Source organism: Heliconius melpomene, chromosome 12 (assembly GCF_056956725.1).
Source record: "Heliconius melpomene rosina isolate 202511_hmr_F chromosome 12, ASM5695672v1, whole genome shotgun sequence".
Lineage (NCBI taxonomy): Eukaryota > Metazoa > Arthropoda > Insecta > Lepidoptera > Nymphalidae > Heliconius > Heliconius melpomene.
The window spans coordinates 12313881-12458059 of record NC_140400.1 but is presented as its reverse complement, the minus strand read 5'-3'; the positions used below and the strand labels follow the sequence as shown (position 1 = coordinate 12458059).

At 32.2% G+C, this 144179-nt stretch overlaps 1 protein-coding gene across 5 annotated transcripts; it reads left to right on the top strand.

Moving 5' to 3' along the window:
* Positions 1-28020: 28020 nt before the first annotated feature.
* LOC146533923 (uncharacterized) lies at positions 28021-118825 on the top strand. 5 transcript variants are annotated; one of them, XR_014878599.1, is made up of 6 exons: positions 28021-28388; positions 91464-91497; positions 112390-113786; positions 114129-114248; positions 114783-114837; positions 115664-118825. XR_014878599.1 is itself a non-coding variant. In XM_085195321.1 (5 exons), exons 3-5 carry the CDS (start codon positions 112418-112420, stop codon positions 115713-115715), a joined length of 1476 nt encoding a protein of 491 aa, XP_085051447.1. In that variant the 5' UTR covers positions 28021-28388; positions 91464-91497; positions 112390-112417; the 3' UTR covers positions 115716-118825. The 5 variants fall into 5 exon arrangements, 3 of the variants coding, with proteins under 3 accessions (XP_085051447.1, XP_085051446.1, XP_085051448.1); XR_014878600.1 differs by lacking the exon at positions 91464-91497; XM_085195321.1 differs by lacking the exon at positions 114129-114248.
* Positions 118826-144179: the final 25354 nt, after the last annotated feature.

Below are 144179 nucleotides of genomic sequence, written 5' to 3'. Positions count from 1 at the left end.
ACGAATAACGGTTCATACAAAAAAAATTTTTTAGCAAATTCTACTTTTAATTACTTATTAATTACTTCAAACGTGACTGCAATTATGAAATGAAATCACAAACATTGTACATTATGAATATCAACCAATTTATCACAATAATTAACGCAAATTGCAAAATATCGTCTCATAGAAAGCTATTTTAATTAATCACGAACGAAATAAATATCTACACTTATATCAACTTCACGCTGTATCACGCATTAAGGAGGGTAGGCAGAGGGACTCTAGTGTTAAAACACTCCGTTCCCTACTTACCACCGAATTTTTCCAGGCATCGCGTGTTGAATGGAAGAACGCCGAGCTTTTGTCCAGAGGGATGAAATGAAAATATTAATAAATCATTATTGGTTAACTCAAGTGGGAATCAACCCACAACCTTCGCGTGACATTATCTGCCCCTGCGTCACGACGGCTTTTGAGCTTAGAATTGTGTTTAAATAACGACCGTACTGCGAAAAAAAGTCTTTAACCCCGGCTTTGAGTAAGTTATTATCTCCGAATAAAAGGCGAGAGTTCATTTGAAGTCGATGTAGGAAGCCTTTAGTATATTTCGTCGTCAACGCGACTCTATACTGAAGGAGAGATGCAGGTCGTGCACACAAAACATTCGATGGAGACGCATAGTAGCGTAATTTCCCCCCAAGTGGGGCACCAGCCCTAGACAGCAATCAACGACCCCGCGTCTACCTCAAAAATAACATTAGAGTTATCGAGACATGGCGAATCGATGTACTCGTATGTTTATTTTATCGAATCGTTCGTTTAAAATTAAGTGTATAAGAGTACTTGTTACCATTTAAACGTTGTAGGAAATTTAGTAAAAAAGGCTGTATGGAATATTTAGTATTTATTACATGTAATTTTCTTATTTTTTTGGCTATAGTAGTTAAGATTATTATTATTGCCTTTGGAAACCACTTAGTAGGTAGGTCACGGAACAGAATTATTCGGTACAAAAACCGCAAGTGTAAGTCTATGAAAATAATTCACATACTTTAAATTTATAATAATTATTTAATTGAAGAAATTTTCTATGTTAATCAAAAATAAATAGTTATTTACTTATTTAGAAAACGTATAAAATTTTTAACTGGATTTATACGTTTTGTAAATGAATATTCTTCTTATCTAAATGTGAAATAACACTGTTAAAATGCTTAAAATATTTAAATAGCTATTTGTTAATGTTACTTTAATATAATATTTTCAAATACTACATATATGTACCCACTTCTATTAAATTTAGCGCTGTACTCGTACGTATGTTAACAGCTTATGCACTTTACTTTTTATAAAAAATATGTGAACAACTCTCTTTGTTTGTTTGTACTGCGTTCACGTTTACAAGCTGCCATCGATTAATGCATTTGGAACGTAAAGTTTGTAATAATAATCAATGTATTTTTATTTTATATTATTAATAAGACTTTAAAGCAAACATAACGAGAATAATGCTCTTAGTTTTTAATAATTGACTATTTTTTCATTTATCGTCCGCTAAAGTCCTTCCGAAGTCTTAGTCTTAGTTAGTCTAGTCTTTACTAATAAAAAAAAATACTTATATTTTCTTTAAAAATAAATTTTCATTCATTTACCATTTATTCAGTAAGATAATGTTTCCACATATCTTTATAACATGTAAGAATATAACATATATGAGAAATATGGTTGAACAGCAATATAAAATAGAAAATTTACGCCACAGGCGTGAAAAGCGCACAAAATCGTATGAGCCGTGTCGGTTCCCACCCATAGGCGATATAGAAATATTTTTCGTTTAACTAACGTCGTCCGGGCGTGAAGTAAACGCTGGTTTCCATTGTGTTCATGTTTATGTTATGGCGTTGTTTTTTACATGTATTATAGAAATATAGAGTTTTTAGGTTAAGTTATTTTTGCTATAATTTATTGTTCTGAGGTTCTTTTGATTATTGAGGAGAATTTATTTATAAAAGTAGTTAAGAAAGAAATAAATATAGTTTTTTTTGGAATAGTCAAAATGCCTTGTTGATAGTAAAAGATATGTTGGGTTAGAAAAGCAATAGTATGTTTGTGAAATATGTGGGAAGTAAAGAATGCTAATGATATATGGAGAAAAAGAGTGGTTATAAATCTTAGACACATACTCACGTGTAAAGAAAAATAAATAAGAAGAAGATTGTCGTCACAACAACAAATATATCGTTAGACAACGAAAACACTCTCTAACACGATTTGAAATTTATTTCCCGACGTGCTTCTGTCACGATGAGTTCGCCGGCTTCTGTTATCAAATTGTAGTAGCTTTGATTCTCTTTATTACCTGATTTACAGAATACAAGATTTGCTGATATATGATTTATATTATGCGCTACAACATTTGATGATAGTTTTTTTTAAATTTACATCAGAAAAATGCTCAATTACCCTTTCCTCGTAATTGATATGAAAAACCCCTCTTGGTAAAGATTCAAGCAATTCAAGTATTTGTTAGGGCTAGTGTACCGTGGACACTTGAGCTCTGTTTTGAAACAGATTAGTGTAGGGTCGAGATAAAAGAAGCCATCACAGTCCTATGAGCATCTAAGAGTAGCCAAAAGATATATTCTATAATCACCACCCCAATTATTTTTAAGGAAAATTAAAAAAATATAAAAATTTTAGTCCATTAATAAACGAACGAATGAACGATAAAACAGTACTAAAACCATTCAACTAAACTATGAACAATAACTATTTATAAATATTTATATTTAGCACAGAATCTTTATTTCTAAAATAATTACCTAATTTTACGCAATTTAATAAACCCGTTCAGAATGAAGAGTTTTTAAGTGGAATCTGGTTTCAGTTCAAAGTTTTGATTGTTTATATGACAAGAACATACTTTTGTATTAAATTATTATTTTACCTTCAGTTATGATAATATACATTTGCTGAGAGCATACACGCCCTTGCAAGGTAAGCCTTGCAAGTACAAATATTCTAAGTTTCATATTTGAATCGACACACAAAGTTAAGTATGGTAATGTTTTTACTTTAAACGTCTTGAAATAACTTAAAATTTCTTAAGAAATAAACAATTTAATACGATTATTCGGACTTCAGTGCTTTTGGGTGTGCGGATATTGAAGATAGCCTCCATTATCCTCATAAAAATTTTATTTTGTAAATGTATTTTATATTTTATTTCCTTATTGAATTATCGTTAATGAAGCAAGCTATAATTTGAAAGCAAAGTAAACCGATTATTCTAAGATTAGCTACATTAATTTTAAATAAGGTTTAATGTAAAATTTAAATTTTGCTTCAAAATATTCTATTATATTCGGATGAAAGATCGTCGTGGGACTCTGCGCCACTAGAGTGTGACTGTAACGTAACGGTCGTGGGTTCGATCCCCACTCAGGAGAACGAAATATTATTTATTAATATTTTAATTTCTTCGCTCTGGCAACTAGACAAAAGCCGTGTGCCAATGAGGTGTAACCTAATACTAGACTCAACACCGCAATGACTCAAAAAATTCGGCGGAAAGTGGGGAACAGAGTGTCTTAACAGCTTCCCGCTGCCTATCCAGCCATATACGGGATAAAGCGTGAAGCTGATTTATTTATCATATTCTCAGATAATTATAAGAACTTCCGGATTAACTAAAATTATTAACTAATCATGTATATTAGATTGTAAGGTTATTTCATGAATTTGTTAATTATGTGAATTACAATTGTATTAATTAATAGTTACTCTCCACTGCATACCGTTTAGGTTATTCAACCAAACTAGGTCAAGTGAATCAACAAGACTTGTGCTTCATTTTAGAAAAAATATTAATGAATGTTCGTAATTGTATAGAAATAATAGAATATACGAAGTGAAAGCTTTTAATTTTCTGTTAATTTACATTTCCATTTCGGATATTTGAACTTTGTAACCGATTCAAAGTGTGAATGTATAATATTATTAAGAAAATATATAGATATAATATTGAGACCTTCGTGGTGCATTGGCACAAGCGGGTGACTGTACCGCGACGGTTGTGGCTTCGATCCCCACTCGAGTATTTATCATTATTTTAATTATATTGCCCTGGCACCAAGAGCACTAGGTTTTAGCACAAGGATCCCCCTATCCTGCTATATGCGGGATATAACGTGAAGCTGTTTTTTTTTTGATATTGTAAAGGATTTTTATTATAGGCAGAGGTACCCTAAGAAATTAAACAAGAAAAATTTGTTAAGAAAGTGCAATTCAAAGTGCTTAAATATATAAAAAGCTTTTATTACACTTTGTCTACCGTGCTACGAAGTTTCTAGTTCACTTGCGCAAGTTACTAAGTTATACGAGTACTTGTTGGTAAGAAACCTTGTTTGAGCCGGTGCACGTCGGTTGAATATCGTATATAATATAATAATAATAATTATTATTATTATTATTTAATATTATAGAGGCTAATCGTGGCGCAGTGCAGGGGGGTAAGGGGTGGCGTATGTGACTGTAAACGCGACTGGTTATGGGTTCGATGACCACGTGAGGTAATGAAAATTTATTTAAGTAAATGTATATTTTCATTTCTTATCTAGACAAAACGCGGCGTTAAGTTCCGCCACTCAATACGCAATTTGGAGAAAAATGGATAATGGAGTGTCTTAACACTAGGTTCCCTCTGCCTACTCTGCTGTGTGCGGAATACAAAAAAATACTTAATATTATAGTTAATAAAAAAATATAATCAAATAGTAGTTGTGAATGTCCATATCTTTACAATTGTATATCTCCTTTAAAATACAGTTAAAAATATATATCATAATTTTAGACCTAAATATTTCAAGCGACCTACTTCAGCTCACACCACAACTTCGTTGAAATAAATTCCGTTTTTCCATCCCCATAGGAATTTTGAAAAATCTATATTAGTGTTGTCCATAGGGAAATGACTAGGGGCTATCTACATAACAATTCATTTCTATGCCCAGCAGTTTCATAAGAATTTCGACGTAGTCTGATGAGAACGTATGGCTTAGTTGAATAAAGCGCTTGGACGGTTTCCAAGAGACGCGGGTTCAAATCCCTCTACGTTCACATTTTTATATGTTTTCTAAAAATATTATTCTTTTCTAAGTGTGGAATAACACTTTAAAAATTGTAAAATATAAATAAAAGTAAGTACATACATTTGTTCATCGTCAAGAACTATAGTTAACCAAAGCACAAACGATTGATATTTGCGAATGAAGCGAAAGAATGCGTCAGCAAGTTCATTCTTTTAACTTAACTCTATCGAAGATAAACTACTAAAGAACTCTAGATAGTCTTTCGTTTCAATTCAAACACTACATTTTCAGTGTATTCAAAGAATTTATTTCTTGTTTCACAGAACAACATGTTCTTAAACAAGTTTAAAAACAATCAGCTTTAATTTATTATACATTATTTGGCCGAAGTATTTTTTTGATTTTACTCGAGCTTTAGTTTATGTTTAAATATTATTTTTACAGTAATAGGTAGTTATTTCAATTATCACTGATCTCCAAAGTTTCAAAGTTTAAGCCGTCATGGCCCACTGTATCCCGCACACAGCAGGGTAGAGGGAACCTCGTGTTATACACTCTGTTCCCCATTTTCCGCCGAGTTCTGGAGGCATTGCGTATTGAGTGGCGGAACCCAACGCCGCTCGCTGATGATTTTATTTTAATTATAATCATTTCCCCTTCTCAATTCAACAAATCGCGGCGTTCAGTTCCACTCGATGGAAAAGGGAGTATCTTGACACTTGGCACCCTCTCCCTTCTATGCAGGGAAGCGTGAAGCTGATTTGCTTTGCCTTTATCATTATAAGGCAAAATCAATTGCTAATATGACCTATATATTCTGTAAATTAAATATATATTTTTATCACGAAATATATATTTTATCACTAAAAATATAAAACGGTAATATTTTTTTCATATCAAAGAGTCGCCATCAATTAAGAAATCTGGAAGGGAAAATACCTTTAAGAATAATATTAATTTCAATAAATATTGCTTTGGGAAATATAAAATCTTTGAGTTCACAAAAATTAATGAATAATCAACATTTATATTATATTAATAAAAGCTTCATGTTTAAAAGTCAAAGATAGATTTAGGTTATATTTTGCAAAGTTAATATTTCCCAGCGTGTATTTTGAAATAGATTTTTCATAATGAAATATTTCTCTTATTTTATTGAAGCGGTTGACCCTGTTTTAACTTTAGACGAGTCATCTGAGATGGATTTCAACACACACTCTTATAGTCGACCTAGATAACAGAGATCGTTGGAAAAGCCACAAAAACTCAATCGTTGATGGACTGACGGTAATTTGGTCAAAGTTATCGTAAAGAGGATTTTAATAGCTTTATCTCTTATAATGTTTTGAAGAAAAACAAAATTTAATTGTTATTATTAAGTTTTATCAAAGAAAACTTATATATATATAGTTATTATTTTTAACCCATTACGTTTTTTAAGAGACACGTATAAAGGGAAACGTATGTAGTGTTTGAAACTTGTAATACCACGCCGTAGAATAAGGCGTTTTTAATGTTCCGTACCTTAAAAGTAAACATTGGAACCTTTGCAAGATCACTCCGTTTGTCCGTCTCTCAATAGCGTATATCTCGAGACTGTTTACAGAAAAAATACAATAACCAGCCTACAGTATTTTAACAATATAATAACATAACAAAAATAAAAAAAATGATATAAACATACTTATAAAATCGTAAATAGTTTCAAATTATTAATTTGTTTGTATTCGTATTCCCAAACTAATATGGAGTTTCTATAGTAGTTTCGAAAGTGTTAAAGTTAGACAACGTTATCGTGAAGCGTTTAACAAATTTCCATAGTCGAGAGTGTGATATTTAATTAAAAGTTACCACGAAGGCAATTCAAGCCTTATCTAAAGAGGAACCAGACAAAGGCAAACATCTTCTTTATAATATTGTAAATTTAAATAATCAACAAATTGTCCCTTTTCTTTATTCTTTTCATTTAGCGTTCTTCGACTAAAATACTACTCTTCGAAAAATATCAACTGCCCAAAATTATTCTTAATATTTTATTCGATAACATCCAGTTACGGATTCAGGAGCGGAAGTGGCTTAATGAGGAACGGGGTGTATAAACATTCGGTTCCGTGGTTGTCTCTGCCTACCCCACTACGTGTTGGATACAATTGCAGACGGCAATATTTTAGCTTATTATAAGTAGTAAATATATTAGTTTTAATTTTTTTACGGCCTTTAATAAATACTTTTTAGAAAATATATTAAATTCTTATATGCTTGTTCGACGTAGCCCGATGAGAACGTATGAACATGGCATAGTTGGTTAGAGCGCTTGGACGGTTTCCAAAGAGGCGCGGGTTCAAAACCCGCCACGTTAAAATTAATATGTTTTATAAAACATATTTTCCCTTCTAAGTGTGAAATAACACTTCAAAAATGTAAAAAGTGGCCTTTAATAAGTTTCTGTTAAAATTTAGATAATATCCTTACAATATCTAGATCATTGTACTGTCTGCTTTCAAAGTAATACTAGGTAGTAACCATAAAGCTTTGTGTTGTGGAAGCAATGACACAATCGTCGCCGACACGGGCAATTTCAACATAAAATGTGGGGGTGGCGTATGTACCTATATACTAGTATAGTATGTATTTCACTGTTTATTTTTTAAAATTATTATATTAAAATTAAATTAATAAGATATTTTTTTTAACGTAGTTTGTTTCGTTTATGCTTATTGTTCTATGAAAGTGAAAAAAACATCCATCCTCACAAAGTATCATATTTGTGATATTAATTAATAATAATTAATTAATCTTAAAATATCATTATTTATTATTAGAATGAAGTAAAATATAACAAGCAAGATTGACTGTCATTATCACCAAAGTGGGCTTATGGGAAATTGTGAGTTGTCTACTCGTATGTTGTGATAGTATCTAATCCATCCATCCATCCATCAGCCTTTCAACGTCCACTGCTGGACATAGGCCTCCCCTAATTCTCGCCACTCCGTCCGGTCCTGCGCCCTTTGAATCCAGTGGAATCCCGCTGTCTTTTTAAGGTCGTCGGTCCACCTGGTTGGAGGGCGGCCTGTGCTCCTTTTGCCGAGACGGGGTCGCCATTCGAGGACCTTTCTTCCTCATCGGTTGTCGGCCCTCCTGACAGTATGGCCAGAATCTAATAAATAGTTTGTAATATTTTGATTAATAAATAGTGTTTTTTTTTATTTTTTTCTATTAAATATACTGTTAGAAGAAGATATATAAGGTCGATGCCATTTCTATACTACATTTCTTAATAAGGTCTACAATAATATAAAATGGTAGATATACGAGTAGCATTGCTATTTTAAACACCTTTACTTTTGACTTTAAATTCAAAAATTTATATTTTACAAGTAAAGTTATTGCTCCTTTATGTATATTATTAACATATCAAGATCCTTCAATCTTCAGACTGGACAATAAAACAACGAGAGGCTTCGTCTAGACAGCCAGAAATATTACAGTGATAAAATTTTAGCTACCTATGTAATTATTTATATCATGTACAATATGCAATGGAATTGTAATTTTTTTATACTTTCACGCTTTATCCCGCATATAGTACGGTAGGCTAAACGAACTTAAGTGTTAAGCCACTCTGTTTTCCACTTTTCTCCCAATTTCCGATACCTAGCTTGTTAACTGGTGGGATTTAATGCTGCGTTTTGTCTTATAATCATAACGAGGAAATGAAAATATTTTTTTATTTCCGTTTAGGAATAGAACTCATAACGGTCGCATTCACGGTGTATCCCTACAATTTCGATATTGTAAAAAAATATTAAATTTCAAAATAATTTTGTATGTCCCTAAAACCTGAGGTTGCTTGCACCCCAGTCTACTCTGCCTTTACGATACTACGAATGCAATGATAGGATATCGCTAGGAACATTTGTGTTTTTACGACTATTTACATACGACAATATAAAAACGTAGATGACGTTTAAACGATTATAGTTTTAATAAAGCACTTATATTTTTTTATAAATTTGCAAAAATAGTAGGTATTATATTTGTTTTTTCAGCTTCACGCCGTATCCCGTATGTAGCAGGATAGGCAGAGAGAGAGTAGTGTTAATACTCCGCTCGCCGCCTTCTCAAATTGCCGCTGAATTCTTAAAGCCTTTCGCATGTGGCGGACTCGAATCGAACCTACAACCTTGGGTGGTACATATTTTACCATAAATATTAAATATATATCCAACAAGGTATATATATATGTAGAATGGATATACAATGAGCTATCTTCTCTTATCTGAAGTATTCCCTCTTGGCAGATTGTAGTGAATTGCGGTTTCTGAAGATAAATTAATTGGAAGCGAGCTCGATTGGTTTTTCTAAATGATGGTCTAACATTTTTCATCCACTCTTAGATTAAAAACTTCGTCTAGACAAATTTACAATTAGAAGATGTATGTGGGGATTACATAAAATATTTATTACTAAATCTGTACTTATAAATTAATGCTAAAACTAGCGGTCAGTTAAATGTAATATACTCGTATCTTTAACAACTTCCACCAAATTATATTAATTTAAATAATATCTCACTGGTCTGTTTCTCTAAATACAAGTAATTATTAAGTGCATTTTTATTTGTCAATCAAGTCTTGAAAATTTCCCGCGCTATTGCTATTGCTATTTGCGGGATAGTGTTTCCCGCGAAATACTATCCCGCAAATAGCAGGGTAGCTATTTCGCTTTCCGCTGAATCTTGGAGGCATTTCGGGTTAAATGGTAGAAGTCAACGCCAAATACTGGCACCACGACTGGTCTCCTAGATTATGTTTATATATTCAACTGAATATAATTTAAATAAATTCTTTTTACAAATCTCTCAATCTGTTATGTTCAAGCTAAATCTTTTTGTCATACAAAGATCACAAAAAGTAAGCAACGCATCGTTTTCAAAGAAAAAGACAGTTAAGAAAATTATTCGCCCGACGCGAACAATTTCTGGTCGCAATTTATTCCTCTCACAAACAGGACCAGCGCTGGTTCAATATTGACGTTGCCGAACCGTTCCTAGGCCATTCCCTTGTGTTCGAGTATATTCTAACTGAGGCTACTACTACTACTTTGTACTAAGATAGTCCTATTTTTTTATTCATTTTCCTATTGGATCATGCTGGTTTCTTTATGGCATATTATAAAAAAAAACATTCAAGTGCGAGTCAGAGACGGATACCTAGGTTCCGTACCAACTCTTTGATTGTAGGTTAACTGAAAGTATAATATAACATATTAAAAGTTCACAAATTTAATTATTCAGTTTTTAATATTTTTTTATCATTATTTCTGCGTAAATTTTGCTTTGTTTTCCTTTTTTGTAGGTACTGTAAAATTTTTATGTCGAATTCCTTAAAAGTAAGTCCACGAGATGTACTATAAACATAGGAGGGGATTTTTGTTTGTTAATTCTACTTTTTTTGTTAGCAACTAGATTGTGTGTTCTTTTAGCTCTTACGCTCAAATATAATAGATTTTTTTTTTTGTATTAAAATACGCCATTTTAATTTCTATTCTATTACAAACAATTATGTTTTGTTCTACATAAGCAATGCAATGTAGAATATTTTGACGAATTATACAAGTCCACTACCGAGTCTCAGTACAAAAAGTAAGCTTAAACTGCCGTCGACAAAAGGAAATTCAATAAGAAAGAATTTCCCGTGATTTACGACTACTATGTCCTCGTTAAGACTTTACATCTGCCGTTTTTATTTCACGACTTGAACTATTTACTGATGCTGATCAGTCCATGACTATATAATTTGAACTGCATTGTTAGATAGATTTTTTTACAGGAAGAAAGACAATGCGAGTAGAATGGCGGACCTCAACGCCGCGCTTTTCCGCCGCGAATCCGCAGTCTGACGCATTTATAGTCAATTTAATATCATAACATCAATTTAATAATAATTATTGGAATGCTCTTTTTTTATTGGATTATTTACTTGAAGATATTGCATATAGAATAAAGTATGTATAAATGAACACTGTTATTAATTACATTTAGGTGAATAAATCCTCCCCTCGTCTTTTAACATCTAAACCTTTATGTAAACAACAAATATTAAACAGCGTTTTTAACTAGAATACCAAAAAGGTTCCGGTTCAGGTCCTTATTAGGTTCCTTGGTATAGCCGTGAAACATTCAGAGCTCTAGGACAAGCGGAAATTGAAGAACACAGAGCGAAGTACTAACTTCCTAGCGTGTAGTGTGTACCTACGTAGAAGTGTACGTGTTATTTGACTGACATAATTGTGAATACATTTGATGTAACAGACGACTTGAATACACTTATGTATATATAAATATAATGTTATAGCATTGAATGTATTTGGGTTTCATAAAAAAAATCTTATGAAAAATTACTGATATTTCAACTTGTAGAACAGTTATTATTGCAATTGTCATAGCGTCAATTAGTGAAATTCTATTTCGGTGAGGGAAGAGATTCTAAAAGTATATACAAAAGAATGGAAATTCAAATATTAATAATAGTAGATAATTTATATATTTGCTTCCTTTATTATTTATTTATTTGTTATATTTTTCATTTTGTATTGTGAACTTTACTTCACTTAATGTGAACACTTACGTGTGAAACAAGAGCAATACATTAAATCCTAATTGAAAAATACACAATAGAACAATTTGTATTGTATATTTTTAAATTATATAAAAATTATATTGTACTTTTTTTACGGGCTTCATGGTGTATCCCGCATATAGCACCTATACAAGTTATCCTGGGAGGGGAACCCTGTTGAATAAAGTGACATTTCAGATCAGTTTTCATGAAGACATTCTTTCAGAAGTTATAGTTTCTAGAGGTCGTCCTTCACTCCTAATTCCTAACATAATGTAAAAAAAAAACATTGACAAAGTAAAACATTTCATATTTATTTAAAACATACGTATTAAACATAAATCATGGATTTAATTACAAGATTTGGCTTACTACGATATTTTGAGTTAAAAGTATTACGTTTACGTTTTAATAACTTTTATGTACGATGGAGGATTGAAGCAAAATAACGAGGTGACGTAATGAAACACTGAGGTGGTGTGAAGTCAGTCGCCCAAGTCTGTAGTGCTGGAGTTGGCTTTTCGAATTCGTCCGACCGTTTCTAGCGAGCAGTGGAAAATATTAACATAGCCTCACTCTCAAGCTCTTCTGACATATGTGAATCAGTTTCTCTTTATATGTTTTTTATTATTTCTACACATTTTCTCTCTCTCTCTCCATCTTTTTTAAATTGTCAATTATTAAATTACATATACTTACTAAATTACATTACAATAACCAAAGTGAATTACTGAAGCAAGCAAATAATATAATGGTTTTCATTCATTAATATTTATTTAATTTTATTATACACACTATTACGAACTCAACATTGACAATGACCAGCCAGCTATTTCTGTAAGCTGAACGTAAAACCTAACTTTAAAGTGTTGATCTTTCATCAGAAAGGAGCTAGTGCCTTTATTTACTGTGACACTTTAAGTTCTACTAGCCAAATAGATTACAGACCTCTCGAAACTCGATTCTAGCTACTGTAGTTATATTTTATTATGTTTCAAATATTAATTTAGCCTCTTGTAAAAAGCGATTTTATCTATGTAATTTGAATACAATATTGTTAGCGGTAGCGATATTGATACCCACTACTATCATTCCCACTCTTATAAACTTATGTAACTAATTTGCGAGTCGGTTCTCGTTCGGAATGGTGGTTATTGTCGATACTTTGAGTTTGTTCTGTTTTATTATGTTTTTTGCTTGGAAGATCTTTAAATTGTTAGTAACTTTATATTTAAATTTTTTAAATTGATATATTGTTAATTCAGGGTAGGTTTGAATCATTTCCGGTATAGAAAATCTTAAATTGTTTTATTTTTTATATTATACCCTTTCTGATTTGTAATGATATTATAAAAAAACTTATTTAATATGCTAAGGGGTGTTAGATAGAATTGATTATAAAAAATCTACATGTAGTTAGTCGTATTCTTGTCTCAATTGTACCTCGGATATTGTAGCAACAGTGTTGGCAGAGAAAACTTTGTAAAAGACACACGATTCTCCGTATTTTGCCCGAAGTTGTTGTTAAAGGCGGAGTTCAACGCCGCATTGTGTCTTCAAAAAGTATAGAAATGAAAATAATATTTCGCTCCAAGTGGTAATTCCACAACAATCACGTTGACACCAATAACCAATAAAAATATTTTTATGTAAATACAATTATTTCTGTATAAACATTATTCAGTGTCATCAATCTGTAAATCTTTGATCAGAACGAAAAGCGATGGAGCAGCAAATAACGTGTGAAGCTTACAAATTGGGGAGCTCCACTTATCTTTTTGTTTTTAATTTGCATTTGACATCCGAATTTGAAAGGACGAACTAATTACGTTTCTTTCCGCCTGCTTGGCAATTCAATTCGAATAATTCAAAAGATTCTTTGATAATTGCGGATATTTGGAAAAAAACGGAGAAATCGGACAAATTGATTGGTGTCGTCGTCCTTTCTGATCGCTCCGGAATGGCTTCGATCACTCAAAGTCAACGATAATCCCTTCTTAATGAGTCCAACATTGTATAAGGATTATATTGGTATATGGGATATTTGGCTTATAATTGATTTACCATAAGGATATATTGAAAATGTTCTTTTTTTTTTGATGACTTTTTTGAAATGACTTTTTTATAACGATATGTGGCTGGTTACTGGTAGATAAATTTAAGACAGGCGATGTAATATGTGATAAGGATAATTCAAATATATTATTTAACTCAATTTCAGCTGGTCCACCTATTCCTATTATCGTTTAGTTAGCAAGTTAGCAAGTTATTTTCTTAATTTTTTTTTGTTCAAAGCAAAATATTTACAAATCAGGAATAGGTATATCCTTTTTTTAAACTTAAATCTGTATTATGTATAAGCTAATTTGTAACTATATGATTTTCATGTCATATATAAATAAGGTGTAATAAACATCAATATTCACAGTATTCTACAATATTTTTGTTGTATCAACTACTACGGTACTATGAATTTAATTGAAGCGTAAATTTTCGTGTTTCGCGGTAAACATTGTTGTCAAACATAATGCTATAGATATGCAACATAAACTATACATAGTTTTAAATTAGATTAGATTTCATATATAAATTTATAAAATTTTTACAAATAAAAATAAAGTAGACTTATATTTAAATTTAACCTACTACTTGCAGCTTAAATATTTAATAAAAAAAAATCTATTATTTAAAAAAACTAATGGATTAATAATTGTCATTAAATAATAAACGTTTAAAATATTATTTTAACCCACACTACCTTTTTTAATATGTTATCTGTAATATATATCCACAGCTCTTAGTTATCTGGAACATTCTGTCAGTGTAAGCAGAATGAATGCAACCCTTTTCGCATTAAAGTTGTCGGGAGGACAAAATAAGTCACTGTATCGCAATCTTAGCTTTACAGCGGATCTCGAAAAAGCTTTATCTACAGACAGGTAAGTACGGAGTGACAAAAAACGTAAGGTCCCTACAAAATTAATTAAATATTTTATGGTTTTAAAATGTAGTTTATAATAAGTTACTAGTGGCCACGTGCGGCTTCATTCGTTTTTCTCATGTAATATTATTTCGATTTTTTGATTTTAATTGGTTGGTTATTTTAATATGGTTATTTACAGCTACTACACTTAAAAAATTGCAATTTAAATCTTTGTGTTCATTAGATTTCTTTACAAAAAAAATTGTATTTACTAGAAAAATGTTATTTCATATCTATCTACGTCGACGGTAGGTAGGTGAAACACGGAGAACGGAGATACTCCGTTTCTCACTTTTCGTTGGATTTTTCAAGGCATTGCCTCTCGAGTGGTGGATCTCAACGCAGAGTTTTAGTTTTGGTGCCAGAGCGAAGAAATGAAAATATTAATAAATAATAATTCATTCCCTCGAGTGGGAATCGAACCCACAACCGTCGCGTTACATTCACACACTTGTGCCCCAGGGCCTCCGAGTATAGTTAACGCTGGAATGAAATACGTAATAAAGAAAATTGGAAAACTATTTGTTCTATTTTCAGATAAGGCACACAAAGGACAAGTGGAAAATTTATTTTTTCGTACCAGATGAAAAATAGCTACAGCTGGCTTGTAAGAGACATACGACATATTCAAATAAGTATTATCTAATATCTTAATATACGTTATAATGTTACACATGTGTAAAATTATGGTGAAACATTGTTTTATTACAGAATTATTTTCTTATAAAAACAAGTAAGTACATAAAACGAATATTTGTGACTAAAAGTCAAGGGGACCTTGGCCATAATGTCGCGATAACGGGTAATTTATGTACATAATAATCAAATAAATGATTATGAATACTCTCTAAGCAAACATTTAGCGGGCATATAAGACTGTGCCTAAAAGTTTTCTAAGTAAAAGCTATTATATTATAGTAGTTCTCTCGTTAATAGACCATTTACCTACGACAGATGAAAATGGAAGTTGAGTGAGATATTCTAGTGTTTACTCAGAATGCCTTAAATATATGTAAATATATGCTTTTCAGGCCGCTTCGTGTGATGGACTTGTCATAAAATTATATGATATACTAGTGGACCAGTACGCGGCTACGCCCGCTTGACCTATACGAATATTTATTAAATATATTTATGAAATTATTTTCAGTTTTCAATAGAGAGAAGCTCATTTTGGGTGACGTTTTCTAACAACAAACTTTGCAAATCGTTGCTTAGCAACGATCGCATAGCGACGGTTGTTATTAACATGGCGGAATAAATTGCATGTCAAATTAATAAGTATTTTAATATATTGGTATATATCGAAAATATTACAAATATGAGAAAAAATACTATCCTATGTTCATCCCGAGACCCTCAAGTATCTCTATATGAGTATTTTATCACAATTAAATCAGCAGTTTGGCCCTGATTGCGTAAAAGACAGACAGACAGACAGAGTAACTTTCGAATTTATAATATAGGTATGGATAGCAATTGCCAAAATTTTTTAAATGTAAGGTGAAAATAATATTGTAATATATTACAGCGTCAGCACATTTCTCAATCACAAAAGTAAATAAAACTTATTTGGAGAGTAGAATAATATTTTTCCACCGACAAACCGTCCAAACTTTAAAAATGTTGCAAACTGTATTAAGTCATATATATTAACGAGTATGAAATATGAGAATAAATCAAAATTCATTGATAGTTGAAAATACTTATGTCTGATTTTCAATAGTAAATGTTGGCGCTGCTCGCTAGTCTGTAGGTATCAGTACTTGTGACGTATTTGGCAACGCTCGCGGCCGACTGTGACAGCCCTCTGCGTATGTTGTGTGCACTTGTTTGATATTATAACTTAAAAGCACCCAGCTTTGGATGATTTATGTCCTAGATTCATGAATTTATCGTATATTCTAACCGATGATATCGAATATTCTGAAAAAATAAACACAATTGTTTATTTTAGGGTAGGACATTTTATAAGTGACCTATTATCAATGTTAAAATTTTAATATGATGACAGTTTTTAATTTTTAAAGGTCTGTACATAAAAAGGAAACAATGAAACCCTTATATATGATCACTTTATTAACAAATATTCTATTCTACGATCTCTTGAAGGACATTCGCAGCGTAATCGAAACCAAATAAGGTACTTACTTCTCGTGGACTTTGCAATTGTGCAAACCGCACGAAGTGAGAACTTTTAAAATATATAAAGGAAAAAATCCGAAAAGTAAAAATTTTAGTTTTTTATTCCTCACTTTGCCGATTTTCGGAGGCATAGCTTGTTAAGTGGCCAGAGCGAAAAAAAAATATTTCTCTAATAGGAATCGCACCCATAACTTTTTAACGTTTACAGATATAAGAAATTAAGTTCATATAATCGTAATATTCATTATGTAAGCAATTTAGATATCGAAGTAAGTAAGTAATATTTTTCTTAAAACAAACAGAACGGAAGCGGTCTTGCTCTCATGAATTGAAAAGTAGTTCGTTTGCTTTCACAGCACGATAAATTTTTAAGAGTTTCAAAAGATATTTGAGCAGGATCGTGCGAATATTGAAATGCGGAAAGTATTAGAGGTAAAAATCGTCAAGTCTTCGAGGGATGCGCAAAGTTGACTGGTGAACTTTGAATTGCATCTCTTCACTGTAAATAGCAAATTTAAATATGAAAAATTTGAACTTATACTCTTAAATTTACAAATATATTAATTATTTTACGTTTATTTTGTATTTACTCAAATAAGTTCGTTTGTTATAAAAGAAGAACGTTTAAGAAATGTGTATTTAAAAAAAATATCGAAGTTTTGCCGTTAAGATAGCAAATATAAATCACAAGTATAACAAAAAAAATTATCAAGTTGTTAAATAAAACACTCAAGTTCGTCAAAAAACCTATTACATTTCTCACCAGGCCCATTCAGGAACAAGTAACATAAATATAAAAACAAGGTAAATCTTTATATAATCCAGAGCTATTATGATCCCCGCGACAACAGGAGAGGACTCCTACAACTGAGCCAAGAACGACAGGCGAAGTTTTACCAGAAAATTTAGCACATAAATTACGTCACATACGCTTACATCCGCTATTATTTGGTCCCAGTGAAGTTTCCTGCGTACACTTTTTATAATGTTTGCATAAGACATTAAATTTATATGTTGCCTACTTTCGAATGTATGGTGTAGTGTTGAAATAATATATTCTTCTTTTATATAGTCATTATAAATAAAAAAAAATCGATATTAAAAATACGGATGGATATTTTTCACGCTGTATCCCGCAGGGTAAAAGGATTTTAGTGTTAAGGCATTCCGCTCCCCACTTTCCGCCGAATTCTGGAGGCACTGTGTGTTGAGTGGCGTAACTCAGCACCGTACTTTGCCTCGACACTAGAATAAAGAAATAAAATTATTAAATATTTCATTAATTTATTTCGTCAAATGGTAATCGAACCTACAACGCGTTTACAGTCACACACACCGTTTTATTTAGGCCCATGAACACTTAAAGAAAAAAATCATATAATTCAGATTCAGAAACAAAACAGACGTAGTGCTACGGCACTCCTTGAATGTCAATAATATAATGCCAATCTATACAAAGTGCTCTGTGAAAACAATAATTTACATGACAAAATGATATGAGACAAATAGTTACTTTACTATAAATGTAGAGTAAATAAATATTATAACTTCACATCCACTTGTATTTATCTCAAAATGCGGAGAGAATATATCCTTAAACTTGCAGCATCTAAGTTTAGACAGCTTAAAGACATTGAGTGCTTTATAACAGAGTTCAATACCGTAGTTTAACTGAGATTGGTGATTATTTTATGTATTTTCATGAAATTCAATATTAAACTTAGAAGTATTATCTATCCATTAAATGAAAAAGATATCAATAATATTATTTTTGTGCTTAAGATTTAGTAAAATTTTTGCCTAGAATTTTAAGAATTGAAACGCAAAAATAATATTGAATCTAGAGTCACCAATTTGTCGAGATTTCCACGAAGTCGACTGACAAACTGCTGACGTGACTAAAGATTCGTGAAAATTCCAGTAAAAATCTAGCTTTAAAAGGTTATAAGAATTTGTAACCGTAGCTGAATGTCATAACTCACAGTTAGTAATGTATTAAAACTATTAGAAAAGGAATTTTAATTGAAATTAATAGCCGTAATAGTTAAAAATCTCCTCTAACTGTAATTAATTATTTTTATTTTATCCCCAAATTGGTGCGTTAAAGTTCGCCACTCGATACGCATTTCGGCCGAAAAGTGGAGAGCGTAGAGTTCTTTCTGATGACCCTGTCATATCTGGAATAAAAGGTGAAGCTCATGCCATTTTCTGTACAAACTGTACTATAAAAGTATTGTCTGTATGTTCACACACCATTTTTGACATTTCTCTATTTCACCTAAAATTACAAGTCTGCAGGAGATGGCTATAATTATATAATATTTTTTATATAAGACCTTATTATACAAGTTAGGATAAGATTCCTTTATTTTATAAGAGAGTTTAGGTTTCCTTACGGCGTATGTAACATAATACAAGTTATCTTCGATGATCGTCGCGAGCTGTATTGTTAGCTTTTAACAAGCTTAATTAACATTTTGCAGTACAAAGGTTACGAGATACGCTATCTCTTTAGAACAATCTTAAGATATTTTATCTTTATAATATTATATATATGCTATGCTAATTTAATGTACCTATAGGCTACAACAAAGTCATAAAAGTCGTTAAGTTTGTGGACTTTTTGAAAATTTTAATTTTCTTATTTTCCACGCACCTACGTTATTGGGTCATAGAAAAAAACACTTTATGCTTAAACATTCTATTCTTCGTATTCATCTAACGTTAGAGAATTTGAAAACCTAACGTCAAGTTTTATGTAACCCTAACACCAGGCCGAAAAATTAAATATCAACAAAGACAATATTTTCTAATAGGATTATGTTCAGGAATTACGTTAGTTTTAGAAAATGTACTGTCAGTTAAATTAAAATAATAACAATAATAAATATATTCAAAATAATGAATAATAAAAGAGTTGGCAAACAACAACAAAAATGTAATTCAAGAAAAAATATATATTAATAAATCAGCTTTACGCTGTATCCCACACAGCAGGGTAGGCAGATGGAACCTAGTGTTAAGACACTCCATTCTCCATTTTATTCCCTAAATATATCAATAGTATCTATACATAAGTTCAAATTACATACCATTCTGTCAGATTTGTTCGTCATGTAAAAATAGCGGCATGTCAAGAACAAGTGCAAACGACATTAATCATTTGATTCGAGTACAAAGGAACTTTCTACCGAGCGCGAACACCATTTCTTAACTGTATCAAATATATTACAGTATTTCACATTTGTTCTCTATTGTTGCTTTTGTTTCTTTGTGTTATTATTTATATTTAAAATTAAATAATATATATTTTTATTTTATAAATGTAAGGTTGTTGGGGTGTAGCGATTAATGTTTAATGTTTTGGTTGGGTATTCGATTCTCATTGGCGGGAATGATTATATTTTATTCATTTTCATTTCACAGCTCTAGTAGACATAACAAAGTGTTAAGTTTCGCAATACTTAATATCTCAAGAATAAGCGGGACGTGGAGAACGGAGAATTTTAACACCAGGTGCCCTTTGAGTATATATTAATTGTTATATGTTAACACTTATAAAATACTGTTAACATTTATAAAGTAAATTAGTTACGATTTTTTACATCTTATATGAATTTTGACAGCGTTCACATAAAAGTTTACAAGTATTTCAGTTGTTACGACCAAAGTCATTTCAGTAAATACCGTTTAGCGTGCTCTAGCGTGCAGTGTTTTCGTGTCTGTCTGTTTTACTTACTACTTTTGGAGTCAATTTTTTTTATCATTTATTTGTTAATTATTTAATTGATAATTGGATCGATTCTTCTGACAAACAAACATAACTAGTACAAAATATTGAAAACGTGGATACTGAAAGGTGATTTTTAGACTTTCGCCAAGATAATTTGACAAGTTTATAGTCATCGCTTACATTAGATTAGGATGTGTTAATTAAATTGAAGTTGAAGTGAAATGGATAGGTAGGTACGAAGTATATGGATATTAGATTTTTATATTTTTTAAGGTTCAATATATTTTATCGTTTTACATTTTTTTGCTTGTTAAAACTCAGAACTGCCTTAATTGCTGTATTGACGCCTCCATTTCCAACTTGGCCGATATCGTTTAAGAAAACCACCAAGTTGAGTTTTTATGTAAAATTATACAAAAGAAAATTTTATTTTTACAAGTTTAGCAATGACTTACGAAACAACTTGGTATTTAATTCAACTTTCTTCCAATCCGTTGGAATGAAACGATAAAGCGCCTCGAGAGGGCTATTTAGAAACAGTTATACTAAACAAAAAAAGGAATTTTAAAGAGCGAGATCTGTTATAATAATAAATTAATGTTGCTGAAAAAAAGCGAAGCGAAGCATTTTAACTTTTGACTCGGTACGGCTTAAACAGTCGAGTCCAAACTTAAAGACACGTTGGAGCTTTTAGAATTTGAATTATTTTAGTTTAACTTAATTTTTTTAAGTATAAGTGATCAAATTTTCAATTAAATGCTCTTTATTTGTGAGGCACGAATCACTCATGTGCGTGAAAAGATTCGTCGTCTATTAACAAAACCATCCAAGGAATCGAACTCACAACCGTCGCGTTATAGTCACACGCTTGTGCCCCTGCGCCATGACGTCCTCTTTTTCTATTCCATTAACCAAAAAAGCTTTCCATTTTATAACAGGTTAAAAATATATTTATAAAAAAACGAATTTCACTCTACGAGCGCTGGTGTAAAACCTTTATATTTATATTTTAATAATATTTATTTTGAGTAAACTTAGCAAAATAACGAGGTAGTGGCAGACTCGAAGCCAACCGTCTTTTGAGCTCGCTCGACTGTGCCGGAGTCAGTGCTGGAAAATGCTGTGATATCGTCACCGACGGCTTTTCAACACTTGGAGTGGTCTGACGATCAAATTATATACATTCTAAGAGTTAAAATTTATTTATTTAAAAAAAATGTTTTACTTTAATCTTTTACATTTTCTTAAATTTATGATTGTGAGTCTTGCTTACATGCTGTTAAAAATATAAATGAAACTGCTCGTTGCTTTAAATATAATTTGATTAAAGTATTTTTTTTCTAAATTGTATTTAGTAAAACTATTTAATATAAAATAAGTTTAGCTGTTTATATTTATTTTGTTTTTTTTTCGGCAGAGGGAGCCTAGTGTTAAGAAACTATGTAGGGACTTTCCGTCGTATTCTATAGGCTTTGTGTGCAGAGTAGTGAAACTCAACGCCGCGTTTTGTCTCCATACCAGAGCGAAGAAATGAAAATATTAAGCATTTCATTTCCTCGAGTCAGAATCGAACCCACAACCTATCGCGATCCTAGTCTCTATTAATAACATCGTTTTTAGTAAAATAATAAAATATACATAATAAATTAATTATTAACAAAGAAACACCTTTCAAATATGTAAGTATAACAAGTGAACATCTCTTAATACCCACTATGTGAAATAGCAATAGTTTATTTTCCGTGAAATCGTAGTTTTTCCCGAACACGGCCGCGACACGCCATCCCGCAATCACGGCTATTCACGGGTCCGTTGAATGCAACAAATCGAATCGTTTGCCAGTAAAATATAGCCTAATGTGAAAACATCATCGTTGATGGCTCGGCAATCTGTTAATTACACTTTCGGGTTTTCCGTGTAGCGAAGAATTGTTGATTTTTATATAGTGTTAATTTTGCATATTGTCCATTTCAGCTATTGATAAATAACTTATTTTTTTTTTAATTCTAAATTTTTCCAACTAAATTCTTAATTTGGGTCAATTAAGGCACTTGTGAGGATAGAAAGATTATACCTGATGTGTCCTGATCTTGTCTTCTAATTGCCTGAATTGAGGAAATTGCGTGAGTTGCGGAACACAAAACAAAGCTTAAAATAAAAATGGTTCAATCCCCCGAACGGGAACTGAATCCATAACAACAGCATTCCAACGTAAACGCAATGTTTGTTTGAACAAAATTATAAATACAAACAAACCCTGTTCGTGCTGGGATTCGAATCCATAACTATTGTATAAAACACGTTCCTCTTCCCTTGAATTAACATTTCGTAGAGTTTTATTAATTGGTTCCGTTTATACAATTGTTTCATCGTGATTTAATAGCGATTCCTAATTTGAAAAGTTTCCGGTCAAAACAAAACGCCCAGCAACTTTGACTATTTCTTTGTTTTGTTTATTAAAGCTTTGAGAAAAACGGAGAACTTCTGAGCCACCATTTTCGTTTATTTGCAATTTTATTTAGTGCCTGTTTTACAGCTTGTTTACGTTTTTCGCACTTCTTCTTTCTCAACTATAAATAATGATCTCTTCATTTTTTATTATTGTTGAAAGTTTTAATTCGCATGAAAATAATGATTTTATTAATAAATATTCGTTATTTTTTTCTTTAATAAAAACTTTTCAAATTAGTATACCTGGTATTTTTCTTACAAATGTTTAAATTTGAATCAGCTTGTACAGTGTTTGGATTTTTCTGCTAGTATTTTATAAATTTAAATCATTATTAGAAACTATTATTAGAACTGAAGTCGTAATTCAAATTTCAGCTCAATCATCCACTGGGAAATAGGTCAAATTGAGGTTATAAAATTTCACATACTCTGACACACATTTTAACACGGCAAGTCGAATACAAGCTTGTAAAAAAACAGCACATGCGTCAAAACTGTATAACACTTTCATATAAGTTGTATTTCAATATTTTCTTTACTTATTATTATAAAGTGGAAAAGTTTGTTTGGTTGAACGCGCTAATCTCAGAAACTACTGGTTTGATTTGATTTGATTTGATTCTTCCCATTTGAACGTCCGCGACAGCATATGCCTATCTCCTAAGTATTAAAATTATTTTGCGGACCGATTTAAAACAATACAGTAAACATATTGAAACTTTTCGTTAATAATATAATAATTAACAATATGTCGTGCGTTTTATTAAGATCAAAATTGCCTTTTGCAAATATACAGGATGAACGAAAATAATATAACGAAAATAAATAATAATATAATTAAATATTTCATTTCTTCGAGTGGTAATCGAATTCCAATGTAGATTTAATCTAATATGTCTGTACGTAAAATGAATATATATATATATATAGATAGATAGATAGATTATAAGACATACAGTAACGTTATATGGTTTATTTATGGACGATGCTTGAGCAAAACAGCTGACGTAGGGCCACAGCACCGCCGAGACTTCGAGTTGCCATGAATATCAACTAGGCAACAAGGCCCTTTAGACGCAAAACGGCGACGGACCACTTGCTTTGAATGTTTTAAGTGTTTGAGTGAAATCTTGATGAGTGTGGCTTTGGTGACTCCGGCATTTTATAAGATGTTCAGTAAAATACACGAAGATATTTGCGTTTGTATGGCGTGTGACCTAAATATGTTCACAACATAAGATATATGTAGGTACATGTATATACATTCAGGTCAAAGTGGGACTGTGAACGCAACTGGTTGTGGGTTCGATCTCCACTCGAAGAAATGAAATATATGTTTAAATTTATATTCCAGTGCCGCCACTCAACACGAAATGCCTCCAACACGGTGGAAAATGGGGAATGAGGTGTTTTAACACTATGTTCCCTCTGCCTACCCTGCTATATGCCCTGTGGGATACAGCGTGACGCTAAAAAATATATTTGAGGAATTGTACGTATATGTAACAAAATTATTTATTGCAATCTAATATATTAGAAATCGATAGGAAACTTTCAACTTGTGTACTTTAGTTTTCTTTACCTTCTAAGTATTCTGTACCGTGGTTTACAATTTGTTATTCAAATATTTTATGCGCTCACCAGCAAATATTAAACAGTTAGCTCACAGAAAAGCAAAGAGTACCGGTTAAGTATGGAGATGACGTAAGGAAATTTCTAAAACTTCTTCAAGTATAAGAAATATAGAAGGAAATATACCTATTATAAAAAATTGTAATTTCCATAGCTTTGTAATCATGGCAGTTTAGTAACATTTTAGTATTTTCTTGTCTTTGCGAGACAAATCCTAGCGTACAGAGTAACACAGTAATCGTAATGTAACAGAGTTTTAGTGTCTTAATGGGAACGAAGTTTTCCAAGGTTCCCGGGTTCCCGAGCTATAAAAAATCTATATGATTAATAAAGACGTATACTTTGGAAGAACCACGGTACAACGGAATAATAGAAAAACACCGATGTATTTCCAGAAACAACAAGGATTTATGAAACTAAAAAAGTTCAACAGCGAATGTGACAGGTCGAGCTTGTCCATATTTCACAGGGGGTTTCGCTTTTAGCTTCGTTATCAAGTCGGCGCACGCAATACGACAATCACGCCCACGAGCTATGGATGCACATCAAACTGTTTCAGCACTCTTGAACGCAAATTTCTTGGATAAGAAGCTCGCTTTAAGTTATCAAAATAAATGTTTCCTTTTATTATTATGTATACGTACTCGTATACAGTAGTTAGCGCTATCTTATGTATAATATAGCTGAAAGTTAAAATAAAAAAAGTATTTTTATTGTACACCGTTTATAAGATTTTTATATTTTTTTCAAGTTCACTTTGTATCCCGCATGTAGCAGGATAGGCAGAGAGAGCCTAGTGTCAAGAGTCAAGATACTCCTCATACCGTGGAATTCTCCGCAGGCATTGCGTGTTGCGTGGTGGAAGCAATGTCGGATTTTGCCTCCATATCAGAGCGAAAAAATGAAAATATGTATTAATTTCCTCGAGTGGAAATCGAACCCACGACCTGTAGCATTTTCAGTCACACGCTTATGCCCCTGCGTCATAACTGACCTCAAAGTTACAGAGAGTTTAAAATTATATATATAAAATAATACAATGCACCGAATTACTAAATCTGCAATCTCTTCCAGGTAACCTTGGGACAGAGAGGGGAATATATAATTATTGTGTATTTAACAGTATTCTCACAATTTTCAAATAATTTTCTTTCACTAAAAATCTATAGAGTTTATTTTAGTTTTTATTAATGCATTACCAAATAGTTTATCCCAGTGGAGATGTACGGAACGTTAGTGAAACACGGTATGTGGAATTTAGCAAATGCTATATGAAGGTCAAAGACGACCTCTCGACGCTATTGTGTGATGGTTGTGAATTGAAATCGCGGTATAAATAAATATTTAAATTTATAATGGCCTTAGTTTTAAACGAGCGGTCAATATTTTTAAACTAACCAAATTTAAAATACCTATGTGAGCTAAATAATTGGAAAAATGTAAAAAAATAAGATTATATTAGAAATTGTGCAATAATATAATTGTGTGACAATTATTCTTATGTAAGGTTAAACTGTGAAAAAAATAATACTGTATTTAGTTAAAGCGTAGTGTTCAGTTCCTCCACTCATCACGTAATCTTTAAAATATGCAAGTTTAAAATTTTTGTGTTTTTCTATAAAACGAATATATTTAATATTTTATAACAAAAATGTCTCAGCTGTCTGTACCATTTCTGCTTATTCACATTGTGAGTTATGCACATAAAATTATTATCGATTTACTCTAACTTCAAAGAGTGAAACCTTCAGTGACGGAAACGAAATTGCGGTTGTATTGGTGATAGTGTCGTGTCTAGTGATATTAATAAAATATTAAGTAATTTAATACGTATTTATATTTTTCGATTGAATATAGGGAATAAGAGTGGAGTGGTGGGTTGAGATCCCAATTGAAGGAATAATTACATTTTGTTTTCCCCCTGTGGTTAGAGAAGGGTGATATTTTTTAAACAAAAGAATATACAATACCTTCCATTTAAATCTTTTTATTTAAATACGTTATCTTTTTTGGCTAAAAGATATCGAGAGATCGACGTTGAATTCGAATATTGACAGTAAAAAGAGTAAAGTATTGAAGTAGCGAAGAATGGTAAGCTCGGACAATTGACAGCTCACATGGGAACTCTCACATGCAAATTGAGAAGGACTGCCTATAAAGTAACGTAAAATATAGTACTCTTAAAATTTTTATACAAAATTCACATTTATAGAAAAAAAATTGACGTAAAATTAACATGTACTCCCAAAATAAATAAAATTTGATATACGGACGGGTCAAATATTTGCTCACATACATAGATATGTATATATATGTTAAATACTTTAAATCTACGTTATGTAAGTGTAACTATAACATTCTAATATTAATTAAAAATTTTTGGTCATTATAGCATATTGAAAAGTTAATTTATTTCACTGTTCAATAAATGCATACTTGTATGTACAGCGATATCAAGAAAAACCTACCGATTACCTGAAAAATATAACAACAATACAAAAAATATTTCATATAGATAACTAATATTCATAGAATGAAATAAATAGATAGAGGTCGTCCTGGCACAGTGGCACAAGCGTATGACTTTAAACGCGACGGTGTGTGTTCTACAATTACCACTTTGAATAAATTATTATTATTATCAAATTATTTTCATTTCTTCGCTATGGTAGGTATTAAATCTAAGAGTTCCACCACTGCCTCAAATATTGGTCTGAATGTAACAAATGGAGTGTTTTAACACTAGGATCCCTCTGCCAAGTCGGTTATATGCGGGATATAACATGAAAAAAAATTAAGTTAACCCCAAAAAAATGTAAGATGAAAATAAGATTCATAAGGCAATTTAAGTCATAACAAGGAATTATGATACTTAATTGTTTTAATTGTTATAAATAGGCTATCGCTGTACATTATCTAATCTAAAACATAAGTTATATTTAAACCATTTACCTACAGTTTAATATTGTTAGAATAAATTTTATTTTACTAAGTTTTCATAGCTTAACCCCCATACCATACAAGGTGCAATTATTGAAACTTTGCTCATATAATATTGAGATTAATGATAAAATGTATCCTGTTTTCGTCTGATAGTATTATATATAACAGTGATTAATATTCTAAACTCCGAGTACAAAGCCGACACGGAAAGAGTATTAAACACTGGCTCCAACGGCCCAATAAGTTATGTAAAGTGCGAGTGCATCGCGTTACAACCCCTATATGGCGTAAGGGTTGCGCATGCGCGTGCACCGCTGGCCGCGCACGGCATATGCGGAATATTAAAGGAGGAAAGAGAAAAAAATTAACTTGTGAAGCCATTTTCGTCTATCGGTACCCCCTCGCCCGCTACGGACTTCAACGTAGGCCAGAGCGCCTCGCGCCGCTGTTGAGTGTGCACGTATGGTCTCAGCTCTCGTCTTCTCGTAAAAACCGGTCACGGCACTAGTGATTACCAGCTATTACAACGATTAATTATAGTAGTGTAGTGTTTTATAACAACTTTTTGAAACTTTTCAACCACAACTCGACAGTGTCCAGTGCTACTTACCGTGCGTGCGTCGTTTTTCAAACTTTTCCGTGAAGTGTAAGTTTTGAAAAGTTTTTGTGTTCATACTGATTTATGTGCCGCGTTGAGTCAATTGGATTTGTTTGAAAAATAAACTACGACTTCGACGTTTTTTTGCTCGAATTGTGCAAAATTATAACAAAGAAGCCGATAGCCCGAGGTCAAAAATATAAAGGTAAGCTATTTTACAAGTATAAGTAGTAAGCTTATTGTTAACATTTCAAGTTCTCGTTCTGTTTTCCACGAATACCTTTATTTGGAACTTTCGTTTCCTAATAAATCAGATTTGTTTATGGCTTCTTTTTATTGCTGTTTATTATCACATGTGCCGCCGCCGTTACTTGTTTTTTACTATCTGTTTATTTTTTTTAACTCTAAATTAAAGTTCTAGTGAATTATATGCTACTTTTAAAGCTGTATTTGCTGTCTTGTTAGTTTTTTTGTCCGTGTATAATATAAATATATATATTTTTTAATAATCATTAATTATTTTAATTGTCATTTCATTACCCAAAAAAAAATGATTTCACATCTTCCAAACAAAAACAAAAACGAATGCTACCTAATTACATATGTATGCGCATTTCTAGGGCTGTCATAAATAATATTAGTTATTTATGGTTTAATAACTACTGCAGAAGAGAGAGCACTCTAAAATAGACAGCCCCAATAAAATTCCGTACTGCTTCTAATAAATTATCGGAAGACGTTCTTTTTATAGGAGTAACGAATGGTGAGATGAGTAATGGCAGAAGTTTTACCAATAAATCATGCTTCCCCCGTTCGAGTGGAGCTTCCGCCTTGGGGTTGTATTTGGCAAGAGATCACCTTACTTGTTAGTTTTGTGAGACATTTTTATCTAATGTCTGCAATCAGCGACAAATAATATATAGCCCACTTGGCATTATATGTTTATAAATGAATATATTTAATAAATAAGTAGGAAAATTTTGTAAGAAATCAGATATTATATAAAACTAGCGGACGCGCGCAGCTTCGCCTGCTTATTTGTACGCTTAGGGGTGGATTATAATAAACCATAAAACACATGTTCAATGAAATATTTTTAAGACTCTAAATTTCAATTTTTATATAAATCGGTGGCGATTTAAAGATTTTTCCATACAGAATTTCAACCCCTATTTCACCCTTTTAGGGTTAAAATTTTTCAAAATCTCTTCTTAGTGGTTGTCCAGATTACGAAAGTAAGCATCTGTCTAAATTTCACGTTTCTACCATCAGCGGTTACGGCTGTGCGTGCGTCTTACCTCAGTCAGTGAGGACAAGTCCTTTTATGTATATAGATAACTAATATCTTTTGTAGAATATTGCTTTTCATTTAAGAATAAACTGAACAGTTATGGAAAAACATCTGTACTCCATATCGATGTTGCGTGAAGAAAATAAAAACACTAAATACACCAGAAGCCGATGGTCCGTGAAATGATGTGTCGGACCGGAGATAGTTGATGAACTATTGTTTAGAAACGTGGAGATGTAACCATGGCCCGATTCTGGCCCAATTCCTATTGATATTGGTTCAATCGGTTTCGGGAAATCTATTCGGTTATCAAAGGATTTCATTAAATGTGCTCTATTTAAATGTTCAGGAGACATTTCCTGAACAACTGTGATTTAAATTCGATTAACAAGTGGGTTAAGGTGATACGAATCAGTCTATCCTTTGTTGATGGGTACAGGGATTCGCTTAATTATTTACATCAAATGGATGTGTTCGTTCGTCGTCGCGTCTGCTTCAATCTAATTTCCTATTATTAATTTATTATATCTTTATTTTGGGTTTATTTAATTTTCTTTATTCATGTTTTGAGCTTTAATAAAATAGTTATAATTAATAATACGATTATCGAAGTTTCAAAGCTTTCATATTTTTACCCGACTGCGGAGAAGCCTGAAAAGGACGATTGTGTTTACAGCGCGTATGTATGTTCCTTCGTTCCCTTGTAACTGTTAAATTTGATCCAATTTTGATAAATCATACATCGGTGGATTTGTCTTGATGGAACGAGTGTTGCTGAATAGTTAAGTTAATACAGTCGTGTTTTTGTTTTGTCCATAATTTACTAATTAATATTAAAGTTTTACATAGGACTAAAGTTAATTAATATATAAAAATGAAATCACTTTAGTATAATAATTTAATTTACTGAAACTGTTAAAGTATGAATGTAATAAATGCGTCCTTTGGGGCCTTAATGAGGTTGGGGTGCTGGCTGTATCATCATGGAAAATATTATCGGTAATAAAAAGGCGTTCCCACGTTAACGGAAGCCGGCACTGGATTGCCACGCTCCGATACTCCGCTCCTTCACTATTGTCCCTTTGTTCCTACTTATTCTCGTCAAGCTCTCAAAAGAGCGGCGTTTTATTCAATGGATCTAGTTTGCCGCACTTAATTCGTATTGCGCTATTGGTCCCGCATTGTTTTGTTTACTTTTTCATTGATGTACAGTGAGATCGGCAAGTCTTGGTCGTTTTGAAGCTAGGTTTGCTGAACTTTCGCGCAATGTTCTCTCGGGAAGAAAATAATCAAATGTAAGAAAATCTTAAAATCAAATCTGCGCAGCCATTTACACTATTATTTTTAAACTAAACACAAGTCCTTATTTCAAGAATAAAATGCTGAAAGCGAGTTTCATTACACTACACTAACCAAAATTTATTATTCCCAACAGCATTTATGAATAATAAAAGTATTAATTAAATAAAATAAACCAATATGCGTCGAGATATAATCTCAAATATTTTTTGTTGGAATTAATTAACAGTTTCGATATTACTTATTTGCGAACACAAGCAAAATTTGCATTCTTGTTTCTGTTTTACATCAACAGTTAACTCGTCTTAGACCACCCGCGAAGCTTTGCTCCCAATTTAATAGGAACTTTATTTCGACGCGATAGAATTCTGTATACAGCCTACAGGTGAGCAGCGCCGATTTGCTTGAAATTCTGTAATCATCTTAGCCGCTTAAATAAATTTATAAAGAAATTTTTAAAATTATGGCCTGCAAAAATAGATTAAATGATCTTTGATTGCTGTAAATGGTATACCAGAGTATACGTGTATAGTACATTGTTGCGAAATAACGATATAAGGTATGGCGGGCAGTGATTTTTAAAAATCAGTAAATATGCCATACAGATTTCTTAAAAAGCTATATAAAAGGAAACAGTATCGTGATAAAAGTAAATATTATAAAGTCCAAAATGATTTTTAAGTATTTTGTAAGCATTGTAGGTAGCTAGTGTGGAATTTGAAATACAATGTCCCGTAATAAAGAAAATCTGCATAGTACTTTTTTTAATTTTCAAGCATCTCGAATAACAGTTGCAACATTCAAATCTCATTAGCGGAGAAAATAAAGAATAAAAACTTGGTGTAATAAATTTAGCGGGGCTCAAGTCCAAACGCTTACGGTTCCTTTTAATTTGGTTGCCATTGTTGAGGCGTCCCGCTGGGCGCCGCCCGTTGGATTTCTTGCTGGAACACCAGCCGATTCAAACATTACTTACTTCTTATTAGTCCATTACGAATGGAAATTAAATTTTATGTCCCAATGTTTTGAGAATGTTCCGAAAACAAATGATCGGGTTTATTTTAGATTCTGCTGAATGCCTCAGGTACCTATCTATATATCAATCTATGTAAAAGATAAAAAAAAACAACCCGCTGCCGCAGAAGCGTTTCGTAGAAATTATCTTTATTTAAACGAATTGAGGGTTAAGCCCGGGGCAATATGAGCAAACCCAATGACTTCGCATTATTATATCGACGCGGCAAGTCTACACTATGATAAAATTAATAGTTGTCCGGGTTGCGATGGCGGCGATAAATTTGTCGGTGTGTGGATAGGCACTGGAAACATCAATCATGTGTCGGTAATTGAAAACATACAGCTGTATTTTAATGATAAAATAATAACATATGATAAACAGCCTGCCTCAAAAGTTTTTATAATGAATACAAAATTGTTTAATAAATTGATTAAGAAACATAAAGAAAGATTTGAAGTAAAATAAAGAATACCTTTTTAGTAGAAATCCACATTAGCCTTTTCAAAAATATAAATATGCTTGGTGTATTGACACCAAATGTGGCACATCTGTGGGATGGGAGAACGTGCCATTTCGGGTCTATAATAAAATTCCCACAAGTAAAATTGAATAAAAAAATGGTTGGCTCCGGCCCCTTTCGAGCACAACAAACAAGCAGGTAAGGGAATCTTTACGATCCTTTGAGAATGAAATATGCACCGAATGCTGAAGAATTTTGCATTTTATTACAACAGAGTATAAAATAAACCAGTTGTGACATCTGGAGTCTCTAACAATGTTCAAAAAATAAGGAGAATATACGTTACTTTGAACTCACATTTCATATATTATTATTACAGTCTATTTCTGGTATTGCCTGGAAATTCATAGAAATGCTTTATGTCCGCTAGTGTTCACTATTAATTTATAAAGGTTTATATATTCGTAAATAGTAAAAATGTGGATAAAACGGAGAAAAAAATACACAAGTAAGTTTTGGAATAGTCCCTTCCCAAATGTGTTTGCTGTTTGCTTAAATTCATTCAATGCTTTGACAGTATTATTTTATATTGTTTTACCTAAAAAAAAAATATTGAAACTTGTTATGACTATCAATTAATCTTTAAATAAGACATACGCAGGTTGTGGGTTCGATTACCACTCGAGAAAATAAAAAAATATATCAAATAATTTCATTTTTTCGCTCTAGTGTCGAGGAAAAGTGCAGTGTTGAATTTCGCCAATCAAAAAAGTAACGAACGGAATTATCTTAATGGGAACGGAGTGTCTTAACATTAGGTTCCCAGGTTCTCCCCACAGCGTGAAGCTGAAAAAAAAGTACCTTATCCCGAAGAACGCCCAATCCCGCTAGTCACATAAAAAATGAATAAATAATTTACCGACAGAGACTAACAGCCCATAAATATCGATGTAAATATTTAGTCTCATCTCATTGTAACCTTCGTCCGATCTGACTCGGTAACATTCCAGTGTCGGTCAACAGAGGACCAGCGGTGAGTATCAATGGAGCCTGGGAAACTGTCATGAAGTGTGATATTTTGTACGTTCATATTTATATAGTAAGTACGCAAATGTATCATTTACATTTAAAAAATTTTTGTTGTTTAATATTTGTATATTGTGTCAGTTGTGGCGTAGGGGCAAGCGTGTGAATGGTTGGCAATGAGACTGGTTGTGGGTTCGATCGCACTCGGGGAAATTTAATATTTAATTTAATTTTTATTTTTATTGTTTTCGTTCTGGAGTCGACGCAAAGCAGGACATTGAGTTCTGCCTTCTTGATGCCGATAAAATAGGGGGTTAAGTTGCCTAACTGAGAAGGAATGAAGTTGGAAAATGGTTATCATCAACTTTTATATCAGTCATCTAATATGGAGAAATGATGTCAAAAACAAAAATCTAATTCAAAAGATTTGTGGCATAATTATAATAATACGTGATTATGAAGAACTAAAACTATTTACTATAAAACTAAATAAAAAGCAATGCAAAGTTATCTTTTGTTCTTTTGACTGTACACCAAATGGAAAAAGTAATTGTTTTCAGATGAGACATTTATTAGGTTCATTTATCACTTGGGAGTAAAAAGAGGGATAGAAAAGCTTTAAGGAAAAAGCGAAAGGTCACATTACAAATTAAAAGCTTGTAATGGTTACTTGAAAAATGAAATCGATGTCCAGAATGACTGTTTGAATATATGTACATACTAGCTTCCCCCTGCGGCTTCGTCCGCTTGACGTGTTCAAATCAGTAGGATATATTTTAAAATTAGTGGGATATCTTAATTAATGATTATTTTAGTTTTGATAAACAATATTTATTTTCCAATTCTGAAACAAATCCAGATTTGATTGATATACTTCGTTTTAGATACATTTTGATTTCATTACTTATTATTTATTTTGATAAGGTACTCAAGATTCGAACCTAAACCTCGAATTCCTCTACAAAAGTAAGTTTAACAACTAAACATTTAACGTTGGAACCAAATGAACGAGGTAAACATTCGAATGACGTATGTTTAGTTAAGTTTACGTAAGGTTACTTCCCCAGGCGTATAATTACTCTTTGTTATGAAATCCTGTTCGAGTTAGCGTACATTAAAGTTTACATAATAACCCGGCAAGTCCAGAGTGGTCGTATTCAAAACAATAATGTTGTGATAGGAGACCGTCCCACCGCTTGCCCTGTTTAAAGTAAACACACCCGTGTGGCATCGCATTAAGCGGGGCAACAGTTTGGGGTGTCGTTAAAAAAACTACTAATTTCTCAAGTCATATTTATGATCCGGTCGAATAGATCCTTTATCCTGTTAACTTATGTTTTTTAATAATTTATATCATATTCTTAAAACTAAATATATTTAATGTAAGTCTCTCTTTTTTAATATACTCTTACAATTTAAGATATAATGTTGTTCTAGAAAAATAAAGAAGGATAATATTGCTATTCCAATTTCAAAATTTTAATACAGACTGGAAAAAGAATGTCGTTTATTTCGCTATAAATAAAAAAATGTAGGTATATAAATTATTTTTTATTTAATATTTTACATGTAAGTAGGTATATGTAGTTTCTTGTCGGTGACTATCTACTAAACTCCATTCATATAGTTCAACTAAGCCGTCGTCCTATACAAACTAATATTACTGTATATAATTTTGTGTAAACAAAGCCATACAGCCATATATTACGTTATTAATTTAACTTTCGTTAAAATAAACTAAATGTTAAAATATTTTTAACTAACTTCAACTGAAAAAATATGCAAAATTTAGACTAATTGAAATAACTCAATTATGGCCTGCAGCAATTTAAATATGTACTAGAATATAAAACAACTACGAATTAGTTATCTATGAACACGCGATCACTTTTTACATCAATAATGAAACGCTTTTAAATACTAAATCAGGTTAACACTGGTTTTAGTTCTAAATATAATTATACTACTATTATACTAGATATAACAATATCGTGGCGCAGGGGCCCAAGTTTTAGGTTCTGTAAATGCAATAGGATGTGGGTTCGATTCTACTGGAAGAAAAGAAATATATATATTTTTTGATTTCTTCTCTAGCTAATCAAAAAGCCTCCAGATTTCGACATAAAATGGGAAACGTAATGTCCTAACACTTTTCCTTCCCCTCCCTCTCTTTGTTCCCTCTGTTTAACCTGCTGTGTGCGGGATATAGCGTGAAGCTATAAATATGTAATTTCAATAATAGACTTTCGAAAATCTAATAAATACACTAGCATGTGGTCAATTAATTAATATCACTCTAAGCTATAAACCATTTGTTAATGCTTCACCAATAACTGTCGTATTCGAATAACATGCTAATGAAATTGATCAAACACCAACGAGACCGGCTCTACGTATAGTTTTAATTAAAAACATATCTATCAATCTATCAATTTAATTATATAACTACTCTAGATGATTATTTTCATTAGTATAATATATTCCTAATATTTTGTAAGATGTATATTTATAATGAAACATTTAATTATTTAGAAAACGTATAAAAATTTGAACGTAGCAGGATTTGAACAAGCGACATCCAAGTGTAAAAAAACACAATGTACAAAATAAATATTATTTTCTGTAAAAGATCCATTTCATTTCTCTGATAACTTATTTTCATTATTATACATTTATTATCAATTTTATTTTCAGAAGTGTAATTCTTGAGTTTTTGCCGGCTGCAAAGTCGGTGGTAGCCTATAGAATATTTTGATTCTGATTAAGTTGCATATGTATTTTTCGTTTTACTTCTTAGAAGAAAAGGAAAGAAGGAAAACATCTTAGAAATTATTAATGCTTAAATTAAAAAATACTTCCAATATTGCATCTAGTTAAATAATTAAAAATATATTAAAATATGAAAAAAAAATAAACCATACCAATAAAATCTAACTTCTCAAATAATTTTAAACGGTGTGCATTTGACTCCTGAACTATGACGTGCCGCGAGATCGAACTTTACTGCCTATAAAGCCTTTATTGCCCATTGTCGACGATTATTACTTAACCCTCATGACTTATGAAGTAATAAATTCGATCCTTATATTATATATATCATGATAGAATTCAGATAATATCAGTTTTGTTGAATACCTTTTAGTATTAAAATATTTTTCTTATTATTGGGTAAGTAATGTTAAAACAAAGGGATTTTGGCATAGATTATTTCTATGCAATAATATATGTCTAGGGACCGTTTTTATAAATCGCTTTCAACTCTGAGATCAATCTTGAAAGCGATCTTGAGATGCCGTTCTCATTCATAGATTTAGTATAATTTTTCCATAGATCATCTTGTGAAATATAAAAACCTTAATGAATAGTTAATTAATTAACAATATACATACAAATATTTTTAATAATTAAAACAATGAAAATTTCATCAAAACTTTTCTGTTTTAATAACAAAGTTAAAAATATGACCTTATAATAACTGAAACATTTACATAACTAAATTAATTCAGTCAGTTCAAACTTCAATCCAAGCGAACGTAATTTTAAATTAATTAGTTTACATCTTACCATTTTTCTGTAATATTTATTTAGTTGTAGATTTATAAAAATAGTCAGCTTCATGCTGTATCCCGCACATAGCAGAGTAGGCAGAGGGAACCTAGTGTTAAAACACTCCGTTCCCCAGTTCCCAAATTAAAATTATCTAAAAATTGTAGTAAAAGTATTTTTTGTTAATTTTAAATTTTAAATAATTATGTACCAAACTTTAAAAAAAACTTACACCATACACCCTACTAGCATAAATAATGTGAACTTTATCTATTTCCCAAAAATATTTCAACAAGTAAACTACATATGTTAAGCACTTGCTGTAATTACCTACATTAACAACGTAACATAACATTTTTCTGAATACAAAGCCCCCCCACAATGGGGGGGATGAAACGAAATCTTACACTTGAATAGAATTGCATTATTTGCACAAAAGATATGAATGACAAAAGTATAAAGTCTGTAAGGTTCTATGGCTTATTGAATCCTAGTCCATGGTCTCAGCATAAAGTTATTTTCACAACAAAGCGACCTCTGAGCGCCTTATATTGGACCTCTCTTGAGCCCGCCATTGTTATCTTAATACCGTATTATATTAATGCGATAAACATCTCTTAGGGATCATTCTTATTTTTTGTTACCTAAGTTTAATATTGGCGTTTGGATTGAGGTTTCGGAATATTAGATAGTATGTAAAATATAGGTATAAGAGGCTAGTCGTGGTGCAGAGGCTCCAGCTTGTGACTGTTAACGCGGCAGGTTGTGGGTTTGATCTCCAGTCGAGAAAATGGAATATTCAATAATTTAATTTCTTCGCTCTGAAGTCGAGGAAACTGCAGTGTTGAATTCCACCACTGAATGCCTCCAGAATTCGACTACCCTGGTATATGCGTGTGAAACTGGAATAAATAATAACATGTTCATACAGAAATATTGTAAGTGTATATTTCTTCTTTTTTATACTTGGAGGGCGCGTTATACAGCCGGTCGTGGTCGTTCAGTAACGACTGCGGTTAAGCAGCCTGTATAGTTCTGATAACTGGTCTTACCGCAACCTCATGGGACGGTCCGACCACATAGGTTTTGAAGGTCAAATGTAAGTCGTTTCTTGTAAATAACTGCAGTTTAACAAAACGGTTTGTATTGTAATCGGACCCTAATAAAGGGGGGGGAAATAATAATAATAAGTCTTTCTTGCGTGTATATTCGTTTTAGGTTATTGTAATTTCCACAATATATGTATATATCTGCATAGGGTGTGAAATGTGCAAGATAGAACGTGTCGAACATGTGTTCTACTATGTGAAGTTTGATTTACAACTTTGCAAAATTATGTTCCTACGTACATCATATATGCTCGTATATCACAGTCACCTATGAATTTAAACAATCTCAACATAGTAATATCTGCACACAACTTCTAAATAGAGAAATGGAAGTGTACTTAAGAACATCTACAAATATCATAATATCTAAAAAGAAGCCATTGTAGCACAGTGGCACCAGCATGTGCCTGTAATAGCGACGGTTGTGAGTTCGATTCCTACTCGAAGGAATTAATTTAACATTACCATTTCCTCGTTCTGCTACATGCAGGATACAGCAAGAAACTCAAAAATTAAAGAAAAAAATACCAAAAAAATATAGGATGTCTATTATTTATAGTTTTTCATTAAAATATATTTTTATTTAACAACGTACTCGACATAACACAAGTTCCAAGCCTCAGTTCTTTAAAAATATTCACATACTTGCCACATTAATGTCGTTTTGTTAGTGTTATCTCGTCGCCCAATCGCAGGAACTCAATTCTTTTGTATAATCTTTTTAAATAGCACCGCGTACAACGCTTCTGAGGCACTTTTGATTTTTATCAGGCTTATTATTTGTATTACAAGAGTAATAATATATTTTTGCTAATAGTATAATCGGATTATCGTTGTGCACTTCATACTTTACAGGCTGGTACATGTGGTAAAAGTGTGGTTCCACCTGCGACACCCGTAATGCGACATGGTAAAAAAATAGCTTATTCTACTACCAAAGAAAGAACAAGAATAAAAATATAAATAAAAGAAATATTCTAGAGTAGGTACGTATAAAAGAAAAATGATAACTAATTTACACGGAACACCTCATTCTCATGTCTTATTTTATAATTACCAAAATTAAAATAATATACCTACTTATAAAAACCTTAAGTACAAGGGTAGACAATGGGAACCTAATGTTAGGACACTCCGTTTTCCATTTTCCCCCGATTTCTGGAGTAATTGCGTGTTGAGTGGCGGAACCCAACGCCGCGTTTAATTTGACACCAAAAGGAAGAAATGAAAACTTTAAATACTTCATTTCCTTGAATGAGGATCGAATCCACGACCCGACGGCTTAGTCACTTGTGTCCTCTAAAATGAAATGAATCACTTCTTTCCGTTTATATTCAGAAAGCTTATTTATGTATGTCGATAGTTAAAAGCCAATGCCTGAGGCATGAGACGTCAGGTTAAGGTAACGTTCTAAATGTATTAAAAAATATTTGGGTTGGATGACAAGGCAATCTTCGTATTTATAAAGCGTCGCCGACACTGCCTTCGAATATCAAACACTTAGATATATTTTAATAAATATCGTATATATCTCTTTGTTTGTAAAGATTGTAATATCTGAGGCCAGAAATGGTGCAGGCCTATAAGGGTGTGCCTGTTAACCCGACAGATTTTGGGTTCGATTCTTACTCGATAAAATTAAATAATGTCTGTACAATATTTAAACTATATATGTAACTAAATGAGGCCCACATGGCGCAGTGGAGCAGCGTCTGGCTTTAAACACTGTAATTGTAGATTCGACTCCAATACAGTAATTCAATTCCTCGCTCTGCTGAAACAAATTGCGGCGTTCAGTTCCGCTACGCAAAATAGAATTCAAGGACTTTTATAATTACTTTGTACTTACATATATACATTTATATATAAACTAGGAAAAAGTTTCAAAAATTTTTCTCTATATTACACTCACGTGACACATGAATAAATTTCTAGTTACTATCACAGCTTCAAAGAGTCAGTCCATTTTAAGAAGTTTCGAGTCTCTAACCAGTGTTCCGACTTAAAACTTGGAACTGGGATAAAATGGAAGTTTCAGATTTCCTTTATTTCTTAGTGGAAACAGTGAGGTCAAACTTGCAGATTCATACTAAAAATATATCTTTAAAATGTAGCTTAAACGAGTTCACTGTGCAGTATATCTATATATATAAAATCGAAAGGTCACTCACTCATCACGAAATCTCAGAAACTACATGTGCTAGGAATCTCAAATTTTGCATAGGACGTAGGTGCTCGCTAAGACGGGAATTTGCAATATTCGACTTCTAAGGGGTTGTTTTTGGGGTCGAAAGTTTGTATGAAACTTCGTTACTACAAATGCCAGGAGTGTCAAATTTTGCATAGACGTCACTAGGACGTAGTCAAGGAGACAGAAATTAATAATAACATAGTTCACGCGGGTGTAACCGCGAGCGGGCCGCTAGTACTCGTATATAAATGAAATAGAAGATACTAGCTCTACCAACTATTTTGTCGCTAATATCAAGCTTTAATTTAAAAAATAATAACGTAAGTTAAGGAATTTTATATATATCAAAAACGTAATTACAAAGTAGATGTATGCAGGTTCGTTTGCTTATTTTTTTACTTTAGTAAAATTTTCAGTTAGTGTTTCGTCACTACTATGATCAGTAAATTCACTATTTATTATTTAAAATGTACAAACAAATACAATTGAAAAAAAGAATTATCTTAAATAATACTTATTACTTAATTCTATTCATTCACATATATTATAATTAATTCATTAAAAAGTTGTTTCCTATACTATATATAAACTTTTACAGTGTCGTAAAAAGTCGTTAATTATGTAGATTGCTTAATTTAGTGCGTATAATAGAATTTAATTAAACATGCAAATGTTTATAGATAATTTCACTTATTCTAAACTAAATTTTATTTTATCGCGTGTAAAAGCTACGTTATTTAACGTTAGCTTGTATAAATACTATAGGGTTATTTACTCCTCGATGACGTCATCATTATATAATATAAATAAGGATGTTTATATACAATTAAATATGTTCCTTTATACCTATTATTTTATCTATTGACGCCGTCACGACGTAGTGGTAATTGGAACAGCGCCTAAGTGTAAACGCAACGGTTGTGGATTTGATTCTCACTTTGGGCAGTTGTATTTAAATTACTTTATTTTCTCTCTCCCTCTGATAGACTATACCGTAAGTCTTAAACATTTAGTATAGCGTGGGTAATGGAGTGTCTTAACCATACGTTACCTCTCTTCGCCATGATACGTGGGGGCAAAAGGGTAAAGCTAAAAAATCAATTCAATTCACAAACATTAGCGTAGGAATGGGGGACCGGGTGGGCAGTGCCCATCGCAGAATTTTAAGCAAAAAAAATTAAGAGAGAAAAACTAAAAAACTCGACTTAAAAAGAACAGTTCAAAGCTTAGGTCAAGGCGCCCGGGCTTCTTAGAAAATATCTCTAGATACGCCCATGCCATCACCATACAGTTGAGTTTAGAGTGAGGATACAAATTTAGAAAAAGTAAATGTTTACCTCACTCTGGTTAGAACAAAGTGCAAAGTTAACTTTTAAATTTTTCCTCTCAAAGTAGATGAAAAAAGTACTCGAAGTTAAAATAAAATAGGAATTTAATTTCAAGCACAGCCCAAACGTGTTAGTTTAATTTCAGTAATATCTAAGTGAAATGTTATACGCATGTTATATTTTAATATGAAATTCCTGAAATGTTACGAATATTAATTGTTACATTCCTCGATGCAATATCTTTTAAAGTAAATGAAAATTAATAATTGTACGTAGAATTAATTTATATGTATGTCAAGTAAGTATTTATTAGATATGTGACATTAGTAAAATTCCCAAATAACAGGTTAAACACAGGGAACCTAGTAGGGAGAAGCGAAACTCAACACCGCGCTTTGTCAACTAGAGCATGAAAACGAAAACAATTGAAATAGATTATTCATTCCTCCTAATAAAATGAAAACTATTACAAATAAAATGGGTATAAAAATCTGTAAATAAAATACCTACATTTAAAGTCGGGTGCGCACTTATGCTTATCTCGGTAACACCACGCCAACGGTCGGTGTTGCCAATTAAACGGATATTTCTCTTTCTATTTACAATACTAGTTTTATTTATACTGAATATTTATTCGGAAGTTTTATATTGAATACTTACTAGCACAGTGGTGGCAACACTAAGAGATTATATTTCAAATTTAAATGACTCTGTGTACTTTTAATGACTTTTTAATAATTTATTTAATAAACAATAAAGAAATATGTTCTTATTAGTAATTTAAAATTTAATCCTCATTAAAAAGACTACTGAAATTTTAAAACGTACAATAATTATCAAAACCATTCACGATAACAAGTTAAAAAAACACGTAAATCCTATTTATTCAACCAACTTAAAAGGCTCAATCAAATTAAAAAATAAACACCTAAGTGCTAAGTGATAGCGTCAAATCAGTATGTAGAATGTTGAAATGAATTCGAATTTGTTACCCTTATCTGTTTCAACATGCACGACACGCACCTGTCAATTAACGACGCCATTTCCTCTGTAATATTGCTTTTAAAAACATTCACCTTTTAATCCTTCCAACTTTTGTACTCAATTGACCCGCATCCAGTACTTTCGAATGGTTTATAAATGAATGCTGATTTGAACGTTGATTTGTGGGTCTTATAATTATGTAACGTAGAGACCAAAATAGAATGCACGGCTTAGGCCAAGAGTGCCATAGGTAGTGTTTATCTCCACACGGTGCAACGCCAATTATCGAAGCTTACCTCGCACAAAAATAACCAATCCACTTGATATATATTTATGAGTTGGACTGACGATATATGTTGCCATATTCAATATTTAAAATGAATCTAGGTACAAAATATTTTTTTGTGTACAGAATATAAATAGTATTTGAATTTTAATAAAGGAATATAATTTTTTGGATCAAAATCTTAGCTTTCTCTATATTGGAGTATAAACTTCAGCTATAACTACTATAATAAAATGAAAATCCATATTATAAAAATCTATTCTTAATGCTTATACGATTTTTTAAACTGAATTGGTGCATAAAAAAAATACAGTCGAATTGATAACCTCCTTTCCTTACAGAAGTCGGTTAAAAATAAGGAGAAAACAAAACTTTATAAATATTTATTTTATTTACATTTTTTAAGAAGATAATTTTAATTATTTTCTTATGTTTTACATGAATACCTATAGCAATTGTACGACATTTCACGTGGTTTATTAAATTCTAGCACAGGTTGAGATCAGTTAAGAGTTGGTGCTGTCTGGGCCGTCCACACTCGAAACTCCTTTTATACGAATAACAAGCAATTTGTGGATGTGTTTGAAAGTTATGTGCTTAAGGCAAAATTTACGAACAAAAACCATTTCATATTTTGGCAGTTTAAATTGTTTTGCTTATTTATTATTGAAAGTACAGAAGTTTATTTTAATGGTATGATTTTTCCTGCCCAGTGAAGCCATTCACTTCATTACTCTAATTTACAATAAAAAAAATCGATTCTTTATTTTATACAGAGAAAACAAACAAATTGTATATAGTAAAAATATTTGAAAATCTCTATTATAAATAGTTACAAATAAAATTCATAAATTTTGTGAGACCTACATGGTAGAGAAAACACTATATATATATTACTTAGGCATAGGCTCAGCAGAATGTACTTAAAAGCTTGGGTCCGCTAACGGTTCATATACTTACTTATAATAATCGTAAGCTCTAATAAAGCTTACCTTATCTAAATATTAACATCATTTTAAACATTTACTTAATTTCAATCTGGTATACCGTTAGTAGGTACTTACGTGACTTTAAATTTATATATACTTTAGAGTTTAAAGTTTTAAACAATAGAATGTCTTGAACTGTGGTTGATTAACTCCGACAGGAATTATTAGATTATGTTTTTGAATCTGTTTTAATATCGAAATAATTTTATAATAGGTCATTATAAAATAAAACCCTTTTAACGTTATTACCAAATAAATAGTATTTTAAAATACATTAAGAAAGATTGATGCTATACACTCATATAAAGAGATGAGCCGCTCATTTACTTTAATGAATCTTCAAGTTGTACGACTCATTCAGTAGACCATAAACTACTTTAAAGAAAATCTTTGCCGTTTCAAAGGGCTATATTTTTACTTTCTTGTAAAAAAAGATGAATTGTCAAACTCTGTTAGATGTCCACGAATAATTGAAACCTTTTATTATATTATGATTCTTATAAATCTAACTCTTTTAGAGTCTAGACGATATAAGTACACAATAAGACATAATTATTTTGATAATAAGGAAAAAAATATATATTTAAAATGAAATATAATTTGCTAGCTTCTACTGAGACTCTCTTGTTAGTTAAAATAACATCAGATGTTATAGAAAAGGGGGTGTCTATTATAGGAAATATCAATAGAGTGCCTTTGAGAATGTTTTTATATTTATTTAAGTAAATAAAAACACTATAGCCCTATAATTTTAGCTTCTCCTGTTATTTGTCACATGGTAGGTTAGAGGGAACCTAGAAACCTATTGTTAAGACACTCCGTCCCCATTTTCCGTTGAATCTGGACATTGCGTATTGACTGGCAGAACTTAACGCCGTATAACAATATTTACCAAGCATTTATACATATAATATAGCTTTAGTTCTATAATAAATATTTATCAATAAAAGTTGATCGCGTGCCGGGATCTATGAATGTAGCCATTACAGTACTGCCGTTAACAAACATATTACTGATGCAAACACATGGAAACACGCGAAGCCGCCTTCAAACCTTCGCTTATTTTGTCATTCCGCTCTTCCATTTCCCCAACGGACTGAACCACTTCACTCAGTAATTTGATAAATGTTTATTATTATTGCTATTGCTAACAGCGAGTGACTCACGCGACTATAGTTCTGTTGGTTTGAAGTGGCCTTTGGAAAGATAAATGCAGGTCAGGCGGTCGGGTCGAAGCGAAGCCGATAAAAGCCGTGCGGTAGAATCGTGTAAAATACATACGAGTATGCATAAACGGAATATGTATGTAATAGGTATAGCAATTGCATTCCATACCGCTATGAATCATTGCCTCGTTCCTTATGACAAATTGTTATGAACAGTTTATACGAATGATTTGTAAGTATATCGTTTTATTATTTTATTTGCATCATTCGCGTATTTTTTTTAGGTTCACGATGTATCCCGCATAAATCAGGGTAAGCAGAGGGAACCTGGTGTTAGGGCACTCCGCTACCCACTTTTCTTCAAATTTTTGAGGCATTGCGTGTTGAGAGCCGCCCTTTGCCTTGTTGCCAGAAAAATATAAAATATTAATAAATAGTAACTTATTTCTCTATGGGAATCGAACCCACAACCGTCGGGAATATAGTCACGCTTTACAGTTTACAAAAATAAAATAACATTGTATTTCCATATATTCTTAGAGAAACTTATTATAAATTCAAATAGGGAACCGACTAAAAGGCATATTTGAGTCGCGAGCATGCAACGCTCGTAACATTTAAATAAAACCATGTTTAGTGTAAAATCTTAAAAATAATATTTTCTAGGAGTTTCGAGTTCGCGTTCGCAGATTGCTTAACCGACCACTCGCTTTCATATTTAAACTAGACAGAGCAGAGTTACTCAGCTGCTAATTTATAAACCCTGTGTATTTAACTTTAAAATAATAAAATAATTTATTCTAAATGTAAATGCTGTTTTTTTAACTTAATTTTGAAAAAAAATATATTTAGGATGTAGGTTTTTAGTAGGCATTCTAGGAAATTCTATAGGGACGATAAAGAATTGTAATTTGACACATGAAATCTAAACCTTTTGAACTAATTGCCATAGCCACAATGGTACCAATTTCTAATACATTTTTTTTATATCACGTATTTTAAAATGCTTTTTACAACGATATCGGATTAAAGAGCCCAAGCTCTTAACGTTTAATGATAGTGAAGCATCATCTTATCGAATACTCGTACCTGCCCATGTCAAAGCACATATCCTATCTCAAAGGACCTTTTTAATTTGATGATAAGGACTATCTATATCTATAATCTTATAGGCTTAATTAATTAAAAAAAATATTTTTAATTGATCTATACAAGTATTTCCAATGTTTTTATTAATCTAAAAAATAACATTAATTTACTTATTTATACAAATTCGCCTTACTAAACTTAATATATTATGTAAAGTTCTACCACTCAATACGCAAAATCTCCAAGAGTTTGTCGGAAAATGGGAAACGGAATGTCTTAACAGTAGGTTCCCTTTGCAATTTTCTTAAAATCTATGAACACACACACACACAGATAATAAAGCGTAACAATGGAAAACTTAACCAATTTCAACTTTAGAGTCTTTCATTAGTGAAAACACCTAAAAACACCAACGTACGTACAAACTTACAAAGTTTCTAAAGGCCAATTAATTTCGGCACACTGCAGTCTTTTGTAAAAGTGTTGGGGAGTATTGCATCCAAGCTGCACCTGTCAATTAGTGACAGGGTGTTCCGTGCAGCAAACATCGCATCGTGAATACTGCATGAGGGTAGCTCGTCCTAGTAAATACGAGTATACGTTAGTGGGGAAGGAAATTAATTATTATTTCGCTTTACTTGGAACTTGCTTTGATTGGTTCTTTAATGAGATTAAAAATATGCTGTGGCAATTGATAAGTTATTAAATTTAGTTTTTTAGGGTAATAATAATGCTTATATAGGTAGATACTGTTTATATAGGTTTTTTATACTAATAGTTATATCCGATTACATTTTGTTAAATAGAATCAGGTTTAGTTAATTTTAAACAATTGTTTAATAAATTTAGACAGAACATTAACTAATTAAGCAAAATCAATAAAATTCTTTTCATTTTTGCATTAAAGATAAGTAAACATATATTGACATTTAACCTTATTACCACCAAGTTGCAAGGCAATTTTACAAACAATATTCTATTTAATTATAATAAACTTTATCATTAACCTCGTAAATCGTATATAAGTGGTTCAGTACTTTCGATAACAAGCTTGCTTATTCGTGATTTCAACTGTTATTGTTGTTAGTAAGCGACCAAATACGGAACGTAATCGATATTAGCTAATAAGCTAATACTGCCGGTAGTTTGTAGTTATCATTTGCTTTGCATAGATATCGATGTCTACTAATATCATTAGAAGCTTACAGTGATACTACCTATAGCTAACAAATAATTTAATTTTATTTATTATAAAAAATATATTTCTTTTTAAGTATGATTCATCTGTTTTTTTAACCACGTAAGTGAATTTGATTATCTATCAAATAAACTTCATACGAAAAATGGCCATTGCTACTCTACTACTAAATGTTAGGTACTAATTAAATAACACTAATAAACTATGTGAGCCAGGCGTGGCGCAGTGGCACAAATGGGTGACGCAACAGGTTGTGGTTCGATTCCTGAAGCCAAAGCGCGGCGTTGAGTTCCGCCACTCAACACGCAATGCCTCCAGAATTCGGCGGAAAGTAGGGTACGGAATGTTTTAACACTAAGTATTCTCTGCCTACCCTGATGTGTGATACAGCGTCAACCTATAAAAAAATGTTACTTTCGATAAGTTTTATTTATTGATGTCATAAGAATAACCAAAATTCTACAATGTGGCAATCTTTTAATTTTACTTATACATACATATATGGACACAATTTCAAACACAACCAAAAATATTTACAAGAATACGTCAAAACCTAATTAAAATAAAATTATCTTACATACCAACCTACCATATAAAAACAAGATGTTCAAAATCCCGTGGCAGATGGAAATTTGAGACGATTCATCACAAGATTCCTCTATTTCCTTAATATTCACGTCGAGCCGTGCCACCTGTTGCCCGCCTAAATACGTTGTAACTGCCCGCTGGTGCCCGTGTACACCATTATTTGATAATGGAAAGACTCGTGGCTCTAAAACCTGGAGAATTATTATCTTAAATTATCATATCTTTTTTATGTGTTTTGAGTTTTCTTTGTGTATTTTTCTTTTTTGTTAATGTAATGAATGATCTTTTAGTCGACATGGAGTTTGAGGCTGTATCTCGCACACGGCAAAGTATGTAGAGGGAACTTAGGGTCCCCACTTTTCGCCGATTTTTTCGAGGCATTGCCTGTTGACTGGCGGAACTAAACGCCGAACGTCTATATTTTATTGTTTGCATAATTTGTATCCTACTAAATACCGAAACCACTAAATATATCTTACTTAGTTTAATCTCCTCATATAGATACGTTCACGTTCTCATTTTACGGCTTAAACTTTATATAACGCAATAACACCTTTACACTTTAACACTAAATAACCGTGACTAGAAACCATACATTTTGGTCGTAATTCACAAAAAAATATTTCACCGTCGCCATAAAGTTAGGAAAATTGCATGTTTGCAGAAATATTTGGCAAAGTATGCAGTCTGATAAAACTAAGGTGCTGAAGGAAACGCGCTCGAGTGGAACTCGCTATATTTACCTACATATGTGAATTATGTGATGTTGTGTTATCAGGGATGAATTTCCATTTCTTTGTGGCATGACATTTTGAAGTTAACTAGGTACAATATGAATTTTATTTCCGTATTATAAAAGGTTTTTGCGTTAAGTTACGTAAATATTCAAGTCACGCTATCCCCTGCACTTCTAAATGGTGAAAAGTGAATGGAATAACTGACTCTCTTCACCTACTCCACAAAACGCAAAAAATGCGTAAAAACTACAAAAAATCCAGGACAAACTGAACCATGGTATTTGGAAACCACAAACATGATGAAATCAATGACCAACAATTACTTGGCATTCAGAACACATCCCGAACTGCATAAAGCACCAGCAATCCACTCACGTAGCACCGACACAAACGAACAGACAGGGTGATGCGTCACGTACTCCACACTTTGCTTCAACTCCAATTTAGTTAAAAGTGCAGCTTAGTGTGGTTTGCTCTAACTTTTCCCTTTTTGGTCCGTTTTTGGGTGGTTGTATGAGGAATGGGGCTAAAATTATGTGAAATCTAGAATTTAGTTTTAAAATATTTTTATATTTCATGTTTTATTAATTTTGTGTAAGTTATGTCCCATTCTGTATACGTACATTGTTTATATTTTGATAAGTAAAATAATAACATAAATAATATTTACATAAAATATTATGTTTTTAAGCCTTTTAGATTTTAGATGTGCTTGTAAAAATGTATATAATTTTTTTAAATCATAAGAAGCATTGGAATATAGATTATTTTGTCTATTACTAAGTTCCGTCGCTACAGGTTTCTAGATAGATATTTTAACATAAAGTAATAGAAATAATAAATTTTAAACTTTCCTATAAGTTTTATTAATGAATATTTTTAAAAGTATTTAATTATTATTATTTAATATTTGTTATATTTTTATTTGCTGATGCGATTTCTATGTCATTGAGATTATATATTTCTATGTAGGTAGTTGTAAGTTCACTTTAACATTAAATGTCCTACAGACGGGTATAAGAATTATCATACGGTTACCGCCTAATGCCTTTTTAAGCTTTGACATGACAACTATACGTTAACAATGCTATATTAGAAAAGAGGAGTGACAGACATTTTAATATTATGAACAAAAAATGTGTTTAACATAAGTTATTATAGTACATTTTTGCTCGGTCATGTTTTTTGTATAGAATTAATTATTGTGCTACAAATTAATTTAGTTTGAATATTTTTTATAAAAGATATACATAAATAACTAAATGTGTTTAATAATTTTCGATAAAATTTTAAAAAAATGTTATATAATAAATCTCTATTATACCGTGCCTAAATAAGTATAATTTTGATAAATTAACTAACACAGCCTTAGATTTATTAATAGAAACACTAAAAAATTATCAACTAAAAAAAACAAGTACCTACTCAAAACGTGCAAAGCACTAGAAACCTAAAACTATATAAAGAAAATATTCATTTCCATATACACGTTAGAATGTAGTAGACGAGCAGACAAAAGAGCTTATTTGTTCAACATTTCGTTGGAGCAAGATTAATGAGAAGAGAAAGCACAACTTTTTGTAGGTAAGAGTAAATTAATTATCTTTTCAAGTGTCAACCGCCCACGCAACAAACTATTTACGGAGAAGCATGGGGCATGGGGCTTGGGGCTTGCAACTTATAATTTATTTAATATGCAGTCAGCCCATTAAAAAGCATTCACTCTCGACGCCGCATTGAAGTACATTAACTACTAGACTGAGATCCCAGGGCCGAGATCTATGTTATTTTAGCAAAGCTCAAATTTTAATTATTAGATTAGACTAATACTAAACGTTGGTATTTTAATATAAATAAATCAATTAATAAATATTTAATATATGTTTATAAGAATTATATTAAACATTTATATTTATTAATATTAAAAATGTCTCTGTGTCTCTCAGATAAGTAATTACGCATACTGTCTTAACTACATTTAGACTAATAAAGCTCAAATTCTCAGCTTTGCTATGATGTAGTTATGGAGGGCCTGGGATCTTGGGCTATACGGCAAAGAGTACGAAGTCAGCGAGCACTATTATCAATCCGGCCATTTTACCTCTACTATTCGTCAACAAAAGGGTGAAAAGAGTTGTCGCTGTATTATTGTGCATGCTAGTGTAAATCTTAGTAATTATATGTTTTTTATTCTGTTATTCAAAACTTGCTTTTCGTATTATAAGGTTGTTATTGGACTTATTCCATTTCAGGTTGTAGTTTGTTATTTAAAAAAAACACTATGGTGCTTCGAATGCGTAATAAAATATTTCACTGGCAAATGGAATCGTAAAAAACGATCGTTTATCACAGAACTTTATATACACATTTTGATTTTATTCATATCTAAACGCACGTATTTGATCGTTCGATAATAAATATATCGATTTCATCGCATCTAATTTGATAATTCGGAAACTTGTTTGGAAAACTTTCTCGTAAATCAATATTAAGTATTACACAATTTTGAGTTTATAAAATGGGAAAAACATGTTTCGAATTAAAGTAGTTTATTATCGACCCACCGCAGGTTTTCAGATGATTTAATGAATAAAATAAATAAATCAGCTTTACTTTGTATCCCGCAGACAGCAGATGTAGTGCTAAGACGCTCCGTTCTCCACTTTCCGTCGAAGTTTTCGAGGCTGAATGGCGGAATTTAACGCTAGGCTTTTTGCTGTAGTGCCAGAGCCAAAAAATGAAAATAATAATAAATAATTATTCATTACCTCCATGTCGACCTCTTAATTAGCACCATTTGATTAATAATAATTGAATTAATAGTTAAATGAAAATGCAATTTATATAGAATACATTTTAACTCATCTTAATGCATATAAGATGTACTACAATATTAATTTTCAATATATCGTAATTACATCACTTAACTTTTTGTTTGCATTAATGGCATCTTACCCGACGCCGCAGTCAGCCTGTCATCATCACACAAATATAATAAACAAGCTGCAATATCAGAACATAATAACATCGTACGTCGGTTCACTGCACTGTACTGGGAAATTAATTTAAAGTGCTTGGGTGTGGTGATTGCAAGGCAAGTAGCTATTATAGCAACATATTATAGATGAATCATCGGCCATTTGCATTTTATTAGAATGTAAAGGTATTTATATTTTCTTCTATTATCTACTATTAGGTTTATTAATTGTTTAATTTAATTGTGTGGTTACTGCTTCGTTATAGTAATGAATTCCTGGGTTTTAAGTCGAAGTCTGGTTTAGTTTCGGTATTTTTCGTAAAGATATTTAATTTGAAACAGTTACTTGATTAAAACTCTCCGTCCTATTTTATATACAAACACATCTATCGGACTGTTTCTTTTACCCGGCTTCATACATCAATTTCATGATTTGACATTAATTAAGGAATACAGAGAGTTGAATTGATTGTTTATCAAATTGAAACGAATACAATTCAAATATTTTTAGTATGATTCTTGTGGTTTTTTGGACAAACCAAATTAAACCACAATGTGAAACTGACTGACGTTTCGACCAAAAACATCTTTATTTATATAAATATTTTGATATTTTACAAGAAAAAGTTACTAAAAAAACCAGAAGAAGCAGCAAATTCTCATTTATCATGTCACTAATTTCATCTCAGATACTGCGTAAGCGTAAAGGAAAACAAGAAGTCGGAACGTACATCAAAGGCTTATTTAAACAAAAGAGTATTTTGGCTTAAAATTGTATGCTATAATTATTTTTCATTTCATCGCATCTTGTATAGGCTTTTGTTTTTGCATACGGTAAAAGAAGTGGCCCCGCCCAAAACTAACTGCCGAATCTGATTGGCCTGCCTCTCCCTTTGTTTTTACCGCGGCAGTTTAATTCAAACAACCATTAAAATTAGCGTTTACCAGTTTTTAAGTTGGTTATAAAGGCGTGCAGAAAAAACGATCAAAATTATAACGTTTAGTATTAAATAATGCGGGCCTTGTACTTCGAAACGTAAGACGGTGTTCGCGTTTAAAAGAGTTCCTGTAATTTTAACGTGATTTTATAACCATAATTGCATGGAGTTAATGCAAAAACATGGAAATTCTGGCCTTTTAGCTTTAACATATTTTTCTTTTATAATTATTATTATTCTGTTGGTTTTGTTTTCATGCCTATATTCTCATACACTGTACGTAACTCTACGATTCAATTCATTTGAATACGTTGTATGAATGTGGCTGTATAACTTTTGAATAAAAGAAAATAATTATACCTACAAATATATGGAATTGAAAAAGAAGTAAATTCTATCCATTCCTCATCGAGATTACTATATATTTTTTGATTGACTATTTATTCGAGGATAGTGTCGTTCGTTGTGCAGAGTGCAACTAAATTTTATTTTATTTCAGTGATGAATACTGTGAAATAAAAAATATAGTAACGAATAAATATTTATTTCCATAAAAAACGAAAGATGATTTAAATAAAACAGGTAAGTTAATATAGAAATAAGTCATTTTGAAAAACATAAGTGACTACTGAATTATTGTTATTATTTTTAGTTAGACCTACAAAAATATGATATAAAATGGTTAAATTACTTCAAAATTTCTGGTGTTTATGTAAATTATAACAGTAGATAGATATGTTTAAAACGGTACTGAAGATGTCGCTCTCACGATTTGAACGTTTGGTAATGGGGCGTAATGAGTGTGGCCACGCAACGCATCTCTTCTTAGTACCCATCTACGTACTTCTACTTACATATATGAATATATATATATGAATATATAGGCGTGACTTTTGAGTGAATATAGAAAAAAATACGAAAGTTTATGAGTCGTTTTTATTTGCATTTTGTAGGTAGATAGTAAAAAATCACATGGGATAGACAGAGGGGCCTAGTGTTAAGACTGAAGCGCGAAGAAATGAAAATGTTAATAAAATAATGTTAATTTTTACGTTCCCGTTGACTTGCAATCATGAAATTAGTACGAATTCATGAGCATATCTAATTCGCACTTTCCTTTCTTTCTTTAATATTATAAAATTGAAATAACAAGAATAACTATTTAGATTAATATTATAGAAATATTTCCGTTGTACTTTCTTTCTTACAGCTATTTCAATATCTCACTGTTCGCTGCTTAAAGAGAGCAGTTATAACAAAAGAATTACTACGTAGCACCTATTTTAATAATGAAAGGAGAATAAAACTTGATCTCCGAGAAAGAAATGCTGTCAACGATTTTGCAATTTATTATTTATTATTCTTAAAGTAAGTTCTGCGCGTGACTTTTGTATGTATAAATCAAATAGAGAATAAATTTATTTGTGTTTTTTAATAAACTTGATTTTTTTATTTTGTGCTGCTTTAGTTTCATTAAAAAAAGCTTCGAAGTTTATCCTTTAATAAAAAAATAAGTATTTAGATAATATATTTATAGTATTTCAGAATTTAACTCAGGCTTTAATAGGTTTTTAAACAGATTGCTATCTACGGTTGACAATATAAATTATGAGGAAAAGTCTCGCTATTTACATAATTCATAGCATTATACGTATTGTCTATTCAGTGTGACACAGAACGGCGCCTAATACATATTTAATAAACCTTTACCGCCCGGTAATAACAATCACCGGTCTCGGAATAAAATAAATCGATTTTCTTTCTCTCTCCAAATATACTGTAACATGTAGAACTTATAAATCGATTCTTGGTGAATCGATATTCGAAACACTCGTATTTCCAAACTATCAGTAGGGTAGTGTTAAGACACTCTAATCTCCACTTTCCGATGCCTTTAAAATGCCTTTTTCCTTTAAAATTTTAATAAAAATAATAATTATCAAGTGGAAATCGAACCCATAATTGTACTACTTCCAAAGTAATAAACACAATAAATAAAACACAAAAACCTCGTATCATAATAGGCCAGCCAGTCACAATAACAGCTAATTTGATACAAATAAAAAAACTTGCAAATGGTCCTTCAAGCTATAATAAAAAGAGATATGGCCCCAGTGGGTCGGTTCGAGAAATGAATTTAGATTACAGAGTAACGCCGGTTAAGTGTAGGTTGGCTCTCCACCTGTATTCAAAAAAAAAACGTATAAAAACAGCGGAGCGGCTGCCTCTTTAAACTGTCAGTGGGATCAGCCATTTTAGGATGCTATACCACTGCTTATTATAAATGTATTCTTTTCACAAAGAAATAAGTGTTTTTTGAGGATCGCGATGTTAGTGTTAGTGATATATAGAATGTGACCAAATATATCTCGAGATAAGTCGGCGGCAAGGCGAGGCATCTTTGTTTATCTTACGGGGACGAGTGAAACGTAATATTGGGTTTATTTGATAGCATTGGAGTAAGAAATTTATTTTACTGATACTTTTGTACGAATTATTTGAGGGATCACGCGATAGGTTGTGAGTTCGATACCTACTCGAGGAAATTAAATATTTTATTCCCTCGCTCTGGTAACGAGATAAAACGGCGTTAAGTTCCACCACTCAACACGCAATGCAAAGAATAAAACTACTATATATATAAAAACTCAGTAGCCTAGAACAGTATGAACAGAAACAAAGAAACCGCAGTAACAAAAGCGGAATAAAACAAATATAAACATCTCCAATAAAAACGTATTCGATTACGCTCCAGCGCTATGCAAACGATTTTAACGAAAAAATTCTGCCCTACATATATATGAATATAGAGTTATTTTTGGTGGCGGTTCTGAAAGAACCAGAACCATTCCAATAATGAGGATTGTAACGTAAATTGTTATTTATGTAAACATTCATCGACCTATGCCTTATGTCAATACTTAGATTGTAAAGGAAATTAACATAATATATTTAGTTATATCTTCACTGCCAGTTTGAAGTGGTCTTTGGAAGTCTTGGGGCAGTAAAAATAGAAATTGACTACGAATAACTATAAAATAAGGTATAAATCTCTATGAAATGATAGACTTCACTAAAACCGGTTATAGAATAGGAGTTGTTTGGAGTGTGAAGATGCTGTAAAGGTTTAGAAGGGCCAAGTTACTACTAAACGTGCCCGAGCGCATTAAGAACGATGTTTTGAATAATTCTTTGTCTGATTCGTTATACACTGACAACTCGTTACGAGAGCGTGATTGTTATTTAATTTTGTACTAGTTTTTGACTGATGTGAAGCTTGCTTATTAATTTTTTGTTTTTCCTATACAATTTTTTTTATTGTGGCCAGTCGTGGCGCCGGGGTTACAAGCGTGTGACTATAAACGCCAAGTTGTGGATTCGATTCCCGCTCGAGGAAATGCAATATTATGTAATATTTTCATCTTTTCACTCTGGTGTTGAAGCAAAGCGCGTTGCTTTCCTTTACTCAACAATGAATGCCTAAAGAATTCCGCGGAAATCGGAGAGCGGAATTTGGCAGACTCTAGGCTCCCTGCCTAAGCTGCTACATGCGTGATGCAGCGTGAAGCTGAAAAAAGTGTATAATAATTAACAGTCGATTTATATAAAAATACATTGTAATTATCAAACATTGAAATTAAATTTAATATAATTTATGTTATAAAAGAATTGATGTTCCTTTTTATGTATTTGGTTGATCGAGGATCTCATAAATGTTAAGTAGACTTCAAACAGTAAAGTTACCAGAGTTCATCAAATTCTAATAACTTTCGGATTGAAACAATGAATGTTGTATTTTCTTGATTAATTTAATTATTCCAATGTTATATTTATTATTTAATTGTTTTTTTTTTATTAAAAACTTTACTTTATTGTATTTCGGATATTATTCTTTTAAAAAACAATATTCCCTTTTTCAAAAAACACACTTTTTTTTTTTTTTTTTTTTTGTCGCTGGGAAATGCATTTACGCAGACCGCCCATACGGAAGGCGTGCCTTACGGATGAGCGGTACTGTGGGACTCACCGGTGAGACCGATCCTACCCACTAAAACCCAGCGGAAACCCTCTCCACCAAAATGAGACGCCGCAGGATCGCTCGCGCATACTACTACGACGCCTCGGTGGAAGGCCCGCCTTTTGCAGGCCATCATTGCTTTCAGGGTGCCCTAGGGCATCCGCAATAATCTTGCAGGAAGATCAACCTGACCCTCCCGCGGTAGCTTCTCTAGGGTAGGGGGAGTAGAAGATGCGCATACCGCCTTCTTCTACCCCCTGGCCTACGGCGGCGGAGCGAGTCTGCGTTCGAGCTGGACTCGCGCACCCGCTCCGCGGCCTCCTTCAATGCGATTACTGATTCGCAGAAGGAGACCATTGCAGACCAGTTCCTCTCACAGTCCAGCATAGCCCCTACCACACTGGCCAGTGAGAGGTCTCTACCCACTGCCGCCATCAAGGCATGGCGTTGTGGGGCCCAAGCGGGGCATTCAGCCAGAGTGTGATACGCCGAATCCACGGAGGCATCACACTCGTGGCACACTGGCGACATCTCCCGACGTGCAATCTGATGCAGGTACTTACCGAAACAACCGTGCCCCGTCAGAACCTGCACCAGTCTGAACGTCAGGACACCAAAACCCCTTTTAACCCAGCGATCCAAGTGTGGGCGAACTGCCTCCACTGTCGCTAGGCCTGCCGCCGGTGACCCCAGGTCCTCTCTCCAACGCCGGATCAGGGCTTCGTCCGCTCTTCTCCTGATCCGCGCGATAACCTCTGCCGATGGTTGCTCACCTCGCGACCGCTCACTTGCTCGAAAAGTGTAAACTTTAGCAAGCACTTGCGCCTGCAGCTCCCAAGGCGGATCGCCCGCCAAGAGTGTAGCCGCCGTCCACGACACCGTACGGTAACCTCGAATTGCTTTCACCGCTATAACCCGCTGCGCTTTCCGCAAGTGGGTTTTATTGTGAGCGGTGAGAGCGTCAGCCCACACAGGTGCACCGTACAATGCCATGGATCTCAACACACTGACATAAAGCCGTCGGCATGAAGAGTCCGGCCCTCCGACATTCGGCAGTAGCCTGCCAAGGGCTCCAGCGCAGTTTACAAGCTTTGGTGCAAGCAGAGCGAAGTGCGGTTTGAACGACCATCGACCGTCTAGGGTGAGACCCAGATATTTCATCTGGGTCCGTACCTCCACCTCCTGACCCTGGATGTTCAGGGTAGCCCTACGGGGGGGACCCCTCCGCCGGCCATGGAATAAGAGAGCCTCTGTTTTGGGCATCGAGACCCTCAGACCTAGCGCTTCGATGCGGTCGACGACAAGGCGAGTTCCGGCTTCCGCCAAGCGTGCCACTTCTTGATATGATCGTCCTCGGGACGTGACCAGAGTGTCATCCGCATAACAAATGACCCCCATCCCAGTCGGAAGACGACCACGCAAGAGCCAGTCATAGCCAATATTCCACAGCAACGGGCCCAACACCGACCCCTGTGGAACCCCGCAACCGACACTTCGTCGACCGATCTGACCATTTTCTCCAATCCATACGACTACTCTGTCTTGGAGGTAGTCGTCCAACAATCGCCGGAGATAGAGAGGCACCCCATGGTACCGGAGAGCCTCTCTTAACGTCTCGAACGGCAGACTGTTAAAGGCATTGACCACATCCAACGAGACAGCGAGGAGAAAATCGCCGTCTGTTGTCGCGGCCAATGACCGAGTCTTCAGGGCGTTCAGGGCATCAATGGTTGACCGATTGGCCCTGAATCCGAACTGAGCCTCTGATATGCCCGGCCCTACCTCCTCTAGGTGCTGAATAAGACGGGAAGCAATGATCTTCTCGAAAAGCTTACCCGTCTCATTCAGCAGCACTATAGGCCTATATGCTGAAGGAGAGTCCAGAGGACGACCCTCCTTGCGCAACAGGCACAAACCTCCTTCCTTCCAAATCTTCGGGAACTGTCCAGTTAGAAGGCACTCATCAAAAAGTTCCCGAAGTTTCTCGCCTAGGTATTCCATGGCAATACTCAAAAGCCTTCCTGGAATACCATCTGGCCCCGGGGCCGTCTTCTTGGCCCTCAGTCTCCTGAGCGCCATATCCATCTCCCCCTCAGTTATGGGGGGAACCACCGCCACTTCCTCATGCACTGTGTAAGGGGTCATACTAGGAGGAACGTGTCTAGGCGACTCTGGGAACAGTTCAGTCACGAGACGCAGCACAAAATCCGGCGACAGGGTTTCCGTCAGTGGAGCAGACTGCACACGAAGTTTGTTCCGGGCAGCAAGGTAAGGGCGACCCCAAGGATCCCTATTTAGGCTTGTAAGAAGCTCTTGGCGCCCCTGATCCTTTGCCAGTCTAATGGCGAGCTGGAGAGCATTCTTTTTTTCTTTGTAGGCACTCCGCAGCTGGTCCTGAAGTGTAAGATCAAGGCCATTTCGCCTTCTACACCTTGTGTAAGTCCGCCGCGCCCGATTACAGGACGCTCGCAATTCGGTTAGCTCATTAGTCCACCAATATACTTGGCGGCATCGTCGTCGTCGCCGAGTTCTCGGCATTGCCGCGTCACACAACCTCGTTAGATCGTCGCGCATTCGACTCGCCTGCTCTTCGACGTTGAGTCTTGCGCCCACCAAACTATCTTGGGTGCACCAGTTGGCCACAATGGCCGCCTCCTTGACCATCTCTTTGTTAAGCTGGGTCAGAACCCACCTCGGGAACCTACGAGATGAGCCTCTGGAGTTAACCATTGACACCGGATGAGTAGAGACCTCGAACCTGATGTAAAGATGGTCCGACAGGGTCTCCACTTCTTTTTCCACTCTCCAGCGTGAAATCTTGGAAGCAACAGACGGACTAGCGAACGACAAGTCCACTATAGATCCACCGTTATGTCGCACACAGGTGAAATCAAAAAAAAAAAAAAAAAAAACACACTAACCTAACAAATTCTAAATCCATTAAAATATATTTTTTTATTATTTTCCAACCATTGTCTACATGAAAGCCAATATGTCAACCGCAAAATTTAGTTGTAAACAAATAAAAAACCCAACTACGACCAAATAATATTTTAAGGTTAATATATGTCAGTGCAATAACCATTTTAGTTAAACTATGAATTCAAAAACAAACTATAGTTATATTGTTATTTATCACAATTTGGTAGGCCTTCGTGGCGCAGCGGCACAATGGTGTAACGCGACGGTTATGGATTCGATCCCCACTCGAGCAAGTGCAATATTTATTCACGGTTATACTCTATTTCTCCGCTCTGATGTCGAGGCAAAGAACGGCGTTGAATTCTGCCACTCAACACTCAATGCCTCCAGAATTCGGCAGAATGTGGGGAACGGAGTATCTTAACACTAGGTTCCCTCTACCTGTTGAGTGCAGGATACAGCGTGAAGCTGATTTATTTTATTTACAATTTGGTAGGTACATTCAGTTTCGTCGATATTCCATTTAAGCCGTCCATGCATACGACGGCAGGTTTTATCATTTTGGCTTAACGAATGTTGCCGGCTGTGTAATCCTTCACCGTTTTTGTAATTGAGCCGGCAAAAACTAATAGTGGGAATGGCGAACAATGGCCGTTTTAATGAAGTTTGGCACTGAGAATACGGGTGGTATCTAGCTAAAATTTACACTATCGCATCGTATAACTTTGTACGCTTAATTTAAATTGTGATGCTTTAGAATTATGTAATTTTTCAGCTTCACTCTGTATCCTCACATAAGAGGATAGGTTCCCTATTTTCCGGCGAATTCTGAAGGCTCGCTTGTCGCGTCCTTGCCATGAGCGGGAACAAACTAAAATATTAAATCTTTCATGTCGAATGAGCATCGAACCCACGACCTGTCTCATATACACGCTTGTGCCCCAGCGCCACGACTGGCCCCAATATATCCATTTAAAACTTCTTATACAACTTCATTTTAACTGGCCGTTCTTAGAGTTTCGTAACCTATCAAATTAGATACGGTTTTATCACAATCAATGTAGCGTTTTTATCTAACAGCGCGAGATATCTAATAAGCTGTTAAGGTGTTTCTTATTCATGAGATTCAAAAAAATAATATTATTTTCTCACGTGTTAAGTTTTTTAAGCGCTAATATAGATAAAGATAAAAATAAAATGGTGATTATTGTTTTTATTAAGTAATAAATAAGAGTTTCTCTTTATGTAATGAAATTAAGCTTAATATACATCAGTTGATGTCAGTAGTTAAGAGACTTGGCGTTGTCAAGAATTTTAATCTCTCTTTATCTCAGCTTCATTTGCAACCTAGGAACCTTGGAGCTATAGATGGAACCTACTTTTAAGAAACTTCGATCCGCGTTCAGTTCAGAACTGAACGCACCGTTTTACCTTCTTGCCAGAGAGATGAATTAAAAATATAAAGAAATAAATTCATCCCCCTAAGTGGAATCGAACTCACAACCGTCGCGTTCATATTCACAGGAATGTACCACGACAGCGCCACGACAGCCACAATTTTAATTTTCTTTTCAATGTCATAATAATAAAATATTACACTTGTTTTTACTCGATTCTTGCAGTAGGTATCTACAAATCCCTTATTAATAAATAGAGAAAAATACTTTAAAACAAATATGCATAAATATAACCGACATGCATAAATATTATGCATATTTGATCATAATTTAGTGCCCTTGTTTCACCTCTTCAGAAATAATATATGCCATTGGCACATGTTGATAGCATCAGTTGCATAGAAAATACACTAACAAACTTGCTGTTATCTGATGCAGGCAAACCAATCATAAGATACGGAGCTGCAAGCTTTTATTCCTTTTACAGCTTATCTCCATATCTTGCATGTATCAAACCATATCACAGAATTATATTCTTTGTGTATATGATAACAGAAACTACATTTGTTTACATGAATAAGTTTATTATAGCTTTGGATGGTTCTAGGAGGCAAGGACACGTAAAATGTAAAAACTAAAATGGACAACATAATTTGTTAGATAACTGGCCTGTACTTATCGTTGGTGTTATTTCGTCGGTTGGTGTTATTTCCAATATAGATTATTTTATCTATTTTGTGTACATTTGTATCTAATATTCAAAACATCCTACTTACATATTCGATTTAGAAAACACGTTTCTCATGAATGAATTTGACAACAATTTTCAATACGTGTTCGGAATTTTCTATTTTGGTAGGGTAAACTTAATTTAGGTAAGCGTTTAGGTATTTAGCTTAAATGGTTTCCTTTTTTTATGTTCTTTTTTAACCGACTTCTGTAAGAAAAGGAGGTTATCAATTCGACTGTATTTTTTTTTTTTTTAATTTTTTTTTTTTATGTTTGTTACCTCATAACTTTTAACTGGGTGGACCGATTTTGATAATTTTTTTTTTATTTGAAAGGTATAGCTTCCCGAATGAATCCCATTTTTTTTTGGTCCATGTCTGACAATGGTATCCATGAGAAAATCACATAAGTCTTAAATTTGCATTATGCATGTGCGCGACTAATAGCCGAATAACTCAATGTCGCGCCAACCGATTTTGATGATTCTTTTTTTATTTGAAAGGATACACTTCAAGGATAATTTGGTGAAAGTTTGGTTAGGTTTCGATTATGGAATCCGGAGAAAATTGAGAAAGTTTGTTTTTTTTGGTCAAAAATTAATTATACTGTAATAGTTACAAGCAAAAACTTTTTAAATTGATGTCAGAAGTGAGATTCCTGATCGTTGCATTTCTTTTCAACCAATCTCAAAAAAGAGGATGTTCTCATTTTCAACCAACTTCAAAAAAGGGAGATTCCGAATTCACCCGAATACTTTTTATGTTTGTTCTTGTCAATATACCAAAATGTAACTTTGCACAAAAATAATAGCTAATTAAATGAAGTTTTACATAGGACAATCACAACCACTCGTTGACAACCACTACCACCACCATCACCACTCGTTCAAGAAGCATCATTTTAAGATCTACCCATCACTAAAAATCGTAAAATAAATTAATTTTTAACAAAAACAAAAACCGACTTCTAACAACGAACTAAAAAGTGAAAAATAATTATATAAAGATTTTATAATTTTGAAGTCGGTGTCAAACTAATGCTACAACTCCTTTACTACAATATCTAATTACTAAGCCTGTTTGTTTTACTTGGCACCGACTTGAAAATTATAAAATCTTTATATAATTATTTTTCACTTTTTAGTTCGTTGTTAGAAGTCGGTTTTTGTTTTTGTTAAAAATTAATTTATTTAAATTCGCTACCATTTAGATTTATTTTATCTATATATATAAAATCGAAAGGTCACTCACTCATCACGAAATCTCACAAGTGCTAGGAATCTCAAATTTTGCATAGGAGTTATTTATAGGACGTAGGTGCTCGCTAAGACGGGAATTTGTAATATTCGACTTCTAAGGGGTTGTTTTTGGGGTCGAAAGTTTGTATGAAACGTCGTTACTACAAATGCTACGAGTCTCAAATTTTGCATATACGTCACTAGGACGTAGTCATGGAGACAGAAATTAATAATAACATAGTTCACGCGGGTGTAACCGCAAGCGGGCCGCTAGTGTTTATATATGTATGTACTTACTAATACTCAATATCTACATACAATGAGAACTACTTAACGATCAGTTAAAAATATCATCCAGTATTTTTCTTCATATCTTTGTTACAGAGTCTCATTAAAGTTGTTTTAAAAAATATATAAAATTTTTAAATCAAGCAAAAATACAATAAATGTGTAGTTTTTCTGTCCACATACATGTGAGATATAAATATGAATAAAACGTTAGTAATCTCCAAGATTTCGTATTCCTTTGTGGTGCGCCATAGAAGGCTCAAGACGCTATTGACTCGGCTTATAGCGTCGTACGGAACAGGACGTATTCTATAGACAAATACCTTTAAGCTGAGCATGTAATGCTAGATTCATAGACATCTTTGCTATCCTACTAATATTATAAACTTTTACGCAACTACTGAACGGATTTAGATTAAACTTTTTAGTAATATAGCTTATATATGTTATAATTAAGTTAGAATATAACAAGTAGGCGGGCGAAGCCGCGTTTTTGCTAATTATTATATATTTGGTAGCCAATTGTGGGAGACGATTTATTTTATTATTATTAGGCCCACCAAAAATTTATGCATGTTGATTAAAATACAAATACATTAGCGGTGAGTCACATACAATAAGAGTTTTAAAAATTTTAAAAATACGAGTTCAGATTAAAAAATACTAACATTTAAAAATATTAATAAATTATACTAGTAAAAATTTATTATTAATATTATAAATTCAATCATTTATTTTTAACTTGGTTATGTTTTGGTAGAATATTATTGTTAATGATTTATTAATTAATTGATTGTGGTTATTATTAAAAGGATTTTATTTAAAGTAAAGTTTTTTTTATATGTTCACGCATTGTTATAATAGAAAAAAATCAATAAATCGTAAATCGAAAAGATAAATAAATAATCGTGGTTACTTAGAGTGCCTGACAGTTTTTATTGAATCAAGTATTACCGGAGATTACAAACGGAACACAAAAACGTTGTCAATTCACCTTAAATTTTATGATATTAGATATTTACTCGATATTTAACCTGGTAAGTTATGACGTTTTTTTGTTTTAGGTATTTTAATAGCTGTAACCCGCACATAGTAGGGTAGGCAGAGGGAACCTGGGAACCTAGTGTTAAGACACTCTGTTCTCCACTTTTAGCTGAATTCTGGAGCCTTCGTTACCAGAGCGATATATTAGATATTTCATTTTCTCGAGTAGGAATCCAACCCACAATCTGTCGCGCTCACATTCGCATTCTTTTGCCCCTGCGCCACGACTGACTTCAATTTCTTATTATATTATTTTAATTACTATTATATTCTTTATATATTTTCTATATGTTCTCTATTTAATATCATATTACATAATACCTACCGCTCTATTATATTTTTATGAAAATCCGTATAGGAAGCAATATTAAAACAACAACTGCCTCGTAAGCCAAATATTGCCTCATAACGTGTTCAGTTTATCATCAAATGTGCCAATATTTGTGTAGTAATGACATAATGAATTAAACTTATATAGTTTTGTACGCTTATTTACTTTCACCAAAATATTATAATTTTAAATAATATCTACTAGCGACTCGCGTCACGCTTGAACTTGTTATATTATAGCTAAATTATAGAAAATCTTTAAAATTTGTAACCTAGGGTGTTTTTTGATATATAAGCTATATTATTAGAAATGTTAGATCTAAATCCGTTCAGTAAATTTTGCGTAAAAGAGGAATAAACATCCATTTTCATCCACATACATTTTCACATTTTTGATATTGGAAGGAAGTTTTTAAATGAAATATATGAAATTGAAAAAAAAAATGTTTGTGTACCTATTTTTATATGTATTTTATTGATTTTAAAACAAAAATAATAACCTTTAATATCAACGAAAGTAGCTACACTTTTCAAAAATATTACGGATCTAAAACGTTAACTTAATGGATTTTCTAGAAGCTTTGCAGTTCGTAACTTAGCTTTCTCAGCTTGTGCAGTATAAATCATCTCATTTCTCATACGTACGATGAATTCTAGATACAAGATATAAAAAAAATGGTTCCTTTCCTAGAAAAATAAAAATTAAAAAATATATTTAGGGTAAAACCGGGATAGATGCCCTACTTTTTGAAATGTCCACCTAATTAGATGAAATATATTTTTTATAGGAATCATTTTTATTTATTTAGCTAGCTCAATCCTTTGTGATGAATTACTTATATTTTTTTTTAACAAATCAAATATAGATTTTGCAAAAAATAGCTTTTCGTGAAACACTAATTTTGAGGATAGATGCCCACCTATATGGATAGTTGCCCCACTATGAAAATGCTGGGGAGGATAGATGCCTGCAGAGTAAGGTAGGTGCACTTTATACCGATTAAATGAAAAAACCAAACCAATTGTTAAATAATTCTAATTTTAAAACAGCAATTTTGTTTCCAACAAACATAATCATAATAATGAAAAGTATATAGTGTTTTTTAAAATCTTATAATTGCTATTAAATTGTAATATCACAAAAATAGGTAACCATTATTAAAAATTTAAAACATTTGTGTAACTAAAATATTAATTCTTTCAACATCCATTATCATATTTTTACAACAAAATTACAATTCTTAATATTTTTTCTTGTAAAACACTAATATTATAAATTAAAATATTATAATATCATAAATACTAACATCCACATTGCACAATTATACATTTTTATATTAAAAAGAACAAAATATAATTTTTAGTTATCTATTCTAATCATCTATTCTAATTCTCTAATTATCTCAAATAATAATTATTCGTTATTCCAATTTAATTAAAATTTAGCCAGATAGGGTTTTTATTTTTCCACATCTTGCGCAATAATTTCTGAAAAGTGTACAGGTTTCATGTAGCCAGTTCTGACACATTACACATTGAATCCAGTCGGATTGCGACTTCGTATTTTTATAGTTTTCAAAACATTCTAAACATTCTAATGAAACAGTCTAACTTAGTTTTCAATTGTTTTTGCTTTCTCTTAGCTATATCTTTCTTGTGTTTAAAAAATGCTAATTTAATAAATACTTAAATAATATTTTAAAAATATATACCTAACTCCATATACTGAGTATAAAGGGATAGATGCCCCTAAGGGCACCTATACCTCGAAAAATCAGGGCAACTATCCTTTGTGATAGGGATAGATGCCAAGGAATTTTTTTAGTAAATTATAAACAAAATAGAATCTATAAGCACCTAGATACAGTCTTAATGAACCAATACATCGACGTAATAAAAAATATAGCGTAATTGATTACAAATTATAAAGTTATACAACGCAAAATATTAACCTTTAAATCTTTGACGCGTTCACGACTTTCGCCGCGGAGATATTTACTAAAATGTGCTAAACGCGTCCTCATTGCACGAATGTCCGTGAATAACTTTGGTGCGGGAAGACTGTGGCTCCTGCTTGTACAATTATTTTTTTGTCGCGAGTTCGGGAAGTTAGGTATTTTGAAAATGGGGCATCTACCCCACTGCGGCATCTATTACCCTATTCTTAATTCTTCGGTCTAGCACCAAGGCAAAAAAAAACCCGGCGTTAAGCTCCGCCATACCACAAGCAATCCCTCCAGAATTCAGCGGTAAATAGAGAACAAAGCCCTAACACTAGGTTCTCTCTGTCTACCTTTCTGTGTACGAAATAGAGCGTGAAGCAGCTTATAAAAATCTTAAAACATTTATGTTATTTTTAACAACTTTGTTGTTCACAATGCCTCTCACATGGTTAAAGCTCATAAATAAAAATTAAATTACTCTGTGGACTATGGGCCATTGTTAAAAGAGCAACGGTTATGAAATAGTTGAACTTTAGCTACTTATGAGTGGAGAGTGGAGAGTTATTAGAACAGAAACGTCTTGCTCTCGTTTATATAGCGATGTATTGTTTCGGATGGTACGAGTATTGTAGTTGAGTGTAAACAAAAGCCTTGTTTGTAGGTTAGTTTAAGTTTTACATGGTTTGATTAGGTTGTGAAACGTGCTAATGTTTCTTTGATTGCTTCGAAATGATTATTTATTGTTTGTGTTATATTTATGTCATTTTGAAAGATGTTTAATTTTTTACTTATAGCAGAATACTACTTCCACAATAAGTTTTTTTTAACAAGTAGCAATAAGTTTTTTCTTTGCTTTAAGACGTTAATTGAAACATCCTGTTTTTTCCCGTTCTTGTTGAAATTTAGAGAAATTGTCTCTGGGTGTTTCCCGACATTTCCTACCTACAAAATGGGACTTTCTTAGTTCACTACTTTCGTCTGTGCGTCACTCAGTAGTTGAAGAGTATATACAAAGTACATATTATAGATAACATGTAAAATTAGAACAGACAAAGAAGTAGTCAACGAAATTATAATTTTTGTGAAAGCGCGACATAAAAAAAATAATAGTGAAAAATGCCACAAATAAATCAATATTCCCTTAAAAAAAACAGCCCTGTTTCTAGAAATCAGATCTTTTTATGCAAAATTCCAAATCCAACATAAATTATACCTTAAAAGGCTATAATATCGTGCGAAACCGTATACCCCATATACGTAGACAGATACCAATTTCGCTTTCGGCATCAGCATTGAACATTTCGGACGGGCCGCGGGTTTTAATTTGTGATCAATTATGCGTGAGCACTGGTATTTATACTTAAGTTTTTATTTTTATTTGCCTTCGTGCCGCAGGTGGGTGGTCTCGCTGGTCTCCACGATTTACTGGCGGTGGTCAGTGCGTTCCACTGATTGTGCTATAGAGCTAACGAACGGATCGATTACTTCGAATGTTATTGCTGTTTAAGTGGAATATAATTTTGATTCGTATTTTTATAATCTCTTTGTATTTAGATACGGGTTTTTAATACGATTCGTTTCCGGTTTTTGGTTCGTACAATGTGTGTTGTTAGATTATTGTTGGATGATGTACATAAATATGTGTGTGTTTATAATTGAATTTGTTTAATTGAAGGAAAGTGTCTTAATGGGAATGGAGTGTCTTAACGGATGGAAAAGTTGAACATACTCGTAAGTAGTTCCTAAATTCCTAATATAAATAAATTACACAATAAACATAAAATACACTGAAAAAAAAATGGATTTATAATAACACACTAATTTTAATTCAATTTAATATAACAATAACTAAAAAAAGATATTAAAAAAATCACAAAAAAGCCACTTCTATCCCGTTCAAAGTACTCAAATCCACAGAACTCTGTTATTCGAAGCACATCGCGCCCTAGAACGGTTAGCGGTAAATTGTACCACGTAATGTGATTCTAATTGAGCGGCTAATTCCTACGGCATACTTAACTTGGATAATTAACTATGCCACACGTTTTGCTGGACTATTCTTCTAACTATACATCTAAATGTCTATTAAATCTTCTATTAAATCGTCTTGAAGCTTCTTTGTTTATTTTATATTAATTGTGTTCTGTTCTTGGCGTAGAGTACGATGGTAACTGGACGGTAATAGATGAATCGCGGCGTTGAGTTGCGCTACTTAATAAGCAGATTCAAATTCGGGAAGAAAGTCAATAACGGTGTCTAGACATTAGGTCCCCTAATAATTTTCTACCTAATTTTCCGCATGGGTTTAAGCGTGAAGCTAAAAAAATAGAACAATGTAGAGAAATGTAGAGGACGTCGTGATGCAGATGCACAGGTGTGACTGTTAACGCGGTGGTTGTCGGTTCGATTCCCACTCGAGGAAATGATATATTTATTTAAATTTATATTTTCATTTCTTCGTTGTCATGTCAAGGCAGTCACACCCCCCTGCGCCACGATTGGCCTGGCTGGTTTACAGAAAAAAACTTACTTGAATATGTAAATTAAAAAACTACATATAAAATTTATAGCTAAGTACTTCTATACTATAAAGTTTAAACGCTAATATTATTCTTGTACATACTTCATCTTTGTAATACATCTTTCGAGACGCAGTGTTTTTGTGGACTATAAAATAATAAACAAGAACAAAGTTAGTAAAGACGTTGCCACGGGCATTGAAACTTATGCGGCTTAATAAATTTATATTGCTTTTTTGTTTGTTTTCTACCTATCTTAGAGTACTAGCGACATATTTACAATGGAAAACAAGTAAAATACCTGTAATAATTTACATCAACATAATTTTTGAAGCCTGCGTGTGACTATAACGCGACGGTCGTGGATTCGATTTACACTCGAAAATGAATTATTATTTATTAATATTTTTATTTCTTCCTTCTGGTACCAAGGCAAAAGCGCGGCGTTGTGTTTCGCCTCGTGAAATTCGCTGGAAAGTAGAGAACGGAATGTCTTAACAATACCCTGCTTTATGCGGGATAACAGCGTAAAGCTGATTTAATTTAATTTTCATAAAAGCAGAAAGTTTCATATAAACCAGTATTTATTATTCCTTTCATTAAAATCTATTTAATGATATAATAATTAAACGACTAAATTATTCCTAACAACGATTCTTAGCACATTCCTAAGCCAGTAACTTTGAATGGCCACTTCACTATACCGGATGCGCTGATGACGTATGATTACATGTATTAGATGTAATTTTTACTATAAAAGGCCAGGTAAAGGCCGAGGCCAGGCAAATGTCTGTAAATGCGATAGATTGTGGGTTCGATATTCACTCGAGGAAATATTTAATATTTTCATTTCCTCGCTTTGGTGTCGAGGCAAAGTGCGGCGCTGGGTTACGCCACTCAAAACGCAATGCAATCATAATATAGCGGTAAATGGGGAATGGAGGGTCGTAACACTAGGTTCCCTTTGCCTACCCACCCCACTGTGTGTAGTTTTTTTTTAACGTGAAATTTAAATAATAATGATAAATTTAATAATATAAGAAAAAATATGACATATTTATTAATATTACAGTTTTCTACTAGAAAATGTACAGAATAAACACAAAAATAAAAATGTAGTAACTAATGCGTTTTACATAAAAACTTATGCTAAACGACGAACTTTGTTCTGTAATGTTGCATTATTTATGATGACAATTTAGTATAATTCTTTTACTAAAACCAAGCTATTACGCTGCACGCCGCTTTGAAAATTGCTTTCGTTTCTCAGAAGTAAAATTACGCTATTAGATACAATAGACTTAAAATAGGCAAAATTATCATCAATTTCAATAGCCTTACATTTAAACGAAAGCCCGGCGTTGGGTTCCGCCACTCAACACGCAATGCCTCGAAAACACCATGGAAAGTAAAGAACGGAGTGGCTCAACACTAGGTTCCCTCTGCTAATGATGCTTAGCGCGAACCTGATTTTTTTATTAGCTTTATAACAAAGTAGGGTATTCTTCTAAATAGTTTCATAATATCGAATAAAGGGCTAATAAATAGCAGTCCATAGAATGTTCGATGACTCTTGACCTCGAGTCAGCCTCTTAGGTACCAATTAAGCCCAAGGGTTACATTGCAAGCTTTGGAGATAATTATTAGTTGTTTAATATTTAATAGTGTATAAAAATATTTATTAATAATACATAATTTTTGAAGGAACTCGGCGAGCAGAGGTACAAGCGTGCGGCTATAAAGGTGACAGATTGTGGATTCAATTTCCACTCGAGGAAATGAAATATGTAAATAAAAGATTAAAATTGTTTTCCGCATTTAATATGTATGTAATGTATGTAAAAACAATATCTCTAACTATATTTTAAAATAAAGTTTCAACCAATTCAACAAAACAGTTATTAGTTAGCAATTATGTCGAACCACATTCTTTAAGATGGTATAACATTTTTATTTATAAAACGATTGAAATAAAACAAACACTAAATGGAAATTTGCCAGATTCCAATACTAAAAACTGCATTTTAACTGGTTAAACCATTTCTGAAATTATTATTGAATAAAGGCACAGACAGACAGACAAAAAATTAAAAATAATGGTATTGGATTCTATTATATTGACAAATAAACCTTATAAAAAAAAAAATATTTTTTTTATATATATGTCTTCTACGTACAGACAGCAACAGTTACGATTTTATTATAAGTACCTATAGATTATAAGCAGATAGCTTCCATTTAATTTAATTTGCTTTTTCATTATCCAAAACATATTTTGCCGCGGGGAACACGAGCCTTCGCAATAAACCTCAAGATCGTTTTGCAATTATTGTTTCAGATAATTGTCTAGGCATTGTCTTTATACATTTAAACGTCTATTAGGCCCTATATTATTATTAAGAGCAGGTATTTATTTTAAGTAGTTCACTTACGTAGAACAAGTATAGATATAAGTTTAGATTTTTGTCGGTTTCCATAGGTTTTCAGTTGGTTCGTTGTTTATTAATTGATACCTACTAAACACTTATACTAACTTTAAGAATAAAAAATAATAGTTTCCCATAACAATTTTAATATTTTAGGCTCGATCTTCATTCAGATGAATTAATTATTTACATTTCCCAGTGCTGCTAACGACAAAGTACAGCGTTGAGTTCCGCCACTGACTACGCGAGTGATGCGTGAACTTAATTAAATAGAATTTTAAAAATGTCTACTAATATTTAAAAAAAATACTTTTAAGATTCTTTCAAACGAACCCAGCCCAGTTTACACTAAACCTTTTTTCAAGTAGATAAACGGTGTAATGGACTCCAACACTACTGTATCTACAACTTGTTTGTAGAAAACATGCACAAAGACGTTATCTCTAAAGTTGGACACTCAGTACATTCGTATAGGAACTTGGCATTTTAGTATGGAATTCCATGTTCGCAATAGGCAGTCGCGTGCAAATAGGTAGTTGCTGTTTTTTGTATGTGGCATGAGGTAAGAAAATGTCGTTCTGGCCGTTTTAGTTGTGTCTTTAATATGGTTTTGATGGTTTTTTTCTATTGTAACCTTATTTGTCTAACATTTTCTTGATATAACATATTTCTTAAAGAGTTTGTAATTAGGTTTTAAAAATGACAACATTTATGCGAAAATGACAATTGACATTATGTTGATATATGAATAATTTATTTGCCCTTTTCAGTGTTGATTTTTTAAGCTTCATGCTGTATTCCAAATATAGCAGAGGAATAATTAATAATTTATTTCTTCGAGTGGGAATCGAACCCACAGTCATCGCGTTTATGCCACTGCGTCGAGACGGCTTTTGTCAGTTCAGTGTTAGTATAAACTCTAAAACCTCTAAAGCTATTTACGTATAGTAAGCGAGTAAGTGTTCATTATAAGGATACTTCGTACAATGCTAGAACTAGGCTTCTCCATTACAGGCTTAACTTGGTAATGGTTGCTGTGAAAAAACAAGCCTACGTAAATTGTGCTTTATTATATGAGTACTAGAGTCGAAAATGTCTTTTTTTTATTTACGAACTCTTACTCGTCTAGTGTAAGAGTGTTTTGTCCTGCTATGTAATTTAAGAAATATGGATATATAATCGACGCCATAAAAATTGATGATAACATGTTCTATCTTTTTATTTTGTATATATAAAAGTCTAAATTATATTGTCTGTATATCGAACCTACTACCCCTTAGTTCGAAAAGGTTGATTCTCAGTTACATTATATGACTTAGCAAAAAAATATTTCCTAACATCGTTTGTAAAAAAATAATAAATTTCATTTTATTCCCTGATTTCCTCGAACAAACCTTTGTACTCTTTGATTCTTGTTCTAATTGGAAATATCGGAGCGAAAATACGTTTTTAATAAATTGGACTTTATTTGATCTCGCACAAAAAAGAATAATTAATTTCCTTAATATTATTCTGATGGCCATACATTTTTATACAAAATGGCCACTCCTTATACAAATTATAATTTTCATTAAATGTCTTTAAAGTGTAATTGTATTTCAATGTATACAAAAGTATGTATTTAACATAAAAATTGCAAACAACATAGGTGGGATCTATTAGAAAAAAAAAATCTACATTTGTGTATAATTTAATGATACATTTTATAACTACTATTTATTATTTAACGCCCTTATAAATTTACTATTGTTCATGAATAAATAGAAAAAATATGTTATTTTTTTAAGGCTACGTACAAAAATAATTCTGTGTTTTTGTTAAATTATATATTTAGGTTATTATTTAGATATTAATAAATATGTGATTATATATATATATATATATATATATATATATATATATATATATATATATATATATATCTTTTTTATTATTAAAAAAAAATAATAATATCTTATTTATTTTTTCAGGTACATACACATTCAACCCCTGTCAATTCTGTTAGTTGAGTATGTAGAAAAACCATACAGAGGTAGATACGTCCAATATCTGTAGGTATAAATTACTTAAATTGGAACTTATAAATATATATTTTGTATTTATTATGAATTAATTTCATATTTATTATTAAAATGTTATTTTTAAAACGTTGTAATTGCCATGAAGAACAGCCTTTTTAATTGGGTATCGTCGCTTACATTCCTCTAGTTTGAGTTATCTATCTATTGTTTTAGAAGCTATACAATTTTATACAATACGATGTTAGCTATTCGCATATAAATTGGTATATCTAGTTAACGAAGACATTTAAAGAGTTATAAAAATATTTATAAAACATGTTTATATAATAAATGTAAAAAAATAAATAAATTGCTTTAAGCTTACACTTAAGTCACCAAAAGAATTAATCAAAAGAAGAAAAAAAAAAACCCGCAGCAACACGTCGTCTGTCACTACACACCCACACTCGCTTCTAATTAGTACAAAAATAACGCGAGAGATTTGTCAACTTTGAGCTTTACAGTGCCGTGCGAGCGACCCGATACTGCCTTGCCTAACGATGTTTTTACGTGCGAGTTGCACATTTAAAAATTACTTTATTTTTTAATACTGTATAAAAAAAACTTATATTTAAACATACAAATATAAGTTTTTTTTTGATTCAGCAAACCGCAGCACCCGAAAATTCATCAGATAACGGTGTGTCTTACCTCTAGGTTACAGAAGTTCTGGAAATTGAATAAAGAATGTACTTGCCTAGATTTAGAAGTAAACTAAATTCGTATCTCCTCCAGTACTCGTTTATTTAATATTCGTTGAAATATAAAAATGTACGTCAATCATCACTTTTCCTTTTAAATTTTAAAGCACTCGTATTTCTCTCGTCTTCTTTGCATAATTTATCGATACACACTAACGGAAAGCAGCTGTCGTATATTGAATAAATTCTGTTAAGCTGTCTCAGTTTTCTAGGAGAAATTTTAAAAGCTCTATAAGTTAAAAAAGTTTTTTTTTTATCCTTTTAATATTAATATTAAACATTTCGACTTTATATAGCGCAATTTATTTATTTAAGATATTTTTATGGAAATAATCGATTTTTGTTTTTATGAAAGCTATTGTAGTTTACATGACAATTTGTCCTCAGAAAAAAGAAATAAAGATAATTTTGTATGAACGTCTGTAAGTACCCTAAATTCCTATAAAAGCTTTTTTTCCGATGATAGCTCATCTTTTATAGATACGTCGTTAAAATGAGAAGTGTTATGAGATAGGGTGGTTGGTATTCTTTATATAATTATAGGTACATATTATATTTAATGTTGCCTTTGACAAGTATATTTATCTTTGAAAACAACTTAACAATTGTAATTAGGTATAATTAACGGAAAAAATCAGTCGGCTAACCCCAATAGAAAATAATATAAGTTGAACTTGATATTTGTTTATATATATTTTTAATCAATTTGGTTTTAATTTCACGCTTTATTTATTTATCTTAGCTTAGTTAAGACATCCGTTCTCCGTAACTCGACGCCGTGTTTGATTGGTTTTTTATAATTATAATCAGTATTCATTTACATTTTAAACTAAAACTCATGATTATAAAATCAAGGTATTTTACCCTTAACTACCCATAAATCTCTAAAATGAATAGTTAGTTAAACTTTTGATATTCCAAATATTTTGAACCGATATTACGGAAGGAAATTAATTTAAACTTAAAAGAGGTGATCCTCGAAAGTTATCTGCGAGGCGGGCGGGTGTGACCTTACAATCAAATGTCAAACAAAGTTTTATCAGAGCAAAGTTGACAAATAAATCCCTTTAACTTTTCCCATAGTCTTCGCAACGCGACGTGATTTCAGCCTTTCCGTTTATTGTGTTTTGTGAATACCTCCATTCGGTATTCCACCTAAAGTAAGCCCAATTTCTTAGTAGAACTTCGTATATTATATTATAATCAGCTTCATTCTGTTCCTGCACACAGCAGGGTAGGCAGAGGGAACCTAGTGTTATGATAGTCCGTTCCCCACTTTCTGCCGAATTCTGGAGGCATCGTGTTACGGGGCAGAACTCAACGCCGCACTTTGCCTCGACACCAGAGCCTAAATATAAACGTAAATAAATATTCCACTCGAGTGGGGATCGTATATTATATAACTTTAATATTTACAATAGCTTTAATAAATTCAATCTAAGATATTAGAGACTGCGTACTAAAGTATCAAAACAACAACTTTAATAAAAGTTTATTTACCTTATAAAAACTTCTTTTTCATCTAAATATTCTCCTAATTATATTAATAAATATACGAGAATACTATCTTATTTGATCTTCAATATAAGAATTTTTATAATATTAAGTCAATTCTATGAAAATGAGTCCTTTGTGCCTTTGAAAACTTTTGTAATATCTTTAATGTTGGAATAATTAACATGTTTCGTCTACCATTGTATTTGTAATTATAAGTTTAGTCTAGACGCATAGAAATTATTCATATAATAAAACATAATAAATTGAACATTAGAAATTTCTCTACTTTAGTGCAAAAACGACGTAATTGTGCTTTTTTAAATATTGAAGACGTTATCTAAATTTCCTCGAGTTCATATGTACCGACTCTTTTCGTATGTATTGACATATTTAATTTAAAAAAACGCAGTAAAGGCATTGCTACGTCAAACCTTAGAGTATTTTTGTCAATATCAAAAGTGGAAAAAATCTCTATATTTTTCTCTCTCTCTTCACGAGTATACTTGACTATAAATAAGATATTGTATTGATTAATAACATTGTTTATAATTGCTCCATTTCGAATTCGAATACACATTAATCGTCATCAGATATGTTCATATTAAATAAATCAACATTCAGCATTTTTCATTTTAAATGTACAACTAAAAGTAAATTACATATAATAAATATAATATTTCAGAAAGCTATGAAAACTAATATTCCGCTACTCATCGCTGATAGTGGTTATATATGTATATGTATATCTGTCTGTATACCCAAGGGATATGATCGTCGTGGTAATCCTCACGAATGAAGGATGACAGCGTTGCCATGGACTTATCTTTGCGTTAAGTAATCTAAGATTAGGCTTTTACTGTATGTTCCTAATATATTTCAGGCTCAGTAAAAAAAGTTTTACGTTCATATATAATTATACCAAATTTATTTTATTTTACAGGGTTAAGAGTTTCAATTTGTTTTAACATTTTGTCATTTTAAGCCTTAATATTTTATAGTTAGATATTATATGAATGGAATCAAAAAATCTATAGAAAACATCTTACATTAAATTCGAAAAGAACTTCCTGTGATTTTTTTATACTTAAAAAAAATAGTATTATATCTCACAATGCAAGATATTAATATTGTGTATATTTTAATAGCAAATAGATATTATAAAGCAATACCACAGCGCCAGTAATCCCTATGAATGAAGAGTGACAGGAAAGGCGTGGGTATTTAATTTGTTTCTATAAAATATTAAAGCTTCCACGTTGCCCGTTGTTTACCTACGACTCATAATATTTAGTGGTATTTTTAGAATGTTATTGAATGATAAAATAGTTTTATTTATATAAATAATATCTATTTAAACATTAGATACGAATTTAACTTTTGTATAAATAAAATATGTAAATCAAAAATCCTTATTAAGAACAATTATATTAAAAGTAGATAGATGTATGTACAATGAAGCTACATATAAAACTGAATTACTTTTCCAATTAAATTTATCTTATTGCTTCTATTTTGGGTAGCTAGTTGGTTAGCAGTATCTTTTTTCTTCTGTGTTCTCTGTTTATCAAACTGTCAAGACCATTTATATGGAGATCACGTGAAGATATCAAATTGAACTTAATATCAAATATTCAAGTCTATAGTCCCTTGGAGACCAGAAAAAATCATATTGCTCATCATATTGTTTTTGCTGCATTTTGTATGTAATTCGTCGTGTAATGAAACCCTATAGAGTTCTTGTTAAAAAATCATTACAAACTTATAATTGTGGTTCATTTCATACAAAATTAATGCAAACGTAAGTTTGTCGACTTTAAAAATTATACTTAATGTTGATAAACCTACAATCCTGAAGTTGATATGGAACCTGCCGTGGCCGAGTTCGACTCGTACTTCACCAATGTTGTTTTCACCATTCATTGTTTTTCTCTCTATTATTTCAGATGTTTTAGTTATACATGTTTTATAATATCCAAAATTTTCTTTTCTGTACAATTGCCAAATGTGAATGTGACAACAAATACATGGCAATATAGGCATCTAAGCTTACCTAATTAAAAAAACCCCTTTTTCAAGATATTTTGTATACTGCCTTCTTTTATTAGTATCCGCCGCTAATGGCAATGTCGTACAAACAGATCACAATCCCATCAGGGGGATCCCTTGCTATTCTTTCATTCGTAACGCTATTTTTGACGAAAAGTTTAATTGAATAACTCTGTCTGCCTGTCTGTTATTTTCGTAATGGAAACATTGAACTGATTTTCGTGATATTTACTGTAGTCAATTTGCTTTTATTTTGGGGTTGCTAATTACTAGTTCTATAAATATACTACCTATAGTGTCTATACTTTTACACTTTACACATTTATATAATTGTCCTCGTCTTTTCCATATTTTTTTGTTTTATTTGTCTATGTATTTCTAAGTTCTTAATTTATCTATATATTAATTAGCAACGCAACTAATATAAAAGTAAAAGATTTGGTCACCAAACTGAAAACAATATTGAAAAACCAAACCTACATTCCATCAAACTAGAACGTTCAGAAAATTTAAACTTGAACTTCTCCCTCTAATTTGGAGATAACCAGAATAAATCTTGATTCAGTTCCCACCGCATAAACCATTAAGGGTGTTATTCGTGGAGCACGTGACAAAGTTGATGAATGGCCATCGTTTCCGTTCGGATTTAAAACTCGGGAGTCGGGAGTCGGTATTGTTATTTCAGTCGTCGGAAACGTAACGAATGGGGAAGGTTCAAAGTGACGGCATACGTATATTTTATAAGCGACCATTTGTCCCGAGCGCATGTGTGTCCGCTCTCGCTGAAATATTTACGAGCTATTAGCGCAACAAGAACAAATATTAGGCACAGCTTGCATTTCTCTTTCCCCTCTAAAATCCTCCTGATTCCCCCCCACACTGATCTCTTAGCGGATGACTGATTTACGAAATCCCCGCGTCACTGATTAACTGCTTCTAATATATCAACTCGCTTCGTTGATATATTGACTTGATGAGTTTTTACTTTTTAACTTAAATGCTTTGTGCTACTTTAGAGTGATGTAAATACGTATCAGTTTCTAGTGAGATTTGGTATTAGAACTGACTCATTATATGTTTCTATAGAAGAATAACGAAATGTTTGAAAACAAAGTTTTCTCTTTCTTCTTTTGTTCTTAATTTGTTTTAAAATTACTTGTGAAATGGAGAGCATTTGAATAAATAGTCGTTAATGCAACCTATTATAGATAAGCATTTTTTAGGAAGTGTTCTTCATTTGCTGTCCAATTTGTCAATCGTCGTCAGTCAGTAGCTAATGTAGCTATCTCTATCTAACATTATGTAATGTGTTTTTAAAATGTAATAATTCAAAATAGAAACAACAGCCGTATATCTACTTATTAGATTATTAAATTGTTAATATCTTTCATGAAACTGACAAATACTGTGTCAATTTACTTATCGATGTTTATGATTTTAATTTAGTAAAACGATCACGTACATTCTGTATAATATTTTACGCTAGTTCATTAGAGAGATTTAGACTTTTTCCATTAATGGGGGTCGTGGAAGCTTCCCGCTCCCTTGTGTCAATATGGGTGTAGTGCTTGCCTGACATATTGCTTAATTTTATTAAGTGGTAGAGCACATGAGTTGCGACGTGTTTGTTCAGCGTAAAAGTGTTTCATGACATCACTCGCTGTCCCCTCTGCGGGTTATAACCCGTAAACTCTCCAAACTGCTATATTAACAGACGCGACAAAGAAACGGCAATGAGCTCTCATATATATGCAAATAAACTTTCCAAATGCATTTTAAATTAAAATAATCCCAAATTTATATGTAAATTTGTGACCGCACTTTGCCCTTCGCGGCTTCTCGTTTCTAAATCGATTACGTTACACGGATTCGGGCTTAGATCCATCTCGGATAAGTTTAATGAAGGGTTTTAAATGGAGATCCTTTAGTGGAATCAACTTGATTAGTGATTCTATTACATCGCGTTTTAGTTGTACTTACCGCAGCCGTATTAGGATCTTTTGTAATATTGTTAATAATTAAAATTCCATGTCTCATTAAAAATGTATATTTATTACTTAAATCCAAAGTGTATTATCGAAAAGAATTCTTTAAGCTTATTCGAAATATAACTTACAGTATTATTGTGAAATAAACATAAAAATTATCTAAAATTGTTACGACTACGCTTTAATGCAGCCGATAAAAGGGTCCCAAAATAGTCGTCTATCCAGTTTTGCGTCCAAAAGGTTCCTCTATCTTAATAGTGATGGAGCTAACCTCCATACATATTATCTAACTAAAAGCCAGACCTATGTTTATAAGACCACCCGGACGTTTGAAAACTAATGCTGATGTATGCGTTCCCTTTATGCCACTTCAATTAGTCATGATTAACTTAAATTTATAGGTTCGTTTAATGGCCATTAACTAGCTCCCCATCGTGTAATGACTTCTTATTTGATATTTCAACCTCTCTAGATAAAACACTTCCAAAAGTAATAAAATGTATTGATGGATAATTAAAATTTTAATTGTTGATTTGGAAGGTAATTTACATAAAGATTTTTTTTTCATATTCTAGTTTATATAGTAAATGCACTTATAATTTATAATGAAGCGAAGTATAATTTTTATCTGTGCAATATTGTTATCGAAACGAAATTAAAAAACCGGTCAAATCAAAGTGATCCTATAAGGGTTACGTTTTTAGGGTACTTAACCCTAATAAAAGATAAATTGTTAAATTGTTATAGTTTGAAAGTTCATTTCTAAAATATAAAAACAAAAGAAAATAAATTCATAAAAATATACATTAGACTAGTATTTTATAAGGACTTGTCTATAAGTATATGTTTCAAGTAAAGTAAGTATATCTGTTCAGTTCTTTATGTATTGCATGATAAATTGTATTCAATTTGCAAACTGACAGCCACCGAGGAAAAGCATTTGGATAACAAATGTTTAGGAGCATGTTTAGAATGCACGCGATACTATTTATTTTTATAAAAGCCTGTTTATAACTTCTATATGTGATATTAATCGTTGTTATAGTCTCTCCCCATAAGGCAGTGTACAAAGAAACATTAAAACATTTGAACTTATGTTTATATATAGTACAGAACACAGAAAACTAGTGTTTTATTGTTTATTGACTTTTTTGTCATCGCTCCTTCTTTTAGTGAGATAAGTGGACAGAATTTAGGTTAAGAACGGAATTCTTTTAATTCTAGATATTTCAAAAACATGTAGTGTCGGTTCACAACTTCTCTTTAACTTTTGCTAGATCAGGGACAGGAGAATAATTTAAATATTGCTCGCAATGGGGATTGGACCACCGGATGTAGTTAGGTATTTAAAAATTTCATATGTTATTTTCATAAGTTTAATTTTTTTTACGCTTATACAGGAAGTTATCCCAGAAGATCTTAATATCATTACAAGTACTGGGTACAAATTTTGTAAGTAATTACCTGAGCCACATATTCAATTTATTAATAGACTGTAACTAACATATGCAATATCCAAAAAAAAATTACATACATTAAATTTTTTATAGTAACTCCCAATATAAAATTCATCTTCAATGTTCGTGTACCGATGCAATATCAAGGCAATACAGCTACCAAATAAGGAGAACCTGCCTCGTCGATACGATGCGACCGGTTACTTGCTACTATTATAGGTTTTTGCATGCTTTAACTTTATATAAATTGTATGTTTAAAATATATTAAATTTCAAGCATAATTGTATAGAGGCCAGTCGTGGTGCAGGGCAAAGAGTGATTGTAAACGCGACAGGTTGTGGGTTCGTATAAATATGTAGGTAAATGAAAAATATGGATTTTTGTGAAATAAATAAAATCTTTTTTTTATCTATATATATAAAATCGAAAGGTCACTCACTCATGACGAAATCTCAGAAGCTACAAGTGCTAGGAATCTCAAATTTTGCATAGGAGTTATTTATAGGACGTAGGTGCTCGCTAAGACGGGAATTTGCAATATTCGACTTCTAAGGGGTTGTTTTTGGGATCAAAAGTTTGTATGAAACTTCGTTACTACAAATGCTATCAGTCTCAAATTTTGCATAGACGTCACTAGGACGTAGTCATAGAGACAGAAATTAATAATAACATAGTTCACGCGGGTGAAACCGCGAGCGGGCCGCTAGTATATCTATATATATAAAATCGAAAGGCCACTCACTCATCACGAAATCTCAGAAACTACAAGTGCTAGGAATCTCAAATTTTGCATAGGAGTTACTTATAGGGCGTAGGTGCTCGCTAAGACGGGAATTTGCAATATTCGACTTCTAAGGGGTCGTTTTTGGGGTCGAAAGTTTGTATGAAACTTCGTTACTACAAATGCTAGGAGCCTCAAATTTTGTATAGACATCACTAGGACGTAGTCATGGAGATAGAAATTAATAATAGCATAGTTCACGCGGGTGAAACCGCGAGCGGGCCGCTAGTATTTTATATATTTAACTTTACATAGGTATAGCGGGGCAGGCAAAGAAACCCTAATGTAAAGAAATGTCTTTACATTAGGGTTTCTTTGCCTGCAAACAGAGTGCAACAGAGTGCTGTTATTGACTTTTACCTTAATTTTTCACCCAATTTACAAAACATGTAATCTTTGTGTGAACTCAACGCTGCCCATTGTCTTGTGCCAGATCTAGGGAATGATAATAATTCATTTCCCTTAAATAAGAATCGAACTCACAATCTACGTTTCCAGTCTCCTAAGGTCCACGAAATTAGATATCAATCAGAAACATACGCTATACAAAATTAAATATCAAAGACAAATATAAATAAATTAACAGCTCATTTACTAATAAATAAATAAGATAAGATATTCTCGATATTTTCCACGAAAAACTAATTTCATATTTCACGTTATTCAAAAATATGAAATAATTTAAGAAATTCTTCATAATATTTACGAATCAGGGCAGACGGCATTAGGCACCTACGAAATGCTTCATTAATCATCGCCCTAAAGCCGACGGCTAAAGGAATATGTTTAAGTGAAACGGTTGAGAAGGCAACAATTTTTTTTATATTTGTAACGTAATGGAAAATGACATCTGGATAAAATATATTTATTATGAACTTTCGAGAATTTATTTGTTTGTTTATATGCTTGTAATTTTTTTCTGAGAAATATAAAATAATATTGAATTAAGTATATATAACTTCAAAGATGTTAAATTAATTAATTAATTTTATCATATAAGATTTATATGCCTTATTGCAGTAAGTATAGCTTCTGTGACAGTGTTAACATTATAGATTTAATACTGGTTGACTACAGTATTCGTATATTAATCATACTAGGATATTTCTTCTACTATTTTTATATCCCGCACACAGCAGAGTAACCAGAAGAAACCTGGTGTTAAGACACTCCATTCTCCATTTTCTGCCAAACTCAGGAGGCGTTACGTGAGTGGCGGAACTTAAAGCCGCGCTTTGCCTCGATATGAGAGCAAATAAATGAAAATTATAAATATTTGATTTCCTCGAGTGGAAATCGAACCCAAACCTGTCGCGTCGCGTACCTTTGCCCCAGCGCCATGACTGGACTCTAATATGATTATGTCTTACTTCCACTAAATTAAATACTTAAATACATTAATTTATAGAAATAATAAATAGTTTCATATTCTAAACTAATAATATACTTACAGCACATACTAATCGACCAATTGCATGTCGTTTTACGATTAAAACGGGCTAATTTTAAGAAAAATCATGTATTATTCAAATTCTTATTTAAATAAGAGTCTATCGTTTTATCAGGAATGTAGATCATAATTTTTGTGGGCAGCGAGTCGCGGCCAGGAAGTCTTTTGTTGTACCGATATACATCGGTTGTTGCCGTGTACTTACACCCTAATGTTTAGAATTCTAATAATATAAATGGAGACAGGTTATTGTAAAATAATAATTTTAATAGAAGTAAATTTGATATATGTATTTTTATAAGCAAATGCTTAATTTTTTTAAAAAATGCGTTAACTAATGAGAAATAATATTAGGTGGCATTTATATTTTTTATATATAAATAAGAATATGTAAACAATTTAAAAAGAAGTATTTTAAAATCGTAGCAATATAATATTATAGTTCAAATATTTAAGTTTTAAATGATGCTTGCCAACTGTGCTGTAGACAATGCCTACATAACATTTCTGTCATTAATGGACTATAAACTGTTAAATAATAAATATAAAAATTGTATTAAAAAATAGCACAAAGGGACAGCGGCAAAAATAAAGTGTAGGGTTCAATTCCGTTCTAATAAGCCTCGAATATATCTTGAATTCGGGTGAAAAGCGGAGTGAGCGGGATTAAGCGTGAAACGAAAAAATCTTACTTTTAATAATTACTCAGGCAGCAATATTACATGACGTATACGAGTCAAACATTCCAGGTTTCCGCTATCATCGAACGTCGACCCGTAAGTATTATTGCAAGAAGAAACAGCGGAATACAAATTGTGTTTAATGTCAAGGACATTCCGCAGAAAATGTTAATATACCATACCATTTAATATAACCAGCTATTGTTATGACAGAACAAAGGGCGACAAATCTACTGTATATTATATTTTGCGTTATCATGCTTTTTGTACGTCATATTTCTATTTAATACCATTTTGATAGAACTTCTTTATCCATACCTATATTATAAATTCGAAAGTAACTCTGTCTGTCTGTATTTTACGCAATCAGGGCCAAACCGCCTATTTAATTGTGATAAAATACTCATATAGAGATACTTGAGGGTCTCGGGATGAACATAGGATACTTTTTTTTCTCATATTTGTAATATGATCGATATATACCGATATATTAAAATACTTATTAATTTGACATGCAATTTATTCCGCCATGTTAATAACAACCGTCGCTAAGCGACCGTTGCTAAGCAACGATTTGCAAAGTTTGTTGTTAGAAAACGTCACCCAAAATGAGGTTGCTTAACGCATCTCTCTATTGAAAAATGAAAATAATTTCATTAATATATTTAATAAATATTCGTATAGTTCAAGCGAGCGTAGTCGCGTTCGGGTCCACTAGTTATATTATATTTAATTAAAATTTCTGATACAGATTAAATAAATACCTAAGATAAAGCTTCGCCGGATGGTTATGAATAACGTAAAAAAAAACAAGTTACCCGACCAAGTCTCATGTTCCGATTTGCGGTTTTACGTTGCGTGCGCCGGGCCCAATAATTAACCCCGATATAGGTAGCTATATATGTACGTACAGCTTGTTTGAGAAACAAAGCGATTCGAGGGGCTTCTTTGAACACAAGGTTAGCGCAGTGTGAAATAAGAATAATTCTCTTTTTCGTCATCACAGGAGCAGTTGAAAGGATGAAGGGCCATCCAAGGTGGAGTGGCTCAGACTTTATTATTGGCTTCACGTCAGTGGGGGTATTGGAAATGAGGTCATAATACTTGTACGCAGGAATCAACTTAGCGTTCAATACATTGATTTGACTTTGAGTGCCAATTCAAAAACCTATTAAATAAAAATAAATATAGAAAACCAATATAAAAGCTTTGTATAGGGACAGAAAGATATGAATAGTATTTTCTTTGCAGGATTTTTTTTATTTATATAAATTATTAGAATTAATATACTTGGATACCTACAAAATACCGAGAATTGAGTCAAAATAAAAACAGGTCGACCACCCAATGAATGATTCATAATTCTGGATAAGTATCAAAATTCAAAACGCAAGGATATCCAGAAATAATCTACCTCGTTTAAATATATGGGACGCGTAAATTAGGACGAATTCATAAAGAAAATATTCATATACAACTTTTATTTTCGCCAAATGCAAGGATAATTGGAACAAAACGGTGACATTTACTTTCGCGTCACGCCACGCTCGGATTAAAACTGTTTTATATTTATGTGAATTTATTCTTTTATTTTGAAGTCGCAAGTGAATGGGAGTATGTTGTTAACAGAATAATGCACTAACGAAAGATTTAAATGCTACATTTTAAAGGTATTTCTTTTTAAAATAATGTCATTAAGGGATGTAGTTAATAATATATGTAAGTTTTAAAAAGACATGAAAAATTGAGGCCACTCATAGCACAGGGGCACTAGCGTGCGAATGCAAATGTGACAAGTGAAGTGTCTTTATACTAGGTTCCCAGGTTCCCTTTGTATACCCAGTTAGGTGTTGCATGCCGCGCAAAACTAAAAAAATAAGCATGAAAAAAAATATATACAGGAATTGAAAATAAGAAATAGCTTTCTACTACTACATTGATGTCGGGTACATATACATAAAATTAAATTTTCAAAAGACTTTAAACGTGCACATAGGCTATGATCTTATTTTCTACTACCCATTGGATTGGATTATAAAAGTTCTTATTACTTATTTTTGATCATTAAAAACCTTAAGAGTTAATAAGTTAAATGTAGCTTGAAATTTAGTTTTTAATTTAACTTAATACTTTCAATAGCGTCTGATATTACTTTCTAGCTTTAAATACTCCTCAGACCAGGCTTAGAGTAAGAAAAAATATACAGTAAAAAGAAAATGAGAAAATTTCAATGAGATTTCTCATTGAAAAGTTCTGTACCAATGGTTTATTTTAAAGACTTAATTAATTAATTTTCTTATTTAAGCATCATCGGGTGAAAGTTGAATGTTTGGTTTCAGAATTAGTATTATTAAATTATATATACGACAAATACGGTTATTTAGATATCTTTTAGAAAAATCTAACAATATCTAAAGTACTTAAAAGATATGAATATATAATAATAATATTAACAAATGGATTAGTTGTGTTATTTGTTATAAATATGAACGTTACTTAGGAAAATGAAATCAAAGCAAAAGTTTTACAAATAACCCATAAATAACTAATAAGTAATATGGAACGCTTTTGGTAATCTTGCCTCAACGAGAGCGTTAGGGCTTATCCAAATACAAAATGTCATACATAAATTTTCTTTCGTACAAATATACCTTGGAACCTGAAAATAATGATAAATGTGAATCGAGTCTATGTTAGTGCTACTATAGAGCTCTATCACGTTAGGACCCGCCTTAAGAAAAACCCTATTTTTTTGTATCAAATTATTTTTATTACGTTATACATACTTAAGTTTAGTTACCAGTATATTAATGAGTTCATTTACTAAACTCTATAAAATATTAATTATTTATAATATAACAATTAACGGCAATTAGAACAAAACAAAAAAAAATACAAAAGCATTCATTTTTCATACCTTGAGAATTAATTGAAATAAAGCAGGTGACGTTATGGTGGGAGTCACGCACGTGTCATATATTATGTTATATACATACATACTAAAAACGAGGCGCTGGGGAAATTATATAGGATTATAAATAATAAGGTAACGTAATAAAACGACTAAAATTGCAGTACATTATTATTGTATATATTTGGTATTTATTTTCTACTGTAGTGCGAAAAAAATGTTAGATAAAAAGCTTGTGACAATAAGAACTAGCCATCGTTGAGGTTTAGTAATAACCATTAGTATAGTAAGAATTTACGTAAATATGTTTTTTTGAATATTCTTATATTTATGTCATAGTTAAAATACACATTTACCATAGGGTAATATTACAGAAAGTTGTAGCTTTAATTTCTGTCATAATATGACTACATTTAGAGAGTTTTAGAATATCTTTTTAGATTTTAAATAGATGCATCACCATCCAACTCCTACGCGGAGGAGTCGCGGGCCACAGCTATGATATAATAAATTGTGCTGACAAGGATGAAATATTTGACAATGAACTCTGCCTCAAAGAGTAATAGACCATCCATTACTATAGTAAAAAAGCCAAATTTTCGAAGACATTGTTAGGATCTATTGTGTGCGCCCTCGAGCACATTCACATATAGCCCTTTGTGCTCGCCTGCCTCTGACGTTTGCCCTGTTTAAGATAAATGAGAACGTACAATTACATTCAATCTCAAATGAGCTTACTTGTAACAGAATACACTGATTTCTATTAATAATCCTGATCATTTTGTTTTTATACTTGAGAGAGACCAAGCAAAAGTGTTAAGGTTTTTTAGCCTAACGCTGTATTCCGCATAAAGCAGAGTAGGCAGAGAGATCCTGAGAAGCTAGCGTTTGGAAACTCCGTTCTATTAAAACAGTTCCGTTTCTCATATATAATTCCTCGAGTGGTAATCAATGATATATAATTTCCTCGAGTGGTAATCAAACCAACAATCTGTCGCATTTAGTCGCACGCTTGTGCCCATGCGCAACAACTGGCCTCAAAGCTTTAAGTTAACTGTTACTCTTTAGCTTGTAAATGAACTTTTAAGAATATTTTTTTCTACTTCACATTATAAAAATATATACATTATGCATATCTCTCTTTAGTAGTACTTATGTTCACAGTATTATCTTTTGTAATCTTTTTCAATGACAGATAACATTTATAATCTGTAACGTTCTCCTAATCGATTCGGACTTAACCATCGAATAACAAGTTGACACATGACAGTCTTGGACCTACATAGATACATACATATGTATGTAGGTTTGTACATAAATTTCTTTCATTGAATAATTCCATTTAGAAGCAATGGCGCGATAATGTCAAGCATACTCGTCTACATAATCGTAATCCAAATGAACGATTAACGTCGGCAGTGTGGGCGCAGCTTAATAGCTTTTGAGAAGTATGCTCTTTATAGGTTTTGTTCTATTTATTGGGTTTTTTTATACAATTCTTTTTTATATTATTGCAAGTTGTAAATAAAGATAGTTAAATGATAAGTTATACCAATTTTCATTTTAATTATTTATATGTTTTAATAGAAATAATATGCTAGAGACTAAACGATAGTAGATACTGATCCGAAAACCGAGAGAAATATGTAAAAACTCGGTATTAAATTGAATTCAAAAACATCCCATAGACACAGCTCGACTCGACCAAATGTTAAGGAAAGCTTGACAACCACACCTTTAGGTGAAAACGTACGCCGTTTCCGAGATTTGCTAGCACAAATGCACCGACAAACAGACAAACCGACGAACAGACAATAATTAAAAAAAATATGTTAAATAAAAAAGCACTTAGCAATACAAACATTAAAAACCAATCTACGAATATATTTCCATTTGAAATAAATTCAGGTCAGTAAAGAATAAACTCTATGAATTCTTATCAGTTCGTTTAAATGAATAAAACTGTGTGAAGCGCCGACGCCATTGTACTGTCGTTGGCCCGATACGTCATATCGCGAGTGGTTTTAAACTGCCCAATTGCTTATTTAACTTGCGGTTAACCACCAATTTTGTTACTGTTGTTATCTCTGGATTGTATTTTCATAAAATACTATTAAACTATTAATTTTATGTAGTTAATTTTGATGTGTAAAGAAGTAAAAATAAATATTAATGGTTGTTTTTCGTAAAATTATAGTATTTTCAGTTATGGTGTTGTTGATTGATATAATATTAAATATATAACATATTGCTTATTTTTTATTTATTCTTTTAATATACTATATGCTACTTATACTTTTTATTTGTTTTTATAAAAAGCTGCACTTTTATTTATATTTGTGTGCTTTTTTATATATACGACCATTGAATAAAAACAGAGCGTTTCACCTTTTATTATTTAGTGTAATTTAAAATAGAAATATTTTTTTATTTAAATAAAACGTAATTATATATCATACATTTTTCCAATTAATAAAAATAGCAGGATAAATATTTCCACATAGGTCGTCTGCACCTCTGAGTTTCGCGAAACTAACTTCAACAACTAACTCGAAATATCCGAACAATCGTTAATCACTGTGTGTTAACTGGAATTCCCTATCAATTCCACGGATAGAACGATACGTATCAAATACTTCATTATTCATCTCCTCCCTACTTCCCAGACGACAGTCTATTAGCATTTTAAATTGCGTAATGAATTTACTACAACTTGAAGAGCTTTAAGCTCAAACACATGAGGAACTTTGGACAAGTTGCTTAATTTGAAAAATAAAATTGATCAAGTGCCAAGTCTAGTTAATTAGGAAATTTGTATTAAAATTTAAATTTCGTTAAAATTTTCTTATTTAACAACAATATATAAGATCTTAATTTTTATATTGTTATAGCTTATAGTGTTATTACTTATACCAAAACTTAAACACTTCGAAATGAAGAATTTTATAAAAACTTACTTAATCTTACTAGTCCCACTAAAAATATGTAAAAATGGATGTTTGTTCCATTTTTACGCTAAAACTGAACAGATTTAGATGAAACTTTACAATAATATAGCTTATACAATGATTTTGTACAATTTAGCTATAATATAACAATTGGTTTAAGCGAACGAAGTCGCGTTTGGGTCGCTAGTCAAATATAGTTTAAGAAATATAGGAATTAATTAGAATATATATAGTCGTACACTATAAGTGCATATAGAATATGTAACAGTTTTTTTCAAAACTCCGTTAACTCATACAATTGTATTTTATTTGCTAAAGAAATTTTACTTTATAAGGTGAAAACGATGTAGGTAATTGGAATTTGACATTTACTTTTTCTATATCAGCAGAGCATTTGACTCTATTTATAGAATAGATAATTATTCGTTCAATTGAACTGTATCTAATTGAGTATTAATTGTTTCGGAACATCGACCGATATACGACTGTTTTTCCCTTTATATACTCGTACTAGCGGACCCGGACGCGGCTACGCCTGCTTGATATATAAGAATATAATTTCTATAGAAATATAATTTCAATCTAGATGAAATGCTAAAAGTGACTATTATATTTATTTTTATAAGGGTGAATATCAAAATGACGCGGTAACGAACGCGGTCGCGTAGCGACGACGGTTGTTATTAACATGGCAGAATAAATTGCATGTCAAATTAGAAAGTGTTTTAATTTATTAGTATATATGTGTAATGTAATATTATATAGCCTATAGCACTTCTAAAGAATGCAGCTTTCATACAAATCAAAAACAAAGTAAATCGATCCAGTAGATCCAGAGATCTTAGCGTTCAAACAAACAAACAAACAAACAAACTCTTCCGCTTTATTATATTAGTATAGATAGTATAGATACGTATATGTACGACATGGGTATATTAGGTACATCCACTCCATATCAGTTTTATTATAGTTTAAGCGATGACAGCCTTCGTGTTTGGGTATTATATTCTTTAATATTGCTCGAAACGCCATATATCAAGAATTCAATTCAATTCAATTATTTAATATCAGCTAAAAATGTTACTTCGCTCTGCATGACATTAATGATATTCTTAACTGTGACTTGTAAAAGTTACAGAATAAGAATTAAATTGTATATAATATAAACAAAAAACTTATACTGTTTGTCGATATTTATTAAGTCATATTTTTTATGTAAATACAGCATTTTACATGGAAGTCACAGCACATCTGGAGCTACAATGACGATATTTTTTATGACCTACTTACAAACCGTACCGTAATTTTCTCAAGCAGCTTAAATATTAATAGATTCCAAAATTCCTTTCTTTATCATACAAATAACACTGTAAACAAGAGTTGGTATCCGTTCTGTAATAAACAGACATACTCAACAATTTACGCAATAACATCTAATATTAACAACAAAGAAACGAGACAGGAAATAAGTAATTCACAGCAGGTGATGACTTAGATAGTTCTACAATCAACAAAACCTGTCTCCAACGGTCACTTCAATTGGCTGGACTTCACTCTATTAAGAAATATGTGACATTTATTGTCAGTCAATATACCCATGTGGGTGCTCCACTACTCCCCATTATACGACAATTGGACTGACCGCTGCTCATGTCACGTTTGACGTTTTGTTTTTTTTTTGTTTCAGTTGACACCACTGAGCGGCTTAAACATGTCATAAGGTAAGTTTTGTATTCGTTATTGCTTAATAATTTTGAATTAAATTGATTAATTTAAACTTAAGTTGTTTGATTATATTTTGGATTATATGTTTGGTATTCGCTCTGTATCCCACACATAGCAGAGTAAGCAGAGGGCACCTAGGAACCTAGGGTTCCGTTTCCATATTTCCGTTCCCTACTTCGCGACGAATTCTCATAATGTTACAAAAAATGCCTCGTTAATGCGTGTTAAGTGGTGGATTTCAATGCCTCCTTACCAGAGCGAGGAAATGAAAATATATTATATTTCATTCCCACAAGTTGGAATTCAACCCACAACCCTCACGTTTACAGTTTTCAAATTGGTCTTCTGGTAAGTTTAGTATTTTTTAATAATAGTAACGATATAGCAGAAACAATAATATTCTCTCCACTAAAACTAAAATTTTATGTCCATTGCTATTGGACCATTTTCAACTATCGAACCGAACCTCAAAATAGAATATCCCAGTTTACTGTAGCGCCATCAACATGTCCGAACTGGCCAGCACAACTTGCATAGGAAGTGGTTAATGTAGTCCAACGCTGTCGCATCTGCCCGATTTATATGTTTACTGGAAAACGGGGCAAGCCCGAGGCGTATGTCAACCACTCGGTTGCAGATTATGCTCTAATCCCCTTTCTCTGCTAAGCCGCTTCCATAGCTTTGTGTTGAGACTGAGCGCGAGGCCCGTCAAGTCTGCTCTGAATCTGTTTTCGTTGAGCATTGTACGTGGTTAATGCTCTGTATCATTGGCGTGATATACATGTGGTAAGGTTATTGGCTGAAAGATTTTTAAAAAAATTTCTCGCTTGCCGCCGAATTTTCAAGGCGACACTGTAATATTTACTGCAGAATGTGTAGAACGTATACTTGTAGAAGTATTTTTTCATTTAAAAATCCAAATAACTGTAGACGAGCGACATGGTCGTCTGTCATGTTTGTTTGCAGATTGTCCATCCTATGAAATACAAAGAAACAAAACAATTATGTTTTAAATAAAAACGTGATTCTACTAGATATATGAGAAATATTGTAAGTTTTTGTGTCTTACTAATTGTATGACCGATAGCGTTTTCGATGTTTCAAATAAAAAATTGAATTGTACATTAGTCTTCCGTTTTAATGATTAAAATCGTAATAATAACTTGTTCATTTAAATCAAATACTATGAGGAATACTGCACATTTTTATAGGAAATTATATTCAGTCAACCAAATCCTAATATCACCAAAAAGAGGTCAATAAGGTTTCTACAGTAAAAAAAATAACAACGAAATGTTTTATATCCAAATCGTGACTGTTTTTTTGGTAGAAAACGCTACAAATGAAACAAAAAAGAACTGTTCTCGTAACTGAATTATACGGTTCATTTACAAAGAACCGTGACAAAACAAGAAAGGTGGTACAAATTTGATAGAAATGTCGCAAATTCTAATCGATGGTGAGGTTATGTGGATTTAATATGGCCTCGGAGTCATGGACGCGTGTCTCCACATCGCCAGCGGAGATTACTGGATAATCCACTTTCTTTATACCTAAATCGACGATGACCTTTCGGAATGTGCAGAGATAGTGAAAAAGATTATTCAAAAGTTAGATTGGTTTTCAAGAATTGTTAATTTCTTGGGTATATTAGTTGAACTAGATGAGTTCAAATACAATAGACAATATTATGTACTTTACCAAATTATACCTATATACCGAAATAACATGTAATTTTCATTAAAGAATTGAAACAAAAAGAAAAATGAAGAAAATATGTTTAATTCCTAATGAAGAAGTCGTGCCTTCTCGTCAAAATTTAATATACATATAAAGAAAAATGTCATAATAACATTTTCCGAATAAATATTTCTGTCTTCGTCTGCAATCTTCCTTTTGGTGACAACGCAATTTACGGCACCTATTGTAATTTAAAGAGTTTTGACTCGCTTCAGCTGACTTCTTCTCTAGCTTACTCTTTTTATATTTTTATTTTAAAATATAAAATATTTTTAAGTAAGTTTATTTATCACATGTAACCTACATATCTCGTTTATATTATGTGCAACAGCGTAGGCTTTTTGATTGAATAGACATAATGAAATGTCTATTTATCTAAAATATATTGTGCCTAATAATTTTACAAACATATTAAATATCGTTGAGGCCGTGCTAACATGCAGTGCCTCGAGAATTTGGCGGAAAGTGGAAGTGTCTTATTGGAAACGAAGGGTTTTAGACCTAGATTCCCAGGTTACCTTTGCGTATCCTGATATGAGTGGGATACGACGTGAAGCTAATAAATTATGATTTCACACAAAAATACAAATTTCGGCGTTGAGATCCGTAATTAAAAGAAAAAGTTTTTGTCAAGAGGTTTCCTTTTCCTATTGTGCTACACGAGAGGAACCGTAAAACTGAATTTAATTTGACAATATTTGATCTAATATTGAAACTGAAAGTTTCTAAGACATTAATTTAAGTAGATTCACAAACTACGTCAAAGAAGCATCCTGACGGATCTGTTGGTGCGTGCTAAGAATTTAACTAGGAAAATATTAATTAATTTTGTTCATAAAAATGCGAGAGAAAATTTTACAAAGTGGACTTATGTTTCAGTATTGGAAGATTTATTTATTTTTAATGAGCACTAGGCGTTACTTGGAGTGTGTTTTTCTTTATTGTAATTAAATATATTCACTTATTTATACTATAAGCTTTTTAAATAACAACTTTTAACACCTTGAATATTATAGGAGTTCTATTAATACAAATTTAATTGATAATATTTTTAAATGTCTTACATCTCCAATGCTACTTAAATACAGAAAGTTTTAATTTGGTTATATTATTTTTGAAAATGTTTTATTTTTTCATCTGAATTACTTTCGGGATCTTATAACATTATAATCTTAAAGATCCATACATAGAAATTTGGAATCACCCAATTCGATAAAATATTTATTTTGTAGCAATATAAAAAAATAAAAATAATTGTTTTGTGTTAGATCACCTCGATAAATAACCCCAATAATATTTTTCTCATATATCGTACATGTACAGACAGCCATGTGTTACAGTTTTATTATATATATATATGTATATATATATATATATAATTCATATAATTATCTGTTGACAACAATAAACTTTTTACATGTCTTAATAAAGCAAATACACTCATCACTCATAGTTACTTGACAATTCAAAGTAATAAAACTTTGGTTTACCTCGTCTAGCAAATAGAATAACACCACATGTCACAGCTTCTCAAACATTATTTATTTTAACCCCCATATAACGCTGGTGAAGGTTAGGATATAAAATGTGATTGTTTCTGTGAGAATATTTTATTATGTTTAAAATAAACACAGCGGGTTTTCTCTATACTGGTCGGGTATTGGTTAAATAAATAAACATACCGGCAACCAGCCCGTTGTTAATAGGGGTGCTATTCTAAAATACGAGGAATCACTGGTGTTCAATTTTCATAGAATTGATAAATAATTAGATTCGTTTTATATATTTAAATCTGTTTGTGTTTGTTAGGTATGGCTTTGTTTATTTTAAAACGAAATTTAGAAATGTTGAGGCCTGTCGTGGCCATGGCAGGAGCACAAGTGAGACTGTAAATGCGACAAATTATGGGTTCGATTCCCATTTGAAGAAATTAAATATTTAATACTTTCATTTTTTCGCTTAGATGTCGAGGCAAAGCGCGGCGTTGAGTTCCACAATTCAACAAGAAATGCCTCCAGAATTTGGCAGAAAATGAGGAACAGAGTGTCTTAACACTAGCTTCCTAATAGCATAATGTTACGAAAAAATTAAAAATGTGATATATTCTAACTAAAAGTTAAAAGGGGCTTCAAAAGCTGTGAAATTGAAGTAAACGATACTATCCTTTTAGTTAAGTATACAATATGGTGAGCTTTAAAAAGATTAAATGTATTATATGACACGAAGCAAAATGTTAGCAGTAAGAGGATTTGAAACATAAAACACCACAGGATCTTAACTGGAAATTAAATATTTACTGAAATAAAGTGTTTAGTTTACTTTTCCCTACGAAATATAATATCCACAAGGATAATCCTAGCTCAAAATTATAATTTATTGTAAAAAATGTTTAAGAATGTCTTAATTAATATGGCATTTTTTAAACTTCTACTTTAAAATATAATAAATAGTCAAATGAATATTTATTTGCTTATTATAAAAAATAATGACTTTTTTGTTAAAAAAAAACCCCGCCCATAACAGGGCGCGTGGCGGAACTTAACGCCGCGCTTTACCTCGTTACTAGAGCGAATAATTGATTACCGTATAATTGCTTTAATTGCACTAATAGTGAACTTAATGGGGGCGCTTCCGGCCTGCGCCCGCGCCCTGGGCCTCGGAACTTCAATTTCCGCTGAAGCTGGTTTTCCTTTATATAGCAACATAGGCTCTATTCTTTCATATACGCTTATTCATACGTTCATTATGAGTTATGTCCACCCTTCAATTCAATTAGCGTTCTTTATCATTTTCTGATAAAAGGTTGATTTTTTAATTTATATGAGATTGCCAAGATAATTTTTTTTCAAATTATAAAATGCGTAAAAATGTATATTGTCTAAAATAAACGTTAAAAATATATTTTTTATTTTATAGAATGTTGCAACTTTTGCTCTAGCTTGCGCTAGCAAGAAAAAATGTTTTCTGCTCTCTTTTCTTTTGCTAACGTTAGGGAGCTCCGCCCGGACAAGAAAGAAACAAATCTTAGAAATAAATCATTTTTAAAACTTACGCCTTTAACTCATATGCAATAATTTTGATTTCACAGTGCTACAAAAATTATAAAAATCACATTTTTTTTGGTATAATAAAAAAATCATCCATAAAATAATATAAATCATTCAGAAAGATTGGGACTCTGAAACTTTTCTATTCTGGCACCTGTCACCCTTCATTCGTCACATAAATGATATTCCCGACTTCCCACCCACGACGTGACATTGGCGAAGTGATTTTGTGCTCATCTGGCACTCAAAACGTCATTATTAAAGAACTGATCTGAACTGACTTCGCACTCTTATGGCAAATTATAAAACACAAAACATTTGGTTTCTGAAATTACACTTGTGTACCAAATAAGATTCTGCAAACTTCTTATGTTCACGAATTCCCAATATTTGTTCACTCATATTGCTTGGTATACCTATTTAATCTATTTTTAGTAATTTTGTCAATTCTACCGACCGACCCTTGTTGCTCAAAATGCCATAACAAATGTTCGAATTGGGATCAACTGACGTAATGTGATGTCGATAGATGTATGCTACAATACATTTTTCTCTTTTTAACACATAATAAATTTTTATGTCCCATTTAGTTTTGTTTGTGATGAACATATCTTTATCGCCCGGCTTGTATTTTATGTATTCATTCAGCGTCTATTTAAAAAAATGGATTTACGAACTAAGCAACATAAAAATAATAGAATAGAATATTTTTTTAGGTCGACGATCACTCTATTTGTAGTAGGGTCGGCAGAGATAAACTAGTATTTTTTTTAATTTCCATTTAAAATTTATTTATATTTTTTTCTAATTATATATTTCAAAATATGTGTTTACCCACATCGGGAGCAGCAGTCAGAGCAAGATCAACCGAGGTCTCCCCATCTGCCTTTCTTACCATTCACTCTTGGTTCGTAAATCATTCACTCAATGTAGCTAAATCATTTGAGCATGTTATTTTTTTCTTAAGCGCGCGTATACCAGATATTCTGTTCAACCATTATATCAATATTTAAATAATATATTATTACCTAAACTTAATTCAAATTAGCTTAAAAAATCTTTAACGTAAGTTCCAAATCGAAAAAACTCCTTTTTCTTGTCTGTAGCACACAGAAAATTTATGTTAGAAATAAATTTTCAATATATCTAAGGCACACAATGAATACTATAAATAACCGATGTCAAAAGTATATTCAGAAATTTAATAAGAACATGATATAGGTCTATCGACGAGTACATATCCACTTTATAATATTTTATTGAAAATATGAAACCACATGTTAAAATGAAAGGTTTCAATGAAGCCTTACTGACATTATACAGGGCAGCATATTAAATAATTCTCCGATATAGTACAGTCAAAGCCACAAAATATTCCTATAATAATTAGTTATTTTTAATTTTCCTATATTAATTAGTTATTTTTAACTTAAAAACATTTATTAAATTCGACATTAAAATACAATTTCCATACTTCGCAAAAGAAAAAAGAACTACCTTAAAAGAACTACCTTGCGACAGTTTCGAATAACAAAACGAAAATCGTTCACAAACAATGGCTACCAACATTGCGTATAATCTCGAGATATATAAATCTGTCCTTAGATCGTGTATTAATCGTCGTATTTGGCGAATAAATTTACTTTTGTTTGAGTTTGCGCTCTCGCTGGCGTTATTTATTCAGTAGGTCGACCCGGGGCCAGGAGCTGATACTCCTGATGTTTACATAACATTTTCGTCCCACTGTTTGCAATTGACTTGGCGATATTCACGAACTGAATTTATTAAATAAGTATTTGCTTTGAATGGGGGACAGTGCGGGTTTATTGTGAAATGAACGAGGCTATTCTGTTATTTCTAATTTTTGTGATGTTTTTATTTTATAGAATGTTACAAAAACTTTAGAATATTAATTACTCATTACTAATCCTTACTTCCATTTCTCTATTTTTTCTCTTGTTTTTTATCTACAATAAATAAAAGTAATAAAAATACAGTCAAAATGTCAATTTTAAAAATATGACACGAACACCGTGCAAATTTACCATGTTACCTTCCACTATCTGTCATGTTTATAAAGACAATACTCCGTAGATCCTGGGCGTAGGCGATTGATTTACCTATCAATGGTCCCTAGTTGCCTACGCATTGTGACAGCTATATCTCCCTGCCTACACTAAGTGCTGTAATAAGTACTGTACAATTATCTGTCTATTGTACTTCTGTATATCATGATGAAGCTGAATGTAGTTATTAGGTTATATTATTATAATGACAGTCATTTAACTGAGTTCGGGTACAAGTGTGTGACTGTAACATGGAGGTTGCGGGTTCAATTTCTATACGGAGGAAGGAAATATTTAATATTCTAGATGTAGATCTTATGTAGATCGGAAGTGTACTAGGCTTCCTCTGCCTACTCTGTTAAACACTTTACTCGTCGTGTTACACTCACGTACTCTCTTTTAACAGAAAATCACTTAAATTTAATAATTCAAAAATAAAATATTCTAATACATCTACCAAGGTTAATATAAATAGCCAGGTTAGTTAATTTGTTCTTATATCCAGAAATGTTACCGTTAAGAAATAAAATTCAAATGATTTTGTTATACTTGTACCATTTACATCCGGTTCCAAGGTAAACTTGCAAATGTGTACACTGTACACAAAAGAAAATTTCTCTTTAAAGTATAATCAGGAGTTTCTTCTATTCCTTTTCTACAAAAGAAGACAGAAGTTTTCTCTTATCATTTAAATGGAATTTCCGTTTATTATATTAATAACAAACCTTAAATTAACTACATACCCAAGTGGTATTCGAACCAAATACAGAAATAGAGATACCTATATAATATCAAACGACGACACAAATGTTCTCGTGCCAATTAATGGAAAAGCAGTTACACTTTTATATTGCACTTAGTTAACATTTTCTGAAACTTTGGCAACTTTTCAAGCGATTTCAACATTAAATTTCATGAGACGCTAATTTTTGAACAAATCGCGTGGTCTGCACGCCTTTGAGCCAACTATATATATACTAGCGGACGCGCGCAGCTTCGCTTGCGTATTTAGGGGTGAATTGTAATAACCCATGAAACATGTGTTCAATGAAATATTTTTAAGAGTCTAAATTTCAAATTTTATACAAATCGGTGGCGATTTAAGACTTTTTGCCCCCAAGTTTCAACCCCTTATTTGCACCCTTAGGGGAGAATTCTAGAAAACGATGAATCACGTGTTCAATTAAATACTTTTAAAAATCTAAATTTTAAATTTTATAAAAATCGGCGCCGATTTAATTTTTTTTTCCATACAAACTTTGAACCCCTATTTCACTCCTTTAGGGTTAAAATTTTTCAAAATCCCTTCTTAGTGGATGTCCAGATTACGAAAGTAAACATCTGTCCAAATTTAACGTTTCTACGCACAGCGGTTACGGCTGTGCGTGCGTCTTACCTCAGTCAGTGAGGACAAGTCCTTTTATATATATAGATTATATATATGTTTCTACACAATTTTCTAGAAGTGATGATCGTAAAAATAATTTTTAATATGAGATCGTTATATATTTTAGTTTACTTTTAATAATATGTAGAAATTAGATAAATAATTATTTATCAGTATTATTGTTTAAAAAAGAAAATGCTTATAAGTATTTCTTTAAAGACTAGATAAGCATTACGCTAAATTGATGTCTACGGGTGCGATATCTAGATTTGTTTTTGTAGAAAAAAAAATGAAAACAGATAAATAGGAACATTGTTTATGTAAAATAATATAAGTATTGTAAAAAGTAACGGTTTATTTTAACGGTAATTTCAGTTCATAATAAGTCCATGCCATCAAAAGAACCCAGTTTAAGTTAAAATAAGAAGTGAAAATGACTGGCGGTATAATTATTTGCACTTATACGGCCTCGCTTGAGATATTACTTAAGTACCGACATTAAACGTTCGACGGGTTTGTGGATTTTATACTGTGTGTTTGTCCATCACAAGACGTGCTGTTTGTTGAATTGTTTTTAATACGAATATGTTTTCTGAACGTTTATCAATATTTAAATTACACATTAATAAGGGCCAGTCGTGACAAAGTGTGACTGTAAATGCGACAGGTCGCGGATTCGATTCTTTCTCGAGGAAATGAAATATCTAATATTTCCATTTCTTCGCTCTGGTTTCGAGGCAAAGTGCGGCGTTAAGTGCCGACATTCAACACTCGATTTCTACAGAATTTCCCGGAAAATGAGGGACGCTTATAAGTACACTAGTGTAAGATTATAATACAATCTTTTTTATTAAAGAAGTAAAACAATAACTAGAATAAGCTTTATTAAAATAAATTCAGAAACATTTTAATAATTGTACAAATTCCTTACAGTTTTTGTCAGCTTTAACAATGTGCAATTCTTAAACCGTTCTATCTTAAGTATTTGTAGTCGTGAAATAAATTATTTCTTCGTTTTACGTTGTCGCGCTAGCCGCCGGGAATGCTGACGGGATACTGCACAGTTTATTTTTATTTTCACTCTTTAAAGTCTACGATTTATAAACGATGATTTGTAAAGTAAAAATTAAAATTAAAAATCAGCTTACTGCTGTATCCCGCACACAGTAGGGTAGGCAAAGGGAACCTAATGTTAAGACTCTCCGTTCCCCACTTTCCGCCAAATTTTTCGTGTTGAGTGGGGGAACTTTACGTCGGGTTTATTGCCTTGATGCCCACCAAGAAATGAAATGAATTCCCCCGAATGTTGATTGAACCTATGACCATAGCGTTACAGTCACACCCTTGTCTCCCTGCGCCACGAGGACCTCAGGATGATTTGTATACATAGTAGATATATACTCGTGTCTAAATACTAGGATATTAATTTTACGGCTTTTTTAGCATGAATAGCTTTTAAAGCATCAATAATTAATCGCTTCTTTATTACAAAAAGAAGTTCCTAACCTATTATTTGTGTTTCAAAGGAATACTTTTATAACCGGTCGATACACATCCATATGGATTCAATGATCATATATTATTCTTTAATTTTTTTAGCTTCACGCTATATTTTGCACATAATGTGAGACAAGACGCGGCGTTAAGTTCCACCATTCAACACGCAAAGCTTTCCGAATTTGCAGGAAAATAGGGAACGGAGTATCCTAACATTAGATTCCCTCTGCATTCTCTTCTCTGGCCGTTTTTAATAGTAAATATAATTTACTTTTTCTAGTACGTTAGGTTATGGTTTCTTAGCAATAATTTCATAGTTCTATATACTCGTAGTGTTGAGTTTCTACACGCTACGCAAACCGGCCATCAATCATGGTAGTATCAAAATTTGATGTTGACATAAAGTGGATGGGAATAAGATTGATGCATTCACTTACAAAACCACGTAAGTAACCACAACTAAAATAATAATTTAATAAAATTGCTTTATATTTTGGCTTTACATATTCATTGTATACATTACGTTTTTTTTCACTCATTATTTCAAAAAAAAAGAAAAAGAAAGAAATTTATTAAAAGAGTTCTTTGTATATTTACTTACACTTATTTAGTTTTAGCGTTTGGAGAATTCGTGTTTTTTTTTTAATTAAAGCCTCAGCACGATCTTCTTCATTGTCATTGTGACATCCTGGTAAAGTATAAATGTACAACTATAGTAAAATATAAATAATACTTAACGACTTTTTGGTTTATCGATTTCTGTCAGTATAAACTTCTAAAATAAATGATCGAATAAAAGTTCCTAAATAATTTTGCAATTTCATTTAACGATTAATAAGGTGGAACGTAACCATGTACGGTTTCCAGAAAAACTAACCGTGATCATTTGTTTGGTGACTTGACGAGTTTTGGCCAGCTTCGTAAACTGCTCCAAGTTAGTGATGCTCACCATTTTTCTTTCAGTTAATGACACTTCAGAAAATGAATAAATATTGGCTCTCAGCTCGAGGGATACGAGTTCGATTTCCATTTGTTGACAGTATACTAGATACGCTTTAATTCACCAGAGCTGGGAAATGAATGAATCATTAAAAAAATATATAAAGACAATTAAAAAATATAGACATTTTAATTTAATTTCGACGGTCGAGTTTGCTTTTATATAAGTTAAGCTAATTAAGTACATATATTTTTTAATATATTTTTATAAAATCTTCGCCCTATTATAAAAATATAGAGCTAAAAAATAAAGCTTTTGACGAAAAAATATTACCAAAGATTACAAATATGTTTCTGAAGTATATTAACTTTAATTAAAATATAAATATAAAACATAATTATCTTAATTAATATAGTAAACAAATCTAATTAGTCAATCACCGAAGTATTCGAACAATTTTACTGGCAGGGAATATAACAAAAACTTCGCAAAAGTTTAAATTAAGTTTCTCTATTCGGGTTGTGAGCGTAATTATAGCTGTCAATGAATTTAATGATTTTGGGCGCATTACAATTTTCTTGTCAATCTCATGGTGATATCATGGAAATTAGCTAAACATTTTTTAATTAATTTAATTTCTGATTTTAGTTTTTTTTTGCAGCTTCACCCCTTTTTCTACATAGCAGGATATACAGAGACGACACTCTGTCCCCATCATAATTTTCGGAACATTGCACTTGTTCTACCACAGGAAACCTCCAAGTGGGGCCGAACCCCAATACTATCGCGTTTATAATCAGACGCTCTACGGCGCGACCGTCTTATATTTTTGGTTATAAAGAAGTTTTGGAATTTAATATTAGAATGCAAATTATATTTAATATTCGTCTAGAGGATAATAATATCTGTGAATTTGATATAATAGTAAAAAATTTGAAGACAATAAAAAAATATTAATCTTTTAATATTTTTTACGAGGTATCTTTAAATATAGATATGATAAAAAGCAAATAACCCCATTACACATCTTGGAATTAAAGATAAAAAAAATTTAAATATTAAGATCTAAATCTAAATATTAAAAGCTTATCACTTTGAAAGCTAAATATATATCCTCAAAGTTATCAAGCTGCTATCATAAGTGGATTTAGTTTATTATAATATGTAAAATATTAAGGATATCCTTGCATAATTTGTGACAAGGGTTCGTTACGAATTTCTATTCGTCATAAGTCCCGTGTACATTCACGAGAAATGACAAAGCTGACCTGATTTCCCGTAACTTCGCAGTCCATTGGGGAAGGAAGCCCTTTGGGGGACATAATTTCATTACATCTAACCTACGTTGTTAGAATTGATACTATTTTAGGGGCTGCGGTCGGGTTGCCGCGCGCCTTTCCGAAATTACTCTCTATTATTAAGTTATTATTTTCAATTTCGTCTAAATTTTACGGAAAAATTCTTCTCCGGTGCTGGGAACAGTACCCTTCATGATTATATTAAAATAACCGCCTACAAAAACAAAAACATAAAAATTTGCGGGATGATTGAAGTGGTTATCGTAGGTCCTTGTCGAAGATTCTAATTTTACGTTGCTTACTAATTCTTAAATTCGAACGTTTGAAATATCATAAAAAATATTATATAAATAAAATATGGGCTATACTAATTATTCCACACTAGCGGCCCTAACGCAGCTTCGCCCACTTAAACTTATTATTATAATAATCAACATTTATACATAAATTGTAGCCTATGTTTTGTTCTGATATATAAGCTATATTAATGTAAAGTTTCACCTAAATCAATTCAGTAGTTTTTGCGTGAAAGCGAACAACTATCTGTCCTCACAAGAATATTTATAATATTATCAGGATACCCACACTTTACTTATTTAAAATGTATTCAGTTATTCACGCTTTCATAGAAAAGAGTCAGCATAAAACATTAATTTCCTAAGCCGAGCTCATTCGGGTGAGTGGGTTCATTAGCACAGGTGACTTGTAAAACTGGTGTAATGTGAAATCGTATGTCACCGGGCACTCCTGTATCCGCATAATGGCCGACCTCACTTAACATACCCTACAAATATACGTTACGTTCGACATTTGATACGAGTGTCTCATTTTTTTTATATGTTTTGTATGTATTTGTGTAATTGTTTTTAGTATACAAATAAATAAATACATATATTGTTACTATTTTTATACGTTTTTTTTAGAATATAATATTTTAATTTAATAAAATTGAAAAGAAAATATACAATACCGCGTACAACAAGGTGGAGTGGTTCCCATTAACATACTTTCGTTCTCCACATTCCGCCTAATTCTGAAGGTATTGTATTTGCCTGGTTACTAGAGCGTGGAAATAAAAATAATAAATATTTCATTTCCTCGAGTGGAAATCGAATCCATAACCATCAAAATGTGTCAATAACTATAATGTTTGCTTAAAAGTGATATAAAATAACAAAAATAAAGGTTTATCATCACATCTCTCCACTCCATTAACTTCCAAAATATGTGAAACGCATAATAATTAGCTAACAAAGTTTGTCGTACAAATATGAAACCTTTTAGCTATATATTTCCCCAGGAGTGAAACGAAAGAGCAACGTTGAAAATTTAAACATATAATATTATTAGTTCTCTAGTTGCTAAAGTTGGCAATTACTAAATTTCTAATATATTTAGTTATACTCGAAGCTACTATTATAAAGTTAGTTGTCGTCAGTGACACGTGACTGATATGGTCACGAATTCAAATCGCACTCTGGGGAATGCAGCTTTTTTAATGTAGGTAACGTTTACCCTGTTATTTTAATATCTATATAAGTAAATGCTTGCAAAAATCATCCTAGTCTTAATTAATCACAATTTTATTAAATTATATTCTGCTAAATTTATAACTAATTGAATCTTAAAAATTATATTTAGATTTATTTAAATAGCTTTTTGCTCCAAATCCGTTATACATTATTTTTACTACACTCCAACGAAACAATACAAGTTTTATATCTTTAATAAAATATATATAAGCATCTAAACTTACAATAACTGTGAAGCATTGCGATATACATAGGCTGTCATAAAATCGTCAATATAATTTACTGTTTACCAATATTTATTTTCTAAGAAAGTATTACAATAAATATTTCCTTGGTATTTATTATTTGTTATGAAAATTCACTTGCTTTACTTTATAATATTAGAGTGGTGTTATTTTGGGAAACATCGAGCGATCTCAATTTGAGTTTATATATAGGTCGAACGATCTCAAGCTGATACTTGTACAATGCAATAGAAAATTATTTTGCTATATTTACGGCCATCGTTATTTTGTTAAAATACATATGTATATTATTCACATTTTATTTTATAGACAAGTTTGAAATAGATCTTAAAATGCCGGTTTCATTCATAAATTACATATCTACGAAAGGAAACGTCATCTCAAGATTGATCTCGGACTTGAAAGCGATATATACGTGCCTTTGTGTTCATAACGAGTAGTAAAGACCTTTACTTTGAGAATATGAAATATTTAATATTATCAATTGTTTCCTCTGGTGTCAAAGCAAAACGAGGCGTTAAGGCCGCCACTCAACACGCAAAGCCTCCAGAATCCACCGGAAAATGGAGAACGATGTGTCTTAACACAAGGTTCCCTCTGCCTACCCTATGCTATGTGCGGGATACAACGTGATGCAAAAAAAATTTAGATATATACAAACATTATTCATGTTTATAAATATTTACATTTATTCCAAATTTCAATTTTAAGTTTAGTCCTAGATTTAAATAATTAATTATCTGATAGTTATGTACTGCATTATCATAGTAGACTGATTGATGGAAAAGGTCACGCGTGTTGGACGTGGACATGTGGACGATATCATCGGATGCATATAAACACTGATTTATCTTTCATACATGTATTTGGATCGAGCGTCCATTTTGTATTTGATTTTAATCTCTGATGTGGCTCATGTAAATGATATACAAACTTTCAAAAATCTCTTTGTTCAAATTTTGGATTGTATAATTATACTTAATATGTGTCTAGACAGGCCGATGTACGTAATATAATATGTCTAAATTTATTAAAATTAGTGCCTTATACATTACTCTTTTTTTAGCTTCACGTTTTGTCCCGCTGCTATATGCAGGGTGAAAGAACTAAATATACTGCATTTTTCACTTTTCGCACGAAATGGCGGAACTTAACGCCGCTCTTTCTTGATATGAGCGAAATAATGAAAATAGTACATTACCCCGAGTAGAGATCGAACCCACAGTCATTGAGCGTTTGCAGTCAGATGATGTCTCATTGTTCTGATGGCCTATTTACTTATGAATGAATTATGTTTTTCTATAAAGATTGCAGAGGCCGTCGCGTGCGATTGTTAACACTGCGCGTGGGTTTGATTCCCACTCAGGACACAGAGGAAAGAAATATATAATACTTTTTCTCATCGTCCTGGTAATTAGTAACAGTTTTCTGACTTTTCTTACTTTTCCTACTTTGAAAATTAGCTTTTCTTAGAATTTGATAAGGTTGTTAAGATATTTTAATATAATATTTGAAAAATAGTTATTGTCATCCATATTGTGTTACTAAAGAATTAATACAAGATTTAATTCTTTAGTAAAATAACATAGATGCGCTCCAACTTTATTATTAAATAGATTCCAAAATAGTCTTATAATTGTGAAGATTAGAGTATTTGACAAACGAAATGCATATTCCAAGTAATCCAACCTCGTGATGGCCATAGTATCTTGTTATTTCTCTGTTTAATTTAAATATGTAAATTTTATTAGACATAATACAGGCTGAGGACTCTGGAATTGCAAATGAATGTGACATTACATTTTATAGGCTGGTAGCCAATTCGCCGGGCCGTTTCCTCAGCAAATTTTCACTTAGAAATATTCACGATTTTAGTATCGTCGTTTTATTGGATACGTTTAGGTGAAATAACAAGATGTTTACATTTGTTTCGACATCTGCGGTTGTTTAAGCCAATTTTTTTGGGATTGCTTTTCGATTTTACTTTATTAGATTGTAATTCTTTTAGGCATTGCAAGAATTTGGCAGAATACTTTGTAAGAGAATTGATAAAAACGACTACGGTAGACAGACCTACCTAGTACCTAGTTTTAAAACTCTTAGTGCCGCCGTAACTGAGGCTGTGTGTTGAGTGGCGAAACTCATCACAGCGCTTTTTCTTGGTACCAGAACGCGGAGAGAATGAAAGTAATTTATTCCTCCTATTTGAAATGAAATTTGTAGTTAATGATATAGCCGAAAACTACATATTAAAACTAGGTATAATAAATATTATATGTGTAAGCTTTAGCTATTTTAAGTTTTCGAAAGCTCTCGAGATCTTTTATTTTATTACTTGTATAGTAATAATTGTTTAACATAACCATATTTCATAATACAAAAGAATTCAACGAATAGAAACGGGGTCTCAGTAAGAGAATACATTAAAATTGGAAAGCTTCGCTATATTTAAAAACACATTTTAGTCGTTCTTACAAAAATCATAGAATAACTAGGGTAAAATACTGTAAAATACATTTCTGTTTACAATATACGTACCATATTATTATAAGTAAATAATATCTACCTATACGCTTATAATTACACCTAGCATTTTATAATTATTACTCGCGTCTAAAATTACAAAATATTGTTTTTAATAATTAAAATTAAACAAAAATACTTAAGTCATTTATTTAATGGACATGAAATTGTGAAGCAAACTAACCTAGAATTCTACATTTCATAATCACTAAGTTCATAATAGGAGTATAGTCTATTTTTTAAACTTTGACATGAAAAGTTATAAACATCGCATAAAAGCAATTCATGTGTAGGAATAATGGGATTTAAAACGCTGTTTCATGTTTTACTTTCGTTCATATGTTTGTCTTAACTATCAAGTAAATTTTAATTCACATTAATCGATTAGATTGTTATTTTATTAAGAAAATACAATACGAAACAGTCATGGCACAGTGGGGACAATATGGGTCCGATCCAAATCTTCGAATTGGTCAATTTTTTTTTTATTATGAAAATATTAAATATTTTATTTATTTTAGCGACGTTGAGTTCTGCCACTCAACACACAAAGCCTACAGAATAGGGCGGAAAGTGAGGAACGGAGTGTCTTAACACTAGGATCCCTCTGCTTTCCCCGCTGTGTGCGGGATGCACCGTGAAGCTGATTTTTGAATATTTTATTTCCCGTGCTTAGGGATGGTAAACACACAATGGCATTTTTTTAAAGAACACAATAAAAATACAATAATATATTCTACATTTGCTACGTATTATGTATTTCTGAGAAAATAATTCGTTTTTTTTAAATATATTGAAAACATGCTATTTATTTATACATTTTATTCTTCTGTCTTAATGGTGATGCTATGGCTAATCCCCCGTTACTTATTTCGACAAGGGTCCAATGTAATAAAACATTGATATCCTTTATAATCCTCATTTCGTATAATAATTTCAATAAATCATTGAAGTCTAAATACCCTATTGGTTTTCTTTTAAATTGGACATTAAAAGAATTCATAATATTTCATTATTCTAAATCAAATATAAATAATTATTTCAAATATTTATAGTTATTATTTTTTTTATGAAAATTGCTACATTTTTATGAAAAATATAATAGAATTCACAACCATCGCGTACAGCCTAATACTGTTCCACTGAGCTACAACGACCTCAAGAACTAAATCTAGATATAGTTAATGCAAATATCGTATTCATTGCCTTACTATATTTAGCAAATTGATATCTGTTCAACGTCCAACTCCAAGAATATCCTAATTGTATGCAATACGGAGTCCATTTTCTTTACGGGTTTGTTATTTTCGCGCATTTTATTAACAATTCTCTTAGCAGTAAAACATTGGTATCTCCACAAACACTTAATGGTTTTCTGCTGTGCAGCCCTAAATAGCATTTTAGTACTAAATTAACTGCTTCTTCGTACATTTGTCAATAACAGTTTATTGACGCAGTTAGTGAACCGCGTATAATTCACTGGTTAGTTGTTTATGTAGGTTTAAATTGATGGGATCTATTGTAGTTCAAAAGGGCGTTTATTTTTATGGTTACTATATATTATTTTTATTTATTTTAGCTTCACGCTGTATCCCACACACAATAGGGAAAACACGGAGAACCTAGAGTTAGGACTCTCCGTGTTCATCTGTAGACATTGCGGGTTGATTGGTGCTAAACACCAGAGCGAACAAATGAAATATATAATTTGTTTGACTGAGAATTGAACCCATAACCTGTCGCATTTACATTCACACGATTGAGCCCGTAGGCCGCGAATGATCTCAAATCAATATTTAGTATTAGCTATATAAAATTTATATTATTATCTATATACATACATTTTTATTTGGTTGATAGGCTATCAAAAATGTTTTATATTTATAAGTAATGAAACATAAGCATTTCATAAAATTTTATACGCGTTCATAAAAATCATGCGGCTTTGACTAATAAAATTATGCGCTACCTCACATTCTCGAATATATTAAATTCCATAAAAGTATGGAACACACATGTGTACCAAATACCTACTATGGGGTCTAAAACACAAACGAGGGGTGCATAGAAAAAACACTTGTTATCTTATCTCCATGATGGATGGTTATAGTATTATAATGGCGAGACATTTGTGGCAAGACTAGTTGTAAAAACGTGGTCAACTAATTTTGAGTTAATGTATTACAGTATTAAATTATTTTGTAGTATATTTGTTCATTTCATACGATTGGCTTCGATGCGGTCTATAGGTATTAAAAATGTAAGGGATCCCTCTGTTTACTTTGACAAACGGCGGCGTTAAGCTCCGTTACCCAACACACAATGTGTGTACGCAGTAAGTAGAAAACGTAAATGATGCGTTGCTAGATTATATATATAGCCCTTTTCTCACCAACCCCTGAAATGAGATTTTTGGACTCGTATCATTGTTCAAGAACAATTTAAATTCAAGATAAGATAAAAAAAATATATTACTTCATAATACTTTCTTTTTATAATTCTTATAGCTCATAGTACAATATATTTTCTTGAGAAAATAGTATCTAATATTTGATTATCACTATGGAGCAAAATAATTGGATAAAAATATTTGTCTAGCAAGAAAGCGCTTAACTGTAGAAAAATAGGCATAGGTATTGTTATTAAACCTTATACAATAGTAATAATGTTTAATTTAAAGAAAACTAATATTTTTTTGCTTCAATTACAAAAAACGACTCAACCTTTCATTTACACTAAAGGCCTTAACAAAGTAATGAATAATATGTACATTTGATGTTAATTCCATACATTTTCACTTATCAATCCTTATAATTATAAAAAATCGATTTTGAGGAAAAAAAGCGGCTGATGAGTTCTTGCTCAACACACCTGCAAAATTCGGGAGAAAGGAGGGAGCGAAGTGTCTTAACACTTAGCTCCCACTGCCCACCCCACCACATACAGGATAAAGCGTGAATCTGAAAAAAAAACAATATAAAATCTAGAGCGTCTCAACAAAAAAACATAATATAATTCGTAAATTATGAGGCGAACACCCAGTTACAATTTTGTTAAATGTTAAATAACACGGAATTGATTGCAATTATGCCACCCAAGGCAATGTTGCATGATTTTTTACCCTCACACCTAACACGTAAGGCGAGGGGTGCTGAGGGGATCAAATGTGCTGATATCACGATTCAAATAATGTATACCATAAATTTAACTAAGCTTTACATTTACACGTTATTTATTCGTGAATTGTAATTTGCGGCAGGAATAATTGTTTAATTATTCTTATTCCTTTTTAATTAATTGATACACTCTTTATGTAGAAGAATAGCTCTAATTTAGTAAAATAAAATAAAAGCATAATTTTCTAAAAGAATATTTAAATTTAAAATACAAAAAGAAATGTGTTATCATGATAACAATGAATACACTAAACATAATAGAAGTTAATAAAACCTGTAGCATTCCAAGAATTATAAATAAAACTAAAACACTCCACCGCAGACAAAAAGCATATAAAGAAAAATTAATGGAACTGTCCACAGTGTAAGCCGCCAGGACGAAAAACAAACAGGAGGTATTAAGCCAACGCTATTAACGATTTCCCCCAAACATATAAAGAACAAGAATTGCGTTGGAAAGACGACTTAATACGCAATTGGGGACTATCTTGGGGCGATGCAATTGCGTAACAAATTGCTGTCCGGATGGTCACCATCGGACCTTTACGAGTCTTCCCAGCGTTGATGATGATTTAGATGCAAAGAATATCGGACGGGAGCGACTGATACCGCGGGAACTCCCCTGTTGTCATGGCGACGGCGAGGGAGTCCCCCGAACCCCCCGACACTGTCTAGTTCACGGACACTTATTATTGTTATCGTAATAAATTGGTCTGGAATGCGTGCAATAACTTCTAGCGAAATCGCAATAAAATTCAGATGTGGAATTTCGTTATGATAAAAATGGATTTATTACTTTTTTTTTGCCTTTTTGAATACGTGTTTCATATTTCCGTGAATACTATATGAATGAAATTTTATATTTTTATTTTGAGAATGTTGAAAATCATTCATCTTGATTTTACTTAATAATTAAATTATTTTCAGAGATTTCAATAATTTATGAATAAATAATATATTTGTACTTGTTGATTATTCAGATGCATCAAAAATTTTTATATAAATAGTTTTGATGATTGAAAACATTTTGCCGATGTGCTTGAAAACATATATTATTATTGTTATTGTCATATATTTATTAAATAAATATTATAATTGTTAATTATTAATTATCACGACGACGAATCCAGTTCGTAATCTGACTGAACTTAAATAAAACAAGAATATTTTTTCACAAACAACATTATATGTATACAGTAAACGATTATATCCTTATAAAAACAGTAATAAACATTGTGTGCAGCTTAAATTTATGACGCAGCGATTGATGATGATATATCGTTTGTCAGTGTCTGTTGATCACTTACCCTACCCTTATAACAAAGCAAGCAATTTCGAATTCGTTGCCCTCTGTAAAAATGCGTTATAAATTGTTGTACTATACAAATTTAATAATTTAATTTGGCACCAGTATTAAATATATTTTTTAACTTGCAGGTACTCAATGGCGAGTAGACGATGAGCCATGGAATCACGCAGTGCGCCGCCCAGCCCCGACGAATCTGGGGAGGCGGTGTTCAACTCTCGTTGTGGGCGATACCAACACCAACCTTCGCTTCAGAGAGCATTTGCAAGTTGCCGCGAAACAGGTCGACCTCGACCTCATCATCGTCATGCCGCCTCAGAGCCAGCACGACCAGACGATCGGGTTCTTACGACAGCCGAGGTTCACGATTATCCATCATCCGAATCCGGCATCGCGGCCGATTGTCCCCATCCACATTCGAGCACTGCCGACGACAGCCCGTGCTACGACCGGTCAGACTATGAGGGAACTTCCAGCTACAGTCTCAGACATAACTTCCACCACACAATCGATTGCAATAAACTCAGATCAGACCTAAATCGTAGCCATACACCGGATTATAATCATGACGATTCAGATTGTGACCAAAGGCATCCCCGTTTACAAACATCTCGACGTCCACATAGAAAACATAGACGAGATGATGGAGACGGCGCGCAATCACTTGACGAGCGATGTGCGCGAGATCTTGATGAAATACTACCTGCACGTCTCGCTGCTGTAAATCTATCTAGAGACTCTCCACCACAACCTTGGAATCGAAGTAATATAGCTGCTACAATGGAAAGATTTGAGCCTGTTGATTATTCATATGCATATTATGACCACCATTTGTCTATGCCTTCATCTTCTAAAAAAGCTAATAGACAACGAGGAAGGGGTGGTGTTCCACGAGATCGATCAGCTCGACATAATTTTGTAACAAGATATGGTACAGAAGAAAATATTTATGAAGAAATAACAGAAGGCTCACGAACTTGTCCCAAGCATCGGTATGGTCCACGGCAATCCCTTGTTTCACTGGACAGGAGTGTTGTTGAGGAAGAAGTACGGCGGGTAGAGTCAAGACATAAAAGAATTTTAGGAGAGTTAAATCTCAGCGTAGAGGCTATGTTAATGCCTGAATGTGAATCACCCGATTCAGAACGGGCAGAAGATAGAGACAATATAGAAGAATTGTTAAGAGTCGGTCCGACGGACGAATTGTTATCGCCGGCTAGCTGTAATCCTCCAGATTTAGATAGCGGATTTAGTGGAAGTAGTAGTGGTGCCAGCTACGTTGGCAGCTTACGGAGAAAACCGACGGGCTCAGTCCCCCACTTACCTGCAGTGGCATATGGAACTCGTGGTGCAGGTGTACGCATTTTAGGTGCCGATGAATGTAATTTACGCTGTCCGAGAGATGGAACATCCCCTCGAAGTTCTAGTTGTGGCGATGCAAAAGCCAGTGGATTTTGGAATAAAAAAACTTGGAAGAAAATATCTGGATTTTCCAGTTCGAATAGCATAAATAAAGCGGGATTAACAGGTGAGTTGTTTTTTTAAAAATTTTATTAATGTTCTGTCACTGCAACCTAGAATCTGCTTTGTCATTGTCTACCACCATTTTATATTCCATTTCATATTTTTATTTACTCACATTTTTTTTTTTATTATTCATTTTTAACATTACCGTATTAATCGCGTTTATTTTAAATTACATTCTGAATTTAGCTCAAAACATACAGAACTATAATTGATTTAAATACACATAATCAAAATCAAATACCACCCACACATGACATAGTTCGTCTTCTTCTGTTCGCGGTTGAGTTCAGATGGGCGCGCTTGTTGTTTTTGTTTGTTTTAACGGTGCGGCGTTTCATTGCAGGTCTGCTCGTTAGGTACACTTTCCGGCGTAAGTCCGGCTCGCAGGGCTCTCAAGCCAAGCGGCGTGCGGAGCCCGTCAAATGCGATGCGTGCCTCTCGCAACGGTGTTAGCCGCTTTATGGTAAGGGCCAATAGTACAAAAGTTAACTCGTTATTAGAACCATATTAATCAAAACTTAATTTTGGATAGGATTTTGATATATTTTTTTTAGTTTTATCGTATTTATTATAGCGCGTCCATATATTTATTTTGCACATCCAAGTTTAATCGCTTATTGTTTTGTTTCATTCTCACCTTAAATTGTAGCACCTTCTAATTTTACGTTCAAACTTTCTTGCTTCAATATTTATGAAATGTATCTCAAATTCTAAGTGAGTCAGTACGGCACTGCGGCTGGGTCAAAAACGATTAACGAAGTCGACACAAAGTTCTCTCATTAAGGTATCGCAGATATTACTTTTGCCAACTTCGACTTAAGATAAGTATTGTTCGGCAAGAATCGAGACAATAGTATGCACTTCCGCTCTATTAAGCTTTAAAACGACAAGCATAACTTTGAAATGAGTTTAGAAACATAACTCTGTCATATTAATTTTTCAAATATTGAATTATAAAATTGAATTATGAATTTCAACGTTCGTATCTTGGTTACAGATGAAGCGTGTAGGCCAAGCAGAGCTAAATCCAGAACGGCTACTATACCATACAGGTTAAAATTTGTGAATGTTCTTTAATATTTAAGTACATATATTATATGTATACTATACTAACGACCCACACGCGGCTTCGCCTGCTCAAAATCATTGTAATACTATAGCCAAACAATACAAAATTACAATAATTGTAGTCTACGAGTATATGTTATCCTGATGTATAAGCTATATTACTGTAAAGTTAAATCTAAATCTGTTCAGAGGTTTTTGTGTGAAAGTGGAATCCATGAAACTTTCACATTTATAGTATTAGTAAGATTCTACTTCAAATTAAAAAATAAAAATTATATACGCAAATAATAGGGTGCGTTACATTTAATATTCTTGTTCCTACCCACATGTTTGTAAAACACATTGTTATATAGGTACATACGTTTTCCATTGTTTATATTTCTCCGCCTTTGAAGTGAACAGGTGGCAATATTACACGAGGTCGGTAGGGGACAAGTGAGCAGGAAATTAAAATACAACATATAAGAAAAGAAATATTTGATTGTAAAATTTGTAAAAATATTTCTCTTATCTTTAAATAATTGTATAAAATAATCAAATTGTTAAATAAAGATAGCTTATCTATTTATTTATTTATAGTAGGTACTACAAAATCATCTTTAAATTTGAAATGTACATAATATTTCAAATAGAAAAGCATATTATCATTATTTCTAAATGTTAATAAGCAATTAAATACCTGTAAAACACTTCTAATTTTACGGCGTTTTTCGTGATAATCTAGATTTTCTTGTTTTAAATTAACTTTTAAAATAAAATCCACACATCAGAGTAGTTCACATACTTAAAAAACTATTTTTATTGTTACAGCTACTCCAATGGAAAACTTGTGGTGCCGTTGGATTCCATAGCAAAAAGCTGAGAGGTTGCACCCCCTCGCAATTCCCGACTTCAGATCCTCCAAAAAACATCCAAGTACTAAAAACCAGTAATAGTGAACTGCTCGAACCATGCAAGTATTCCGTGTTAAGTACACATTGTTGAAATGAACCTTGTACCTTCGATGCAGTTGTCACGAAGTCTATATTAATCGTTCGAGGGGTCATCTTTGTTCGTTGATGCTTCTTATACCGTTCTACACCAATATTATATATAGTATATATATTTTATAACTTAGAAACCAAATAAAAGTGGTATTTTATTGTTTTATAAATATTTATATTTATGTTTTCTTTAAATATAATACATTAATATTATAATAGCTTTATGAGATCGCGAATCACTAACCCAAACTATCAGCAGTATGCACTCTTTGTCTATTTAAATAACATTCCTCATACATTTAAGGAACTAAAATCAAATAAATATTTAAATCAGAACCAAATATTTTTAATTTGAAATTGTTTAATAAAATGTGTGTTAAATAAATAATAAAAAATATATATACTTAGTACATTTGTATATCCATCCACCAGAAATTATATAAATTAAAAATGTTTTTAAGGATTTACATCAGATCAACAAAATTTGTACCAGTCGTTACATTTAGCACTATTAAGAATTTAAGCATTTAATTTCAATTAAATATTTTAAAAGGACAGTTAGATAATTTCTAATATTATTTCAACATTCCATTTTAACTCTTAGACCTACTTACTTTACTAGATATGTGTCATTTTCTCAGTGTGTCTAAAAGACTATCTGTATAAGTTAGACATTACTTAAAATTCTTAAATTAATATTGTAAATATATATAATTTGATAACCTTTAGAAAAGAGGCGTATACGTTGAAGTGATAGAAGAGCCTAATTAATATTTTGTATTGTTAAAACACCGGTTTCATAGAAACATGATAACTATGTTGTTGTTAATTATACTTATCGATCTTTAGTAGATATTAGGTACAAAAAGGCTGACATGATTGAATCCGATTTTATACATGTTCATAGCTAAAATGGCGTTTTATATGTCCAAGCTTAGTACCATTGTTAGACAGTTTAAGCATTACTTACTTTTCATACATTTTAATAAGAAATCTTCAATAAAACCAATGTAAATAAATTGTAAATCAAGGTCCAATATTTTATTTATTGTACACATTTCTTTTTTTTTGTAAATGTTTCTTTTTTAAATATTAACGTTATTTTCACGTAATTGTTGATAGTTGTTAGACGATAAATGTACATTTTGTAAATAAACACATGGTGCACTCATTTTATAATCATATTTGTATGTAAATACGTCATTTATTATATATAAATTGTCGCAATTATGTTAGTTACTATTTATATTTGCTTCTTGGGGCGTTGGGATGAAAGAAAAAAGTGAGTCATTATTATTCATACAATTAATTAAAAATCCATTCTTAATTTATAAATTATAATAATCTATGACATGTTCATATCAATATAAAAAATTATATATTTTATATTAAATTAGTATTTCTATTGCCATCTATACTAATATAATAAAGCGGAAGAGTTTGTTTGTTTGTTTGTTTGTTTGTTTGTTTGTTTGTTTGTTTGTTTGTTTGTTTGTTTGTTTGTTTGTTTGTTTGTTTGAACGCTAAGATCTCTGGATCTACTGGTCTGATTTACTTTGTTTTTGTTTTGTATGAAAGCTGCATTCTTCAGAAGTGCTATAGGCTATATAACATTACATTACACATATATACTAATAAATTAAAATACTTTCTAATTTGACATGCAATTTATTCTGCCATGTTAATAACAACAAACCGCGTTCGTTACCGCGTCATTTTAGATATTTATCCTTATGAAAGTAAATATAATAGTCAATTTTAGCATTTCATCTAGACTGAAATTATATTTCTATAGAAATTATATTCTTATATTTCAAGCAGGCGTAGCCGCGTCCGGGTCCGCTAGTTTATAATATCTATAGACTCTACATCCTGACGTCTTAGGAAGCTTTGTAGGTTACTTGTAACACATGAAAATCTGCCCAACTACTGCCGGCCTCATAAATTTTATGTCAATGTATTGTATTTACAAAGAAATGCTACATAATCTTAATGACTAAATTTATATTTTAAATACGAACTTATATCACACAGCTTGATTTTAAATATTTAAATATGTTGATAACACGTACAAAATCAAAACGCAATGATTATTTTAATATTTATTCCTTATTAAAATTTAATACAAAGTTTCTTTTCTAAATAATTTACAATTTTATCATATCAAATTAACATTACCTATGTATAATGTATTTGAATCTTATATTACTTTCACGCATTCTGAATTGAAGTAAGAATAAATAAATGACTTTTTGTTAAAAATATTTCATTTATTTGTTTTACATTTATTTGTTTCACATTTATTAATTTGACATTACAGTTTCGTACAAAAAGAATAATTATGTATAATTAAAAGTCACGTATTGAATAAGCAACGTTATTTTTGTCTTGTAATAAAACATCAAGAGTCTTTTGCTTTTTAGAAATAATATGAGGCTCGAGGGCATCACAATATTTACATAAAGGTTGAATAAATCCTTCTCGGCCCGAGATGAGCAATTCGGAAGCTATTTACATTGGTCCCAAAGTTAATTGATATCATTTCTACGTATAAGATTTGTTTGTGGTTTTCCTTATAATAAAATAAATTCTTTATACCATTTATATGGCAATATATATAAATATAATTGATTTATACGTAATTTTAGACTCATCTCAATCATTTTCATGAAAATTTTGATCCTACAGTGGTCGTTAAATAATTTTCAATGTTCATTTTTCATCTATCTAGCATAAGTAACGAAGCAAAGACGTTTCCTTAATTATTATAATACACTCGAAACAGAATGGCATGTTTGTCAAACTTATGTAAATATTTATATAATAGTTCTGGAAGTCAGCGAGCTATGATTTTATATGTTTATTATAAGCTACTCGACTGATACGAAGTAAATAATAATCAATGTTAACAATTTCTTTAACTGTCTGTATTTTAGTGATCGTGTTCAAGTCAAAAGAGATTTTTATTAAATAAACTTTAAAAAGTCAATTGTGTTTTTATTTTATTTATTTATTTAGATGTTATATTACACTTACGTATGGAATGTCTTTGTAAAGATGAATAAAGAAAAATAAATGATATTTCACTAGGCCTTCTCTGTAATGAGCGTAGCTAGCCTAGGAATATTTACATAAGAAACTAAGGCCTATCTTGAAGTAATTAGAAGGAAAGAAATCTTATAACTATGTGCATTAAAATATAGTCTAATAAAATATACAGGTGCTTATACAGAAGGCCAGAGAGACGAATTAATAATTACATTATATATTTTTTAATAAAAGGAGCGGTAAGAGAAGATTCAAGTTGACCTTTGAAAATAAAAGAGGAAGATCACGTACAAAACAAACTATACTCCGGAGAGTGGGCATGAATAGACAATGCGTAAAGTAAAAAGGAATTAAAAAAAGAAAGCTGAATTTCACTTCTTTTTTTATATAGTAAAAAAATATATATTTATAAAATGGTCATATTTGTCCTTACTTTCCTAATATTTCATCAAAATATAATCGAATAAATATTAGAAAGAATAACACACATAAAAAAATTACTTACATATAAAATTTACGCCTATAATTTTTGGACAAACCCAATCAACAAAGCCCAAATAGCGGTGAATCTACCAAAGTCTTTCATCTTATGAATGAATTAACATTCTAAAAATTATCACAATACTGAATGGGTATAAAATTTCTCCCTCACGAAGGGAGGCTCGGAGAGGCCTTTGTAAAACTAAATGGGTTAATTGTTTAATTGCCAATAAAAATAAAAACGACGTTATTCATTCCAAATTTTGATGTACAGCTGTTTAAGCACAAAAGAATAGTAGCATGCATATTTTATAGGCGGCTAATATTTGTGGTCTCTTGTATTGTAAAAAAGAATGCCTGTTTTGCTGTGACGAAATGGATGAATTTCAACAGTTATTTGGTTTGGTTATATTAGTTGAAAGTTCACATTTAAAAAAACACTGAAAATTATAGAAAAATCATTTGAATCAAAAAGAAATTAAATTTATATCAAATTGCAATAAGAAAAGCCAATATTTGACAAAAAAGAAAAATATTAATGGCATATCTAAATTATGTATTTCGTTTCATAGATGTATATTAATGCCGCCAAAATTGGAATTGCGTCCAACATTAATCTAGAATTTCTAAATTCAGCGGTATGTAGTTCGGATTCGGAGTCGGGAACCTACTTTTACGATACTCAGTAGGTTCCCCATGTATACCTTGCTATAATATTATAACAATACGACTAACGAGATATTGAAATTTGTTTACCTTTTTTTTTAGTTTCACTCTCCATTAAATTCTGGATGAATTACGTGTTGAGAGACGGAACTTAACGCCAAATATAAAATTTGTCTAATTTAGCTAATAAACGCAATGCAATAGCCAATATTGGACAAAGAGGAAAAATATTAACAGCATCCACCTAAAATTGGTATTTTGTTTCATAGAACTTGGCACAAAGGACATTCCAACATAGAATCGCTTTAATCTGGCGCTCGCTCCCAAAAGGACCTGTCCTATGTCCAACAATTAATATCAATATACGAGCATGGATTGTAATTTGTAACATTCCTTTTCGTCAGCGCATACGATACGAGCGTATTGTGAATACAAATCCGTGCGTTAAATGGTATGCAGGAAGCCTTGGCTTTGATGGGGATCATATTCAAATATTTGGCAATTATTTCTATATGAAATTTAGGCCAGTCGTGGCGGAGAGACTTAAAGTGTGTGAAGGGTTCGATGCCCACTCGAGGAAATGAAATATTTAATAATTTCATTTCTTTCCTCTGGTTTCGAGGCAACGCTCAGTGTTTAATTCCACCACTCAACATACAATGCCTCCAAAATTCGGCGGAAAATGGCGAATTGAGTGTTTTAACATTAGATTCCATCTGGCTACCTTACCTCCTGGAAAAAACTATGAAACTGTTTTATTATACAACTACCTATTAGTATAAAAAAGTGAGTATTAAAAAACTAAGCCTAAAAAAACTACTTGTGTATATAAATACATAATACTAACAAGATTTTATATACTTTTCTCAACAAACACTTAATTAATAGAATTTCAATCGTAGACACGCAAACCACGTAGCATAAATTACAATCATATTCCTCTATATAAACTCTGGACTAAAATATTTCAATTTACTCGCCTGGACGCGGGTACAGCTACAGCTACAGCTACAGCTAGCAAATTCACAAAGTTATTCAAACAGTTGCTGATTGTACAAGTTTCAATGCATAATAACTTGAAGTGTCTGCGCTCGGCGTCACAACAGACGGCTGTCGGCCAAAGCTTTGATGTAACAAACGAACATTTTACGTACTAGGATATATATATCTATAGTATATATTAAAAGGATTATCTAGTGACGTTTATTAATATAAAGCATATATTTTAAATTAAACTTTAACTGGAATAGACACCCTGTAGACCACGGACTACTGTTTCAGTTTCCAAAAATCTATAGTATTAAATATATACGACAAACCTGATTAAAGAGTTTCATTTAAAATATGTAAATCGATAAATATGTAAAAATGTAATATTTTTAATACCTAATTTGTGGAGATTTTTAACAAAGGAATTTTTAACGAATAAATATTTACTAGACTTCCGAATTATTCGTAAACGAAATACGGAATGTATTAAATAAAATTAATACCTGTCATTTGTTAAAATGAACCGCTTATAAAACAAAAAATAAACCGCCTAATATTAATCTTTGATTTCATTTTTTCTTACATACCATATATCTTAAAAAAAAAATTAAGAATCTATTTAAATCCTCTAACATAATGCCGAAAATCCTTAAATGATAGCTGCCATTAATTCTACATATAACGATAGGAGATTACCATAAGCTCAGGCTGGTCCAAGAACGGAACAAAATTAATATAACCAAGATAACTGTATAATTAACTGGCTTGTAACAATAAACGCCGCGAGCGATTGTTTTTGTTGAGAAACTTATAGAAGGTTTACTCCTATATATATATACGTTCTCATTATGAATCCATCTACATAACCAAGGAAAACAAGCTCTCCTAATTATAGATGCTACCGTGTAATGGATTTTCATAAAGAAAATATTATCTTCATCCGTTTCAAAATGATGGCGTATTTCGTTATCAGATACTGATACTGACTAAATGATTCTGTGAGGCTGTCGCGGCCCAGGATCACAAGGGTGTGACTGTCAACGCGCCAGGTTGTCGGTTCTATTAACACTTGAGGGACTAAAATATTTACCTTTTTCATTTCCTCGGTCTAGTAAGGAGGTAAAGGAGTTCCGCCACTCAACACACAATGTCTCCAGAAATTGGTGGAAAATGGAAACCAGTGTGTCTTAACACTAAGATACTTACCCTGCTCTCTACAGGATACATCGTGAAGCTAAAAATTGTTATCTAAAACGCTGAAACAACTGTAAACTGAATGTTGACACAGATATTTGTTTATTCAAAACTCAATTGGGAAATAACAAGAATAATACAGAAAACCCTGTCCCATCTTTTATTAAAATAATAAAAGATGCGTTGGGTTTTCTTTGTAATTGTAATTTCAAAAGTCGAAATAATAGAACCAATCATTATTTTTTTAGAATTTACATATACTTACAGGAATACGATCACCTCAAAAACGTATTTTGGTTAGAATCTATATTGACCATAGCTAGAGATGCATATTTGCGTACGTTCAATGGAGTTAAATTTCAGTCAGAAGCAAAACGAGAATTACTATGTGTTTTTGTAAGCTGTTACTAGATATATAAATGCCCTGGAGGTGCTGCTAGCTTGGACTTGTGTTGACCTACGTGATTGTGAAATAACTCAGGAAGGAATTGAGTGATGTGTTCATAGACATGTGTCGAGAACGAAAGTCAATATAGCTTAATTTAAACAAATATAAAGTTAAAATTAAACATAATTTTATTGGTCTTCTTTGTTGATTTTACAACAACTTTTACCTTAATCAACTGATATCTTCATTATTTATTTATTTATTTTTTTAATTTGGCCTTTATAAAATCAAAGGTGTACAAAATGACAGTAATAGAAACAATATTCCCAAAAACGTAGTTCGAGAAGTGACTGCATGAATACGCAATCTTGTAGAACATAATGGAAAAGTTTTCTCGCGCGAAGTAAAACATTTTAGCCCAATTTTTCACAACGAAACGAGCTATATAGCGTAGCTTATGCTATGCATAAATAATAAAATGAATTATGGAATATTAGGTATTTTTCACGTTTATTAGATGTCGTAAAAGTTCCTTATGTAACTTAAAACGTATTTGTTCCAATAAGTTGATTTGCAAATATTTTTTTAATTAAAAAATAGACATAAAAATATTTTTAATACATTGTAAATATATTATACATTTATATTTACTATTATATGATTTGAAAATTTTTAATAGCTATATATTTAAATATAATAATTTTCCCGATCGGGAATCGAACTCACGGCACAATAATAATATAATATTGAAATATTCAACAAACGTCGAGCCTTATTTCTTAGTAATGCAGTCACGTAATGTGCGTTAATGAAAATTGTTTCGTAACGTCTGGATTCGGGGCAATTTAACTTGCTCCTAACACCAATACACGGTTAGAGTTAAAATATAGAAGTCTTTATGTACTCGTATCACCTTACTATATAATAATAATTTGGAGCTAAGCTTATTTTTAACTGTAGTGACTGTAAACGCGACGGTTGTAGGTTCGATTCCTATTCGGGGGAATGAATTATTAATACAGAATTAATGAAAATTTAAATTAAGTAGTGAAAATTCTGTTTTGCTAATTGGGCCAAGATATGGTTCTATAATAAAACAAATATTATATCGTCCACTCTATATAAAAAATTTTGTAAGGTACGTAGACTTTTCAGTTAGCACAATTAAATAATATTGACACATTCTTTTTCTGAGGTTCATGAGATGGTGATAAAATAACTCTCTCTACTCTCTGTTGCCCCAGTATCAATAGAGCTCGCGCTCTATCATATGCCACAAAATATAGCTAATAATAATAAAGCTGACCACACTAGTGCTGCGTCCGACGGCTTCGTCCACCTAGTGACAGGCGAGTTACCGTCCGACGTCCAACCAGTCATTTTCAAAATGTTGAAAAGGCGGACGTCCGTTGATCTCATTCAGTCCAGTTTAGACTATAGAATGGAATATGGGTGTTGAGTCCATTCTGGGATTGAGACTTAGCAACCTTATACCATAACTAATTTAGCTTTTCATATAGAATTAAGTTTTATATATTTTCCCATAGCTAGCAAAGTCAAAGTCAAAGTCAAAGTCAAAGTCAAAGTCAAAATAACTTTATTCCGTAAAAATGCTTAACATTTACTTGGACATTTCATAAAAGTAGAAAAAAAATGAAACCCAAAAGAACCAAAAAATATGTGCAATTTTGACTTGAAAAAAGCCCGTTCAAATAGTTGAGCTCATGAGAAGATCCAGGCAAAGAAACTCATGGCCACTCTTTTTAACTGCCAATATTTGCTAAAAATTACAATTAACAATTTTAACTTAGAAATAGAGCAACTCATTTCCAAACTTAGATTCCCGAAAACAATAATAATATCCTTAAATAAAAGAAACAAAATAATAATAGACTTATTTTTATTTTTACTTTGTCTATCTATGAGTATCTACATATTTTGTAAATTGGAATTATATACTAGTAACCACAATGTTTTTAACCAGAACACGAAATATTTCCATAGAAAGAAAATCTTCATATAAAAAGAAACGACGTTGAAAAGAAAACACATTTTCCAGTCTTTTCCATATGTGATATAATATTTTTGTGTAATAACGTGAGAGTACCTTTTATTTTCCTCATTGTCATTGTTGACGCATTCTATAAGCGAGTTCAGAAAGTGCATTTTAATCATTTATTCACATTTTACTGAATACTTTGTGGAATACCTTTTCATTTTTATAGCGAATGTGCGACGTGGTTGATGTAAAAAATGTAAAAATATTTAACTGTAGCGATATATGAATATATATTTCTTTATTATATTTAATTTCCAAACTTTTATATAAATATAAAAACATTGTTATTTAACTTTTTCTTTATTAAGAGTCAAATAGGGTTTGAACCCACTATCTATATCTGTATATAAATATATCGTTTTATACAAAACAGTAATCAGTAAATAGTAGTCCTATTTATAGTGTATAGTTTAATTTATGAAATCTAATATTCCTGCTAAAACGCTAATTATACAAACAAAGTAAATAACCATTTACTAAACATGAACAACATATGGATTTGTAATAAAAACTTTATTAGCTCGCTGACTTTATGAGTATAAATTCCATACTAGCAACAATTACTTTTATGAAATAACTATTAATGACGATGAAGGCTTTCCTAAATTCGATGAGACACTGGTATCTAAATATGATACAGTATAATAGTCCTTATGAAGAGGACCTCAAGGACAATAGCTGCATGTCCCAGCGTGTGGTCGGTACATGTGAAATTTAATTGCACCGCTAAACAGAGTTGTTCGCCAACCCGCAACGCTAGTATTTCGGTAAATAAAGTAGGTTGTCCTTTCTATTACTAAAGCTATTTCACTATAATGCAGCTGTGAAATCATTTGTAGATTTATAAGGAAGATTTATGTAAGAGAATAGTTTAACTGTGTAAGTTTTGGCTTAATAACGATCTAATATCAAAATTTGGTTTTGTTGTACAAAACCTCAAAACATCGGCAGATAGTGGAGAACGGAGTGTTTTAACACTAGTGTTCTAGTGGGATACAGCCTGAAGTTGAAAAAAGTTACCCCTACAAATAGTATAAGTAAATAAAACAGATTTAGTGTGGATATGAAAATGTATGTCAAGTTATTACACAGCGACGCTTTATGTTTAATGTTTACATCCAGGTGTAGCCAGAAATTTAAACAAGTTTTGGGCAAGCTACAACGTCGAGGATTCTAATTATGGTTTCTCTAGAAGTTACTATGGATTTCAATCAAGAAAATCAAAACTTGATACTAGAAAGTTAATAGTATTTCAGTTGGTATAAGCTGGACTTAGATATATGTACGTGAAACTGCACACACTCTTCCGACTTCCTCATTCCGACTAATTTCTCCATTTTTTACGAAAATTTCTAAGTTCTCGTTTAAATGAATTTGTTGATTTCATTTTTTGTGTTAAAAATGTGGATAGAAGTGCCAATCTATGGAACAGGTGTTAACTCAGCATCTAACTTCGTTTAACGTAAAACTCCATTGAATTAAATAAACTACACGATGTATCTCGGCACACAGCAGGGTGGCAGAGGGAGCCTACTATTAAGGGACTCCGTTCACCATTGAATTATATTGAAATAAATGGCAAAATTAGAAAATTTGCTTATTTTGTCTGTTGATTTGATATCTAATAATTAAACCAGCAGTTCCAAAATGAAATGATTCCAATTACCTACTTCATAAACAATATTATTATTAGATACTATAATAATATTGTTAAACTATTCACAGAAGCAAACTTTGATCACGTGGTCCTTTACTATTTGATTATATATGAATTCTATCGTATAAACTTAGACGGTAGTTACGAATCAATTATATTAGTTATACTAGAACTAGTTTACCAGATTTTCGAAAAAATGTTAAAGACTTATTTATTCGTGTTCATATTGGGACCAGTCGTGGCGCAGGGGCTTCTTCTTCTTCGTGTCAACGCTTGGAGAATTCATATCATATTTTACCAGTATTTAGCCACGTCGACTGCGGCGTCTGTTATCTCCATCAGATCGTCATGTGAGGTGAATGGACATTTCGGGCAGGAGAGTAAGTGTGCCATCGTTTGTGGATCGGCGCCACAGTCACAGTATGACTTATAAAGAAGCTCTTTGCATCAGCCAACCTGGCTCCGTAAACGATTAAGCGACTTCCATGTTGGTCTGCGGGTAGGCACTCTTTGGGGGGACAAAGGCTGAAGGGCGCAGGGGCAAAAGCGTGTCACTGTTAACGCGAAAAGTTCCCACTTTCGTTCCCAATTTAATATTTTCATTCCTTCGCTCTGGTGTCAAGGGAAAACGCGGCGTTCCCACCAGCCTCCTTCAAAGTGGGGAGCGGAGTGTCATAACACAAAGTTCCCTCTGTCTACCCTGCCTTATTGGGGTATAACGTGATACGTAGTAGATTCGTAAAACTAAATCATCATTTTATATGACCAAAGCTGAACCACATTAGTTATTCTAATTAGGTATACGTAATGAGATAGCAGCAAAGAGAATGTTGACAGTGATAACAAAGAGAAATTGAATGCTACATTTAATTAAATGATGTTTTAATAATTAGCGTTTGTTAATACAAAATATTTGAACGTGCGTTTGTACTTTATGTTTGGTCTGTCGGTCTGTTTGTTAGTGTTACTAAATTTTAAAGTTAGTTAAATATGGAATATGCTGAATTGATTTCGTAGTTTGTTTTGGTTTCAATAATATATTTAAATGGATAACGCGTCTGTTGTCGTATCGAGAAGAAAACAAGTGAATTAATTTAGTTCGCGTTTCTTTTGCATATTTTTCATAACAAAGAAGTATGTGTAACCAGACCAGACCAGAGTCAGTCTTTTAAATGTTTTAAAAAAGACTAATATATTTGAAAAAAACATTTAAGACTTGAATTGAGAATTATGACTACATATTTTGTAACTGGGCTATAAAGGCCCACAACCGGTTGCCAAGGTTCGAGTCCCGCAGGAGACGCCCTTGCCTCTATCGACATCCTCTCAAGCAGCCATTTAGTGCGTGCAATTTCTCAGGGACAGACCGTCACCTCACCCAATAATCACAACATTAACCTAATGTTCTAAAAAAATAAGAATAATACAACACTAAATTCAATCTGTATGGTTCACTCACCGATTATATTAAAACCTCTATGCGCAAATGCTATATTAAACGTATACAACACTAATATTCGATGCAATGAATATTTAGAGCAGAGAACGTCACTTTATTGTTAGTTAATATAATCAAATATAGACGCCGATTGTATTTGAATACTACAATTGTATGTACAGTAATATTTGTGCTATTAATATTACTAATTATTTCTACACTATTGCGAAAAATCTATCTATTTGAATTAATTTATGTTAATAAATGTGCATATCGTTGAGAGGCGGCGCAGTGACGCAAACGTGTAAGCGAGGTTGTGAGTTCGATTCCCCGGGGGGAATCAATTATTATTTGTTAATATATCATTTCATTTCTTCGCCACGCAACACGTGATCCTTGCCATTCGGCGGAGAGAGAGAAATGGAGTGTCTTAGCACTAGGTTCCCTCTGCCTACCTTGCTGTGTGCAAGATACAACATGAAGCTGAAAACAATGTGCATTTATTTGGTGTCTATCTATATATATAAAATCGAAAGGTCACTCACTCATCACGAAATCTCAGAAACGACATGTGTTAGGAATCCGAAATTTTGCATGGGAGTTACTTATAGGACGTAGGTGCTCGCTAAGACGAGAATTTGCAATATTCGATTTCTAAGGGGTTGTTTTTGGGGTCGAAAGTTTGTATGAAACTTCGTTACTAAATGCTAGGAGTCTCAAATTTTGCATAGACGTCACTAGGACGTAGTCATGGAGACAGAAATTAATAATAACATAGTTCACTTGGGTGAAACCGCGAGCGGGCCGATAGTATAGAATAAAAACATACTTGTTTATACATATATGGGACGAAAAATACCGTGTACGTGAAAAGCGTGTTTAAAAACACATACGTTTTATCTATCTATTTATTTTGTCAGACCGAAGAAATTGAACTACAAATCATTCATATGAATACAACAAAAATAAGCTGTAAAAGTCCAGCCTAGTTTGTCCGCTCGTAGATATTGCTGGCATCTGCCCAACTCAAATACTATCTCGATGTAGAGCCGATGTAGAGCGACACTTAAATTTTACATTTCTTTGCGAATACGTGATGAGAGCAAGTCTTTTTGGTCCTTTGATAATGGTTGACGTCAAATTTAGTAGTAATTTGTAACCGTAGTCCTTTTTAAGCGATTTTTTAGTATGTCTGTTAAATAGTTGGGTAACATTCTTTTTTATTTCTATTTCCTTTAACTTTTTTTTTAGCTTTACGCTATATCCCACACGTAGCTGGGTACATAGAGGGATCCTAGTATTGAGGCACTCCGGGGGGCGGAGACTTTTTGCTGAATTCTTGAGGCGTTGCGTGTTGAGTGGCGAAACTCAACGCCGCGCCTTGTCTCTAAAATTTCATTTTCATGGGTTGAAAATTTCATGGCGTTAGTTCACATTCGGGGGGAGTGAAGTATTTAATATTTTTATTTCCTCGCTTTAATAAGTAGATAAAAGCGCAACTGAAGCGGCGTTGAACTCCGCCACTTAACAGCAAAAAAATATTATTAACTACAAATACACTCATATACAATATACAGCCATTTTTATTCACATCCCAAAAGATATATTCGAATTTAATGTTAATCTAAGCTCGTACTCCAGAGACAGCACCATTTAGTAATTGGTTGAATGTTATCACGCCATTTACAAGGGTACAACTTTGATAACCTACTCGAAAATATTCCCTCTGCAAACAAGAAAGGGTAAATGTGAGAACGGCGGGGTAATCTAACATTCGTCCTAAGGGAGGTTCCCAATTATGTCAATGTTGAGAAAACAGGGGTGATAATTAATTCAGTGACTGATATTTGAGCAGTAATGGCCTTTGAATACGATGAATCTAATGTATGAATCTGTGGAAATTATTTACATGTGCGTGTATGGCATCTGTGAGCGATTTGAATTTGGTGTTTTATGTCATATTTAGTGCTCAAAAAATAATTTTCTATAATTAGGAAAAAGTATAATTATAATTTTCTATTATAAAGCTAAAACAGACAAGTTTTCTTTAAATACTTAACATTTTAAGTTAGTTAAATAGGTATCTTATTAACTAAAATAATATAAGGTTATAATATCATATTAAAACGTTAGTTGAGTCTGCCTCTCTCGCATAAACACATACAAACCGTAACACATTAATAATTTAAGCTAAATTAAACGACGTGAACTATTAAATTACTCTGTGAAACCTCACAAAGGTTACTAGTACGAAATTATATGCTAAGTTTAATTATGTAAGTTGCATGAATACGTAGTCTTGGGAGGCAAAATGCAAAAGTTTGGACCCTTCAAGTGCGAGGGTGTCATTCAGCTTTTTATTAATGCAGTCACGTAGTGTACCCTAATGAAAATTGTTTCGTGACGACTGAATTGGAAGGAATTTTACTTGTTAGGTACAACCAGTAAGTATAGCCTTGAAGAAGCATCCTGTGAATGGAAATAAAAAGCTTATAAATATGCTAATATGATGGCTAAGTTGTTAGATGATAATGATGTGATCTTAGATAATGGGGCTATTTGAATGTAATGAAATGGAAAATTTGTTCGGAAATCTCTATTTTTTTGTTTTGCATTTGATGCGATTTTTTAAATATTGTCATGAATATTATGGCAACAGATATAAACTGACTGTTTATGAAGCTGCCTAAACTGGAACTATTGAAATATTTTCTACAATAAAGGTATGCTTTGTATATGAAAGAAAGCACAGAATCGAGGACCCACTCTATTAGAAAATTATTATCCAAGGAGCGCTAATTTTTGTTTTATTAACTCTATACATTAGGAACTATAAATATGCTAAATAATATAAATGGATCAAAATTCTATTAAATTCTTCAGTTCTTATTACATATTATTAAAGGGAAAACCACACGGTGCCATAGCTCTTAGTTTTAAAGTATAATCGAACTTAGCCAATATCAGGATATCACCTTCGGTATTCTTCATCTTGAAATGTTAGAGATCTCAATATCCGATGTGTGCTCTTCACGAGCGGGACGAATAGCACAGAAAGCATATGTATTTGCTTTACACCTAGCCCGATATTGGATCTAAGAACATACCACGGATAGTAGACTTCTTGAAAAATAGTTGAGAATCCTTTTTCCTAAAAGGTTTATGTACATATATTACCTACATATATACAACAAGATAATAATAAATATAACCTACATAATATATCCTCTTTCATATCATCCAGGGCGGCGTTGATTCTAGCTATTCATCTTGCATTTTATTACTTGGGAGTGAATTGAGAAACGGAGTTTAATTACGTTGTCTTTGACTGACGAGCTGAAACTGGGTATAATTCAAGAGAAACCTGATAAAATCCAGTACTGTTAAAATTTCCTGATTAAATGAAACTATTAAAACTATAAATAAATGAAATAATTTATGCACAGCGAATTTACAACCCATCACATACATAATTTATTATCTTATGTCTAGACAACCAGCTCTAATAATACCAAAGTATAATGGCAAAATGAATGTAAAATCAAATTTATTAAACATAATTTATTATTTACAATTAAAAAAAAATCATTTATATTCTCACTAGCAAAATCAAAATTTCGACAGAATGTAAAATTACTAAATAATTTCTCTATAAAATTTACGTTCATATTTTCTGGTGGCTGCAGTGAAATTAGGTTCTTTAACATTAAAGTGGCTGAGTGGACGGAGAAATTTGGGTCAAGCGCTGGCCTGTATCGCCAGACACTCCTCGCACCGAATGTCACACCAAATTTTCCAACACTTTGGTCCAGAAAGGTCTTATTAATAAAATGTAATTACATTGAGGCCGTAGCGCAGCAGCGGCACAAGGGTGTAACTGCAACGCGACGGTTCTGGGTTCGAGCCCCACTCGAGGAAGTGAAAAATTTATTTACATTTATATTTCCATTTCTTCGCTCTGGTGCCGAGGCAAATCGTGGCGTTCAGTTCTGCCATTCAATACGCAATGCCTCCAGAATTCGGCAAAAAGTGGGGAAAGGAGTGTTTTAACACTAGGTTCTCTCTGCCTACCCTGCTGTGTGCGGGGTACAGCGTGAAGCTGATTTTTTTTAATTACATACGTAAGTATATAGTTGAAATTTCAGTACATTTAATTAAACTGAAGTTTTTCAAAGTTTGAGGGTCCGGTTGTGATGAAATCAAAAACTCGTTTCATATGAAGCACTTATAATACTTGTACGATAAAGTTGGCAAGATTTTCAATATTCAGACCATGTAACACACTTTGATATTTGTTGAGTGTCGTTGTGCTCTCAAAGTTGGATCTAAAGAACGCCCGAAAGGCATTCCAGTCAAGATGCCTCTTTTATCCAATTGTTGTGAAGGACTCAAGGCCAAGTAATAATGAAACGGTAAAGTATTTTCCTTACAAAATTACTTTTTATTTGTTAAAATATGATCTATTATGAAGAAATTAAAATATACACCTATTGTGTTGGTAGCAAAAATTTCTGCTTGTGCGTTTAAGCTTTTTTACTCATAAATAATTCTATCTAATAATTTAATCGATTCCTATTTAAAATAAAATGATGTATTTCATTCGAAAATGTATTTATACTAAGACTAATTTAACATATACCTATACACAGACACACTATACAACCAATCAACCTGTTAATATGGAACCTTTTACAACTTCAAGCTTTTTCCATTTCAAAACAATGAAATTAATTAACACTAAGAACTTACATTATTAGCAAATCCAGAATTGAAGTGACTATTTACATTATTCGATTGGCCTCTTTCGTGTGGCTATCATGAAAACGTTGAATTTTCGTTATTTATTTTGCTATAAGTGTATTTTGTCACGTAAAATGAATTTATTGAGTCTTCTTGTGAATTTAATTTATTACTGATCAAAGCGAGGAAACATTGACCTACTAAGCTACTCAGAATTAATTAATTAAAAATGAAGCAAATGTATGTACAGATTAGTAGAAATGCTATTAATTATAATATACAAATATTATAAAATACAGGCCGTCTTGGCGCAGCGACGCTGTCTCTGATTGTAAATATGAGGGTTGTTGGTTCCATTTCCACTTGGGGAAGTATGTAAGAAGTAAGTTGCTCCGGTAACAAGAACCAAAGCGAGTCGTACGTTTGTGCCACATGCAATATCTGGAAAACTGGGCAAATACAGGGCAATACAGGAAAACATGTCAAATTATGTTTGCTTATTTTTTCTTAGCTTCACGCTTTATCCCGCACAAAACAGTGTAAGCATAAGAACCCTAGTGACAATACACTCCGTTTCCCATTTTCGTTGAAATCTGGAGGCATTGCCTCTGTTTGCCTCGCTACCAGAGCGAGGAAATGAAAAATTTCATTCCTCGAGGGAGAATTAAACCCACAACCGTCCCGCTTCCAGCCACAGGCTTATGCCTCTGCGCCATGACGGCCTCCCTTTGTTTGCTAATAATATAATAACATAAGCTACTAGGTACACAAAGAAGTATGAAGCTAAAATATTCTCAAACTAGTCGACTAACTATTATGCGAAAAATAGATAGCTTAAAGAACAAAAAGCCACTTAATCGCACGATGTTCCACATTTTCATAATAGCTTGCATGTTGTTTGCAAAATGTTGTTTGTATGGGCACACCCCATATTTTAAGATATTTTTCGCTCATATATCAATAGATATAACAGAGGCATCGTACCGTGAGGCAGTCTTGGCGCAGCGGCACCAGGGTGAAATATTTATTTACGTTTATATACCCATTTCTTCGCTCTGGTGTTCTGCCACTCAACACGCAATGCCCCCAGAATTCGGCAGAGAGTGGGGAACGGAGTGATTCAACTCTATGTTCCCTCTGTCTATCCTGCTTTGCACAAGGATTCAGCGTGAAGCTGAAAAAAAATAACTTGCTCTTTTTACACTGTAACCCTTTTGAAAACTAAGGACTAATCAACACACACGCGTGTTAATCTTTGATTTATTATTATACGAACAGATAATTTAAATAGGTCTAACGAGGGAATTGGAGCGTGTAACGACGCTGCCGTTTGGCTTTAAATAACAAATTGACTTTTCGATGGTACAGTACAATTAAACGATCATAAATTATCATGTGATATAATATTTTTGTAATAGGAGTTTGTTATCCTGATGGAGATAGAGATGGAGATTGTGATAACACCAAGGAGCCACAAAAAGAGAGCTTTTTCTAATTTCAAATGACACCAAGTGCTGAGCTTTAAGTTCTGCAAATATTCCTATTTAAAGGAAATACGAAAAGTGGTGCAATTAACAATAAACAGTATATATTTAGTTTAATTTACAATAACTCTAATTTGTTTCTGAATTTATTTTTTATAATAGAAAGTAAGAAGTAGAGAAGACATTCTGGAAATATTAGACATAAAAATAAATTACGATCTACGTACTTTTCTATTTTAGTCAAATGATATCTTAAAATTACGGGTATTTTGAAGACAAATCGAATATCTTGTTCTCCAATTTTGTTGTTTTCCTCAATCAGCCCTATATGTTTCTACATATTATACGTATCGTATATATTATTTTAAATTTAATCTTAGTCAAACTATATGTGTACTAAAAATTAATTATATAACATACTATAATTATCAAAGTCGATATTGCTTTTAGTAACATTGTAAATGAAACAATTTCAAAATTTAATAAAGTCACGTTATTATAATCCGGATAAAAGTACACATACGAATTGTATGAAGGTTAATTAAATTTCAAGTCAATTACGGACTGGCCGTTGAAATGTGTTACGCAATGCTCATATAAAGTTAAAACGAATTAAATTTGTTAAAATCATATGAAATTTAAGGTTTTGTTTAAATACTTATAATTTGGTTAAGATGATAAAGATATGTAGAGAGGGATTTGTCATTGATATTAATCCAATATATTTCTTTTATCTTGTTATGTGGCAATTTATGGAGAAACAAAAAATATTGTAATTAAAAAAATGGCTGTCATAGTACACGCCGATAAAAGTAAAAACTTATAACTTACAATTTTATAATCAAAATGTTTAATTTCACATATATACATATATCATAAATGAACGTCAAACATATTAAAAAATCCCTTAACTACGTTTACCACGTGTCCGTACTAAACTCTACTGCATTTTTTAACATCAGGAATTTAACTGAAGGTGTTTATGGTTATTATTATAAGAACACAGCCTTTTATTTTAATTCATAGTTCACTTCACAAGCAAACGTCAAGTTAGTTAAATTTTCGTTGTTTATTATCCATTAAAAAGGACGAGTCAACTGAGCAACCGTAAAATAAATTTCACTTCATTCTGCATTCTTCTGGTGGCCGCCGACTGGTGGCTTCCGCCATCGATCGGATACAGCTATTGACCCCTCTTAGCTGTTATGATATCATTTTGCTTTTTATATTTTTCTAATTCAACTATCTTATTTCTTGAGATGTAAGGTTTAAAATTCCAAATCAGCTCTTACGTTTGACATCTGGTCATTTTTGCGCCGTCGTAAAGTCCAGTTTGATTTGGCGCAAACTTTGCTGGTAATGTTTTTGTATACATATAAGACGTCTATTATATCTCTCTTGTATACTTTGCTAGCGGGGACATGTTCCAAATATTATAAGTTTTGTTTATAAAATAATGAAGACAGTCGTGGTGCATAGGCACAAACGTGGCAGGCTGTGGATTCGATTCTCATTCGAGGAAATGAAATATTTAACATATTTAATATTTTCATTTTTTAGCTCTAGTGTAGAGGTAAACCGCGGCGTTGAGTTCTTGATGAAGAATTAAGATGAAATAGAGCATTTTTTTTGTTATATGTAAAAGGTACATTTATATCGATATCTAATGTTTTAATATAAGTAATGTAAATGTTACTGACATTATAAAATTGAGTAATCATGGAGATGTAGCTGACTGAATGATCAAACTTCGACTATTACATGACCATTTCCTAACCTGTGTTCCTAATGTCCTCAGATTTCATTTGCAATTAACGCCAAACCGGTTTTATAATAGAAATAAGCACAACGTCATTGATTGGACCCACCACAGTATAAAAGATAAACAAAAACATTCATTTAACATTAAACATCGCTCAAAAGCTATTTATATCAACAAAAATATTTATATCCATTTAAATATTCCGTGAAAAATTAAATTACCGTATCAAAAAGCATTAACCTGTATCTGGATCAAAGTCAAAAGTCAAAAACAACCGAGTTCCGCTTACAAAACGAGATGCCAGTTCATTTTCAAAGTAGCCATTTCCCGCGCTAATAAGGCGTGAAGCGCGCGCGCCGCACACGATCTCTGGCGATACTTTGCGATATATTGGAGCTGTCAAAGTCAAAGTTTTTTTTTTAGAATTTAATTGCTTTGGGGCGTAGACACATGTGCTTATTTCGACGATATAAATTTTTTTTTTAGAATATTGTTTTTAACATGATGGCGTGACTGTCACTTGATAACTGCCGTGCCCATTAATTCATGGATATAATAAGTTTAAATTATTTACAATTTTTTTTGTGTCCAAATTTAATTAATGCCAACTAGCAAGAAAGTCATTCAATTGTAAGACATTTTCTTTATAAGTGACATTGATATTGAAAAGAGCAACTGTTCAGTTTCTTGGCGGCTCTCTCAGCAGAACTGCTTTCCGAGCCGGTTTTATAGTGCTCGCAAGCACTTTTTGAAAAAGTTTATAATAATAAAGAATATTTTAAATTTGAATAATATTATAGTAATTTTAAGTACTATTTTAGGTTATTTAATAGAAAAACTATTTTCATTGTCTTTCTTAAAAAAATCAATATATCTGGGCGAAATGTTAATGATACAGCCATATATCCTTTTACTTTATTAATATTCCTGTTTAATATAGCCACAGTGCAGCCAGGACTCGATGTAACCGACACCGACACGTCCCGCAATCGCTTGACGGCCACACGCCGACTACGCCTCCTCTCATTTTGTTTTGTCTATTAATACCTTTCGCGTGGACCGGACGGAAATATCAAAATACTTATTTGTGAAAGAAAATAAAATCATTTATAATTGACTTGTTGAAGTTTCTAAATAAACATTTTTTTAATTATTATATTAAAAGTTGAATTCTATTTGCGTTTTCCAACTGATGTTGCTATTACATTAGCATTAGTGTAGATGCAGGGAAACTTCGTTTACCCTGTTATACTTGTATACCTTCTGGTACGATGTGAGAACGTTTTTAACTAACTTCTGATTATGATTACACGGTACAGAGTGCACCGACGGAAGTTCTCTCACAGGAAATGAAGATTTAATTATATTTTATGTATTGTCATATCACAAATACAAAATATTAGTATTTCTATATTATTATTTTATGTAAACCCAATGTTAATAGACAAAAACAAGTTTAAAGAAAATTGTCATCTTGTCCAGAGCGAATAAATAACAATATTTAAATAATTCATTCATTCTCTACGGTTTCCGCACTCCCTATAATGATTTTAATTTTTTATTAGCTAATCATATGAATAAAATAAATAATATAAACTCACTGTTAATATAAAATTAGTTCATATTTTTTGTTTCCCATAGATTGATTTGTCAACTTTAATTAATAAAATATATTGTAACTTTCTGTTGATATATTTAACACATGATATCATTGAAATACACGAATATTATAAACTTCTCATTAAAAACCCACGTCAGTGTACGAGAGTAATTTCATATTTTGTATAGGTAGGTAGGTACCTTTGTCAACTGAATCCATAGTCTGCATCAATCGGACCGAATATTTGACTTCATTAACCAAGCGACGGGTTTACAGGAAGCTGGACCTTTTGATATTGTACCTACATATTAATATTTTGATATTAATTACTTATTTTTTTAGTTATATTTTAAAAGTATCATTCTTTATTTTTTGATGAGCACGACAATGCCTTAAATTCGGTAGAATGTGAGGAACAGAGTGTTCTAGCACTAGGTTCCCTCTGTCTACTCTGCTGTATACGAAATACGGCTTGAAGCTGAAAAAAAGATGCATTTTCACAAGCAACTATATAGACGAGGCTAAATTTGTAAAAATCGGAGTTATTCAACTTAAAAGATTTAAAAACTTGCAAAAGAAATAAATTTAAAACTTTGGCTAAAAATTTTGAAAGTTTAAGTATTTGACGGTAACAGCTTCAATCTTGCTCTAAAGCTGAATATTTATCTTCACAGCACTTACATATTTCAAATTACTGTAGAATCAGTATAGAACGAGAATATTTAAAGTAAACAGTAAAATTATTATAATAACCTCATGAACATTAACCATACAAATTCATCTATTATTAATTAAGGCTAAGAACAATCATTTTTTTTGCAGCTTCATGTTGTGTGGATAATTAAGTTGAATAAGATGGAACCTAGTGCCTCAGCACTCTGTTATCTACTTTTCGCTCAATTTTCGACTCTTGATCATCTAACCTCACCGCCACGCTTTTTCTTACATCAGAACGAGGAAATAAAAATAATTAATTTATCCCAAATAGGAATCGAACCTACACACATCGCATTTACATTCAGACGCTATACACACAACGGCCAGAATATTTTAATCCAAATTTACATTCACACAATACTATTTCATACAAAAAAGTAATATGTTAAATTAGTAAGAACAAATATATTCTCTATTTCAAGCAGCCAATGTCTAAAATTAGAACAAATATGGGCACTTGTAAGAACTGAAGTCGCCACCGCTTTTGGGTACAAATATGACACCATAGAGCAATTAATTACATCCACATGATACGAGGACCACCCGCAACTGTGAGATGTGGAATGATTAATATTGTACCATTAATTTTTATGTCCTACGAACAATAATTAAAATCAAAATAAATTTTTCAATGACATATTATTAAACTAATACTTGTAATTCAATTATTTTATTCGTGTAATATTTTTATTTCTTCGCTATGGTGTCGAGGCAATGAGAGAAAGTGGGGAGTGAAGTCTCTTGACACTAGGCTCCCTCTGCCAACCCTGCACTATTCAGAATACAGCGGAATCTATTGTTTTCTCCGCTCTATTTACTCTCCGCCTGGATAATTTAAAATGTATTATAATTTTTATAAATAAATTATAACATCTTTTTAATATAAGCTCAAAAAAGAGCTTAGAAAAATCTCGTCAAAGGTATTTATTACTTTTAAAATTGACTATCTTAATAACAAAGTGCATACAATTTTTGCATACATAATTTAATACTTTACATATAATAATTACATTTTAGTTTATTAACCTTAAGTTGCAATACAATGCACTCAAGTATGTGAATAAAGGATAAAATGAGGAGTGAAGATACGTGTTCTTCTGACATTAGTTGAAAAGCGACATGCTGTCGCGAGTACCCCGTACAGAGTAACTATTTAATTATCAATATAGATTACATTTAGTTATTTACAATAATTACAGTAAATTTGTAGAAATTATATTCTGGATTTTTTTTGTGGAAAAAGGTATGGCTGAGCGTACTGGTAACCTGATGGTAAGTGATCACCGCCGCCCACGACTCTGTCCATTGTCGGCCTTTAATGTGGAGATCACCCAGGTCATATCGTCCTGGAAAACTGCCGCAGGTAGGCTATTCCGCAGTTGTATGGCGCTTGGAAGGAAGTTCCTACAAAACCTCACAGCAGTAGAGTGCCACGTATCCAGATGGTGTGGATGGTACTTGAACTTGTGAAGTACTGTGCGGTTAGAAAATTCGGCTAAACGTGGCGTTGAGTTCCGCAACTTATCACTCCAGAAACCGGTGGAAAATACAGAACGGAGTATACTAAGATCCCTCTGCCTACCATGCTGTGTGCGGGATACAGCGTGAAACTGACAAGTATAGAAAAAATATTTATTCCTTCTGGTTTTGTAGCACTATTCGTTCAGTTCATACACTTCGTTAATAGATATATTTTAATTTTAAATATTTGGCAAAACTGACATTTCTACTCTTTGATATCTCCAAATTGTTCTTACATCGTACATATAGTACAGCGAATGCAGTGAATACCGCGTTGCTGGTACTTTCCTCTTTGCACCCAACTTTAGCCAAAATGAAAATTCTTTCTCAACTATGTATAATAATAATAATAATAATAATAATAAAAGCCTTTATTAACAATCTTACATGTTACATTTCATCTTATAACTACTAATATACATGGTTGTTCGTGAAAGCAATGTAATTTTTTATTTTATTTATTTTTTCTTTTTATTAGACACCGGTTTCGTGATTGTCTTGCTCTTTGGCATAGGCCTCCCCAAGTGTTTTCCACAACGATCTATCCTTTGCTATCCTCGTCCAACATGATCCTGCCACCTCCTTGATATCATCCTCCCATCTTCGATACTGTCTGCCTTTGCTTCTCTTTCTATATCTAGGGATCCATTCCGTTACTTCGTTCGTCCATTTTTCCGTCTTATTTCTTGTTAGGTGTCCTGCCCATTTCCATTTCAGTTGTCTTATTTGGTATGTTATATCTATAATCTTGGTTCGTTTTTTAATTGTTTTTAATCTAACTTTATCCTTTAATTTTATGTTGAGTATGCTTCTTTCCATTCGGTGCTGACAAGTTTCTAAAGATTTTATGTTTTTCTTTGTACAACTCCATGTTTGACACCCGTAGGTCATGCTTGGTAGAATGCATGTATTAAATATTCTCTTCTTTCCTTCAATTGGTATATCTGGGTTTTTCATTATGTCTTTTAGAGCCCAGTACCTCTTCCATCCTAAGTTTATTCTATTTTGAACTTCCTTTGTTGTAGTGTCTGTTGGAGATATTATTTGGCCTAGGTATGTATATTCGTTTACATATTCCAGTTGCGTAGCATTATCTGGTGTTATGGGGGTTTTAACGTAATTTGTCATTAATTTTGTTTTACTAGAATTTATTGATAATCCTGCCTTTTCACTTTCATGTATTAGTTGTTTGATCATAACCTGCAGAGTTTTTGGATCACCACATATTAATATAAGATCATCTGCGAATCTTAGATGATTCAGTAGAATTCCATTAACGTTTATACCATATTCTTTCCATTCCAGCTTTCGAAATATCTGTTCCAGGGTTGCCAGGAATAGTTTAGGTGATAGGGGATCTCCCTGTCTAACTCCTTTTCTAACGGGGAAATATCTTCCTACTCTTTCTGTGCGTATTTTAGCTGTCATATTTTTATATATGTTCTTTATTATATTGATATATTTGCTGTGGACCTGTTGTATGGTGAGGGCTTCCCAAATTTTCTCATGTTTCAACGAATCAAATGCTTTATTGTAATCTATAAATGCTAAGTAGTAGTTCATTCCATATTCCTTGCATTTCTGGATCAGTTGTTTGATGGTGTGAATGTGGTCGATGGTTGAGAAGCCATTTCGAAACCCTGCCTGTTCTTTCGGCTGATTCTCGTCTATGGTCCTTGTTATCCGGTCAAGTATTATCTTGGAGAAAATTTTGTATAAATTTGACATTAGCGAAATGGGTCTGTAGTTTGATATATCGTCTGTGTTCCCTTTTTTATGAAGTAAAGTTATTGTAGAAGTGGTCCATTGAAGAGGTATATATTCAGTTATCAAAATTTCATTAAAAAGATCTGTTAGTGTATCCAAGATAGTATCTGATATTCCTATTAAGAGTTCATTAGAGATGTTGTCTTCGCCGGGTGTTTTTCCTCTTTTCTGCGATTTGATAGCTTTAATAACTTCATCTTTCAATATATTAGGGACTGATTCTTCTTGCATACTCATAACTGTTTCACTACTCGTAATTGAAGTGCGTTGTTCATCATGATAAAGATCGCAATAGAAATCGGTTGCTGTATTTAATATTTCTTTTCTTTTAGATTTATGTTTTTTAGTTTTGTAATGTGTCACGTAAGGAATCCATTTTGAATATTCTTGAAGTTCTTTCAACGCACTCTTGATTCCACCTGATTTTATTATGTGGACTTGTATTGATTTAGTTTTTTGTGTATTTCTGTATTTCTTTATTTCAGTGCATATGTCTTTACTTATTTTAGTTATGTTTTGTCTATTATTCTTCCTGTTTTGAAATAACAGTGCTCTTTGTGTTACTAATCTTCTTGCTTCAGGTCCTATTCTGTCTTTAAGTGGTTTATCTTTTTGTATAATATTATTAGTTCTTTTGATTTCTTCTTCTAAGGTATCATATTTCTCTTGAACTGTTTTTAGTTTACTTATTGGCGTTAGCTTAGTTTGTAGGGATTCTAGAACATGACTTGGTAATGGTAGTGTAATTGGTTGTTTAGTGTTTTTTATATGTTTCCTAGAATTTTTAGGTACATTAAAATGTAATTGACCTCGGAGTAATCTGTGATCCGTAAAATAGTTAAATTTGTTAAGGATTCCTACGTTCAGGAAAAGTTTCGGTTTATTTGTAGTTATGAAATCTATCTCATTTCTTACTTGGCCGTTGGGAGATTCCCAAGTCCATCTTCTTTTATGTTTTCTTTTATAAAAAGTATTCATAATATGTAAGTTATTTTCTAACGCGAAGTTTATCAATCTTTGTCCATTATCGTTACGTTTGCCAGTTGTATACGGTCCGATTATTTCGTCTTCGTTCTTTCCTCGTTGGCTAATTTGGCTATTAAAATCTCCCATCACAATAATGGTGTTGTACATGGATTCCATTGTCTCATTTAGATTTTCGTAAAACTTATTTTTAATCTCCTTTTTCGCTACTTCAGTAGGAGCATATACTTGGACTATCGATGTCGGCTGTTTGTGACCAGGAAGTATAATGTTTAAGACAGCTATCCTGTCTGAAACTCCTTTAAAGTTTATTATGTTCCGTTTTAGATATTTTTTGACTAAGAAGCCCACACCGTATATTCCTGGTGTTTCATTTTTATAGTATAATATGTATTCCTTATGCTCTTCGATATTTTCTGCCGATCTCCGTACATCACATATGCCAAGAATATCCCAATTAATATTATGTAACGCTTGCTCTAGTTCCAATAAGCATTCATTTGACTTTAATGATCTTGTATTCAATGTTGCGATGTGAAATCTCCTTTTCTTGGTGTTCGTTTTTGTTTCTGTTCCTAGTGTGGTATTTTGGGGGGTTTGGTCGATAACCCCGCGGTGACCAACCGTATTGGGGTTTTTATTGTTTTTTCCTTTGTTATTGCCTGTCTGGTTTGTTTTGATTACGTTACCGGTGTCTGATATTTCCTATGTGTTGCGTTGTTCAGATGGTTTATTAGTCAGAGATGAAGATCTGGCCCTCATATACTCAAATGCATTTGTTCTTTGTAGTTTAGGGGGCGCTATAATGTTTTCCGATCCGCTGGAGAATGATGGGCTTTTGTTGTTAGGCGCTATCGAGTCCTCTCTCTTTCTTTTCTCTGCATCTAGTATTTCTTTTATAACTATTTTATTATTTCGGATGGATGCGTCTTTGCCATTTTGTTTTATTTGTTTAAGTTCTTCTTGTAGGTTCTTCCGCATTTCCAACGTTTCTTTCGAAAAATCCTCAGTAATATAAGTCTGTTTCGGCATTTTCTTTTTATTTTTCAGTATTGCTAGTTTCTTTTGGAATGATGTGAAAGATATAAGTATTGGCCTCACTTTGCCCTCTCCTTGTTTTTTCCCTAATCTATAGTAGTTGTTTATTTGATATATATCTATGTCGATATCTAGATTTCCCAGTATTTCTTTAATTAGGTTGAATAATTCTTGTTGGTTTTTTTCTGTTTCTTTAATACCGTGTAGTAGCAAATTATTTTTCCTATTTTTTTCTTCTAAATAATTTACTTTTTCCTTCAATCTTTGTACTTCATTTTTCAATAATTTGTTTTCCTCCAAAAATGGTTGCAGTTTCTCATCTATATTATGCATGATGGTTTCTGTTATACTCCTTGTGATTATTGCGGTTTGTTTGTCTAGTTCAGTTTTCATCATTTGGAACAACTTTGTCATATCTTGTGACATATCTTTAGAACTCATGTTGCAAAAACAAAACGTTTTATTCTCCGTGTATTGGAACGTAATTTTCGTTGTGTTGGCAGCACTGAGTGACGTTTGTTTATGACAGAGGTTGCGACGCTTGTCACTTGACTATGAAGTAATTCTAACCTCAACTCTTATGGTATTTTATTTGCGAAATTTTCGGTTTTCCATCAAGATTTTCGCGTACCTTATTATTGCATCCAGGAAGATCTTTGTTCTTGATGAAAGATTTCGTAATGTGTGGCCGGTATTTGTTAGTTTTCACTGTGTTTACGATTAAAAAACTGGGAGCACTTTTCATACACTGTTGTCGGTTTGACATCCTCAACTATGTATAGTAATTTACAATTTTATCAAAATTGATTA

Excerpts from the sequence above, each read along its gene's own strand:
- LOC146533923 (XM_085195320.1), top strand. The coding sequence starts at position 112,418 with ATGGAATCACGCAGTGCGCCGCCCAGCCCCGACGAATCTGGGGAGGCG. Across the intron at positions 113,787-114,128 it reads AAATAAAGCGGGATTAACAG|GTCTGCTCGTTAGGTACACT; the intron begins GTGAGTTGTTTT and ends GTTTCATTGCAG.